At 42.3% G+C, this 121896-nt stretch overlaps 3 protein-coding genes across 20 annotated transcripts; all 3 read left to right on the top strand.

Moving 5' to 3' along the window:
- The first annotated feature begins 935 nt into the window (after positions 1-935).
- dtnba (dystrobrevin, beta a) lies at positions 936-27914 on the top strand. 6 transcript variants are annotated; one of them, XM_056428061.1, is made up of 22 exons: positions 936-1168; positions 5978-6028; positions 8812-8903; positions 9049-9129; positions 9847-10060; positions 10655-10740; positions 12315-12469; positions 12637-12736; positions 12826-12992; positions 14408-14532; positions 15611-15682; positions 17170-17247; positions 17933-18017; positions 18202-18281; positions 18895-18993; positions 21444-21540; positions 21802-21822; positions 22085-22235; positions 23152-23241; positions 23422-23469; positions 25190-25222; positions 26181-27914. In XM_056428061.1, the coding sequence occupies exons 3-21, from the start codon at positions 8813-8815 to the stop codon at positions 25195-25197; spliced, it is 1848 nt and encodes a 615-aa protein (XP_056284036.1). In that variant the 5' UTR covers positions 936-1168; positions 5978-6028; position 8812; the 3' UTR covers positions 25198-25222; positions 26181-27914. The 6 variants fall into 6 exon arrangements, with proteins under 6 accessions (XP_056284036.1, XP_056284035.1, XP_056284032.1 ...); XM_056428060.1 differs by having other exon boundaries at positions 17930-18017; positions 25193-25222; XM_056428057.1 differs by having other exon boundaries at positions 17930-18017.
- A 3581-nt stretch (positions 27915-31495) lies between these two features.
- On the top strand, positions 31496-92194 carry LOC130202917 (DNA (cytosine-5)-methyltransferase 3A-like). Of its 11 annotated transcripts, XM_056428800.1 has the most exons (26): positions 31496-31721; positions 31814-31910; positions 34778-34913; positions 36584-36796; positions 40979-41086; positions 48735-48858; positions 49241-49278; positions 49423-49539; positions 65077-65280; positions 65487-65645; positions 66137-66244; positions 66758-66905; positions 67124-67267; positions 67674-67718; positions 68434-68513; positions 69226-69338; positions 70246-70429; positions 71997-72081; positions 75308-75453; positions 75556-75646; positions 75801-75949; positions 76763-76848; positions 76974-77043; positions 77557-77675; positions 78780-78902; positions 92054-92194. In XM_056428800.1, the coding sequence occupies exons 4-26, from the start codon at positions 36728-36730 to the stop codon at positions 92100-92102; spliced, it is 2559 nt and encodes an 852-aa protein (XP_056284775.1). In that variant the 5' UTR covers positions 31496-31721; positions 31814-31910; positions 34778-34913; positions 36584-36727; the 3' UTR covers positions 92103-92194. The 11 variants fall into 11 exon arrangements, with proteins under 11 accessions (XP_056284775.1, XP_056284774.1, XP_056284776.1 ...); XM_056428799.1 differs by lacking the exon at positions 31814-31910; XM_056428801.1 differs by lacking the exon at positions 34778-34913.
- A 597-nt stretch (positions 92195-92791) lies between these two features.
- LOC130202919 (dihydropyrimidinase-related protein 5-like) lies at positions 92792-116131 on the top strand. 3 transcript variants are annotated; one of them, XM_056428805.1, is made up of 15 exons: positions 92968-93031; positions 94687-94933; positions 103315-103429; positions 104990-105139; positions 109975-110133; positions 110850-111029; positions 111190-111258; positions 111706-111750; positions 111821-111896; positions 111997-112153; positions 112256-112397; positions 112722-112864; positions 112956-113163; positions 114081-114258; positions 114341-116131. In XM_056428805.1, exons 3-15 carry the CDS (start codon positions 103319-103321, stop codon positions 114424-114426), a joined length of 1704 nt encoding a protein of 567 aa, XP_056284780.1. In that variant the 5' UTR covers positions 92968-93031; positions 94687-94933; positions 103315-103318; the 3' UTR covers positions 114427-116131. The 3 variants fall into 3 exon arrangements, with proteins under 3 accessions (XP_056284779.1, XP_056284780.1, XP_056284781.1); XM_056428804.1 differs by lacking the exon at positions 94687-94933 and having other exon boundaries at positions 92792-93031; XM_056428806.1 differs by lacking the exons at positions 92968-93031; positions 94687-94933 and adding an exon at positions 99047-99100.
- Positions 116132-121896: the final 5765 nt, after the last annotated feature.

Below are 121896 nucleotides of genomic sequence, written 5' to 3'. Positions count from 1 at the left end.
AAAGTAAAATTAAGCAACTAATTTTGCCAAATAGCCCATTTCAGAATAATATACTTAATGTTATATTATTGAGTTAAGTGGTGTATTTATGCGCACATACTTTTTGGGGTTGTTGACGTTCCTTTCCGGTATCTAAAGGTATTTAATCAGCATTTACATGCTGCCAGGTGTCTTCATCATGGGATCAATACAGTCTTATATGTATGCATATTAACACAACAGAATGTATTTGGATTATTATGTTGGATTATTAATCTGAATCTACAAAATAAAAACTATAACTAAAGATATAAAGTAATTGTGGTGGATTTGTTTCCCTCTGATTGTAGCCTTGTAGTCAAGAAAAGTACAAGTACCGTAACATTGTACTTAAGTACAGTACTTTCAACACTACATTTTGTTCTAGGTAAATACAATACAAGTATTCAAGACTGCATTTTAAAGAATGTAGCCTAGCTAGGCGCCTTTCACCGCTGGACTCAAATCAACCATCAAAGTTACTTGAGTAGCCAAAATATACTTTGATGTGTATATATACATATATATATATATATACTTATATATATACTATATGTATATATATATGTGTGTGTGTCTTTATGTCAAATTAGCATGACAATATGTGTGAGTGTGTGCGTGTGTGTGTGTGTGTGTGTGTGTGTGCGTGTATTTCTTTCTTTATACCATAGCATGGAAATGTCCAGAAGCCTGTGTATTCATTCATGAACGTTTGAAGTCGTAAAACTATGTGACCGAATCAAACTGAATCTTTTTAGGAGTGAAACATAAGCGAGTCCCCGTGAAATCCTGTTCACCCGTTACTACCACTGTACGCGTCGGTACCGGTAGTCAGTCGGTTGTGTGCGTGTGTGTGTGTGTGTCACCGGGGAGGAGGGGGCAGGACGCAGCGAGCAAAGGAGTGACTTACTTTCAAAAATAGTACACTTCATCACAGCGAGCACGGAGGCTGTGAAACATGGTCGGCTACGGAAATAAATAACGGGACCGGGGCGATATTATTCAAATCAGAAAAGTGGGACACCGGAGGGTACGGCGAGGAGAGGAAGAGGAAGAGGGCACTTCAAGAGAGAAGAAAGAGAGTTTTAAGTCGCTACAACGCGCCTCACTGTTGGTATTTGGACACGAATACCTGCCGAAAATAGTCCCGGTGAGTACACCCCGGTTCACGGTCCGCTGCAGTGAAGCGCGAGGCACACGGACGCACCGTTTTCAGGTTGAAGTTGATACAAGTGTGACTTTTTATTAAATGGACACATTCAGCCGAGCGCATTCATTCACAGGAACCAGGTGAACAGGGAGTTAAAAGTTTCCCCTGCAACATGGCGGCTCAGATGTCACACACCGCTTCCCAGAAGTAACGTTAGGCAGAACGATAATGAGCTAGGACTGCAGGGGCATGCACGGCAGCTCAGTGTCCACTCAAACACCATTACACGAGTGTGTGTTTCATCAAACTGATTCTTAAGGTGTTTGTTGCGTAGACTGAGGGTTGTAGTCGACCAGAGTCGAGCCCACTTTCCAAATCAAACCACACTGCTGGTGTTTGACTTGAATGTAACTTCACTTGTTTTCTATGGAATGAACGAATGAACAAATCTGGCAATGTTACCCTCACTGGCTTCTTGCCAAACACACTGGCTTTGTGGATAAAAACGTAATACTTAAAAAAAAAAAATGTTCGTGGTCACTGTAAAATTCGCACACGTGTTAAGTGGCTCCAATTAAGGCCGATAGGAGAATGCATGTGTTATGCAACGAGCTGTGGAAACGCATGTGAACTAGTAATACTATTCTAATGAGGATGTCGATGTTAGGGCTGATAAATCATTCTAAATTAAAGGGTTTAATGCATCCTAATGTGCTTTAATGAATCACCATAAGTCTAATGAATCATGTCAACTGACCTGTTGGGTCAGCTGAAATGATTCATCACACCACAACTTGCCAGAGGGTGTTATCGGAGAGGGTCGGAGCATTTATCTGGTGTCTAGCAGAATATGACAGCTCCCCCAAAACAAATATAGTTACTTTCTCTTTCAGCAATGGTTAATTTTAAGAGTCATGCTGCAATTTATGTGTCTTTGTGTCACACAGGTCAAGTTCATAAACAAACATTCATGAACAGTCCCATGAAAGGCCAAGACTGAAACATATATCCAAACTAAGACCACATTTCTGTGTGTGTCCAGTCAGGTTTCAGTCCTTTCCAAAGTGTTGCTCCCTGTGGAGGAAACCAAACAAGAGGGATGGCAGTGACAGATGGGCTGTCTCCCAAACTGCCCCCTGAGGGTCTGAGCTGTTCCCCCGTAGATGCTCATTGTTTACTTTAATTGAACTGGTTTGGAGCTTTGACTGGGCTCAGCGAGAGAGCAGAACAAGTGAGCCTCCCAACTCTTCCTGGCACCCACCAGCACATAACAACTTGAGTTTATAAATATATATCCCCCAACCAACTTTTGAACGCATCTCGTATTTGATGTACCTGAAGATAACACCTGATGGTCTCTTACCACCAGCTTTTAACTTCATAACGTTTCATCTCGGTGTCTCGGCGTGGAAAGATCTGAGTGCTTTAGTTGATTTACAGTAATGTGAATACTGTCTCTACTGTGGTGGGGAGATAATAGCGGTGGGGGTGAAACCTATTATTAGCAGAGCAGTCATTCCTATCTAGCCTCTAGTTTGTATGATTTCTTGAGAGTTAAATTATAGTGAGATTTAAGTATTCCTCATTTTGCACAGAGGAGCATTTGGATTGACCTCGGAGCTCTTTGCTCGTTTTTCGTTGGCTGTGTGTTTGAGGCCTCTGATCGCTTGCAAAATAGCAGATATTTGTGAATTTGGCAAAATTAATAGAGATCTCTTATGCCTTTTAACCCCAGAAACCTTTAATTTAAATTCACAAGCATGGTTGCGCATGTTGTAGAGTCTTCCAGGTGTGCCAGGCTGCAAGTTCAACGTCGATTAATCTCACTTTTCGACTCCGTTGTGCTCTCTGGTTTGTTGAAGACGGTTGGTAGAGACACAACTTTCACTTCACCGCGTCTGTGTCTCGCTCTTTTCTTCCTTCCTTCCGGCTTCTTCTTGATCTCGCTCTGCGTTTCCTCTTCTCAGCTTCTCCATGTCTCTTTCTGTATGCATTACTCTTTTCCCTCTTTATTTCATGCTGTCTTTCTCTGCAGTTTACACTCACTCGGCAGACCTCATACTAGTGGACGTGAGAGGAATCTGGTCATAAGACAGACATGCTAAGATCACAAAAGTTGTCACTTTCGTTAAAACCGCACTGTGCTTCAGTAAAACAATACAAGGGGCTGCGTTGGTGGGCGTGTTGCTTCCTGGTGAGACGATGAAATACAATCCGCGAAGGCCAGTATGAAAAATGCGGTTACACGGGTTTGAAAAAAGTTTTTCTGGAGCTAAATCGTTTCAAAGTGTTTAAAAAAGTGACCAATGGTAATAATCGCCACCAAGAATGTGTGTGTGCCAGCATTGGATGAGCCAATGCAGCATCCTTCGGTTTGATGTTGCACTGCGTTGTGGCAACATGTTCAGTCGGGTTCAATTTCTTTCCGGGATTAACGTGTCTTTTGACAAAGACCACAGACTTGCGCGTAACTTGGCACAGATAGGCTCATTTGATCTTTAAATGAATAAGGGGAGGTACAACACATGTTTGAGTCCACTTCTTGTGGAAGGTCCTGAGTGCCGGTTCATGCTATTTCAATTTGGTGCTTTTCTTCACCGAAGCAAACTGGTTGGTTTGGTTCTCTGCTCTAACTTTCTGGACCTGTAAAACCAACTCCAACCGACTCCACCGTGTCTCCAGCTCAGAACATGCTGTCACTTCCTCCAGCCCTCAAGGCCGTGGCATGCTAGCTTACCGTCTGTAACCCGCAACCAGAGATGCATTGCTTCTGTTTTGACCTGGTGACGACTCCGGGGTCATGCCGGGTCAGTCGGGCTGTCTCCTGGCAGCACAGGGTTCAGAGGTCAGATGTGGGAGATAGGAGAAGCAGGGAGAGACGTTTTGCTTTCGGTTCGACCGGCTCGTAAAGGATGCAGTTGAACGTTGAAGTGATCATGATGGATCGGACGTTGCATGCACCAAACAATCAATCTCCATAATTTGAGATGTATTTTGTTACATCAACCATGCAGTTCCACAGTCGATAAAAACATACAACAGCACATAGTTTCCATGTAGCAGTTTGTACACACAGCTCACCTGACAACGCTGACATATTATTATTGCATTAAGGGTCTCTGGGCAGACCATATGAGTTGGATCAGACACTATTTTCTGTGCCTGTATGACAATAAACTGCTGCTGGATTATTCGGAAGGACGAGTATATTTTAACCCTCCGAATTTTCAAAGCATTTTCTGTTCCAAACGAGCAATCTGAGATTCAGCTGTCCAGACAAGTCACCGTACCAGGCTGTTATCTCACGTCCCATCATACTCCCTCAGATGGTCCAAGAGCAGCATGAACTTCTGCTCTAATCTATCGAGCATCACAACAACCCAAGAGCGTTTCTCAGCTGATAAGGGGCTGCTTTTTGTTTCACACCTTGTGTTTATTTGCTTTCCGTTATGTAAAATGCTTCATGGCCTTTGAGATCAACCTGTTAACTCTTCCAAATGCCCAAACTTCCAAGTTTCTCGATTCCAGGAAACCATAGCCTGTAAAAAGTTAATTTAGAAAGCTGCTGCGTAGCTTTATTTGCGGGTCCGGCCAACCGTCCTCGTCTGTGTTACGTGTTACTGTAATGTGTCGTTAAGAGGATAAATGGAGCTTGTGGGTATTTCAGCAACACACATGTCTAAAGTTGCAGCACACTGTATATATATAAATATATATATCATGTATACACACACACATGCACACACACACAGACACACACACATACACTGGTCAGGTCCTGTCATGGTGGACGGAGAGAATAGCGAGCAGCTGCAAGTGGTAATGTGGTCATGTGGTATGAATGTGTGTGTGTGTGTGTGTGGGGGTCTTCATTGATGCGACAAATACTATGCAGCCAGACGATAGTAATTGTTGACGAGACTCAACTTCACACAGTCATGCATTGATTACTTCATAATGTGCGTGCAGTATTCATCCAGGTAGTTTGGGTCAATGGATCCTTAAGAGTTTAGAATATGAAATAACAAAGTAGTGACAATAAGATTTCCCAGAGCCCAAAGAGACATCTTCAAGCACCAAATCTTCACAACGGAAAAACCTTCATCAGATTGTGGTGGATAAACCACAAGAATTAAGTGGGTATCACAGTAGAGGTAGAGATCCATTTTCTGTCAGTTAGTGGATTAATGGACTTCCACCCTCATCGTCTCAGCCGTACTTTAGTAGGACGCCACCGTCGACACGCATGCAATGCAAATGTCACACTTCATTTCCTACAGATTCCAAACTAACGTTTATTTTGAGAATTTAAACCAATATTCTCATCATTCATTCAACAAAATAAGCCAAACTGCTTCCACACACATGCATGACATTTATGACACATTTATGACACATTTATGACATTGAAAGTAGTGAAATTCTCCACTCACATGTCTCAACCACGTTTACTCAACAAGATACCGGGGGAGCTGCTGTGCTACGACAGAAGGTGCCTTTCGTGGCAGGTTAACGGCTCTCTGTGTGATGGTTAAGATCACCTGTTGAACCAGATGACAACAGGAACATCGTGTCCTTCTGCTAAAGTGAAAAAAAGCGGCAATGACAAGTCTGGAAATTCAATATATTTAGTAATTATAATGAGAGCATTTTGTCAGCAGGTCTACCGGGTGTATCGAGGTGTAGGAGAGTCGGTTGTGTTCAGCGTGTGAGTCCTCTGTTGTCCACAAAGAGCCTTTCACATTATTGTCCACAGACTGAAAAGACTTTTCAAATTGTCTTTCTCTTCTCTCTGTGTGTCTCTTCTAGACGTCGCTTATTGAGGCTCCTCTGTCCCGTGTGACCCCCTGACACAGAGAGGTACGGCCACACACACACACACACACACACACACACAGACTGCCTATTCGGGGAACATTTAAGCATTCAGCTATGTTTTCTGAACCCTATCTTACGGCGTAAGTTAGTGGAAGGCGGAGAGTGCGTCCTCCGTGTGTGTGTTCGGGAGAGCGCGTGCTGTTGGTGTGTTTGTTTCCGTAAAGCTCAGCAAATGTCAGCCATAATAAAACACCATGGTGCAACAGCAGTGTGCACCACCACCTACACAAACGCAGAAAAGCAACACATGTGCAGTCAGCTGTATATATAAACCTCTCCACCTCCATCCCCTTCTCTCTCTTTCTCCCCGTCTATACTTTACTCGCTGTAGCTGAGCTGCGAGAGAGAAGACGTTAACCTTCTCTTAAGTCTTTTCTTTCATCGTCCTCTGGTGCTAGAGTTTGATGAGAAATGGGAGCAACGTTGGTTTTCTGTGGCTTTGAAGTGTTTCCCCTCGAGTTGACAAAAGGACAGAGAGTCACACGTCATGCTGTCGGCTTCACTCAAGTTGTCATGATGTGTGTTAAGAGAAGGTGCAACTGTAAGTCTTACTTTTTGATTTATAGAACATGTAAACCAAAATGCCAGCCACAAAAATAGAAAAATTGTCATCTTTTGAAATGAGGAACAAATAGTTTATTGGACTTTTTTAGATTCAGGTTAGTAGGGAGGATGTTTAAATCGAGAACTGCCCCAGCATGACGCTGTATGTTTACCTACACATCTATTTCATTGTTTTGAGTGAGTTTTGAGCAGGTTGCTTTTGGCAGACCGGTCATTAATGAAGCAGGGACCTGGGTACAAAATAAAGAAAAAGAAAAGTAGTTTTGATCCAGTCCATGTGACCAATCTGTGTACTTGGACCCAGAGCCGAGCTGCTCCTGGCCCTCTGACAAAGCTGGGGGTGATTGCGGGAAGGATAATTATATCTAAGATGATTTAACGCTTTCAGAGTTAAAATAGAAAGCACATCTCAGACCAAATGTTGCTCCGTGTCAACTATACACCAACAGACAGATGACAGACAGACTGAGAGACAGACTGAGAGACAGACACGGTGTCGTTATCACGAAGGCCGGGCTGTAAATAACAAATAGCTCAGCCCGCGAGTCCAGGGTGGTAACTGGTTAACTGGGGAGACTTATTTTGGCTCATGTAATCCAAACCGCTCTTCTGTGCTTTATAATTTGTAATGAACAAACTTTTCGGCGATTCTCATCCATAAAAGGACAGCGGGCGATAAAGGAAGTCGTCCAGCGTTTTTTGGGAAACGTATCCGCTCTCTGTCGTCTTACCCTCCATCAGAAAGCCAGTGAGCATGTTCCCACAACCTTTGAACGAAGTCCCGATGGACATGTGGATTACAGTTGTGGTAAAATATGTTTGATGTTATTGTTAGTTGGTAGAATGTACTGTTGGGTAACACAGACATAGACTAGTGCGTTTCTAGAGTCTTACTAAAGTGCACTTTGGAGGAGTGGCTCCACGGTTCAAGAGAGCACATTTGGGTCAGTAGAGAGAAGGTTTGTGTGTGTGTGTGTGTGTGTGTGTGTGTGACTTTGTGTGTGTGTGTGTGTGTGTGTGTGTGACTTTGTGTGTGTGACTGTGTGTGAGTGAGAAAGTGACTGAAAGGAGGAATCCTGCTTTTGTCTTGATAAAGCATGAAGTCTACTGGGACGCTTTCAAATCCTCTCTGGAATGTGTGCGTGTGTGCAAGTGCCAGTTTTCTAAAGTGTGTGTGTGTGTGTGTGTGTGCGTGTGCGTGTGTGTGTTGGGGGTTGGCTTGTCACCACATTTATACAAGGAATGCACATATTTGTGTGTGTCTCTGCGTGTTTCAGTTTTGTGGTGTAGTATGACTGAGTCTGTTACCATGGCGACCGATGTCCTCTGGTGTTTTCTGTGTCAACTGACAGCAGCAGTGCTGGTTGACAGCTAACTTTCTTTTGCTTCTTCAAAAAAAGAAGAAAAGTCTGGCAGGAGGCTGAGTCCGTGGGGACTCGGCTGCTTCAAGTCCTTTTCTCTCTCTCTCTCTCTCTCTTACAGTCCTCCTCCCCCTCTTTATCTCTGTACTCTTGTTAAGTAGTCTAAATGCCAGCCTACGGTTCAGATTTACTCAGCTGCTCTCATTAATATGTTTATTTACCAAGAACTTGACTCATCCTCCGCCGGCCCTGAGTTTGACTCTGAGCCGCTGCCTCTCGCTCGTGTGCCGGTGGGTGTGTCGCTTTGCATTCACTAGTGCTGCAGTTAGACAGCGTCTTGTATTTTACGCCCCAATAAGTCCCTGATGGGGCTCCTGTATATAGTTTATATTATTTATAAGTTACTTTTTAAAATGTTGCCCAAATCAGATCCACCAGAAACATTTCAATAAACATGACACACACTGATTGCTTGTTGGCGTGAGCAGTCTTCCCTCCTGTTACCTTAACATTTACTAACATATTTTACCCTCTGGGTCAATTTGACCCCAGCAATTAAAACCTCCAGAAAATTATGAGAATTAATATTGTTTCCCAAGTTTAAGTGTGAGGTACTTTATGTTTGTTTGTTGACTACCAAAATAGCCCTTTAAATATATAAAAAAGTTGATATTTCTTATATGTTTGACACAGTGAAAAACAGCCAAATTGACCCCAAAGAACACCGACATTAAACATTGAATGGGGTCAAATTGACCCTAAAGGTAACAGGAGGGTTAAAGCTGAGAGGCCGAATAGTTGACGTGTTTTTTTCAATGCCGTTGTTGCTGTGTTGTGCAGGATGGTGATGGAGGAGGGGGGGCAGAGAGACAGAGGGAGGGGGACTCCAGCAACAGTAGAAGCAGAGCGGAGGCAGATCCTCGTAGAGCTCGGTGAGTAACCTTCGACCCCCAATAGAAACATCTGAATGGGACCCGAGGTGCATTTTCCTTTCCTTCATTATTTTGGCTCCACTATTTCCAAATGTGTAACTAAATGTGTAAAGCTTGAAACAAAGTCTCCTTCTCTTTGTCACAGGGGAGCAGAACTTGGATGCTATTTGTCTGTCCACATATCGAACAGCCTGTAAGCTCAGATTCATACAGAAGAGATGCAACTGTAAGTCATATATAAGCTTTTCTACGTGACACATATCTTGACACATATGTCCCTTTTTTATTTACACTAGTAGAATAATGTACATTCTTTAAAACAGCGTCGGAAATACACGAGGGCAAAGGGCCAAACTGCCCCTTAGAAATATAATTTCCCCTCAATATCACTCGGAGAGGGGCAACAAATGCCCCCATAATTTATATAATGTAATAACGTTTAGTTTTTATTCTTCGGTGTGTGTGTCCTCTCTGTATTTTCTGTACTTGGTAGGTACACAAAAAAATCAATAAATATATATTTTTATTATTAAAAAACAAAGAAATTAGTTATTATTGTGAATAGCTGTTTAAAATGTAATAATAAATAACCACAAAGAAATAAGAATACACTTGAATATGATTGTCTGATTGATGTTTTCTGTTTGTTTTTTGTTCAAAAGATCTAAGAAAACACTTTGAATCTGTAGATGACTGCCTGATAGTCTTATTATTGCCATTTTTATGACAATTGCTCATATACTGTAAGCCTAAATAAGTATATATTTATTTATTTTTAACAAAGGCTAAATGTTATTTCACAAGTTTCAAAAAGTGCCCCCAATTTCTTTTTAAATGCCCCTGGATTGCAGTCAGTGGGGGCAAAAGTTTCCCCCTAAAAAATCTGTCAATGTGCTACCCTGCTTTCAAATATATTTCCACTGACCGACCGCTCGTGTTCCAGTGCATCTGATCGACATCTACAACGTGATCGAGGCGGTGCGGGACGCCGGGCTGAACGCCGTGGAGCTGAACGCCGGCATCTCCGTGACCAGACTGGAGAACTTGGTGTCCGCCCTGTTCAACCAGCTCAGCAAGCGCCTGCCCACCACGCACACCATCGACCCGCAAGAGAGCGCCGCCCTGCTGGTCGATTTCTTACTGGCCGCCATTGACAGGTAGCTATAGAGAAGTCTGCGGGTGTTTAAAGGTGCGTTCACACCAAAAGCGAAAGTATTTTTCGTGTCGTCCAAAACGCGTGAGTTTACTCGCTCGACCATTCGCCGTGTTCAAGCCATAAGCGTCGAGACGCTGCGCGAGGGGCGGGGCGGGGCTTATCTCCGTGTCTCATCTCCGTAAAGACCGTTATCATTTCCTTCATCCACCAGAATAACTAACCACTAGTTCTGCTTTATATTTGTCGTGGACGTCCCACACACTAACGCCCTCGTGTTTGGGTTCATGACGTCACCCGTAGGCTCACTCAGCTCGGTCACTTTCACCGATGAAGTTACCGTTACGTCTGAAAGACTTCCGCTTCCAGCGCTACGAGAGCGGAACTCAAGAGCCGATTGGCCCGAGTTGCGAGATGACCGCCTCAAAGTTGAAATATTTCAACTAGGGGCGAAAATTGTGCCGCTGGAAACGCGTCGGCCACATCGCGTCGCCCCAAACAAATTGTTTCGCTTTTGGTTTGAACGCACCTTAAGAAGCGAACGTGACGATGAATGTGATCGTGTCGCTTGTGGTTTTGACATCCTTGTTTGTTTCAGTGAGCCTGACAGCCGTCTGACGGTGCTCTCTGTGAAGGCGATGCTGGCCACGCTGTGTGGAGGGAAGCTGGTGGACAAACTGCGCTGTGAGTACCAAACGACACCATTACGGGTAACGTGGAACCTGTTGCCGATCGGTTATCTTGGATTTCATAGAATTCCCATAAATGTGTGTGGACGTAATCACCGTGACGTAATCACCGTGACGTAATCACCGTGACGCCACCCTTTTGGTTTGTAGGCTAAAGTTTCGAAGCCTTTGAGTTCGGCATATTGGTCCGTCGCCATTTTAGTTATTTGCAATGAGAAGCGTTGAGGCCATGACACTGATTTGTGTTTATCGATATCATATCCCATCCATGTTGGTACATTATAATCATGCTACTGCCCATAGATCAAATGATGCTGATCATAATGACATACTGTTGACATATTGCTGAAATGAGTTTGATGACGGTGATGCAATGATGATGTCAGGGGGCGTTAACTCTACATGTAGACACCACCTGAGTACAGCCAGGTGTGTTTGGCTGCATTTAAGACAAAGCGAGGTTTTTCTATTTAAGATAAGTTTAATTTATGTTTCTGTTGCTCTTATCTAATAAAAGAAAGTATTGAAGTGACTTGCCAAAAAAATTCGCGTTGATTTAGTGACCGCTCCTGACATGAGAGGGAAGCTACGTAGAACCGATCACTGAATAACACATTTGTAGTCAATTAAAATGTCATAATTAACTTCCACGGCCTGAAAGTTCTGAGACGAAAACACGGACAACTCCCGGACCAGAATGCCGTGGTGGAGACCTGTCGATCACAAGTTGACCCTCCCTACAGCACACTCTGCTTTAAGATTTATTTCACTCTAAATGGGACCAGAATCTCTCGAATGAGCATCACGCTGCACTGAAGAAGACTTGAAACTTGAAGGAGCGACTGAGAACATAAACTTGCGTGTACAATGTTTACTGATAATAAACTGGTAATAAATAAAAAGAAGTCGGGTCATTGTCTCACAGACTTTTATACAATCTGACCTCTTTTTTCAAACAGAGGCATCGCCCCCTTGTGGTTATAAGAGAGAATGCAAATTAAAGACACTTCTGCATTGGCTTCACTTTACAGACCACAGGAGGTCACAGCTGGTGGAAACACATGGATAGAAATAGTGTTCATGAAAAACAAGAGGATACATTTAGTATTATTTGTATTTATTCATATATTATGGACAGTGCACTTCAATCCACATTAAATACATTTTACTTAAGTAGTTTGACGCCATTAATGTCTAATAATTTGGACTATTTACAATCTCAAACCTTCAGTTGGTATTTCGGCACGTTTGGATATGAATATTCATAACACCGTCAATGTCGGGGCAAGGCTCCTGTTTGCTTATGGTAAACTACCTGCTCCTGCATTAATCATGTTGTAGTGACAGGAATATGTAAAAAAATACATTTAAAAAGTCCGATTTTGTAGATTCACCTCCAGAGGCTTGTCCACACAAGGTCACCCAATAACATGTAGGTTAAGAGTTATTGTTTGGTTATTAATTGTCACTTGTAAAAATGCAGTCCTGGTTGAGGTCGTTGTGGTTGTCTTTGGGAAATTAATATAATCTTAACGCATGCTTTACACACTTGTGTCTGTGTGTATGTAGATGTGTTTTCTCAGGTGTCTAACTCCAGCGGCGTGCTGGTGCAGTCCAAGTTTGATGGTTTCCTGCGGGAGGCGCTCAAGCTGCCCACGGCTGCACATGAAGGGCCGTCCTTTGGCTACACACACACCTTAGCTCGCTCGTGCTTCCCACAACAGGTACGGTCTCACGCCTCAACCACCTCATTCATCAGTCCTTCATTATATATGTTTATTTCAGTCATAACAATATTGGAATAAACCTCTCCGTACAGGATTATAATTTGATTTCATATTTTATGATGCTGATGAGTTTCTTCTTCTGTAAACGGTTGTTGTTGATGTAGAAGAGGGTGATGCTCAACATGTTCCTCGACATTGTAGCTGACCCTCCTCAGTGTCTCGTCTGGCTTCCTCTCATGCACCGCATGGCCAACGTGGAGCATGGTAAACACACACACACACACAAACACACACACTGATATAAGTTAAATTAAATGATCTTTGACGGATGCTGCTTCTCCCCTCTTCCTCAGTCTACCATCCCGTTTCGTGCTCCTACTGTCATGGCAACGCGATGACTGGCTTCCGCTATCGCTGCCTCCGTTGCCGTGGTTACCAGCTCTGCCAGAACTGCTTCTGGCGCGGCAACGCCAGCGGCTCTCATAGCAACCAGCATCAGATGAAGGAGCACTCGTCCTGGGTGAGTCGCCGTGTGATTACTCACTCGTCACGCCAGGGGGCACTGTGTGTGTTTGTGTGTGTGTGTGTGTGTGTGTGTGTGTGTGTGTGTTTGTGTGTGTGTGTGTGTGTGGACCTCCATCTTTGGGAGGACCATATTGGATGTTAGAGCTGACCGTGGGGCGCATGGAGAGGAAGATGTATCATGACATGACATTCTGTCGCGTCCTCAAGTGTCCGCTGGTTCAAACTTGGTTTGGGTTATGGTTTGAATTATTAATGAAGAGGGATTAGAATTGAGAGAGTCTGGTTTAAAACAGCTTTAACTATAAAAACAAACACAAATCAGATCATCAAAACAAATTAAAAACCTGCAACGATAACTCCGGACACAATGTAAATATGTTTTGCTTTTTTTTTTTACACATTGTAATGTATTTATTTCCAAAAATCTGAAATGCCTCAATACCATAATTTATAGTAAAATTAAAAAAACTTGGTTCAAGGTGAACATGTTTTTCAATAAGGAAATGATGAATTATTCATTACCTGGGCTTAGTATGATTTATCATCTTGATGTTTCAAGGATAAATCTCCTTATGATAGACCAACACACGACCCTCACCCTAATAATCCTCAGCAGACTTTACATATCAATTACAGCCGGCTTCAGTTTTGGGCTACATGCTCATCTTATCTGTTTCACTTCACCACACTTAACGCTAAAAAAAACATAGTTACGTCATCTCTACTGCATATTTCTATGAGGTTTGCGGCATGAGAACTAAGTGTAATAAACAATTATCAAACAGGGGTTAAATTGTAAATTAGATCCGTCATTATTTACTTCAATCCCTCAGCCAACTGTTTGTTTATTTGCATTAGCTGTTATTTTTTGGAAATGGATTACAATTTCAAATGACTATATAAATAAATTAAAGTGAATTACAGACATATTCATGGCCATATGCAGATACATAATATAAGTTAAGATATTATGTATATGTTTTCATAGCAATTTATCAGCCACGCGGCTGCTATGAAATCACAGACACAATATATAAATATATATATATATATATTCAAGGATTTTCAGGAGGAAAAGATGCTGTATCTTGATCAAACTAAGTCTTCCAGTCAAAGAACATGTAGCACTGCACTTGACTTGAATCAAAAGAGCAAAATGTTCAGGAGACTCAACAATCCTTCAAATCTTAGATCCACAAAAAAGTGCCACAAATGTAAAGATTCTAATCAGGAAAGATCTGTTCAGATCTGTTCAGATCTGTTCAGATCTGTTCAGATCGGTTTGATCCGTGGCGTTCCTCCTGCTCTTTAATGTAGTCACACTGCTCTAAAACAACAATACGGAGTCACACAGCTTGTGATCATTCACCTGATATGTGTGTGTCTGTCTTCATGTGTGTGTTCGTGTAGAAGTCGTCGGCGACAAAGCTGGGCCGAGCCCTGAGCAGGACTCTGGGCTGTGCGTCGTCCAGAGAGCCCACACATCCGATTTACCCAGAGGAACCTGAGAGGACCCTGAACCTCTCCAACATAGTGTAAGACCTCTTGACGTGCTGTTCGTTGAATTATTGTTCCTCACTAAAATATATGCGCCTGTGGTTTCCTGCTTATGATCCTGGAAATCTTTTGGGATTTTGGTGAAGGTAATGTGCCTTTGTCCTGTAAATACCACTTATGGCCACATGGGGCACTGTGGCGCAACGGTCACTTCGACTTGCATTCAGTGGCATCCTTAACATCACTGTTGGATCAGCAACATGGGAAGAAACCATGTCACATGGTATTTATGAAGTCAGGAGAAATCTTTGTAACTTATTTGGTTAATTATATTCAACAATGTTCTTAGAATTATTAACAACAAACTTTTTTCGGATGTTATTGACTTTCCTCTCGAATTCAAAACACAATCAAATTGAATTATTTCCCTTAATTTATGACAATATATAATGTGTTAGTGCTGTTTAAGCCTCATGTTAATGTTCAGTTGTTAAAGCTCTAGTTAACACACAAGTGAAACATTTACTACCATGTCGTAAAAAACTCGGCCTAAAATAACATTTAGGTTTGTTATCACCTTGACGGTTGCATGTACACACAAACCTCAGATAAAAAGTGCCACCTCTAGAGCGAACCGCCGTGGTTGCTCCGCCCCTTTGCGGTGGATCCACATTGTTAGATTTTCCAAACACAGACCGGGTCATTTCAGACCGCCGAGCACCGGAAACCTAAACAGACCGCACTCAGCACAGAGTGAGTCTGTGTGTTATAATGCTGCCTCGTCAGGTTTATAACTCTCACAACTTTAATTTATCTGAATTTCTATCATTTATATCGTAGGTAAAACAAATTTGATGGGGGGGTGGGGGGTCTGCATTCATTCTCTCTCTCCCTCTGGTGATCTTTGCCCTGTCTGTGTTTGCTCAGACTCGTACGATTCACTATTGCATGACTGCACTCAGAATCCTGTGAGTGTGCGAGTGGGAGAATGTGGGTTTTCTGACGGGCAGGACTTTGTGTCTTAATGACTCAATGTTTGTATCATTACTCTGTGTTTACACTGTTGGTAATATGGGTCTGATACATGTGTGTGTTTGTGTGTGTGTGTGTGTGTAGCCCCGCACGCCCCATTGGAAACACCAGTGACGCCATGTTGCTGTCCACATCAGTGCCCGAGTCCTCCAAAAGGTAAAATCTGACAGGAAGAGTAGAAAACTCCCAGTTTAGAGGGTATTTTTTCTTTTCTTAAAAGTTTACATATTTTCTGGAGTTTAAAGCTGCAGGTTAAATGGGTAAAGACTTACGTACTTGTGTTTTGAATAGCTTGCTTCATTCCTTTGTTTCTTCTAAAGGACTATTTTATCAGCAGAAACTTTACATCAGTTGATATGATGAGAATTAAATGTAGGCGTCTTATGCAGCAATTAATTACAAGTTGAGGTACATTTTTTATTGTTTGGCTTTTAAATTGTGGGGATTTGCTAATTTTCTTTCATGTGATAGTCATTTCTATGTTTTGGAATATTCCTCTGATAAAATGAAACATTTGAAGACGTCGCCTTTAAACTGCGATGAGCAATTCGTTCTAAACTCGTGTGTTTCTTGTCATTGCAGTGCGGACATTGATTGTAAATATTCAGTATTTGTAGCTCAACAGTGACTTGAGAATTTAACAGATGGCATTTAAAAATAAAAATAAATAAAATCGCAGAAATGTGTACATTAAGTATTGACATATGTGGTTTCCTGGATGTCACCTATGTGTGCTTAATGGAGGAAAAAAAATCAGATTTTAAATTTTTTTGTTTCTATTTGTTAATTTTTTAAAAGTTAGACATAGAACGTCTCTTTCCATTGGAAGAAACTTTCAAGGACTGACAACAAGAAGGACAAAGTTGGAGATATGGCCAAGGCTTCATCGAGCCAGTCTGAAAGTCTAATAGGCCGTTATGTTATCATACCAAAAGAAACAGGATGATTTTCACCAGATGCAAAGTGCAAAATGACAACAATACAATGTAAAGATTCATGAAAAAATTCCGAAAACATGCAAGAAATATGTTTGAAATATGCAATTTAAAGTTATTGAGAATATACACTACCGTTCAAAAGTTTGGGGTCATCCAGACAATTTCGTGTCTTCCATGAAAACTCACTTTTATTTATCAAATGAATTGAAAATTGAATCAAAAATATAGTCAAGACATTGACAAGGTTAGAAATAATGATTAATATTTGAAGTATTAATTTTGTTCTTCAAACTTCAAGCTCAAAGGAAGACCAGTTGTATAGCTTATATCACCAGCATAACTGTTTTCAGCTGTGCTAACATAATTGCACAAGGGTTTTCTAATCAGACATTAGTCTTCTAAGGCGATTAGCAAACACAATGTACCATTAGAACACTGGAGTGATAGTTGATGGAAATGGGCCTCTATACACCTATGGAGATATTTCATTAGAAACCAGACGTTTCCACCTAGAATAGTCATTTACCACATTAACAATGTATAGTGTGTATTTTTGATTAATGTTATCTTTATTGAAAAAACTGTGCTTTTCTTTGAAAAATAAAGACATTTCTAAGTGACCCCAAACTTTTGAACGGTAGTGTATATTCATATTTAAATTACATTCACAGCATAGATATGTTTTCTTTTCCTTCTCACATCCAGTTTGGCAGCCGCTCGGCGCATGAACGAGGAACACGCTCTGATCGCTGCGTATGTGAACCGCCTCCAGAGCAACCCGTGGTGAGAGCGAAGCACAGGAAGACCATAACTCAGCCAACGTGTTGTTCTCTTTGATAGTGACAACCAGCTTGAACATCATCGCTGTGTCAGCATCCTTTTAGCCTCATTAGTCAGCGAGCAGGAGTTAGCCTCCAGCATAACGCCTCAGGGGGAAAAGCCTCAATTACCAGGGAGGTGAAATGTATGATGGATGACATTATATCACATCGGGAAACTTCTCACTAAAGCAGAGCTGGAATTGAGATGTTTTCTGAAGGAAATATCTACCCCTGAGATCAGATTTTAGGGTTATTTTGGTTCGTTTCGCAGGTAGTCAAACAAAAAAAATAGATTAATATTGCTATACATCTTTTTGGTTTTATTGCTGCAAACTGGCCACCATGTTTCACTTGTTGGTGTTCAAGGCTGTTTGATCAGAGAGCAGAATGTACCATATAGTGTTGCTCTGTGTACTGCCGGCTCCAATTGTCATCTACAGTGGCTCACAGGGCTCGTTTGACACATTTATTCTGAATGTGAATGTTTGACAAGGCAAGAAAAAGTGCATTTGATGCCTGACAGTGCAAACTTTATACCTCGATAGTGCTAATGTTAGAAAAATAACCTTTCAGTGTTAGGAAAGTTTAAAAAAAAGATGTTTATGTTGCTGTTTTCCCTTCTCTGTGTGTGTGTGTGTGTGCAGTAGTGTGGACAGTCCCAGCAGAGAAGACGAGGAGCACAAACTGATCGCCCGCTACACCTCCCGCCTGGCAGAGACTGACAGCTCGGGAGTGAGTCAACAACAACTTGTTTTCTCACACACAGTAAACTGCAAATACAATATAAATACACAACCGGGTGCTTCAGGTTACATATACACAGCGCTCCGTCGCCCTCGACCGTCTTTTGATTGTTAAATGATGAATGATCAACCCGGCCGGCTCAAGCAACTTCAGTTTGGCGTGTGCCTTTCAGGTGATCCCTAACCGGAGCATCAACTTCGACGTGAACAAGCAGAAGAGGGAGCTCATCGCTCAGCTGGAGGGCAAAAACAGGTTCGGGACGAGTCCTTCATCTTGAGTCATTCCTGTTTGTAGTTTGACCAACGCTCCTGTGGGTCTGCCACTGAGGAGTTTGTGATGCACATTTGTGTGTAGAGGTCACATTGTGTCTCGACCCAGTTTGACCCCACGGTTAGAAAACACTCGTCTTATTTTGGACATTATGCATTTCATCAGTGCTGTTTTACCTTTTGACACGATAATTAAAGGCAAATATTTTGAGTTCGACGTGTTCAAAACTTGTGGGTTTTTTATCCTTATTGACTATCAGATAATAATACCATTTTACATAGTTTGTTCTCAGAATGAATGTATTATCAGCTGCAAAATGTCAGCTATTGTTTTATTTAGTACTATTAAGCATGTTTCCTTTATTTCTGAATGTCTACGTGTTTTACGTGTAAATATTTGATTCCTAAATGCAACTGCTTGTCAGATTTTAAGCATATTCTCTAAATCCAACATGAACATTCCTCCACATGATCTGCTTAAGCCTGCAGGAGTGTGGTTGTGTATTCTTGCCCCGTCTTTCCACAGTTTGTTGGGTCATGTGACGCCCCCCCCCCCCCCCCGGCCTGAGCTGACCAGTATGTTTTATATTTCCCAGAGAGATCTTGGCGGAGATCAAACGTCTCCGTGTGGAGCACGACGCAACGTGCCAGGCCAGCACCAACCCGAACCTGCTGGCCGAGCTACGTCTGCTCAGGTAAACACACACGTGCCAGTATAACAACACCAGTTTAACAATTATTATTAAATTTGTTTAATTACCAAAAAGGATGCTCAAACATCAACAATCAAAGTTCATCGGCCTTGTGTTTTTTACTACGTGCCGCGTTGCTTTGCAGCACGGAGGGAGAGTGATTTATGGCAGATGGAGGTGACAGATGGTGAATTCTATGAAAAGCCAATCACTTCCAACGTGTTTCTGCTTTTTTGGTGAAAAACAAAAACTCCAAGGGAGAGGAGGAAGACTTTATGCAAAGCAATAACAATCCTGCCAGAGAGAGAGTTGCTTTCAGGATGATGGAAGTATACTGATGGTGACACACAGAGCAGCTTTAAATCCACTGTTTATATGTATATGTATATGTGATTATAGCATCTGAAGTTATTTTGACTCGACTCATGAGACCCTCAGTGTGTTTTTTAGATACGGCCACTCTGGGGCGCCACATTCATCCTCTAGTGGCTTTAAGTTGTGCAAATCACAACAAAGTTTACTTCATTTGTAAGTAGTTTTTGAGTAGAATATACTGTGATGAATAAAGCCTTTTTCTGACTTTGGACTAACTTATAAAATGAGCAGTGAAAACTGAAACATTCTTCATGACACACATTAGCAAATACCCATAATTCAAGGTAACGACTCATTTTGTACCCTGAGATGAACTCTCCCTTCACTCTTCACATCTCAACACTAGATCCTGTACTTATTCATCTAACATGTAGATTTCAGTCGTTATCAGTAATATAGCTATCTGGAGTTGTCCAATGGTGCCACATCACTTCCTGGCATACCACATGGTATCCACAAGAAGTTCACACCACATTTCTTGCTATATTTGTTGAAATTCTCTGAACATCCTGACAGAAATCAATAAATATAAATTATAAATAATCTGTAAAAAAAGAAAGATGACTGTGGCATTACTCTAATAAGCCTGTCCAATCATTGGACGTGTTTATTACAGTCCCGGCTTCACGGGGAGGCCCGACGGGACGGGCTGTCAGGCTGCCAGCTTGTTGACTCTCTCACGAGATTTAGTGTCCTTGGAAAGCGTTGGTTAGTTTTCATAATCTCGGAAACTGATACTAGTTTCCATTACTAACCCCAGCTTTCAAGCAATATTGTGTAGGATTTATTCGCAGATATATAATATCATATTAATAACAATGTTTAACATTTTTGTAAAATCCCCTTAAGAACCATGACATTAGAATGAGCCGTTCATATCTACAGAGGGAGTGGGTCCTCTTCACAGTGTCCGTCATGTTTCTACAGTAGCCCAGAGCGGACAAACCAAACACCGTCTCCAGAGAGCCTTTAGTGACCTGAACGTGGTTCTCCAAAAAGAAAGGGAGGGGGAGCAGAGGGGTATTCAAGTGGTTGCAATTTGCAACCGTGTCGCCAGATGGCATTCGTTTTCTTTCGGCTCGGATTCAGGACGAGACGTCTGACAATCTCCAGTAAAACGCCTTAAAACAGACGGAGAGGTTATTTGGATGTTCTGTCAGTCCCTCTTGTAAAGCTTTACTTTGGGATGTTAACGTGTTGCATGACTCAGACTCTTGCTTTTGTTGTTTATTTACTCATTTGTCCTAACATGTGAAGGGAAGCTAAGATCCCATCCAGCCCACATGCTGTTTGTAAACATCTCACTAGCTCCGTATGCTGACTCTTAAACACACCGTGGCTTCACTCTGCTGCCCACTCACTGTTTTTATCATCTGAATGTATTTTGGATTGAATTTGTACTTTTTAAATATTAGGCAGTGTCAAGTAAATGTTGACCTTGATCGTGAATTCATGATGTCAAAGTTTGGTTTCAAGGTCTGCTGGTCCGTCTCGAGGCTCACGGGGTTCTCCTGTTCCGGGTCAGGAGCTCTTTCACAGCCCATCTCCACCGAGTCCGATCACCCGGAAATATATCCAGGATTTTAGACGTTGTGTCTCCAAACATCCGTGTTTCCGTGGGATCGCTCTACAATTTGCGTTTTCCTCTGGCGAGGCTCTCCCCTCGCTTCTGCTGTTTCTCCTGGGAGTGCTTCAGGGATGATCGCGTGCTCAGAAAGCGTCCTTGAGTTACAGGAGTCTCTCGTTTAGCCGTTTCCCAGCTTTGTTTAATCCCACTCATAAACTTCGCGCTACCAACCCGAGCACCCTGGACAGCTTTTCTTTCTTTATTTGGCTTGGTTGATACTGTTTACGTGGCCGAGTACAAATGTCTAAATCAACTTTGATGATGGCTGACAGGAAAAGTGTAACTGGGGCCAGCACGTCGTCTCTCGGCGTTCTCTCTTACCGCCTTTCTGAACTACGCACCTTTTGCAACCTCACATTATCTCCTCTCCCCTCGTGTCTTCTGTCTCCTGTAACTCTGGTCCTTTCGTTGCGGCCTCCTGACAGTAATGGGGAGTGGTTGTGTGTTGCAGACAAAGGAAAGATGAGCTGGAGCAGAGGATGTCGTCTCTGCAAGAGAGCAGGAGGGAGCTGATGGTGCAGCTCGAGGGACTGATGAAGCTGCTCAAGGTGACGCACAGGCGCACGCACACACCTCTTTATTGTCGCACACTAGAGGGCAACGTTTCCCTGCTTCTTCTTCTTCTTCTTCTTCTTCTTCTTCTTCACTCCTCCCTGTGTATGTCATCCCAGTAACAAGCCTCACTTGTTTCCTCCTCTGCTGTTTCCTCTTCAATAATTCCACCTTTCTCCAGCTCTGAATGTATCTGACTTCTTCTTTTCCATCCTTCTCCTCCCTGTTTGTTTCCTGCCCATGTTGTGGCCCTGTAGGATGAGGAGCAGCGACAGGCAGTAAGTTTACTCACGGCACCTGTAAATGTAGGATTCAGCCCTGACTCAGAACTATTAAAACAAGTAAAGCATTTTAAGAAAGCTACAATTTTCCAATCGGAAAACATAAATGTCTTGGACAAATAATGGTTGACCTTGTTCCATCGATTACCAGAGCTTTAACTACAGTGAGGAGGTGATGTCAGCCGCAACAAAAATGACAACATGTGTCTGAAAGTCATCAATTATTCAATGAAACGACCCTCACGCATCCATCTCTCAGGCGCAGGCGGCCGGCTCTTCTCACGCCTCTCCTTCTCGACCGAGCCCCACCGTTCGCTCTGTCGGCGCCGCGTCTCCCCACGCTCACATGTACCCGCCCCAGGATTCACTCGCTGGGGTGGGGGGGGACATTCAAGAAGCATTCGCCCAAGGCAAGTCTGGAGCTTCACTGTAAACATATCCAGAAAGTCATTCTTGTTTTTATCGTCTTATACACAAAGGGAAATACACGTGTTGTAGTATTTAGTCTCAAAGCAATAAGTCAATCATCAATGGTGACGTCTCTTTATTGATACCTCCTCCAGACACACAGGAGACATTTCTATGAGAATTTAGTCCTGATTTAACAGGTTTACGTGTTGTTCCACCACTTAAAAAATATATACACACACACAGACAGACACACACACACACACAAGTAGGGGATGTCACTTAAATACATTAACTATACATTTCTGGATTAAATGGTCTCACTCTAACCCTTTTTTAAAATATTGTCATTTTAAAGCTCGTCTGTAAAACGATTGTTGTGTCTTCAACTGCAGCTGTGACAACCACATGGACTCATTGAAACTCGGCTACAAAACACAAACACACCCTAGTTTCCAGCCAGCGTTTCTGATTAGATTCTCCTTTAACAGTTCATGGTGCGCTGTATAACGTGCAGTCTGAAATATAAACCACTTTACAGACGGGAGTAAGAAGTTCCATGAATGATATATTGTGTTTAACGAGAACATTGCATTAACAGAAAATTGTTGTTGAATATTAAATTAAACCAAAGTCATACATTTGCTTCAAAGGGTTAATGGTTGTAAGCTGTGCAGTTTGATGATGTCTGCTCTGCTGCAAATACACACTCTATTTAAAAATGTGTCGAGTGAGAGAAAAGGTAAAGGAGACACGGTCATTTTAAAAGTGATTCTCCATCTTGCTGTCGTGTCGTGCCACAGCGAGGCGGTATTAGTGTCATTCAGAAGAATTCAAGTTGATTTGTTACCACATCGTTAGTGTAAATCTAATCTTTGTAATGTGACGTCAAATATTGGATGATTATCTCCATTACAGGCCCGAGGAGGAACCTGAGGAACGACCTGCTGGTAGCAGCTGACTCCATCACCAACACTGTGTCTTCACTGGTCAAAGAGCTCCACTCTGGTATGCACCAACATACTGTATATATGTACACACACACACACACACACACTTCTGCAGATGCTCTTTTCACATCTTTGAAGCTTCCAAACGATCAGCTTTTCACAAACATTGTATTGGGGACAAAACTGGTTAAGAACGACAATAAATTTATTTTTATTTTGTAATCTTTATTCTGAGCAGATGACGTTCGGGAGGAAGAGGAGAGATTGCTGAACGGGAAGGACAGAGGTAAAGTGATCTCACGTTAATCCTCTTTACTCGCTCTACTTGTTCCGCACAACTTCACATTAACATGATCTACTTACACTGGGACTAACAGCTTGAAATCTATAGCCAGATTATTATAAACATTATTAAAAAAATTATGTAAACTTCATCAAGCAACAATAAATAATAATAAAAACATTATAAATAACTCAAAACAACAAATTAATACAAAGTAAGGTTCACCATGCTCCATGCGTCCCTATGAAGGTTTTTCTGATAATTTAAATGAAAGAAGTGGTAAGAACTGGTGAGATTGTAACAACTCCGTTAAAATTAGAAGTCCTGCATTCACAATGCTTCTTGAGTAAAGGAAGAAAAAGTATTATCACCAAAATGGAGATTGCCACTTTTCAAAGTGTTGATTTATGTTGTCGCCAAGGTCTTGAAAGATAACGTGTGCACAGGTTATCTTCTGACTCTGTTAGTTTAGTTATAACGTCATTGTTGTTGCGGCCTTGTGTAAACCATGAGCAGGTGTCACCAGACACCGGACTGAAAACACCTGTGTGGGTATCGAGCGCTTTTAATCTATAATCATGCACTGCATTTCATAAACTGGAGTAGAAGTTAAAGTACAATATATTGGAAATTCTCAACTATAGTACCTGTAAAAAATGTAGAATACTTGAATAAATGTACTTTCTCCTTCTGTGTTCCTCTGTGTATGTCAACAGCTGCTTCATGCAGAGTGAAGCACGCTTTATTACAGACTTTACAAATACATCTGTCAGGAATTAAGATTCATTTATCATAATATAACACAATAACAGGTGGAAGACATGAGTTAGCTATTTTTTAATTAAATATATCAATATTCTGAATTAAATTAAATTCAGTTTATTTTGTAAAACCCATTATTACAAATATGCCTCAGAGGGCTTTACAATCTGTACAAATACGACATCCCTGACCTTTGACCTCACATCGGATCAAGAAAAACTCCCAAGAAATAGAAAAAATACTTTTACGGGGAAAATAAAAGGAAGAAACCTTCAGGAGAGCAACAGAGGCGGATCCCTCTTCAGGATGGACAGAAGCAATAGATGTCATGTGACCAGAAGGAATCATTACAGAGTTACAACACATTCAATAACACCTTGTGTTTAGTTCCTGCATATTGTTTTGCTATAATGGCGGCGAGTCTTATTTTTGTCTCGCACACGTAAGGGTCTCGTTTGTGTCTGCGTCCTCTCCTGCATGTCTGGTTGTGCACGGCTCCACTCGTTCCCAGGCGCTCTCGCTCTCTCTCGTCTGCACTGCAGCGAGCGTCGTTAACATGCCGTCTCATTAGCCGGCTGCTCTGTGGAGCCCCTCCTCTTTACAAGAGGACCGCCTGCAGAGCCCAAACGGGGAAATGACTTCCTGGCCTGCTCCCTGAGCCCAGATTACCGCTTATAAGAGCGCTCACCTGCAGACCGAGCCCACAAACAGCCAGACACACAGAGTTCAGGCCCTCGGTCAACAAGCACAGTTAAGTCTGAACGTTTGAAGATGAAACACCGCGTTTGACTGTCTCTTCTTTCTTTGTGGCGGCAGTTTGTGTAGCACCTGCCAAGTCCAGTCCCATTTTATGTTCTGTTAAGTGCTGCTCGGCTTCCTGTTACAGTTTCTGACATTAACCCTGAATCACTTGATTTAGCTTCACGTTGCTAACTGCTGTTAAACTTTGTGTCTCTTTCAGCAGGTTAACGCGATCGCAGAACAAACCAAAACCGTAAGTGATTCAATGTTATCAACCTTTTTTTTTTTTTTACAACACTCAGTTTCTTGTGCGGCCTAAACCGCTTTAGTTAGAATCTGGCGATGTATTTGTTCGGAGGTTAGACTTAACAACAAAGAGGCTGCAATCATGTCACGGGAAAACCTGAGTGATGATTACTTGTTTATGTGTTCCTGCTGATCAGAGAAGCACTTTGGGATGTTACAGGGCGAACAAATTAAACAAGTATTGGTTTCCCAAATTAGGAAAAAACTCAAATTATTATTATTTATTTATTTTTTCCTAAATGTCAAATCGTAATCTGTCACAGAAAACTTTATTGAAATGATATGAAGCCGTTTTCACGTGGCTTTTGAAAACTGAGGTAGATTTTTGGAAATATACTTAGGCTATTCACTTTCTTGCCAAGCGTTCTATGTGTGTTTTGATTCCCTTGTCACGTCTGAACAGCAAATACAAAGCAACAGCCAGTTAGCTTAGCTTAGCTTAAAGACAGGAAACAAGGGAACTGGCTGCCTGGGCTAAATAAATATACACTTTTATTAATCCCCAAGGGGAAATTAGTTTTTTTTTCATTTAACATCATTTAGTTTGAGCAGGAGCAGTGATGCGCGGTGGAAGCAAGCAAGCAACTGGGGGGTTCAGTGCCTTGCTCACGACACAGAGCTGCAGCTAAGAGAGCGGCGGATCGACCAACCATGCAGTTGAAGAGCCCGGCCTCTTACCCCTGAGAGCTAAAAGCCCCAAGCGAGAGTGAGAGCTGCCTGCAGGCCGGGCTCGCCCTCTGCTTCCAGTTGTTATGCTCATCTATGCCAACTGGCTTCAACTTTATATTCACCATATCGTAGTATTATCAATCTAACGCTCGACAAGAAAACAAAGAAGTGCATTTCACAAACTACTGTTGCTTGACCTGATGAGTCACCTGACGGTTCTGTAACTCTCTCCTCAGGTTGATGTTGCATCACGGCCAAAGAAGACTGACCCTGCTGAGATCTAAATATATATTCTTGTATTAATCGTTAGCCAGACGGGGATTAGAGCTCTAGTGCTAGTCAACCAATCACGATGCTGGACACCAAACGGCCGCCGGGTCCCCACTGATGTATCGCTGTGATTCTGTGTGTCGTGTCACTGTGGATTGACTTGTGTTTTCATTTGATCATGTATAGCTGAAGGGGGGATCTGAAACCTGCTGATTTGTACTGTAGCACGTTTGTGTGTGTGTGTGTGTGTGTGTGTGCTCTGCGTTTTTAGAGGGTCGAGTAAGTGATCGGGGTACCGTGAAGAGAGCAAGAAAGTTTCGGGATGGAAAGACAGAATGTAAATACAGTGGAGAGAAAAAAGAGGGAGAAAACTTAGCCAAGTCAAAAAGAGGTGAACTGAGTTTTAAGTTTCGGCACTGTGTGCTTCGTATGTATTTACTTTGATTTGATTTTTGACCTCTATTCATTCAGTTTGAGTGTCTATGTGTGAGTGTGGTCCAGCCCTGCTGAAATGTTAAGCTTTAATGGGACGTTTCCTGCTGCGCTCGGCCCGGCGCGGGGTGGAATGCTGACGGCCCGGTCCTGGTTCAGGTCACACTTTAGTGCCCCGGGCGCTGCTCTGACAGCAGCTCAGGTCGTCCAGGCCTCGCTGTGTGTCTCGGTACTGCAGTGGCACGACCGTCAGAGAAGGGATCTCTGACTACTGTGTGTGTGTTTGAGTGTTTGAGGGAGAGAGAGAGTATATAAAACCATTTGCTTCGACAATGTAGCAATAGAGTGTGTGTGTGTGTGGAGTATTTATCCCCATTACAAATGTTCTTTCACAACCTGAGTGCGAGGAGCCACATGATTGAAGGAATGTGGAAGAAAGTTGTTTTTCCTGAATGATCCCAACTGTTTGCGATATCTTTGATACTTTTGTTTTTATCGATTAGAGATGTTTATATATATTTAGTTAACAAAGAAACAATTATTTTAAAACAAGAGAAGAATTAAATAATAAAAAAGCTACCAATGTGTTGTAATTGGGAACCAAACACATTTACCTCAGAATCGACTCTAAACATCATTTTAAGCCCTCTGATTGGATGTTTTTTTTCCTGCAATGCTCATTGGAGTTTTATTCAACTTTTCTCTTTTTTTCATCATACACAGTTTTAACTTTCTCTACCGTCAGAGTTTAATGTTCACCGAAGCCGTGAAACGGCTCCAACTGCCAGTTTACCAACATTATAATATATGCAAATGATGAACGGGGCTTCTCCTCCTCACACGTTGCTGCTCTTTGATGCTCCTCCAGACCGGTAATATGAACCAGGTCAGGTTGATTTATTCTCATGTAGCAGAAATAATTAGATAAAAAATTTGTTTTTAGTAGTTCAGGGTTTTGGTTCCAGCTCATATGAAGCTTTACTTTATGGTGTGCTACATTTAAGAGATTTCACCAGCCCTCCACCTTGTTTGACAGACTGCTTGCGTCTGTGATTATCACATTTTCAGATTGAATGACTTTGAATCAATAAATAAATCAGTGTGTGTGTGTGTGTGTGTGTGTGTGAAAGAGAGAGCGAGAGAGAATCACGACTGACAGGACAGCTGTGTCCTGACATGAAACTGTAAACACGGCTCTGAACCTGCCTGAGCTGATTGTGAGTGGAAAAAGTGTCTTTCACCTGCAATAAATATAATTTAACATCAAACTGGTGCGTTCGTCTGTCTTTGTGACTCTAAACCCCGGCAGCAACATAAAATCAAGGGTATGATGTTAAATTCAATAACTTGTGTATGACTTGATTTGTTCAACTGGGAACAATTTGGCAAAACATTTGTAACTTTTTTAATCTGTGAAACAAGTTGGAAACTACTCTCCACCGTATGGAAAGTGACCCATTTATAAAACGTCATCTTCAGTCTTTTTCAACCGCGTGTTGCTGCAGTAACTCCAAACCCGAACTTAGTTAAAGTAGCAACACGACATTGAAAATATACTCTGTTACAAGTCAAATATCCTCCAGTATTTGACATGTGTACTTAAGTACAGAGCTTTAGTAGCTTATACAACAGCTGAAATCACATCGTCTTTTCAACCTTTTGTAAAAGAAATGAACTTAGTCTTAAATGAAACAATAGAAACACACTTAATAAGTAAGTATAGTCAGGCTGTGAAAGAAGTCCTGCATTATAAACTTACTTTAGTTAGATACGTATTAACAGACAAATTAGAAGTACATGATACACAAAAAAAAGCTTCCAGAATGTTAATTAATATTCATACAGTATTGGAATATTACCGATGCTTTCATTTGTAAACAACTTTTAATTGTTCAGGTTGTAGCGAGTTTTTAACAACTTAATATAATCTTTAGGACTTGTATTAATGCATTACATGTTAACACCTGACAATGTAAATAGTAAGTAACTAAAATTGAGTAAAAAGATAAATATATCCCCCTGAAGTGAAGCAGAAAGTTGAAATACTTAAGTAAAGTACACAATGTGTACTTTACTTAAGTAAATGTCCCTTTGTATTTACACTATTTTTATCCAAACTGACCCCGGTAATCTGAGGAGAATCCAAACTGAGCCAATGTTTTTGGTGACAACCCAGTTTCTATAAATAAATAGCCAATTTTTCTCCCGCATGTCCGACATTTTAACTTTCCCCCTGATTTAGTGTCCTCATTAGTATGGAAGAGCAGTTCTGACTTTTCCCATGAGCTTTCTTTAGAGGTCACGACTTTGCGTGTTGTATGTGTGTGTATGTGAGGTGGGGGTGTAAACTATAGACTGAATAAAGCTCTCTGAGGTTTCTGTTGTTGGTGCTGACTGCTATAAATAATCCCCCCCCCCCTAATATGCGTACTCACACAGAGCAGTGATGCCCCTGTTTAATAGGATCTTTACTCATACAGAGGTCAAACTGAGTTTAACCTTAAAAATAAATAAAAATACACTAGTTCTTATGCAAAGCAATGAAAGTCAATTTGATGTCTCTGACACATGAAGTAACTTTTTTTTTTGGTATTCTTTATTGATCCCTTTATTGGGGAAATTCTTCTCTGCATTTGACCCACCCTTAGTTATGAAGGAGCAGTGGGCTGCAGTGAAGCGCCCGGGGAGCAACTGGGGGTTCAGTGTCTTGCTCAAGGGCACTTCAACACTTTTCATTTCAAAGATTTCCTGATTCAAGCTAATTGCTGTTTTTAAAATATAATTGCAAAATTGATACATTTTGGTTTTGGGCTGTTGGTCTGACGAAACAGTTTGAAGATGTCACGTTGGTTGCTTTTCACTATTAAAAGTGAGAAGAAAAAAACCAGAATAATCAATAATTAAAATATCTATTGGTTGCAGCCAATGTAAGTACAAGTTCAGCCATCTTTCTATCTCGAGTGATTGAGAACAGGAAAAAGACAAAACACATTTGTTCACATTTGACTCGAGTTCAAGGGAAATACAACTCATGCATCCTTAATACTAAATACTAAATACTGTGATATTCAGTTTAAACCAGGATTTACTTTGTGAATTACTCTTTATGGATTTCCCCTCGTGCTTTCTGTCTCATCCGCTCATGCGACATGTTCTACTTTTCCTATTTCTCCTTGAATACTGTGTACTCACGTGGCGTCGAGAGCTGGTTGCAACTTGTTGCAGCATGTTCAGCGTCACCTGTTGAGGAACCTCCGAGAAATGATGTTCGACCAGAAGAAACCAACCCGCAAAACAAGAAAAAGGGTAAATGTCTTGCAGTCCCTTGTGGGCCATAGGCCGAGAGAAAACATGACAAAAGAACATGTTTGGGGAGTTTCTCTTTTGTCTAAAGCGAAGGTCCAAAGGTCAGAGGAGTCGTATTCTATACAGATTGAAAAGCCCCCCCGGGGCAAATTTGGGATTTGCGATATGGGCTATAGAAATTAACATCTTTGTGCATCAACTACATTTTAATCCAAACTCTTTCTAACATATTTTTTAATCAGATAGGAAAACAAGAAGAACAAAAGTTCTGTATTTCTACACAAATTATGATACTTTTCTCAAATCATAGCTTTCTGTATTGTTGGAGCCAGAAAATTAGATCTTTGTTAGGCCTTTTAAAAACTACTCAACAAAGACAAATCTAGGAACTGCTTGAAACTCCGACGTTTGCAACCTGTGACATGGGGAGTAAATTATTGGTTCAATTTGAAAGGTCACATGTCAAAAATGGTTGGCAACCATGCGCCGGGAGCCAATAAACCAAAGAGCCAATGTACGTCTCCACTTTTTGTATTAATTAGTTTGCACACAAAAATATTTCAAAATAAAATACGCCATTAAACATATCAGCTGAAATAAGGACAGTCGAGCGTATATTTGACGTATGGCCGTTAAGGCGTGCCCTCTGCCCTCATCATCTGACAAGGTCAACAGCCTCTTCTGTTCACTTTAACCACCTCTGGCTTCCAATACAACTCGGAGCCCTGTCATGACTCGGCAGTTGTCTGGTGTATTAACGGTGGACAGGAAGGGGGATGCGGGGAAGTGGTGACCAGCTTTGCCAGGAGGTGCAGGGGAGAACCACCTACTCTTTAATGTGACCACAACCAAGGAGGTGGTCATTGACTTTAAGAACAATTGACATGTCCAATTAACATTCTGGGAGAGGAGGTGGAGGACAAGTACAAGTATCTTGGAGTCCAGAGGATAACAGATTGGACTGAGGCTGTTTCCAGGAAAGGACAGAGGAGACTCTACTTCCTGAGGAAACTCTAGTCCTTTACAACACATTGGAGATATTTGTCCAGTCTGTTGTTGCAAGTACACTTTTTGCTGGAGCAGTGGCATCAGGTCTGGGAACCACCTTGGAGCCATGAGAGGTGGAACATGAGAACACTTTAATCTGACTTGAAGGAATTGCCAATAATGCAAAACTTTCTTTCCACTTGAAAAAAATATCCGATATTGGGAATACTAAACGTATTTTTTTAAAGATACTATTAATAAAACTAATATTGTTTCAAATCCAGGCTAATGCAGGGTTTTTATTTGTTTATTTATTTATCTGTACACAACAAGGGTTGCGCTGTCTGAGTAAATCTAGCATTTCATGGTAAGGATTCAACATGTACGAAAATAATACAAAATGTGTTGACTTATTAATTTCTCATAATGATGTCACTAAAGTTGTCTGAAATATTTCTAAAGTGTATGTTATTGAAATAGTTGTTTTAGGGCGCTAGCTAGTTGCACGGCGTGTCTTCACCTGGGGAAGTGTGTGCGCGTACTCGACTAGGTGGACTTTAGGACACCGCGGAAACGTTATCTTCGGTGCAGCAGCCTCTGCGGCTCGTGGTAGAGCGAGCATGCCGGTTCCTTGGAGAGAGAGAGAAGCAGGCGGGGGAGCGCGAGCCAGCAGCGGAGAGAGAAGACTCCGTAGAGCGCACGGAGGGAGAGAGAGAGAGCGGTAGTGAACGAGAGGAGAGAGGGCGACGACTGTCAGGGTCCGTGTACCTGAGGACGACACGGTAAATATAAACATTACATTTTAGCCCATGAACGCACACCGGCAGCCGTTACAGCCGTTAAATTAAGCTAACGTTGACGTTATCTCCGAAAGTCACGGCGCGCTCCGGAGCCAAGCCGTTGGTTCCGTTTTAGCAGATGATGTGCGCGTGAGGACGGAGCGGTTCTTGCTTACGGGGCTGGTGAACTTGGTGAGTTCTTTCGTAGGAGGGGGCGGGGGGGGCTCACGGCAACCGCACAACCGTTATAAAACAAGTGTGTGTTAGATGTTGGTGCCCGGTTCCCCCCCCCCCCCGACAAGAGACCGTAGTGTTCAACTGGAGCGCACTGTGCTCGTCTCCCACCAGATGCAGACAGACACATCAGCGCGCGGAACCTCCGCGGTGAGCGAGCGAGCTAGCGGGCGCGCGCCCGCTGAGGTTAACGAGTACATTCGGACTGATACGCGCCCCCGTGTGTGTGTGTGTGTGTTTTTTACCTGACCCAGTAAAGGCTTTACGGTCGGTACATACGTAGACACGTGTCTCTCCCCGGCTGCTCACCCCGCGCAAACCCCCGCCGGGATTATACGCCGTTTTGGGGAGGCTGTCCGTTAAAGGCCGCGTGAGGTCGCTCCCAATATTATTTGTCATAAAACTGGGCTCCGTCAAGCTCGCAGGAAAATTCCCGACACTTCCGGCGTAGACTTTAAAATAAAAGTCCCGGAATACACTGCGGTACGTCTCTTTTCGTGTAATGTTATCAAAGGATTTAATCAGTTCGATCACAAATATATCGGAAAAGTGGTTGATAAATATGTTACGTATCAATGATAGCGGTTCACAAAATAAGTGTATTTTCTTAATTGGTTATATTTTGGTGTATACATTGTCATACATTTGGAAACAATTCCACAGTGAGGTCTTTAAATGTCCTATTGTATCCAACCAAAAGTCCTTAATGTGTTCGATTAACCCAGAAGTCTAGAAGAACCCCAGAAAATATTCACATTTGAAAATCTGAAACCAATGAATCTACAAAAATAAATGATTGTTTATACATTTTCTGTTAATTAGCTTATCCATCAATCAATTGGCTAACTGTCTCATCTAATATGTTTCAATCACTTGCTTTTAAGATCATTTAAATTATCTACTCTGCATTTGTATTAGGGATTATTTTTTTAGCAACCTGTGGAGTTTACATCATACAATCAACAAAACCTATTGTGGGTATTGATTTAGAAGATCACATTAAAGGTCACCACTTGAAGGCCGACAATAAATAAATAGATGAATACAGGATTCAGTATTTCCCCATGAGAATACTATTCCTGGCAGTGAGGAGAAGGTTTTGAACCAGGCTTATGGACCGACACCTTTCATAAAACATGGCTGAATATATAAATTATGACAGATCTATATAATACAACATTTTAGAGACTTAATTTTAAGTGTTGGGGAAAGACGTGTTGCGAGAATAGGACTCATGACCTCAGATAACCTTATCCTTTTTAATATCCTCGCAATGGACCACTCGGATCTTGTTGGAAAGTAAGAGTTACCGACGTCTCAGAATGAACTTTAAAGTACAAAAAACCCATATATCTGAAATAATACCACAATTACAAAATGATTATACCTTTCAAATCACTTCTTAAAACCCATTTTTATAGAACAGCTTTTAAGTGATCTAGTCTTTTTATGCAGAACTTTGGTTCCCCTAATTTAGTTGTCTGTCTTTAATTTATTTGTAAATTATTTGGTTTTTAATTAATTAATTTTTTATTTTCCATTTTATTTTACATTTTAATATATACTTTAAATGTGATATTGGTTTCTTGCTATTCCACTTGTTTTGCTTTGACTCTCTGTGGAGCACTTTGTAAACATTGTTTTTAAAGGTGCTATATAAATAAAGTTATTATATTATTATTATTTCAGAAAGTAAGTTTCAAACATAAAAATACCAACCTCTGTTAAAAGAAAGTTTCCTTTATTGCCCATCTGGGGAGGATAATCTGAACAGACAAAGAGCAAATTGAATAAATATGAGAAAGAAAATAATAAATGTGATGCTTTTATTATGAAGAAAACCCACCTACTTTCCTGTGGTACCACGGCTCGGCTCTCATTACCTTGACATACTGCTGAAGCTTTTTCCCTGCGCAACCATTTCTCCTCCCACTGGTACAGGCTTCTGGGCCTTTGACTATGGTCTGAGTCAAACCGCTGCTGCATGAAGACTGAAACCATTTAAATCAGTGCGTGAAGACTAAAAGGTGTGTGGGTGACCTCTTCATGTAGAACTTGAAGGAGCTGCCTGGAGTCTGGAGCTTGTGCAGGCAGTCCCGGGGGTGTGGGGTGGATACTGTACACCCATTTCTGCAAAGTTTCCTCTCCTATCTTTCCGCTGGCAACCCTGGCCGGCTGCTTGTTGTCTTAACAGTAGGTGATGTAAGGCCACAGCGTGAGGAGTGACATACTGTACAATTCATCTTGAGGAAACCCAGACATTTTGGCTGCACTCGCATCCAAATCACTGCTGAGCTCCAACTCTCTTTTAGGCATGTACACACACACTATTTCTAATCTCCTTTAGTGTTTGGATTGTGTTCTTTATCTGAACACATCACGGTCTTGAAGTGACAAGCAAAAATACAGTCACAAAAACTTCACACCTGACATGCTCGCACAGAAGTAAACAAGTTTAATGGAGGCCAGGCTACTTGGACAAATGCCATCATATATATATATATATATATATATATAAATGAGTTAAATTAAGAAAGACTGTCTCAGTCAGTTTGTGGTAATTTGAGCAGTTGCCAATTAGTAGGTTGCGCATTTCCCCTTATCTCAAGAACAATGTTTCATAATCAATTAGTAAGACCTTTATTGTTTCAGACGATATTATTCTTACATGGTGCATATTTCTAAATTTGACTGAATGTGAAACACTCACCTAGACACCACGTGACATTATGCCACAGTTTGGGTAGCGGTTGGTTTCTTGCTCTATAATGAAGCTGCAATGTGCCTAATGGGTACTCAGAGTAACAAGATACTTTCCCCGGCAGAGAGAGTGGGAGGAACCGGCCCACAGCAGCATTCTGCCCCGGGTGGCTTAATCCGGCCCTGCATAGTTATCCTGCTTCTGCCCGACGCTGCACCACCAGACAGCAACACCAGAATAGACCACAAACTTTACAAATTGTAAGCCTTTGAACAGAGGTGACCTCGTCTTCAAATGGTCTCGGCTTGTGAAGAAGGATACACGTTTTGATATCCTAAAGTAAAGAGATAACTGTAGCAGTAGCCTTTGATGTACTTTTACATTTCATCAGATCGATTCACTGAACTGGTAATCAATAAGCAAGCCAAGATCTGAAAGTGCACATGGAGAGATATGCAAAGTCATATCACCGTTCTCTGTAACGGGATTAGTTTCTGGTTAAGCATTGCAGAAATGACTGGTTGAGGATAAGGCTACGGTCAGATTTGGGTTAGGTAAAGGTCACAGGATCCGATGGGCCGCAGATAATGATGGAGCAAGAACAAAAACACGAGTGTAATCAAAGTTTAAAGTTGTCGAGGTTTAAAGGAGCAGAGTGAACGGTTTGATAGCCTATCTTTAAATCTGCTTGGCAGTTTTCATGCAGACTCAGAATTGAATTTGACCAAGAAGTGGAGCACCATCTTGTTAGACTGCACTTCCTCTGTAACAATAGGCTTCCCGGTCCGCTACTCAGCTTTATTTATCTTTAGAACTTAAACTGTGAACAGATACCAGCCTCAGAGCCAGATATAGATACAGTTTGTGCCGTTCGTTGGTAAACGCCCTTTTACGGTCTCAAGAGCGTACAATCTGACAAACTAGCTGGAAGGAACATGCAAATCCAAGCAGATCCAAATCAGGGTTCTACAATCAAACCGTGTTCCTGAAAATCTGTCCGTGCCCTCTTGGCCAAAACAGGATGAATTTCTTTTGGGCTCAACAGTTTTGTCACTTATTAACTGCCATATAACAAATAATGAGCGATGAGACAAAAGAGAGCAACAATGAGTACAAGGTCACACATGGCTCCCTCCCCTCTGGATACTTCATCCAACGATGGCATGTATGCACCGGTGTCAGGAGTCAGGGCAATTGTCAAATTGCAGTGATGTAATTCAGATGTGACGGTTTAGTTACAAAGTGATCAACCAACAGAAAATATATAGCAATTTTACTCCCGCTTCAAAAAAAAGCTCAAATCACTCAAATCACTGCTAGTCAAACGAAACACGCAGCCTAAGGACAGGTGTTGCTCGCCGTCCTCCTCTTTCTCTACGCATCCCGTCTGTCTCCACTATCTGCTGTCAGAAAAGGCAATAAAAAAACACGATGGATAACTGAATCAGGACTGCTATCAGTTCCACCCCTCGACGGTTTAGAAAGGGGGTTTGTTTCCCCCAAACAGTCAGACACAGTTTGATTAACAGACGGCCCAACTCAAGATAAACACAAATTGTGATTTTTACATGTTTATACGTCATTAAAAACAGTTTTATCCGACCACATCAATCAAACACTGACAGTGACAGCCATGTTGAGAGCTGCCCTGAAGACAGGATATTCCTTTGTCCACCTGTGTGTGTGTGCGTGTGTGTGTGTGTGTGTGTGTGTGTGTGTGTGTGTGTGTGTGTGTGTGTGTGTGTGTGTGTGTGTGTGTGTGTGTGTGTGTGTGTGTGTGTGTGTGTGTGAGAGAGAAAAGATGAATCAGGAAAAAAAAGACGTCAGCCACATCCTGAGAAGGATTACGTTCTCAAACTTCACAAATGTCCTCTTACTGTATTTCACAGCCATGCTGTGTGTGTGTGTGTGTTTCCTCTTCACTCTGCAGACGGGGGGAGGACTGAGCGAGTCCAACAGACAGACACACAGACCGAATGAAGCTGCACCTGGTGCTTCTGACAGATCCTCCTATGTTTTGATTTGCTCCGTTTTTTTACCTTCTGAACCCGGTTCCGCCGAGCTGCTCTCAGCCATGCCGTCCAACAGTCCTGCAGCCGCTGAGCCGCCGGAGACACCGGAGAACGACATCGCCAACGACGTGGTGAGTCAGTGAGATGTATTATTATTATTAATATACAGTGAGAAGTAATGTACCACTCCAGCTTTACAATTACTGCTGCAAACAGCACGAGTACAACTCCTGATGTAATGCTCTGTTACTACCATTACTCGTATTATGGTTATTAATGCTTCTGTTATGCATAGTAAATTACTACTACAGCTATTTTTGCAGCTACTGATATCATTACAACCACCACCACTTGTACTACAGCTATCATTACCACCACTACTACTACTTTAGCGTACAGTTGAGAGCTTTTTTTAGCCAACACACAAATCTGGCGGGCAACATTGTGTGTGTGTGTGTGTGGGTGTGTGTGTGTGTGTATCTGTCTGTAATAATTAAACTTACAGTTATTTATTTACATTTACTTCAGGCCTTTCTGCATTCCGCACACTCGCCCGACCACATGCAGGGAGACGAGGACAGGGCTTTGACTCTCAAACAGTCTTTTACACAAATGAGCACACACAAACACACATTAACACACACTTAGACATACACAAAGTGAAAAATGGCTCCTTTCATTTGCCCCCCCCCCAGGGCCGAGGGCAGCCCTCGTAAATCTCTTGAGAAGTTTGAAGTTCATTCTATGGTGCTGCGATGTAAAGAGCCATCTTACTCACTTACTTCCACGTTCACACGTTGGCAAAGAGCCAACGCGAACAACGTTTCCCTTCTAGAGTTTTCTTTTTACGATAGAGTTTGTTGTGCTGTTTAACTTCCTGAGACACGACTCTCAATGAGAAAAAATATATATGAAGAGAAATTCAAGAGATAGAAATGTGAGAATCGAGTCCAGTTCCAATCCATTGCACACGACAGAAGCTGCTGTGTGTTGAAGATAGAAAGACATTTCTGTGATGTTCAGAAATAATGTCAGCGCCTGTCGTCGTATATCACCCTTCAACCCGTGGGGAAAAAAATCATATTTAAGTTTCCCAAATGTGTAGAAAAGATTTAGAGATGGAGAAACAAATGAATGTTTAAATATAATCTATGTACCATTTTTTATCAATGGTGAGATCAACAGGTCCAAAATTCTGACTTAAGAAATTGTAACTTTAATAACCATGTATTACAGTTGTTTCACGAAAAAGGTTTTGCTTCTCTGCTTCATAGGATGGTTTACACTCTCAGCAGGCATTGAGATGATAAGCTCGAATGAACGGCATTGACCTTTATTCAAGCCCATACATTTATATAATTTGTTATAGCTTTAAAATTAAGCACACCCACTTCATGCACTAATCGCAGATAAGCAAGGTCTACTTTCTTCTCTAATGCCTTGGCTGCAAAGTGCCCACATGTACAGTTTGAAAACTGCTGATCCACCTCGGAGATATGTAAAAATCAATGATCGGGAGAGAGAGAGACCAGCCTATTACAACCACCATACTTAAATACTATCAGTGGTGGCATTTCAAGATGGGGTGAAACTACAGATTAATTTACTTAAATAAAGTTTAAACATGACAAAATAATGTTGGTCTTAATTGTTGATTACAGATAATAAATAAAACAATTTGTATGGGGGATGATGAACAAAACATTTATGTTGAACCTACAAAGAGAATTTGTCGATGGTAAAAAGACGTGATGGAGGATCTGTGTAGGCAACAGTGTATTATAACCGTGTTGTTTCTTCCATTTCTTAAGATGTATTTGTCGCTATGTTGTTGACTATTAGCGGTCCGACGTTATAATGCTCAGGATTTGTCGTTCGTTGTGTAATTTAAAGTCCGTCATCGTGTGAATTTGAAAACATCAGCGTGTAAATGCACAGAAATGTGTAAATACTCATTATTTTAACGATAGCATAAAAGTGACATCTGCTGTGCTTTAAATGCGAATCCGTACGGAGGCAGAATCTAGAAGAAACAAAGTGTTGACACCTCCATCGTCTCATGATGAAGTGAGTAACAGATTCAGAGTGATATACGGGAAGAGAGCAGAAAGGAGAGAGGAAACAGGAGACAGGGAGAGAGGAGGCCATACTGTAGGGACTGGGAAGAAAGAAAGAGGACAATCTGTCTGTTGCTGATGGGATCCTCCTCTGCCCGCCTGGTTGGTAGTCTGGTTGCTTAGCAACTGCAGTGGCCTAAAATAACCTACCGGGAGACATAAATAGACCAAAGATGGACAGATTGGCCAGTGTGTATGGATTTGTGTGTGTTGCCATATTTTTTTAAGACTATTTGTTCCTCTGCTCTCTCGGTTTATATTATATATTTTCTCTTTGCGCACTGAGTTCACGTGCGCTGTTAAAATGCGTGTGCGTCGTGTCACAGGTGGACAGCACGCCACGCAGACAAGGCGCCATCACCCCGTTCTAGCTGGTTGCCATGCTGATCGCCAGGGAAGTGACATCAACATGTTTAGTCAGCACGGCGGCGCCACCGGAGACGGTTGCTAAGCAGTTTTCTGCACCTTAGCAACCACTCCACTGTCACCGCAAACAGAGAGTCCAGCAGAAGAGAGAGAGAGAGAGAGTCAGGTACAGCACAAAAGAGAGTCGAGGAATAGAGCAGGTGTGTTCATCAAACTACACTTGACAGTCTCTCGCTCAACAAAACGAGTGCCGGCGCAAAGAGAGCGCAAATATGAATAAAAAAGGTCAAAGTAAAATCACTGCGGCTGACAAATCCTGCCTCCCGGCTAGAACATATACTCTTAAAGTATCAGGCATCTCACGTCATTAATGATTTGACTGCTTCGCTGAAGATGCAACAGGTGCTGCTCATTTTATTTAGCTCTTACACGTGTACTCCTGTGGCCAATAGAAATCTAGCACATAGCTGCTACTCAAATCTCGCCCAGGGCCGATGTAAAAATAGAAAGTGAGGGAATTATTGGGGGGGAGGGGGGGTTAATAATGTGTTGGGGAGAGTAGATTTACAGCTCTGAGATAAAAGACTCAGATCTGATTGTGGATGAGTGAATGTTTCGGTTCCTTTGATCTAAATGTCAGTGGGGCAAACACCGGGATTTGTGTCCGCAGGAGTCTCTCCTCTAAATATCACTCTCTTATATTTAGATTGGTTCTTTTGGCTGCATTAATAAAGCAATGATTGAGACGGCCGATGTAAACACGTTAGACTTTAAACCAACTACACCACGGTCGTTTAGTAGTATCAACATTGTGAAGACGGACTAGTCGGTGATGATGTCATGTCGTCTCATTTAGCCGCTTCGTAGCAACCGCTTTTTAGAGAAACGAAAGAGCCTCGAAATGGAAGAGTGGGCTAATTACTTACGTATTTTCTATCTTCTACGACAGAAAATACGTAAGTAAATAGCCCTTAAGTTTGTAGTAACCACAGACCTTATTAAACAAATGTTAACTCATTTCTGGAATATAGGACCTCAAATAATGATATTGATTATTGTTGTTGCCAATTTTATCTGAGGATCCTGATTCGATTGCCAACCTCAAAGTTGAATCAACAAACGAATAAAGGTATATATCATATATCAAACTCGCATAAGAATGCAGCGCTATCAGAGAACCAGATATTGTTAAAATTGAGGAACGATTCTCTAACAACAGCTGGGGAAAATAAAAAAAAAGCAAGCAGGCTGAAACAACGTCTCTCGGTCTGTTCACAAACATTGTTCTGATACGATAATAACAATAACATGAATTACGGCCAACAATTTGTTGATCAGTTGACGATAGGCAAGAATTTTACTCAATTATTATACGGGAACACAACCAACTTAAATTAAATGTCTTGTTTTTTATTATCATGTCGGAGTTTTCCACACTTCAATCAAATCAATCCAGAGGAGGTCTAGAAGTGCTTTAGTGCGACATGTATCCTGTTGGGTTTACTAAACACATCTGGACTTCATGTCTATAAACATATAATTTACTAGTTTTGACTTTTATATTGCAAGTATTTAAAGCGTGAGTTTTTTTTCCTCAAGTATAAAAAAAAAAAAAAAGGTCTTCAATAGAACTTTTGTTTCTAGTGAAAAGGTCTTACACCCAGTGGCATTGGGCTTCATCAGGACTGCAGATACTCAAGTTATTGTTTTCATTTGATCCTGTTTTCCATTCCCAGAGTGAGTCTTAACCACGTCTCTTTGAATCACGCCGTCGTCTCTTCTTCATTCAATCGGCTCAGTGTTTGATGTTGCCTCCCTGTAATTGTCCAGAAGGAAGATGGAGCGGACCACGACAGTCCAGAGGAGGGGACACTGTCGAGCCCCCGCACCAAGCGCAGAGTGGGTCGTCCCGGCAGGAAACGCAAACAGCTGCTTCCTGTGAGTACTGTAATTATGGTCTGTCGTCAGCCTTTCATACTCCACGCTGCTGCAGAGTGATTGATTACCTATTCACCTATACACACTCCCCCGTTCGATCCTGAAAAGATATGTTAAACACGGACTGTTTCCAGGAACACTTTGCTTCACATTTATCCACTCACAGCTGGGAGCTGCTCCGGTGCTGTCAGCCCAGTTTTTTTCATAAAACCAGCATTGAGCGCTTGATAGGACTAAACAGTCAACACATGCTGTCCCTCATCACTCTGTCTGCCTCCATCCCCCAACGCACTGGCTGTTTCCACTTTGCTTACAGAAGTACAAAAAAAGTATGATTCAGTAAAACTAAATCGAGTAAATTCTTTGAGTTATGATAACATTATTCTTGCTAAAATAATGGCTAGATTTGCAGAATGGTACAACAGCGTTACAAATAATAACTAGAATGGGTACTCGGTAGAGCGCATACCTTCGCATATCACAAGATTGGGCATTGAATTATGAACATTTTGGCATTAGTTGCATGCCAATTGGATAAAAATTGACCGTGCTATGGTAAAAAGAAGATGTTGACCTTTTCTTGACCTTGACCTTTGACCCGATCGATCCCAAAATCTAATCAAATGGTCCCCGGAGAATAACCAATCATCCCACCAAATTTCATGTGATTCAAGAAGATGTTGACCTTTTCATGACCTTGACCTTTGACCCGATTGATCCCAAAATCTAATCAAATGGTCCCCGGATAATAACCAATCATCCCACCAAATTTCATGCGATTCGGTTTAATACTTTTTGAGTTATGCGAGTAACACGCATACAAATAAATAAATAAACTAGAACTGGCACTCGGTAGAGCGCATATCTTCGCATATCACAAGATTGGGCATTGAATTATGAACATTTTGGCATTAGTTGCATGCCAATTGGATAAAAATTGACCGTGCTATGGTAAAAAGAAGATGTTGACCTTTTCTTGACCTTGACCTTTGACCCGATCAATCCCAGAATCTAATCAAATGGTCCCCGGATAATAACCAATCAGCCCACCAAATTTCATGCGATTCGGTTTCATACTTTTTTAGTTATGCGAGTAACACGCATACAAATAAATAAATAAATACACGGTGATCAAAACATTACCTTCCGCATTTTCAATGTGAAGGTAATTAGACGAGACCCCAAGCTACAGCAGTCAGACAATCAGACAGAGTCTGTTCGTCAAATGAATATGGAAGAGATTAATCCTTAAACATTCAATACAGATAAAAAAAGGCCATGTTGGGAACAAATAAAGCGTATGTCATTCAAGTTGTTCAACATTTTGATTGATTACTGCTCCTTTATCTTTTTAAAGGACACAGTACTACAGAGTGAGTGGCTCTGGTTGGATTTCTCTACTAAACTTCTGTGTTTATCTGAAAATGTTGAAAGCCGCGAACTGAATCCTTTTGAACATGGTGATATTTTTTCCGACTTCATTGTATGTTTACTTAACTCCTGGCGTGTGTGTGTGCGTGTGTGTCTCTGTGTGCTGGCAACCTTCCAATCACCTTTAATCTAGCATTTATGATCTGAGAGTAAGCTGAACGATGACTGTAATGACACCAAACACAAGGTTTCTTCATTCTCAAAAACCTCAGGTCTTTGGCAGCTCCTCTCCTTCATATTTTCTCTCTCCATTCATCCTCTTATCGCTCACTTGTGTGTGTGTGTGTCTTTGTGCTGACTGAACTCTGTGGTCAAGTCATCAAGTCAATATACTGATCAAACAACACCAGTCAGAGAGGAATAAATAGTGAACTGTGTGTGTGTGTGTGTGTCTGTGTCTGTGTGTGTGTGTGTGTGTCTGTGTGTGTGCGTGTGCATTCACATGAACAGGAGAGCAGGTCTGATCATGCTTTGATGTCTGAGCTTTGACAAGGGAGGCAGATTAATGTGGATCCTGTCACACACACACACACACATCCACGCACACACCCACACACACACACATGCGCTTAAACATGAACAGTAACACACATCCAGCTGCAGATCAAACGCACGTTCCATGCAGCAGAAGGTCTGCATGTTTGTTTATTGCGTTTGTTCCGCTCTTCAAGTCATCACGCCATCAGTCACAGTCGTACAGTTTAAGTAGTACTTGTAGCAGCAGTAAAATAAGTCATTAACCTCGCAGCACTAGCAGTAGTCGTATTATTGGTATATTAGGATGATAAAATGATAGCTGTAGTGGTGACAGTAGTATTATCCATTGTAGTTGCAATGTTAGTAGCAGTAGTATTGGTGCTCGTGATAATTGTAATGATATAATTCTGGTTGTGATAGCATCATAGTAGAAGTAGTCGTTCCAGTCATAGTGATTATATACATCGTAGCAATAGCAGTAGTTGTATAACAGTAGTGATATTGGTACTATGAGCAGCAGTAGTATGACTGCACTAGTATTAATAGAAGTAAAACAGTAGTAGTAGTTGTTAATGCCTTTGCAGTTGTGATAGTGTAATCGTACTAGTAGTAGTAGGAGACGTTTGAGTCATAGTAGTAAAATAGTAGTAGTAATAATAGTAATAGTAGTAATAGTAGTAGTAATAATAGTAGTAGTAATAATAGTAATAGTAGTAGTAGTAATAATAGTAGTAGTAATAGTAGTAATAGTAGTAGTAGTAATAATAGTAGTAGTAGTAATAATAGTAGTAGTAATAGATAGTAGTAGTAATAACAGCAGCAGTAGTAGCAACAGCAGTAACAATAGCAGCAGCAACAGCAGCAACAGTAGCAACAGCAGCAGCAGCAGCAATAGCAGCAGTAGTACAGCAGCAGCAGCAGTAGTAGTAGTAGTAGTAATAATAGTAGTAGTAGTAGTAGTAATAGTAATAGTAGTAGTAGTAGTAGTAGTAGCAGGAGTAGTAGTATTCTCTTGAAGGTCTGGATAAGTACCTCAGACAACCCCACATAAAAAAATAAAAACTAGCCCGTTAACATTTATAGCATGGCAGAGGAACAGACAGGAGCCTCCTTATACACACACACACATACACACACACACACACACACACACACACACACACACACACACACACACACACACACACACACACAGTATCCAAAATAGAGCCAATGTGTGGCGCTCAGGGTGGAGCTGTCGGGGACGTAGAGAGGGGGAGCCTCACTTTCTCCGCTTCACTCACTTTCACTCTCTCAAGTAATGTCACTCTCACACAGATACGTTTACACATCTGTACACATGTTACAACTGTAATGGTAATACTTTCAACGTTAAGTGGATTAGCTTCAGGGTCCATAACTGTTTCAAGCTTACATCCCTTTTCCTCTCACGCTCTTTGCTTCTTATTTTCTTCTGGCAGCTGTTTCTTTTTTTAAGTTAGATGTCAGTCACTTCCTCTTTCCTCTTTTCTTTCTCCCTCTTTTCTCTCTCTTTTTTTGCCACCAGAACCATGTGTGGTGCAGCTAGTGGTTTTTCTTTTTATGTATGTGTGTGTGTGTGTTGTGCTTGAATTACAGTTGGACTAAAGAGATATATTTTAGTAACATTCCCACCATTTATGTAACCTAATGCTTCCACATGAAGATCTCCTCACCACAGTTAGTTCTGATGTCAACTGATATAAATAATAACTTTGTATTCACTCTAATAACTAGATTATATCCAGAGTATAATTACTGGAACTGTCATGTGAAACCTAACATCGTAGGCATGAATTTAATAACCAGGGCTTTTTAATTGATTTTGGCATTTATGCAGCCGTGTGTTTTCTTTGGTGTTTTCTGTTTTCTGTTTTTCACCCAAATCTCAAAAGTCACAAGAAATGCTGGACATCGTGACAAAAATTGTCGTGACTTGAGGCTGCCACATAAAAATAAACTGTCTTGGGTCTAAAACGTTTTTTATTTGACAACTAATGCTGAAATTAAGTGTTGAGATTCTGTATTAAGTATCTTAAATTTCCTACAAACCTAACGGATTACATTTTCTAACAGATCACGTAAACTCAGGTTGTTGAGGAAGTTGGATTACATAAGAACGTAAAAACTTTATTTTAATCATTGCCGTTATCAAAGTAATTTTAGATAAGATTTGATCTTCTGCATTTTTAAGATTTTCTAGCCCTTTTTCCTTCATAAGCTGGTTTTTCAAAATTCAGTGTCTGATTGAGTCTGAAGAGAAAACAATCTTTGCCTTTTTATTGAAGCTTCCACATCATAATTAAACATGTAATAAGTGTTTCAATTTAAGGCCGCTGCGCTCAAAAGTATTGGACCGTGCTGTTTCTAAGAGAATTTTGTTGTCTGTAAAAATTAAAGGGCTTGAGATCTTTTCCAATAATGGATAAGTAAGACATTTCCAACTTAAACTTATTGCTCATTTAAAAGTTCTTCTTTTTTATATTCATGTATTTTATATATACCTTAATGGAGATTCAGTCATCAATTCTAAAATAGTGTACACGGTGTTTAAAAAAAAAGTTATCTTGTGTTTTCTTCTTTCTGTTCTGTTGTTCACACTGTGAGACGTCACACGATCAAGGAAAACATTAATAATAATGGTTAGTTGCAACCTTAATAGAAACACATTAATAAATACCGTAGTTCATAAAACATTACAAGTCAACAGCAACACACACTGCAGCCTCCAAAATAACCAAACATTTGAATAACTTGAACAACTCTGAACTGTTAAAAACCCCTGAACATGATTTGTTCCCGGACTGTTGCCGTAGACGTACTCATGCAGAGCTCAGTGTTCACGATGAACCGGCAGCTGAGAGTAGATAAGTGCTTATGTTCTGTTCCACTTCCCTTTTTCACTTTTTGGAGGTCACCATACTTCTGTAGACTCCACAAGGGCATGGTAAAGATAATCAATAGAGGTAGAAAATGCTTTATGAACTTGTTTATAATTTCTCACCACTGTTAGGTAAGGTTGAAGGCTTCATCTTTATTTTCTTTTGAATAAATAATGATATTAATAGCTGGCTTAAAACCTCAGTTAATCGAGCCACTAGTGATAGCTACGTCTGCCAACATGGCCATACCAGCTATCCCGAGCAATAACAAGCGTTAGCTAGCAAAACCGAAGCAAACGCAGAACATATCATTAAAATAGATGTAGTATAATGTAGTATGTGGAAGAATTGAGCTTTAAGATATAGCGTGTGATGGAAAATGTTGCAGAAGTTAACGTTAGCCTCAGTTAGAGGCTGCTGTGTTTTGGTCTGAGTCTGTTCTCGAGATTCACGGACGCTGTGATGTGAACTAATAATAACAACTGATGTCAAAATGCACGTGTTACTTTAATCTGTCACATTAGAAACAGCTAAAAGACATGTTCGCCTTTAATGCACGCCAATGCTGTATTAGGACAGTGGGACTGCTTATTTTTAAAATTATTTTCATTGCACTATTGTTTTATTGTTTATACTCCCTCCTTAGCCTCCAATTGGGTATCGCCAGTTTAATCCAACCCTAAAAACTGCACTTGGTTGGATTGCTTAGTCAGTAGAAAGAGGTTCTTTCCACACTGTCTGTCATTCAAGATGGAGGTTAGATAGTGAGCGAAGAGGAAGTGAGGAAGGTGATGTGAAAGGAGGTAAATGATAACGTAAACCACCGGTATACGTGCAGGAGACCCTGTGGTTGTGTGTGAGTCTGGCTCTCTATACAACAACTGCCAAATGTAGTCCATGCCTGAAAATGTATTTAACAGTTTGCTGTGTCTAAATCTTTAAGGTAAATTATCTCAATACAACTTAGAAGCTGCATTAAGCAATACCTAATACAGTCACACTGAAGGAAAAGAAGTGACCGGCTGTGGTGTGGATCTACGCTGTCGTCTGCAGCCGCATCCAGGTCATAGTTATGGTTCACCGGCCCAAATGAAACCCAACCGATGCACACGCTCTCATAAAGGGAAATGCACAACTGGCTCACACTGGTGCACATTTTCTGTTTGGCGCAAAATGACGGCGAGGCGAAGTGGCTGAAGAAACGTCGAACATATAGACATCCAGATATTTTTCTCAGGAGCTGAATTGAATTTACATTCGACATGTGGCCAAAAAGATGACTGCAAGTCCAGATTCCTCTGTTTCTGCTGAATGTGTAAGTAGTCAGTTGTTTGCTTAAAAGTTAGCCGTAGGAGGTTATGTAGTGTCAAATTAATTGAGCCTCATTCTGTAATGGTAAAATATTGCTTAATGCAGCTTTAACTTAAATGTTAAACCCATGCGTTCACATCAAAGACACTTTAGTTTAATGTTAAAGAAACGTTCATCTTAATTCACGCCATTATTTTTGATTGTTTTTATGTGTACAGTTTAAAGATGTTTGTGAGCTAATTTATTGCGGCGTTAAGGTGTCCCAAATGTATTTCGGTTTTTTTCAAAGCTGCTGGTTTAATTTGATGTAGTTTTAAATTGATTTCAACAACATCATTTAGTTAACTGCTTTGATGTATTTATTTTGAAAGTGTATTTTATGTTTCCTGCAGTTTATTGAGATTTTATGAATCTTCTTTTTTAAATTTTCCAGTCAAGTCACTTTTGTTTATCAATGTTTGTCCCAACTTCAAATGTTGATCTTCACACATGCAAAATCTCTGCTATTCATTTAAAACACATATACATTTTGACATAGTCAAAACACATGCTTGATGATAGTTGACAGAGACTTAGTCATAATCTTGTTTTCATGTCCAGAACAATGTGTTTAAAGCATGGTGGGATGCCCGCTCTGTCGTCATAAGGTCATTGCCAACATGTAAATGAGATCCGAAAGGCTGAACCGTCCACATGCAGACTGGAGAAGTTAAAAACACAGCTGCCTTATCGAGCGAGTCCCTCATTAACACTCACAACTGGGAGGCAGAAGTGGCAAATAAATGGCCTTTTAAATGCACCGGGCTATTTGCAATTTATTTTGGGGCAAGAAAGCATTAAGGCAAACATAAAAACTGAAAAACTCTCTGAAATAATGTATCAACACCTTGTTCCTGTTTCAGAAACACTTTATAAGGTGGGTGCTAGTGCAGTTAAGTTTGGTAAGCCAACGGAGACACCATTCAGTCCACACAGGGGATGGTTTGAGGGGATAATTAAACAAACCGTGTACTGTCGTCTCAAGTGTCAACATAAGACTTCTGTTTGAATTGAATGACATTTTAAAACCATACAAAATGTTTGATTTTCTGAAGTTAGTTAGTTAAATATAATTTCACATTGTATGCCATTTTAACGCCATTTAGCACACAGGGTTTCTCCCACATGTGCTCATTAATCATTAGCATGGTTAACAACATCAATAGCACTCCCCATCTCATCCCATTAGTGTGCATTTGTGTGTGTTAATGGGAGCTGGGGTTGGGTGGAGGCGGGGGGCGGAGGTGTTAATTATACTGATCCAATGCAGACACTCTGCTGGACGTACCTGCTCTGCATTGTACTAACAAGGGCTCTTTGATTGTGTGTGTATCCATGAGTTTTATATGTGTGCGTGTGTGTGTGTGTATAAGGCCTGTACGTGTGTGTGTGTGTGTATGGTTATTATGTCTCCGGAGTCCTTTGATGAGTCCAGACGAGGGCCAGCAGCAATTTTCTCAGACCTAGACTGTGCTCCGTCTGTTTCCCAGGAGATGGCGACCTCTGACCCCTGTGTAAACGCCCCCCCAACCCCGCCTGAGGAGCCGGAGTCCTCCCCCTCCCCTCGCAAGAAGCGTGGGCGTCGAAAACTAGAGCAAACCAAGAAGAATAAGGGTATAGATTTAATACAAAGTCATACAATTCTTAATATAATATGACTTTGCTCATTTATTCAGTGGTTAAAATGACTAATTTTAATCAACAGAAGCCTTTGACAGCTAACTTACTGACATTCTAGATGCTTTAAGGATTTGAAAAGTTACAATCATGCTGTGTCTAATTTCTGTATATTTTTTAAATGTCCTGAAGAGGACTTGATGTCAGTTTATCTTAAATTGTGATAGTCAAACAACGTTCAGATTGTAGCGTTTGAGGGCATTTCGACTTTAAATTTGGATGCCGGGTCAAAGTGAAGAGAACCATGACTACCTGCTCGTTAAACTTCTTATAAACCTGTACAAATGGACTATTTCCTGTAACTTTTCTTCTCTTGCAGACGAGCCAGACGACAGAAACTGCGACTCCCCCGGAGAGGTGAGAAAAGCAGTTGCCATCCTACTTCCGATGTGTTTTTTTTTTACATCCAAAAATGAAGAAGAAAAAAATCTCATCGTACAAGCAGATACATGTTAAAGTATATCACAAGTTTCTTTTCTGTGTGTGTGTGTGTGTGTGTAGAGTGAGGCCGGCAGGCTGCGGAGGAGGCCAGTCCCCAGAGTGACTTTCCAGGCCGGAGATCCGTACTACATCAGCAAGAGACAGAGAGAAGAATGGCTGAGCCGCTGGAAGATGGAGGTGGGAGAGAAACAGGTCTCAGTCTGTGTAGCTGCGACAAGATCGAGGCTTTTATTTTCTTTGGAGGCCAATCAGAATAAGACGTCTTGAGTTAACACAGCGACCAGATTAAACTGGGCTGGTTCGAAAGATCATATAACCTTTCATGTAAACACTCCTGATGGCGTTTGTTTTTTAATGTCTTTTGAATTGGATCTTTAGATTGGGGCTTTTGTATTGTTAACAACAAAAATAAAGTAGAAGCTGTTTTTTTGTTTTCTTTGCTCTGCTTTACTACCGAGTCGTCAAGTTGAGGTTAAATCGACCTTCACAACAGACGCACACTGTGCTTAGTGTTGCGCAATACAGCACAAACATGTTGTCATGATCAGCAGTTGAATTTATTGTGTTAGGGAACTCGATATATGCCGTTTTATTTATTTATTTTTGTTAAATGTTCATTTCAAGCAAATAAAATCAGCAGTCATAATAATTAACTCCTGAAGATCATTTGCGTTACCAAAAAAAAAACAGAAATGTACCCCGCGAGCTAGTTCAGTCGACTACGCTCGCACAACATCACGGCAACACATTCAATCGTTGTGTTCGCTCGTCTGCCGCACCACTCACTTTAAAAAGATGCTTTGCAGCCACCGCCGCTGCTGCTGTTCATGTAGCGTTTCAAAAGCTCCACCTCCACCCCAGCATCCACCTTTAGGCTCGTTCACATTGGGGGTTAAGTCAGCGCCGTCACTATCTGCGGGTCCTAAAACGTCTGAGAAAGCATCGAAATCAGTGACCTGAAATTTTGCCTGCTAAATTATGTTAGTTATGAAATGTTTTTGTGACACGTGACACACCAATAAACGAAAAGCGGCATCATTTCGGCTCTGCTTTTTGCACGCGAGAGGCTGTTCGGTTCTTTTTGGTGGCGTTTCAGTCGGCAGCACCAGAACTGAAGCAAACACCGTCACTACTGTTAACTCCTTTGCTACGAAGCTCATCAACTCATAGTTAGGCATGTGTCAGTTTTAGCCAGACGTAAATTCATCTTTTTTAATTGGTTAATCCATGCATCAATTATATACCGTTTATTTGGATCCAGATTGTGTTGATTTTTTATCTTCGTGATATCATTATATCATTTTCTGTGATAACCTGCTGATATAAGTATATATACTTCTTGGACATATTCTCTCCATCATATTTTGAAATGGGTATTAATTGATATTCTATGCAGCCTAAAACTCTTAAATTCAACTCGGTAAATCCTGCAGACACGATGTCTGCCACAGCCCTAACTCACAGAAGACATTAAGTCCCAGTAGGAACAGCACAGATAAAATAAACGATGGTCCTTGTTCATGCGGGTTCATCGTCACACTGGTCCGTCTTTTTGGAATAGAGCGGACACATCGTTGATTATGAGGCTGCCTGTATATTAGTTGGAACACATCTCCAGCATATGTAATTATTATTAATTATCAGTTATCTGAATATATTTCTTGTCAACCTTGTTATCATCTTTGATTTAACTGGACGTGTTGGTTGACATTTAGTGTCAACTTAAAGGGAGTGCACTTAAAAACCGACAACCAGCCGGCTGCTGATAGATGTTCGTGAAGCAGTGCTTCGTCTTTCAGTGGCTGTAATGCACCATTTGTCTTTTGTTACATAATTTGACATTGGTGGATTCTGAAGTGCTTTGCCCTTGAGTGCATCAGTGGTACATTTCAGCACTTTGTCATTGCTATAAAACAAGGGTTTCCAAACCTTGTTATCCCTCACAGCCTGCCAAGAGCTATAGTACCAGTGAGGTCATGTCCTCAGTAATATTCAGATATTTGTTCCTAGACTAGTTTAAGAATCTCAGAAAAAACAGTCGAAAGATTTGAGATCTTTGGGGATTGAGTACTCTCCAGCATAATTGCATACCTGTAGATATCTATAGATACATCAATAGATATCTCTCTCTCGACATAAATAAACTGAAATTATGATTATTTAGGTGACAGCAGAATGCTGTTTTCAGCAGGAACCTTGTAACACCTTTACACGACCTGCTCAGCACCAGACAACAGACAGCAGCAACGTTTGTGACTAACCTGTGAACATAGTGGAGCAATAAGCAGCTAAAGAGCCGGATATTGTCCTCAATGTTGGTGGAGACCAAAAACAGAGCTAAAAGAGATTAAATGTTTAATAACATGTGTCAGGTGACCAGAAACACGGCTCCAAATGAATAAAAATGTTCCACCATGTGTGCTGGATGTGTTAATGACCTATTGACATTACATTTCATGTCATGTCATTTAGCTGACGCTTTTATCCAAAGCGACTTACAATTATGTTGCATTCATACACCGTAGACGCAGCTACAGGGAGCAACTCTGGGTTAAGTGTCTTGCTCAAGGACACATCGACTAGGGCGGGGATCGAACCTCCAACCCCCTGATTCAAAGACGGACCTGCTAATCACTGACCCACGCCATTGCTACCTAAAAGGTCATATAATATGTCAGTGCTGTGTTTACAGGTTGTTCTTCAGAAATAATCAGTTATTATGAGTGAATATACTATTCTGTTAGTTATAGCCCAGGTTACGCAGCAGAGCAGACACCTAGCACCCCCCCCCCATCCTTTAGGTCCTTGTGCTCACTAGTTACTAGTTATTAGATGATGCACACACACCTACACACACTTTCCTTACTGCCACTTTTATGTTTAAAAGGCAGGACGGCTCACTCGGCTTGCAGAAGTGCTCCCTTTATCAGAGTTGATTTAAAACTAGCTGCCGTACATCGTATCCTGTCATCTAATGTAAACTTGACGTTGTAAGACAAAATAATCAGTGGACATATGACAAAAAGTGCACTTATGACAAAAATAGCAAAAAAAATACCGAAATATTTATTTTGTTGAATTGTTTTTTAATAGTTTATGTTGAATAAGCATATCATGTTGATATAGATTGTCACTGAGTGTGTTTCTAAAGAAAAAGAAACCATTATGGGGATTGTTTGCCTTACGAGGGAATATATAGCAAATGGCACTGTATGAATTTACCGCTGAGATAGAGTGTGTGTGTGTGTCTAAATGTTTGTAGAGACAAGAAAGTGTTTGCATGAGGAGCCGGCTAAAGGGAGAAACAGAGTGTCAGAGAGACAGGATGTGTGTGTGGTCATTCAGGTTGATTGGCAGACGTGTTGGCTGAACACACAGGGATGTAGGAGTGTGAAGTAATGTGAGAGTGTGTGAGAGGAAGAGAAAAAGCTGAAAGACCAACTGAGCAGGCACGTACACAGACATTTTGGGGGGCAGGTGCTCAAACCAAAAAAAAGGGCACCCAATGCCAAAAAAAATTCTGACAGAGTTGAAGCATAAGCAGCAATACACTGATGATGCAATACATCCTCGACCTGCGTCTCCTCTGGCAGCATCAGACAGCTAGCTTACATTTTCTTTATGAATAAAGATGAATTATTATACAACAACAGTACAAGCGTTCTGATTGGCTAATGGGTCTTCATGCCAGCTAAGTATTGCCCTCCTCGCTGGTCTGATACGGATCCGTATTGCCCTCTTACGTCATTTTCAAAATGAGCGATATTGATAGACATCAACAGCCAAGAGCAGTGGTCCTCAAACTACGGCCCGCCTCCACATTTGGCCCGGCCCTCTGAACAAGAGAGGCCGTATGATTTTTTTTTCAGTCTGGCCACGCAAATCCTAGACTAGCCCCTGTTGAAAAGAACGGAATAAGAATTCTCTCTCTCTCTCTTCTCTCTCTTCTCTCTCTCCCTCTCTCTCTTTTCTCTCTCTTCTCTCTCCCTCTCTTTTCTCTTGAATTCTCTCTCTCCCTCTCTCTCTTTCTCTCTCTCTCTCTCTCTCCCTCTCTCTCTCTCTTTTCTCTTGAATTCTCCCTCTCTCTCTTCTCTCTCTTCTCTCCTCTCTCTCTCCCTCTCTCTATTCTCTAAACATAACTAACGTCAGTAAACAGCTGGACGAGGCTTTGAAATCACGGAGTTTTTGTTTGTTTATTTTTTTAGGAAACGTCGGACCAGTTGTGACGTCATGTTTTCAGCAGCGTGAGCGCCGCGGAGCGGGTCTAGGTCGAAATTCTCACAAGAACTCAAATAAATGCCCCGTCGGATATTAAAACACATTTGGGGGGACTTGATGACAGAAAGTGTAACGTTTATTCTTAAATACGGATGAATAAAAAAATGTCTCCAGCAAAAAGGGCACTTTACTCATCCAGGGCAAAGGGGCTGGTGCTTGAGCACCACGAGGGCTCTATCTGTGCACGTGCCTGCAACTGAGCATGTGTGGCTGCAGGTTTTTTCAACTTGTTCTGTTTCAGTCTTTTTGATGGACACAAACATGATCACAAGTATACATTTAATCTTTGACGTGGCTTCAACAACATCTCTTTGTCAGATCTGAGGCCTTAAATATGAGGGTTTATAATACACACAACATTTCTTCATGGTACTGATTCAAAATAGTTTGTACTTTGTACATAAACATATATCGGAAGCCACGGCTCCAGACACATCAAGGCCCTGATCAGACAAAGCACCGACTTGTAGTTCGTTAGTGACCATGATACCAACAGAAAACAGCAGAAGGCAAATTAGTGCGGGAGATTTTGGATACGTTGTTTTCATTCATTTAAACTGTTCTATAAACTTACAATATGTTTTTTGTCAAGCTAACCTTTGCACTCATTCGGTGGTTGCTTAGCAAAAATACAAACTGAACGAAATGGCGCCTCCTGTCTGAACAGGCCCGAATGCCGCACTGATATTATTCCAGAAGCATCCTATATACTCTCAAAACGATGACAGGGAAAGTTTGACTGCACAATGAGTCCTTTGACTTTTGATGCTTCGGTGAACTCTGATGAAAACTTTTCCTTTCCTTCTTTTACTGACGTAAAGTTCAATGCAAGATATTCACAGTGTGGTATATTAGTAAGTTTTCGAGAGGATCTAAATATTTTTTCCACCACAAAAAGAAAGAAAGAGAGAGAGAGCGCGTGAGAGAGAGAGAGAGCATGTGTGACTTCCTGTCAACACTATCTTCCTATCTTCTCACATACTGTATTCTCAGGATGTATGTTTTGCATGAGGAGTCACACGATGCATCTGAGGGGTCGTGAGATTATTAGTTGGGAAGAGAAGTCCTGCTTCACACTTTCTTTGTGAAATATTGGATCATTTAACCTCTTTGGGCCTCAAATAATATTTAAAACGAAATCATCTCAGACGTTTAGAGGGTGTTCAACCTTAAGTAGAACTACTAACAACAAGCGGCTCCAACATTTTCGAAAACATTTAATTATTTAACAAACCATAAATTCAAACAAACAAAATGAGAGCATGACGGGAGGAGAGAAGCTAGACAGAAACCAGCAAGAGAGTTAACGGAGATGTGAAGCCAGGAAAGAGACAGATATTGACAAAGTGAGGGAGTGAAAGTAGAGGAAGAAAAACTGAGAGAAAGTCTGTGCACATGTGTGTGTGTGTCGGTGTGTGTCGGACTCAAGGAGAGAACAAGTTGAAATCAGTGACAGAGGTTAACCAGTTCCAGGTGTGTGCGCGTCTCTGTGCGTGTGTGTGTGTGTGTGTGCAGTTGAATTGCAGCCAGCTGTTAACACCCCGTCAGCATCCCGTCCCACTGCTTGTCATCTAAACCGTCCAAAGAAACCTGGTACGCTCTGAAAAGCCTTTTCCAATTTTTGGATGAAAAAAAAAATCTGCCATTTTTTTTACTTCATGTCTAAAGTTACAGCCAAGAAAATAAATCGTAAGAACTGAGGTTACAGTGTACTGTGTATATTAAAGAGGGAGGGGGGGGGGGGGAGTTCTTCTCCCTCTCGGAAAAATATTGCCGTAACCTCCTTTTCAGCTGATTTAATTTAGCAAATCACACACAGCGCACGCTCTCAGCTGTGACCTTGTTTTCACCTCTAACCACTCGACACATAATCTCTGAAACTTTCTGCGTTAAGATCTGATCAATGATTAACAAATATATTACAAACTAGCAGATTAAAGGTACATAAACATTTACATTCATTATGTTTACATGTATACGTCCTTGTTTACATCAGCTATTGAGTGATGTATGGCTGCAACCTTTCTGATGTTCTGATTGATTAATCACTTTTTAAAAAATATCATAAAATAAAGAGAAATATGTATTATTTCCCAGAGGTGACACCATCAGTTCGCTTGTTTTGTCAGACAAACAGACCAAAACCACTAAAATACTTTATAAATCGTCAAATTCAGCAAAGAAAAGGAACAAATTCTCCAAATTGAGAATCTAAAACCAGCAAATGTTTGATATCTTTTTGCTCAACTCATCCATTATTCGACTTATTGTCGCAGCTCTCGTTACGGGCCATGGTATGAATAAAGGTTTGTCACTAAACTCCACACTGGTGCTCCTGCTCCTCTCGACGTGAACGCCGTCTCAACATGTCAACCCTTTTCCTTCAAGAGCCCCTGTGATGGCTTGTTGACCCATTGAGCATCATCCCACTGTTCTGAGCCGTATGTACACGAGACGGCACCGCAACTATCAACCCCCTGGTGAAGCTTCTGTTATCACTGGCTGTACGTTAACGCCGTATTAAATGACTCCCTGTAAGGTGAAAAGGCTCAGCAGCTCTGCAGCTAGACGGCTCTTTGAACCTCTCTTGGTTTAACTCTCACAGGCCGACTTCCAGAAGCAGCGTGTTGTTTATTTGACCCTCAGGTGAAAAGAAATAGGACCCCGAATGGACGCCAATGTTGCCTTTTGACTACTTTGTGACTATACAATGTTTATATGTCAAGTGTTCGTGTTTGTCAGCTTGATTTTGAGTGTTTCTGCCCTCTAGTGGCCGACAAGGTGAATCCGTGCTGCTGTAAATGATCTTTTCCAGAGTAATATTCAATGTACCTCGTTATTCCACACATCCAGTTTCACTCTGTTTTTCTTCCTGTGACTAAACTGTCTCATGTGACCCGCTGTGAGGTCCTGACCCGAACACATCCTATTGCCTTGTCAACTTTGATGCTTAGCTAACCTTTGACCTCAGTGCGCGTCGACACCCCTATACACACACATGTAAACATAAGCCTGGATTTGTGCGTTGAGTGTGTTTGAGTCATCATCACCCTTAATCCCCCCGGGGCTACCAGACATAACTCTTTGCCACTATTTACATGTGTGTGTGTGTGTGTGTGTGTGTGTGTGTGTGTTCATCTAAACATCTGTTAGTTGAAGGATCCGGTACATCACACACCTCAATGCTGTGGCCAATCAGCAGAGAGGGAGAGGGTAAAGAAGGCTTGAGGGCGAGTTTAGCCGTGGAGACACTCAGAGGAAGAAGTGGAGGAGGTGAGAGAGAGAGAGAGAGAGAGAGAGGGAGAGAGAAAATGTCAGAGAGAAAGAGATCCAGGGAGGAAGGTTTGCATGTCCGGCATGTAAGTCATTTTCCTTCCTCCTACGTGTTGCAGAGCATTCTCGTGTGTGAGGGAATGTGAACTGAAGTATTTTTGTTTCTTTCAACCGGAAGTGAAGTAAGATATTTGTTGTTGTGTTAGCTGAAGTAAAATGGTGTTACATTCAGGTTTTGTTGTGCTTTGTGATGGCTTTGTGACGAGTGCTGTTGAACGCAGGATGAAGATTTAAAAGAGATCTTGAGAGCGTCTGACAGAGGTCCTTTTTGTTTCCTTTCTTTTTCAGTTCAGATGAAATAGCAAAACGTGTTTCCCACTAATTTACTGGCAGCAATGATATGCAAATGAACCTCTAATATGTAAACCATCTGACACCCACCCAACCGTTTAGTGTTTTAATGACATGCCAACATATTTAACAGCTATAACTCAGGGGATAAAGTCATGGTTGTTTCATTTGAGTTGTCTCTGAATGTTACTGCTGGAAGAAACTCAGTGGAACACATTTAGTTATTTATAAGCAAAGATTAGAGGGAAGAAGTAAGCAAAACAATGTGAGGAAATACACCCCAACGTGAGGGACCATTATGTGGAACGTACAGAAGTACAACATAAAAAATCACAGTTACACTTTTTTTGCATTTAGTTTTTTATAGAAATCATCTGAAAACTTGGATACTGCTTGGTCATCGTGTCACTACCTCGGCATGATATTTAATATGTTCTGCTTAAAATCTGTTTAAAACAATAACAGAACACACAGAACAAAAGATGTGGTGCCACTGCTATGAATACAAAGTATAAAGCTGCATGGTTAACATCAGGTGTTTTATTATTTGTTGTATTTTTATTTTACATTCTATGACAAGATCCCGATTGTAAAATCAATTTTCGTATCAATTTTCGTGTTAATATTTTTAAAAACATCACGGAGCAACAAGAAGTGATTATTTTGCTTTAAATACCAATTCCCACAGTCTGGAAAGGCACGTTCATGGCCTCCTCATATGTTGATAATTAGAAAAGTAACACCAGGCCACCAGATCATTACGCAACAATCCGTTCAAACATGAAGTGCCCTGAAGCATTCATCAGAGAGCTGTTGTTCGCTCCACGTCATTATGGGAGACCCCCGGGGAGCGTCATGGAAACCACTGCTTGTGTTCCTTTAACGTGTCCCGCGGCTGAGATCGATGCTAATGAAGGAGCCGGCACTTGGTGTGTTGGCTATCGACAATGTGAGAGAGGGTCTGAACTGCACTCTTAATTGTCGTGTGTGTGTGTGTGTAGACCAATGTCGGGTTCATCTCGAGGTCACGGTCAGTCACGCTCACAAAGGGGGGTTGGGTTCTCAGAAATGGCTCACTGGAGAGGTCGTCAGGTCAGGGGTCAGGATTCAAGGGGGCGGCACGAAGAATGAAAACCGTGACCGGGCCACGGGGTTCGTCAAAGTTCAAAGTCGTAACTCACAACATTACAACCTCTCTCTGTCGTTCTGCTCCTTCCTGCCTTCATGTGTCCGGCTTTCTGTTTCAACAACAATCAGTTCCATAGATCACTTTTTTAATTTGTATTTTCCTCATGCATTTTAACCAACAAAAACTCTTAATGTACATGTCGTGTGAAACATGCACGGCATTGCATTTCAGTGCTGTGGATTACAAATATGTCATGACTCATGACTACTCATATTATCTGCTGACCTCTGCTGCTCCCCGATCTCTACCGGGATGTGCTCAGTTGTTGGCCAATGAGAGACAAGATATTGCAGAAACGCCAAATACACAGAATGTGTGAGAACTCCAGCTTACACCAGAGAGAAGTGAATGCTTTGTCCTAATCACAATACTTCAATAACCATTCAATTGTTATATTCAAAGAATATTATCTTTTTTTTGCTCACGTTATTTCTTAGAAATTAGGCATCTTAAAAGTCGGTCATCATATAGTTTCTGTTTTACCTATAAAATATCAAAGTAAGCATCTAGTGTTTTGGGGCTTTCAGACCTTTCTAAAAAATAATTTTAGGATTTGTATAATCCAACAAATTCAGTTATCATTCCATATTCTTCCTATTTGAGTCGGCTATGCTCTTTATAACGTTTAATCATTTAAAAAAGTATTTATTAAGTGAGATCAAAGGATCAAATCAGACGGTAGTTGTGGAATGTAAGATGCTCGGAGGTTATATATTTTTTTAGCTCAGTGCTAGAATGTTTTTGCCCTTTTCACGCTCTAGTCAAGGACATGAGACACAACTAGTTGAATAGTTTTCAGTGTTCTCTGTAATTTGTGTCCATTCGATTTAGCACTTAGTAATTATGAAACTGACCTGATTCAAGAAACTCGTCCTTTGTGGGTCAATAATGTTGCTTTGTCTGTCACAGCTGCTGGCACGATGTCGGCCTTCTGCTCTGTGTGCACTTGTTGCTTTGTGTGATTCGTAACTTTTGTAAAAAGGTAGTCGTTTTTTGTTTTCTCTACTGAGACTTAATCACCCACACCAGCTCTAATATAGCCGCTCATTAGCCGCAATAGAAAGAAAACACAACATTTAATAACGACCGGGAAGTGCGTTGCCTTTTTGGCAGCAGACATAATGTTCAGCCCGAAGAAAAGAAACGCTCATGGAAGCCTTCCAGTTGAAATGCTGCCAACTGCCCTCATGATGCCCTCTCTAGAGGTGAGTAGGTGGTATTCACGCTGAGTAGTAATACTTTTATAGTGCAGTCTTCCATTCTCTTCCTGCAGTTTAAACTCAGACTGAAGTAATAAGAGCAGCGTGCTGTTGGTTCTTGGAGAGCGTAACGTTGACCCTCAGAGTGTTGCTTTTTACAAAAGCCCACGCCGATGAATACAGATGTGTTTGTCATCAGTGAATCATTCGCATCTCTGAAAGCAGCAACGCTTCATGCTGAGAGTGTTTCCATCAGCTGATGTTGCCAGGCAACACACACAGTTTCATCCAGGAGGCAGGAATTTTTGGGCTGGTGTCTCGTAGCAACACGAGTCAGGTGCAAGCGATGAGATGATCCCGTCCAGATGCTGACGGCAATCATCAAATTTCCCTCGCAACAACCAAGTGAGATGAAACTAAAGATGGCTGCAGGAAAATATCGTCTCTGATGTTGTCGTTAGGAATGTTGACTAGTTTTATGAAGCAATTCAGGTCAAGAACACAAATAGTCAAAGAAACACTCTGAAACGTTCAAACGTACAGTATATGTTTAAACCCTACACGTATAATTGATAATAAAGATCCATCCGTCCATTATCCAAACCGGTTATCCTTCTCTTTAGGGTCGCGGGGCGCTGGACCCGATCCCAGCTGACATTTGGCGATAATAAAGATATTAATAGATAATAATCACAATCTAAAACGAGAATGGGCACTCGGTAGAGCGCATACCTTCGCATTTCACAAGATTGGGCATTGAATTATGAACATTTTGGCATTAGTTGCATGCCAATTGGATAACAATTGACCGTGCTATGGTAAAAAGAAGATGTTGACCTTTTCATGACCTTGACCTTTGACCCGATTGATCCCAAAATCTAATCAAATGGTCCCCGGATAATAACCAATCATCCCACCAAATATCATGAGATTCGGTTGAATACTTTTTGTGTTATGCGAATAACACGCATACAAATAAATAAATACACGGCGATCAAAACATTACCTTCGCATTTTCAATGCGAAGGTAAAAACACACAAAATAATGAAAACTTTACAAGAGCCACCGACATTGTGAAAGAAACTTCCAGAATGATTATTGTAATGCCTTATTTGCACCAAACACAATGCTGATGCTCTAAAGTCAACGTTAATTATATGACTGCAACATCGACATGTTTTCAATGTGTATCAAATCCAAACTACATCCTGGTACATTCTCATCACACTATACTGTTTTACAGTTAATATCAATTAGACGTCAATCAAACTGTGACTTTGGGATGTGACTGCCACTTCAAGTATACATGCTATATAAATGATATATATTACACACACACAAAGCAGCTCACAGTTTGCATGACGTATTGATTCACACAGACGCTTCGGTTTGGTCGTCGGAAGTAGAAATCCAGACTTCTCGTTCATCCCAGATGTTTTAGAAACTAGTGACGACATGTGGAGATTCCCTTGCAGTGCACGGTATGTGTGTGTGTGTGTTGGTCAGTGTGTTTGTGTGTGTGGTCTGTCTATGACCCGTGTAACAGGCTGATCAGGATTTTATGAGGTGAAAGGTCAACAGGAGCGGGGGGGGAGGGGATGAGTGAACTTGTAACCTCGCGGTCAAACGGAGGAGAGAACTGTCACAACCCGACACTCACTTTTACTGGCTCACTTCCACTTGAATTTATGACGTCATCACTCCTCTTCTTCACATCTTTATTTCCTCCTTTCAGTTTTTTCTTCTCGAAGAATTTATCCGCCCATTCAGTACGGCTAGGTGGTGCTTTTCTAGTGAGGAGACACATCTTGTAGGTCATAGAAATGCTCTGGAGGAGTCGTGGGATTTTTACATCTGGGCCACAGTGAGAGTTTCGCAGTGGAGAAACCAGCAACGGGGTCAGGATCGGTTTTAAATGTGTCGCTGTCGAAGATGAGCGCCCGCTGCTGCGTTTCTTTCTGCACTCGACTTCCCAGATGAAACAAATATCACCAGAAACGTGACTGTCAAAAAAGAAGGTTTTTCATAAAGTGTGAATCACTGCCACCATAAGAGGCTCTCGGGCTTATCGTCATAAATGGAGACAACAAATATTAGGCTGATGGTCCGGCAGCATGTGGAATAAGCTGAGGACAGAAACACAAATACACTTCTATAGTTATGTCATAGCTATGAGACCAAGTCACAACACGATTGATCAATAGCTTTTAAAACATTTCTACACACTAATGTTATTAGTACTAATCATCCATATCTGATAGGGGGCCATTTTGCTGCCTATTGAATCCTATTACTACTAATTCTTCAACGGAATAGTCCAAGTTTGGTAAATATTCTCATTTGATTTATTTCAGAGTAAAGCTGCGTTCACAGCACGAAATATATGTACTTGGCAATAAATACAATTCTGATTCTGATTCTGATTCTGAAATATTTGCAACGCTTTACTCGCGTGAGTTTCGCTTGACTATTTGTGGCTTTTTGCTTCACTCGCGCGGGAGGCGGGTCTTATCTCCGTGGAAACCGTAAACATTTCCTTCATCCACCATGGCGAAAATTCATGTCTATTGCAACCACTGGCGTCTGTACGTTGACTTTGCATGGGATCTACTCGCATGAACAATTCGCAACGCTTTTGGTGTGAACGCACCTTTAGAGGGGAAGATGGAGTCCACTCTCATGTCTGTGCATTGAATATGAAGCTGTTGCTTCAACGAGTTAGCTTAGCTTAGCATCAAGAACGGACACAGAGGGGAGGCGCGAGCTTAGCCGGTCAAAAGGTCACACGATCATTCAACCAGCACCTCTAGAGTTTAATAATGAACATGTTACATACATTTTCAGTTTTATTACACTTCTGTTGTTGCACAGATTAAACCAACAACATACAGGGTTCGTACGGTCATGGAAAACCTGGAAAAGTCATGGAATTTTGAAATGGTTATTTCCAGGCCTGGAAAAGTCATGGAAAAAACGTAAATCATAAAAGTTTGGGAAACGTCATGAAAATGTGTTATAATCACATGTTCATTTACGCCGAGTTTGAAATATTGAATACGTTTTTTAACCCTCCTGTTACCTTTCGGGTCAATTTGACCCCATTCAATGTTTAATGTCGGTGTTCTTTGGGGTCAATTTGACCCCAGGCTGTTTTTCACTGTGTCAAACATATAAGAAATATCAACTTTTTTATATATTTAAAGGGCTATTTAGGTAGTCAACAAACAAACATAAAGTACCTCACACTTAAAGTTGGAAAACAATATTAATTCTAATAATTTTCTGGAGGTTTTAATTGCTGGGGTCAAATTGACCCCAAGGGTAAAATATGTCAGTAAATATAAAGGTAACAGGAGGGTTAAACATTGAATGGGGTCAAATTGACCCTAAGGTAACAGGAGGGTTAAAGAAAGACGCTCAAAATATAAGCCGACGTACACTCTCAATACGCACAATTTTTTTAAATGTTCATGTTTATACCGAGATTTCAGTTTGGTCATGGAAATTTGGTTTAAAGTCCTGCAAAAGTCCTGGAAAAGACCTGGAAATCCATTGGTCAAAATGTGTAAGAACCCTGAACATATACCATATGATTGAGTAAGCTTTGGATGTGCTGGTAGGTTTAATTAGATAGAGATGGCAGATTCCAGTCTTTATGCTACAGAAATAAAATATGTGGTATTAATTTACCAAACTATTTTGAGTGCGATGCGAGAAAAAAGATTCTGAAACTTGACACTTTGGGATAAATCAGTATTGTAGTATGACAATGAGTAATAAAGTAGAAAAACTGACTTTTCTTCTCTGTCTGTATTTCATTCCTAAGTTTTCTACTCTCTCACTTTGTCTCTCTCTCTCTCTCTCTCCTAAACCCACTGAACTCCACCGCGCCCTTTCTCCCCACTCACTTCCTGTTTAGAGGAACAATTAAAGGATTGTTCCTGCAGCCCGAGGCACAGAGGCCTTGATCTCGAGCAGCCACCACATCAGCTGAAGAGACCCACGTACAACATCAGTTATATAAGCCACATAGGACCTCCTTAGAGGACAGGGTGTGTCCCTGCAGAGCAACAGGAGTAAAACACAAAGGTTGAGGAACTTTTGAGCAAACACACATGAGGGGACGAAGCCCTCAGTCAAGTCAAACATGATCGATGACAATAACGTGGAGACGATGGTTTAAAGACAAAACCTTTATTCACTGTTTACACTTTGTAATTCATCCCGTACACGTTCGGGTTTTATAATCATATGTTGGCATAATATTTACATCTAATTAAAACACATACCTGCAAATTAAATAACAGTTAGATGCATTTTGACAGTTAACATGCATTATATTCAATGACATTCATTGCTCACTGTAAATACCATATTATACCATATGTCTCTCTGATTACATTAAATTAGTTGGTAAAACTCTGTTCCATAACATGATATGGGATATCAAGTTTGAGTGATTGATTTATAGTAGAAGAGGACGTTGTTGTTGTTGTTGTTGTCATGGTATTTGTTTGGGTGACATCTTTGATTTAGCCCAGCAACTTAAATGGGTAGTCATGATATTGAGTTTATAATAATATGAGCGAGTGGCACATCTTCACAGTTGAGACGCTCTTGTGCATCTTTTGTGTTTTTACTTGAGTAATCCCTCCGCTCTGCCGGGGGAGGTTATTCAGTGTATCTGGTGTTTTCCCCAAAAGGAAAAGTTGACAAAAAGTCAGCCTGTTGACGGTAGGCAACACTAACACAGTGCAGGAGTTCACAGTTCAATCAGGAGGGACTGGTATTGTTAGACTTTAACAATAATTTATTTACAATTGTATATTGAAATCGTGCAATGTCTTTTTGGCGATTGGACCTGAATTAGGAGAAGCCAGCGGTAGAGATGCTGATATCTGCTCCATGGAGTCCAGACACTGGTGGGGGTGTAGAAGAAGAGTTGCTGTAAGGCTGATTGGAGGAGCCCGGGGGGGAGGAGGAGAGTAGAGAGGAGAACACATTTTAAAGTTTTGCCAACGACGCTGTGATTGGCTTACAGAACATCGCCGCCTCTAACTGATTCATTCATTGTGCCCGCCCCCAATCAGCTGATGGAGTCATGCTGCAAGACTGAGAGACTGCTTATGAATGAACCAGCGTGTAAAGAGTGTCTTCCTGTCTGAACTGTCGCTTCAGCTACATTATGACAATACAATAGATAAGAGAGTCAGTTTGTTTGTTGCCTTTTTAATTTGAAGTAGCTCAAATGATTATTGCCTATTAAACTGTAGTGTAAGTCCCATGGTGCCCCTGCTTATGTAGCTTGTTATTGTTTTGTGCTGTATTTAACTACATATGGAGGCAAAGAAGAGGTCCAACCGTAACAAAGACACATGTTAAAGTAAATAAGTAACATGAAACGCTCTGTTTTTTCTTCACAGGCAGAGCGACGGGCGTACAGAGAGGCGGAGATAAACATGATGGACGATCTATCAGAAGGCGACTTTCAGAAGGAGGAGGAGTCAGCCAGCCCAGCCCCTCCCCCTTCACAACAACAAACAGCCCCCACCTCACCAACAGTTGCCGTGACACCGGAGCCAGTTGCCAGGGCAGAAAGGCCCACGCCCAGGGAGATAGAGTACCAGGTGATTCATTATTATTATCTGAAGTGTAAAGGTGCAAATATCCATCAAAGCACAACAGCCGGAGCTTTCAGTCCACGACCTTCGTCACAAGAAATGTCATAACTTTGTACGGGAATTTTCCAATGTATATACTTGGGACACTACTGTTATCTACTATCATGGGTGCAGGTTAAAACTGGACTCGCCTTCTTTCCTGTGTGCTACAGGATGACCGGGGGTTCGGCATCGGCGTGCTGGTGTTCGGGAAGCTGCGGGGTTTCTCCTGGTGGCCCGGCAGAATCGTCTCCTGGCTGATGAGCGGCCGAAGTCGAGCTGCGGACGGGACTCGCTGGGTGATGTGGTTTGGAGACGCCAAGTTCTCAGTGGTGAGTCGTTTTATTGAGGACCCCTTAAAATATTATGATAAATACTGGCACAATGTTTGTTAAATCCCCAGCAGAGTCTTTAGGGATGTAATGTGGCCTTTTATTGCAATAGCTTAATGTCTAACCCTCGAGCTCCACTAGTCTAAATCCATCTATCATGGATAACCAAATATAATGTTACATCTGCTCCGTGTTCAACGGCTCAGTGTTAATTCAACACTTCATTGGTTCTTAGCAGAAACTTTATTGAGCAGATTTAATCTTTTACTTCAATTTCAGAGAAGATGACAGTTTTTTTTTCTTTATCCTTTTTCAAATTTGAATGTAGAAGCCCCCATCAGACAAATATCAACTCACTGCTGCTCACCAAATGACCTTAATAAAGGATTTAAAAGACTTTTTGAGAAACGGTTTCAGCAGTTTTTACACAAATCATTTCTGGCATTTCCTTTGGATCTTGATGACACTTTTTCTTTCTTTAATTTGTTCAGGTTTGTGTGGAGAAGCTGATGCTTCTGAGCTCTTTCTCATCTGCCTTCCACCAGCCCACCTACAACAAACAGTCCATGTACCGGAAAGCCATCTTCGAGTCTCTGCAGGTATCAGACGACTGTCGGCTTTTGAATCATTTCTGATGGCTGATCAAAATAATAAAAATGAGACCCAGAACTTATTGTGTTTCTCTCGAGATGAAGTTCAACATCTAAAAGACCAAAATGAAAATGTTCATGTCTAAAGGTCAAATTTGACATATTCTATTTTTATATGACAAGATCTTAATTTGTATTTGTGGAGGTGGTGTTTTCATCTAGCTTTGCCCACAATGTGGTACATCTCATATTTCTGTTACTCTTCTATCCAGCAACGCTTGTTTTTTTCTTGTAAGTTATACAGAACACACGGCAATTTACTTTTTCTAGCGCGTCACACTGAGTTAGTATTCACTTGAACTTCTGTCAAATTAGAAACAACCAGCTAAGTATTCATACATTAATACCGGCACTTATTTATTAATTTTTTTCAAGTTTGTTTAGAGCCATAATTACCATATCTATCCTTCTTAGTTGACATGTGTTTCCTGTTTGTGTACCGTGTGTTTATTTTGTGTGGAGGTGGCCAGTGAGCGGGCGGGGAGGCCAGTTCCTTCCTGTGACGCGAGCGATGATGCAGATGGGGTGGAGATTCAAACCCGACAGATGATAGAGTGGGCCATGACCGCCTTCCCACCCAAGGGTCCACTATCACTGGAGCCTCCGGAGGGTATACACACATTTCATTTAATATATAATGTATGGGAAAGAGTGTATAAAACATTCACATACTGCAAATACTCCTCATAATGGAAAAGTGGTGAGATTGTGGTAAATTAAGATGCGTGTGAACTGTAGGAACTCATCATGTTACATTGGAGTTCCTTACTCCCCTGCAGTATTTTAGACCACTTAATACTATTATTAATCGGTTCTTATAATCCACAGAGGAACGAAATCCATACAAGAAGGTGTACCCAGAGATGTGGTCGGAAACCGAGGCAGCGTACATGCCTCCACCCACCAAGAAACAACGCAAGAACTTAGCTGAAAAAGCAAAGATCAAAGAGGTGATCGACGAAGGGACCCGAGGTAAACCAATACCTAGAATAATAACACATACATTTTAGAGGAGGCAGATTTTGTTCCAAAATAAACCCACAACTCTATGTATTTAAGAATTATCTGAAGTGGAAACGTGAAAGAGCACTTTCACTCAGCGTAAATGTTAAAACCAATTCCAAGAAGTTGTAAGTTGCCTAAGAGAGTTTTTTGGTGCGCAGGAAACCCCTTTATTTGTGATTCTTCACATAGTTTCCCTCCAGTAAAACATCCTGGATATTTGATCAGAAATGGACACATTTTACAAGAAAAATAGATATATTTCTCAAAAAAGAAAGGTAACATTTATTACGATAGCATTACCATGTACACTTTCTTATTAACTGTTTGTAAATGTTTACATGTTGATGTTTTCTTATGCGTATTTATTTCCCAGAGAGACTCGTATGTGAGATCAAGGAGAAGACCAGGAACATAGACGGTAAGAGTTTCAGAGTTCTTTCAAGCGGCATTCGGAAATGTAGACTTGAGTTCAAGAAGTGGTGTATTGTGTTTGTTTTACACAGTGTTACACAAGGTTTGCTTAACCATGGATATAGAGTGAACTAAAAACTAATCGATAAAATAACGCAGGGTCCGCACGGTCATGAAAAACCTGGAAAAGTCATTGAATTTTTAAATGGTTATTTCCAGACCTGGAAAAAAATCCCCGAAGTTTAGGAAAACTCGTGGAAATTTGTTATATTCATATGTGCATTGATGCTGAGTTTTAAATAATGAATACGCTTTTAAAAGAATGGCAGCATACACGCACATTGTGAACACACCTTAACTTTTAATCAAACTATAGTCTCTCATTCGTTTGTGTCATTTAAGATATGAGTGCTTTGGAATTCTCATTGTTAGTTTAAATACTAAATGTTCTCACTTTTTCATGTATACACCAAGATTTAAAAAAATGTTTGGTCATGGAAAAGTCCTGGAAGTCATGGGACTCCATTGCTGATGCATTTATGCAGCAAGAATAATTCACTAGTACACTGGAGCGAAGGCAACATTTTATTTTGTTATTGACACAGAGATATTTAGGGGCTATAAAGGTGTCTTTGTGTGTTTTTAAATTCCTCCGTGACTGTAATCAACGGGCTAAATAAAGTGCTTCACATATAATATAATAAATGTGTGTGTTTGTTCAGATATCTGCATCTCCTGTGGAAGCCTCAACATCTCTGAGGAGCATCCTCTCTTCGGAGGAGCGTTGTGTCAGGGCTGCAAAGTAAGGACCCCATGTGATACTCTAATTATGGAATTGTATTAATTGATATCGTGAGATAATTTTACAACATTATGTAAATATATATCCAGCAATTTACAGTAAAAAGCAAAGCAAGTAAGTATTTCTTTTATAACAGTTCATATATGTACATTACACACAAACATACAGACATATACACATACATATATACAATCATACATGCACACATAAATACATATATACAGATACATACATACATACATATACACACACATATGTATATACACACATACATACATATACACACATACATATATACACACATACATACCTATACCCACATACATACATATATACACACATACATACATATACACACATACATACATATATAAACATACATACATATCTCATTAAAAAAACTAATACCTCATCCTCTGTGAAAGCACTTCTGGTAAAAATTTTAATATTATATAGGCGAAGGCTTTAAATATGCCCAGTTGGCTTTTTGTCTCTTCCTGCACTGTGATATTCATTTCATGTGATCTTTATTTTATTGTTTGAATTGTGCTGAAATAAAAACAATAATACAACCAAAATATTCTTGAACATAGGTTGAATATTGGTGAAATCTGTGATATTACACTGACACAGTAGAAAGCCCACGATGTCATCATGTTGGACAACAAAGACCCCTCCCCCCCTCCCTGCTGACTGTTTTGTCTCCCTGCAGAACTCGTTCCTGGAGTGTGCCTACCAGTACGACGATGACGGCTACCAGTCCTACTGCACCATCTGCTGTGGAGGCAGGGAGGTGCTCATGTGTGGCAACAACAACTGCTGTAGGTCAGTACAGGACGGTGCTACCACACCGCAGAGTTTGACATTCTGCAAGCAGCTTCTACTTGTTGCCAGGACAAGGGTTCAGATTTCACATCGGCAGAAACAATTTACTTAAAAATGTCAACGGGTGATTAACAATATGGCTCATTTTATTAACAATGGAACCAGACGACCCACGAGGAGCAGCTGTGTTCATGTACACAGTGTACGTTGGCATCTAGGTTCTGACCTCATCACTGCAAATATCCACAACCTCAAAGCAGCCATGTGTCACGCAGTGGTGGAATAAGTATTCTGATCTTCATAGCAATACACTGTAAGAATAACCTGTAGGAATACTCTCTAAAAGTAAACGTATGGAGTGTGTCTCTAGAATACTCATAACTTTTTTTGTGTTTGATTAATGTCATAAATTAAAGCGTCTTTGTGTATTTAGAAAAAACGCTATATAAGTTTGAATTATTATTATTATTATAAATTATTACTTTGAAAAAAGTAACAGAAATACTAATAACAGAAATATGAATAGTAATGGTTCTGCAGTCAAAGTACAACATTATATACAGTAATCTTCAAAATATACTTAAAGTACCAAAAGTACTCATTATGCAGAATGGCTTATTTCAGGAATTAAAATGTATATACTAATACATAATATCTCTGGATTATAATGCATTACGATGTACATCATTGTAATGAGCAGCTGGTAAAGGTGGAGCTCATTTGCTCATAACCTCAAATATATAACTCAATTTATATTGGGTATTAATCACCTGCAATGTTTTTAATATTGTCAATGTAGTGGAGTTAAAAGTAAAATATTGGCTTCCCAAATGTAATGGTAAATGAAATTATGAATCCATATAATAATCAATGAAACAAAGAAGTCTCATGGTGCGTTTGTGTGCAGGTGTTTCTGTGTGGAGTGTGTGGACCTGATGGTCGGCCCTGGCTCGGCGGCGATAGCCATCAAAGAAGACCCCTGGAGCTGCTTCATGTGCGGCCCCCGGAACACCTATGGGTTGCTGCGGCGGCGAGACGACTGGCCCTGCAGACTACAACACTTCTTCGCCAACAACCATGAACAGAACTTTGTGAGTCTGACGGGAGCCTTCCTTCCATTAAGCTCAGTTCTGTTGTTCATATCCATTCAATATTAACTTCTTCCTCTCCCCTTCCCACCATAGCACCATTGTTGTCTTTTTTAGGGGGGGACAGGGAATCCTTAGGGCCAGATAGCAGGTCAGCAGTATATACGTCATCTGGAAGCTAGGAACCTGAAGACGAATCTGAGATGCAGGAGGCAAGCTCTTCGGATCTGGAACCTGCTCAGAACCCAGAACCCCTTATGGTCAATATACTGAGAATAGCCATAGTTCCTCTGAATGCCAAGGTCTCTACATTGTGGCCGATTCATAAGGCTTTGATTATTACTAGTTGTATACAGCAACTTCAAGTTTTTAATTAATTGCCTCCCTAATGGAGACTCTAGGGTACTTCTAGAAACTATTTTCGATCAGACATCTTGAGGTGAAAGGTCACGGGATCCTTTTAAAAATGGCCATGCCAGATTTTCCCTTCGCCAAAATAGCCTAAATTTGGAGGGTTATTTAATCCAGACGAGCACGACATGTACCAACAACGTTAGTATGAATGGATGCCTCCGCCGTTTACTTTCACGATGTATGACACCGGTATGTTAACTCCAGCTTTGAATGTCTGCTGCAGCCTCGTGAAGACAGGATTGTAATCAGGTTACCGGTCAAATGATAATGATTTAAAATTATTGAGTGAACAGTTTTCTTGAAAATGAGTTCATAATAGTCTTTATATTCAGAGATGTGTTTGCATCCATAGAGTGTGATGATGAACTGCATCACTTAAATATTGAGTACGATAAGGTTTCTAAAACAAAGCGCTCACAGGGAAGAGAGAAGGACACGTGACCAGTGGTGGAAAAACTATTCAAATCTGTTAAGGGAAAGTCCTGTATTCAAAACTTAGTTTACTATTATCATCAAAACATGCAGAATGACCTATTTCAGAATCATATATATTATAAATATGGATGATAAATATTGATCTATGAATATATATTCGTCACTTTCATTTTGAAGCTGTCGAGGGTGGAGCTAAGAAGTAGAAAGTCGCGTAAAGTGTAAATACTCAAGTAAAGCACATTAAGTACATGTCCCGCTGCATGTGACAGCAGGTGTCGTCATGTATCCGGGGACATTAGGGGTACACGGTGGTTAAAAATGCTGGTTAAAATACTTCAATAATAATTTTTACGCCACAATTTTAGCTTTTAGTAATGTTTCTGCTTATCATACTCCATCTCACATCTCTGGGGACACACACACACCAGACTTCTGCTTGTTTATATGCACCTGTATGTATGTACTATACTAGGGAATACCCCATTACACCAACTCAGGCCTGACATGATGTAATCTAACCTTACAAGGGACACTAGGTGAAATACATCAGTTAAACGTTAAACATTAATATCTGGGGATCTGCTATAAATGACCCATGAAGGTTACAACTTCAGAAACATGTTCAGATCAATAAAGTCCATGTGTTATGTGCAGCTCTCTGGAAACATTAATATATAATCTTATTCTCATCGATATTTCTTCTTCCTTTTACCTCTTTTAGGAGCCAGCCAAGCTGTATCCTCCTGTTTCAGCTGAGAAGAGGAAACCAATCAGAGTTCTCTCCCTATTTGACGGCATTGCCACAGGTACATGATGTGTAGGGCTGCAACGAACCATTCTCATTATTGATCAATCAGTCTATTAATAGACGTTGTCGTTCAGTCGTTCCACCACGTTGGTCCAGACTGAAATGTCTCTACAGCTATTGGATGGATTGTTGTAAAGGTCATGGTCCCCACATGATTAACAATAATAACTTTGGTCATCTTTTCTTTTACTATTATGTAGTGCTGTGAAAAATAACGCGTTAACTCAGTTAATTCAATTACAGGTTTAACTAGTTTTTTTTTTTTAACGCATTTAACGCATGCGCAGAATGAGCTTCCAATCCGTCTGTTGTTGGTCGTCGGGACGAAAAAAAAGTCACTTGCAAAATGAGCTTCCAATACACCACTTCAATCTGAACTCTGTCCGCTCTCATGCAGACGGTCTGTTCATCGGTAATGATCCTTCCGCAGGTTCACCTCCGGAAACCTTGTTACGACTTTTACTTCCTGTAGATCAGGGTCTCAACACGTCGATCGCGACCTGCCAGTCGATCGCGCGTAGTGTCGGTAGATCGCATGACATTAAAGAGATTGGCCCGCCCCTGACATGTTCTCTATAGCACGTCTTTGTTCTTTTATTAAACTAAACGTCTGTTGTTGATCGATCTCCACAGCAGCATGTCATTTCTGTCTCTTCGCGTTGCGTTAACACTTATCGATCTCCGCCTCGCGCCACAGAGCTCCGTGCGCGCATCGACCGAGCAAAAAAAGTCACTTGTCAATCTGTCCACCTGTCCGGGCCGGTGAGGTTTCAGCTTTGCAGCGGTGTCCCCGCCGTCCCTTTCATCACGGCCCAGTTCATGAAGAAAACCCACACAGTCAGTTTGCCTCAGCAGCTGCTAGAGGAAGACTAGAGGCCTTTAGATTGTATCATGGTGGAGTTAATGGTTGACAAACAAGAGAAAATGTTCTGTTTAACCCTCCTGTTACCTTTACATTTACTAACATATTTTACCCTCGGGGTCAATTTGACCCCAGCAATTAAAACCTCCAGAAAATTATTAGAATTAATATTGCTTCCCAAGTTTAAGTGTGAGGTACTTTATGTTTGTTTGTTGACTACCTAAATAGCCCTTTAAATAAATAAAAAAGTTGATATTTCTTATATGTTTGACACAGTGAAAAACAGCCTGGGGTCAAATTGACCCCAAAGAACACCGACATTAAACATTGAATGGGGTCAAATTGACCCCAAAGGTAACAGGAGGGTTAAACATTCTGTTTAGGATGAAGATGTATTAATGTTCCATATGGAAGAAAACTGCTAAATAACTGCTGAGTTGCAGAATAGAAGAATGTATAAATGTATATATCCGTCTTTTGTCATAAATCTCTATGTTCTCACAAAATATACCGAGAATATCGGTAATATGTGATTAATCATGATTAATCCACAAAAACCTGTGATTAACGCGATTAAAAATTTTAATCGTTTCACAGCCCTACTATTATGTTAATGTGTCCATTTCATGAAGCCACGTGTATATTGTCAACTCAAGGATCTTAAGTGGCGCTCAGAACCACCTACTGGTCAACGTCAGTAAACCCTCAGTAGAACACAGGAGATGATGGACGGGTTGATTTTAGAAAAAGAGGAACAGACACCCCTGTGGCTACATAATGGAGCTGAGGTGGAGCAAGTGCAGAGTTCCTGGGAATCAGCATCCCAAAAAACACGACTGGGTCATCAGACATCTCCATCCTGGCAAAAGAAATAAGCTGCATTTTTATTTTCTATTATCAACTATTCCAGAATGTCAATAGAAAGCATCCTGACACGAAACATTACACATTGGTAGGGAAGTGCTCGGCTGACTCGGCTCTGGACAGCAGGTGATTAAATGTGACCAGAACATCTCCTGCCGAGCATCCGTGAGGTCGGTCACAAGGAGCCTGGGCCGAGCCCAAAGAATATTAAAACCCACAATGCCCACAGCCGTTCACTGCTGCCATCAGCTGCTGACCACCAGACTTCAGAGCAGCTTATTTATAATAATGCAAATTATTTTTTTTAGCACCCCGACACTCTTGTGGATGTAAATATTTACACAGGAATGATGGGGTGTTTATTTTGTATTAATTTTTTTATTATTAAAAAAGGTAGCTTCCACGAAGGTTTACTTGTATTTGGTGGAATTTATATTACTCTTAATAATAACGAACGTCTCTAATTTAGCTATGGCTTTATTTAATTATACCACACTACATTGTAAACTGACCACAGAGAACGGTTTTCTATTAAAAATAAATGAGTTTACTCACTAAATAATATTTAACCTGTCTGGGGAGAAAAATACAGACAACACAAAACAGACTTCTCCAAACTAAGAAACAGGACTTATATAACATTATAATTATGACAACACATCCGCTCACGCACACCAACAATAAATCGTCGCCGGCCTGTGGAGCTCTTATGGCCATAAAGGTGACGCAACCCTCTACAGTGTTTCCCCCGCTGTTCGTACCACGCCAACCTCTCTACCTCCAGGCGTCGCGACCGGCCTCTACCGGTTATCCCCTTCCGCTTCTTCTACGTTAAACTCCGCCCCCACCTTTTCCTATCACATTTGAACCCAGACAGATTCAAAGACCGCCTCTTAAAAACTAAAAGAAAATCCAATTTGTGTTATTTTTGTTAGTAAATAACATCCAAGGTTGCATCATTCAATTATTTTAGAAAACAAAAAAAGGAAAGACAGTTTTCTGTTTTGCAGGTGAGACTGGATGACACCTGGCTTACCAAATCAAATCAGATAATCAAACTTCATTTTCCCACAGTGGGCCTTCAATATGGTTTAGAATTGTTTATTTATATAACTTTACGTTACCTCCTACCTTATTTATGACTAACTTCTCTCACTTCTCTGTCTTTCTGTCGTGTTGATTGTTGTTTGTTTGTCATGTCCAAATGTTGCACCTTCCACCAAAAACAATTCCTCGTTTGTGTAAACATTCCTGGCAATAAAACTGTTTCTGATTCTGATTTCTGATTCTGATTCTGATTATCCACTTAACCTAAATTACTTTCATGTTAATTAATGTAACTTATTAAAAAACAACTGGTTAATGATTTACTTTTCCCACGGGGACTTCAAGTGCATTTCTCTGCGCAACCATGGAATGGCGATATATTTACCTTGAACCTTGTGTGTGTGCGTGTTGTGTGTGCATGTGTTGTGTGTGTATGCGTGTGTGCACACAGGTCTGTTGGTGCTGAAGGATCTGGGCATGCAGGTTGGCAAGTACGTGGCGTCCGAGGTGTGCGAGGACTCCATCACAGTGGGCATGGTCCGACACCAGGGCCGCATCATGTACGTGGGCGACGTGCGCAGCATGACACGCAAACATGTGAGTGAAACTCCTCCTTCTACACACATCAGATCACACAATGCAGTAACGTGTAAATACAGCAGAAGAGGGAAATGCTTATTTTGATTTATTTTGATTTAGATCGAGGAGTGGGGACCCTTTGACCTGGTGATAGGAGGAAGCCCCTGCAACGACCTCTCCATCGTCAACCCAGCGAGGAAAGGCCTCTTCGGTAAGAGGCGGTCTTTGAATCCGTCTGGGTTCAAATGTAACCCAGACTACACAACTATTCTGCTATAAATGAGAAGACGAGAATAGATTAAATGAACTAGACAACAAATGTGAAATTAAACATGGGCGCTGAATTTGAACTGTATTCCCCGCAGAGGGAACAGGTCGATTGTTCTTTGAGTTTTACCGCCTGTTGCACGAGGCTCGACCAAAAACGGGCGACGATCGTCCGTTCTACTGGCTGTTTGAGAACGTGGTCGCGATGGGAGTCAGTGACAAACGGGACATCTCCCGCTTCTTAGAGGTACAGTAGCACGAACACAGACAATACATACAGTCATATAGAGACATGTGTATTACTCCTAAGGATCCCACAGTTGGGAAATATGAAGATGTACTGCTCTGTCTGGAAATGTAAACCACACATTGTATCATGCATTTAGTTGTTTTTAAATGATTTTATCTACAGAAATCAAAAAGGGAACTGAATATAAAAACAAACAGACTGTAGAACAGCAGAGGAGACCATGCCATACTATACTATACGTCATTATGTCATCCTGTTTTATTTCATTTTATACTAGATTATATTTCTATTAGATTCCCATATTCACACAGACAAACAAATATATTGATATACCTCGTAATACTTTATTCTTACTTTCTCTATTGGTCTGTGCTCATTTCCGTCCAACCAAATATCTCCTCTGGGGATCAATACGTAATAACAATACTGATAATGAAAATAAAAATAAAAACAAAATGCTTAACAATGGGGGGGAATATACTGAATAAACATGAAACAGGGTTAGAATTTTATAATGACGTTTTTTTTCAACATTAATGTTGGATATCAGTGCTCTGTACCCATCAGCGCCTCGTCTTTGAGGCTCTAAATGAACAAAAATAACCTACGTTTCAGAAATAAAGGTAAAATATTATCTCAACCATTAAATGTGTGCAAAACACCTTTTAATATTGCTTTCACTTCCCATAAGTATCAGGACAAAAACACGCGTTATCATCGCATTGTTACTATTCCCAGACTGAGATTATGACAGACAGGAAGATGTCCATATTAAGGGAAACAGGAAGTAAATCTGCCGCTCCTCCGCAGTGTAACCCCGTGATGATCGACGCCAAAGAGGTCTCTGCTGCCCACCGCGCTCGCTATTTCTGGGGAAACCTGCCAGGCATGTCCAGGTGATACAAACACACACACCATTGTTATGACCCGGTAACTTTTAGCCGATTTGTTTAATAAATCAAATCTAAATTTAAATCAACATGTTTTAATATGTTGTCACCTTTTATTCTTCACCTTCCAGACCTCTGGCCGCCATGATGAATGACAGGCTGGACTTACAGGACTGCCTCGAGCACGGGCGCACCGCCAAGGTATGCATCCACCTCTGTGAGAGCGAGTGTGTGTGTGTGTGTGTGTCTCTGCTCATTATCATATAATATCCCAAAAGTTTGGAGAAAGACAAATGTATAAATATGAAATGTTACTTTCTAATTGATTAAAAAATTGAGGGGGGAAAAAGTTTGTAAATTGACCGACAATCAATATCAGGGGTGTCAGATAATGAAATGATACTCCTGCAGCATCGAAATGGGATGTATAGAAATGTAATATTTCTCCTTTGAGCATAGATATACGGTATAATAGATTGTAGATTAATTCTGCAATTGCATTTTTACAGTATTTTCCTCCTCCTCTCACATGTGCTCTGAGGGCGTGTCAGTCATTTATTCAGCGAATGCTCGCTTGTTAACGATGACTGTGTGTTCAAATCCCAATGCATTGAAGAAAAGGGGGATCGTTTTAGGATTAAAAAAGGGTTTGTGTGTGTGTGTCTGTCTGTGTTTGTGTGTTTGTGCGTGCTTGGTTCTGGATGTTAATTCCAGTTTGAGAAGTTGCGTACGATAACGACACGCTCCAACTCTGTGAAGCAGGGGAAAGACGAGCATTTCCCCGTCTTCATGGAAAGCAAGGAGGACATCCTCTGGTGCACCGAGATGGAAAGGTACAGTGGTGTGTGTGTGTGTGTGTGCTGGGTTTGAGTCCCTCTAAACGCCCGTGTGGATTATGTTTGTGATTCTAATCGGCTTCGTTTAAATGTCCTCGTGTTACTTCATTAATTAATCCAGACGGTCTCTCATCTTTTTGTGCAGCATTAAAAGTGTTTCCTGTCAAAACAACGTAAATTAAACATGTGCATATCGGAAGCACATTTTTTTTATTTAGACCAAATTAATCCCTATTAGGGCTGGGCACGTTAAACAGGCAGAACAAGAGAGATGTTTAATCGCAGCAACCCCCCCCCCCCCCCCCGCTATACGAATTAATTATTGGATTTTGCGTATACAAATGCGATTAATCGTGATTAATCAGGGAATTCATGCGATTAATCGCGATTAAAAATTGTAATCGTTGCCCAGCCCTAATCCCTATATTTAAGATTTAAAATGCCACTCCAATTTAATGTCCCTATTCATTAAAAAGTAGTTTCCTGCAGCAAGAAGACTCTCATCCATCACATATTACCGCTAACAAGCTCCCTTAGAAGACGTCTAGTTTGACTCAACTTTAGGCCTCACAGTTTTTTGGATAATAATAAAAGTTCTCTAACTGTGTGTGTGCTGTATAGAGCAAGGTTGTTGTTGTTGTTGCACGTAGGGTGTTGGATGTTTGCGTGAATACACACAACACGATGCGTGCTCTACGAAGGGGAAACCGTGAAGATGATTGAGCCGCTATGTGAACACGACAACGTCAGCCAGCATGACGACGCCTGTCACGGGACAAATCGTCGTCTTGAGACTCGACATTCAGTCATCGGGGATTCCTCCAGATGAAAGCTCTTGTCGTGTGTGACACCGTGTCGCCAGTCAGTCACGTACCGTGAAAACCACAACGACTTCCAGAACGGCCATCTGACGACTTCGAACGTCGTGTTGTGTGAACTCGAATAGAAAGTGAAGAAAAAACCCAGATAAGATGCAAATGATGAGTCTCTTACATCATGAAATAATCATTCAATACAACATCATTTTTTAAAGTTCAGGACCTATTTAAAATAAATCATAAATTAACGTGTGTGTGTGTGTGTGTGTGTGTGTGTCTCTAGGGTGTTTGGGTTCCCTGTCCACTACACCGACGTGTCCAACATGAGTCGTCTCGCCAGGCAGAGGCTGCTGGGTCGGTCCTGGAGCGTCCCCGTCATCAGGCACCTCTTCGCCCCGCTCAAAGAGTACTTCGCCTGCAACTAGTCACAAACCAACTCTCTCTCACACACACACACACACACACACACACACACACACATACAGTATATAATGACAGACACACAGTATAGAGCTTGTACATGAAGGTTGGCTGACACAGGACCGGGCACACACACACACACACACACACACACTGTAAAGGTCTGCTTCCCTAGATATCATGTAGACCACTGACTGATCATAGTCCCCAGGTGCTACCTTGCTGATTTACACACACACACACACACACACACAAACTGGTGCAGGGTTTCTGTAATGTCTTCACACAAACTTCCTGTCCGACCTTGAAACTGATGTCTTCTAGCTTTACTGTGTCATAGCAGCTGGAGTACGACCCCCCAGGGGGCCCAGAGCTCACGAAGAAGCCCTAACCTTCTGTTCCCTTGAATCAACAAACGTCTGACCCAAAACACGTCACTGTGCTCACGTAGAGTGACGGCGCTGCTGGTGTGTTACAGTGCAATGAACACACATACACAAACACAAGCAGCAGTTCATGCTCATGGTGCTGGTCAGGCAGGGATAAAGTCCAAATGGTGCAACTTTAATACAACACTTTTAGAGTTTCTGGTGCCCGTGGAGACGGGGCGGCGGTCTCTGGTTGTTTCGGTCGCACCGTTTTGAGTCCCTAATTTAGCTCACAAGCAGGTGGGGGCAACGCTAAGCAAGAGACGTGGATTATTAAGCTCTATATATTTATCAAATTTTGTGAGAGGCAGTGTCCAAAAAAATAGTAAATATGATCAAATAGATTCATATTTAGTGAATCAGACTGTAATTTGTTTTGTTGCTTTTGTTGGAAAAGCTGCTCCGGAGTAACAAATCATTAACAAATATAATTCTGAGGTTCGTGTTGTAAAATAATACAAACAAAAGGTCTTCGTCTTCTCCTGAGAGAGACCACGTTTCTCTGAAATCTTGTCGGTCATAACCGAAATATGAAAATGATATATATAAATATATATATATATATATATGCGGTATTCTGCACACTTGTAGCATTTGAACACACTCGCATGTGTGTTGCCTTGGTTACTGTTACGTGTTGCTCCATGGATGTTGTTCACTGTGTTCATCGTAATAGAGCAAACCTTTACTGTACGTCACTTTAGTTCTCACGCCACTCGCCTGAGAGAAGCTTCAGACGGACAACACTTTGGCCTCGGAGGTCGGACGTTACAATTAATATCGGCGTAAAGTTCCAGGAAACACATCTGGATCTTAGACCGTAACAAACCGTCGCCGACTTGTTTCATTTGACTTATTCTGCGGTGAAGAGAAACACTCCTGGTGAAGTTTGTGTTCAGATCATCTAGTTCTGTGACATGAGGCTGTGAAGTCGTCCGGTTGGTTTTGACCCTCTGGACGAGGCAGTGAGTGAAGGTCGCGACCTTTAGCATCGTGAACACCTGCCAACGTCATTTCATTTTTAGTTTGCTCGCTATTTAAAGGATTGGAGATTGCATCTTTATTTTATATACAATATATGTATTGTTAATGGCATTGTTAAATACACGCACGCATAACTTTTTACGACGCTGCTATGACAACTAGGCACAGTCCTCCGGCTCTTGCGGTTACGCCCCCACTTTGCTTCTTAGGGATCCAAAATGTCGACGTCCAGTGGCACCAGAGCCGGGCCTTCACTCTGTCGACACGATGCCGGTTTTCTACTTCCTACGACTGAGACAGACCGCCCTGTGTGAACGACGGAGGCTTCCTTATAACCTATGCCTGTGTCAGGGTTTCCTCTGCCTGTTTGCCCAAATGCATGCTGGGATAAACTCTGTGACCTTGAATAGGAATAAGCAAGTGAAGAAAAAGGCTCGTCATGATATAGAAATGTCTCCAAGACTTTCTCACACACACAGATTGTGTGTGTGCGTGTGTGTGTGTGTGTGTGTGTATGGACGTCCCTTTATTCCGGTGTCTTGTTGACACAGGGCTGTCTTTAGAGCAAACATCTCTTTCAGTCTGGTGCTCTTGGTCGTCAGGTGACCATCTTTTTCCAGGAAGCCATCCGATCCTCTGACCTTCCTCAGATACCAGCGAACAACTGGACACACACAGTCTATGCTGACACACACACACACACTCACACGGTTACAAAAAACCAACAATAAACCAGCAGGTTTAACGTTTTAATCCATCATGTTTACTCTTCGATTATACAACCAACCTTCAGGTGCTTTTTAAACTCTTTTTTACAGCCGATTGCAGGTGACACACACACACACACACACACACACACTTGCTGGAAACATAGTGACACTCACGCTATCTCTACACTCATTTTAGCTATGAAAAATCTACACACACACACACATGCATACACACTGTGTTGTTGCCGGGTGTGACGTCATTAACCTGCGTCCCAACCCCCCCTCCCCTCCCCTCCCCCCGAACCCCTCCGGTGCTGCATGTCAGTGTAATCTCCGATTCCATGTTAGATTAGGGAGTAATGATGATAATAATAATCATGGTAATAATAATTACAATAATAATCTGTTATTGTGTGTGTGTACTGTTCCAGGTTGGTGCTTAGTTCAGTTCAGTCTCAGCCCAGAGGGGAGAGAGCAAGGCTCGAGAAAGCATATATTACAGTTAGCATAGTGACTTGTTCTATTGTACCCAAGGATGCCGGAAGAGATGTTGAACCGAAGAGCTGATGGACTCTCGAACAACGGCGAGTTGAAATAACGCGGAAGGAAGCGTGCGCTGTCGGCAGGTTGATGTGAAACTATCAATATTATTAATCAATAAACACCCAAGATTACGTCTGAAAGGATCCGGGGGAGAACTCTCTCCTTTTCAGAACAGTGTTTATTTGCACATGTTAGAATCAAAACAAATGGCAGACAAATAACGGGAGGTTCAAAACCTCTCACGGGGTGCTAAAATAACTCTGAGGGGTCACCAGATGATTTAAGGATTAAAGAATAACATTTATCACAGAAAAGTGTTATTTTTTCGTACTTAAAAACGTCATTTTGGGCTTTTCTTTGCTTAATATTGAAAACCCTGACCTCCTCTGGGCCTATAGGACTCCCCCTGAAGGAGACAAACACAACAGCGTGAAGGAGGCAGAACAGAAATAGTTACTCTGTTATGTCTTAATAAACAAAGAGAGATTTCACTCCGGATGCCATTTTAAATAATGGCTCCTACATGGAGTCATATCCGACATGTGAAATTGGATCTCTCTTTAGTGCTAAGGAGATGTTTGGAAAAAGGAAGCATTGAAATGCTTTCTCGTCTTTAAATTGAATTTCGTAGAATAGTATATACTATACATGAAACTCGTTTCCTGAAGTAATGAGCAAGTGGAAAAACAACGTCTCCTCATTTCCGCGTAATTTCCTCCCGAGTAGCCTAAATTTGAGAGGAGTCCATCCTTTTAAACGATGTGTGACGCGATGGTGATGTTTCTGTTCGCCTATCAACAGCTTTTAGGCTGAACGATGCGCTGTTTTCAACACTGATACATTCACAAACACATAAAGCACACATACTCACACACACACACACACACACACACACACACACACACACACACACACACACACACACACACACACACACAGGGTTATGAACAGACAGACGCACAGACGCATGCATCACACCGACAGAGCTGGAGCGGTGGCGCATGCAGACTCTCATCTCATGGACTAGAGGGATTCCCAAAGTGTGGTGCGCGCACCCCTGGGGGTGCGCGAGCTGTCTCTAGGGGGTGCGCGAGAGGAAAAATGTAATGGTGGTCTAATGGTGTAATAATTAAGATACGTCGATCGTGGTCGCGGCAGAGCTCCGACGCCGGTCTGCACCCCGTCTGCACCCCCCCGTCAACAATCCTTCTCGGCTCGCGCGCGACTCCCACGAGCACCCCCCCCCCCCCCCCCCCGTCAACAACTCTTCTCGGAGTTGGGGGTGCGTGAACCCGGTCGGGATGTAGAAGGGGGTGCGTGGCCTAAAAAGTTTGGGAACCCCTGGACTAGAGGGAAGACGAGCGTGAGAGAAAAGGACCTGGTGGTGTTTCAAAAAGGTGCTACAATTTTATCTGAAAAAAAGAAAAGTATATTGTTAGGAGTATAAATCAAGTTTGTCTTTACAATGACTGTATTTAAGTTTGTCGTAGTAATGAAAAGGCACTATTATTATTTTACTCTTGTATGAATATGAACTAATTAAAAAGGCATTTTAACTTTGTACTTGAACAATGTAAGAAATGAACCGTGAATAATAAAAAGGACTGTCTCTTGTGATTTGGTCTAAAGGCTGAGTTATTATTCACGTCAGTTCAGGGTCACGTTGTGTTTTCATTTGTAAACAGCTTATTGTCTTTCAGTTCCCACAGACACTTTCATACCTGCAAACAAGTTTCAAGTTTCAAGTTTTTATTGTCACATCCCCTTTTATACAAGTATAATCGGTTCGTGAAATTCTTATGTGCAAAACACCCGACAGCAGTAGCAGACTAAAAAAAGAATAAGAATGAGAATAAACTATACAATATCCACACACAAAAAAGAAGAAAGTATTAACAATATATATATAAAACAATGTAATAGAATATACATCATGACAATATATATATATAAAACAATGTAATAAAATATACGTTTCGGTGAAACTCGCCGTTTTGAAATCAAAAAAGGTCATCCACGTGAATCGTGTAGATCCGAAGAGTTTTTGTTTTTGGGGGGGGGGTCAACTGGCCGGCCGGCGTTTATGAGATTGGAGTGAGACACGCAGAAAATGTGAAGTGGTGCTCTTCGCAATAAAACATCTTTGATGGGACGTGTCGACTCTTGGCCAATCAGCGTCAAGATGTCCGCAGCGTTGGGGGGGTTCAGTTAGCTTTAATGTTAGCCGCTACATCTCCTGCTGTCGCGTTGCACGGTGTATCGACACTAACGAGGCATCCGTAGGTTAAAAACGATATGATGTTGCATATTCTTAGTGTCACCTGCATCATTTCGAAATGCATTCAGGAAACTCAGTGCATATGTAGTTCAGGTTGAGGAAGCAGCAGCTGGAACAGCAGGGCTTCAGGTGAGGTCTTACTCATTAGCAATGAAACTAAAGGACGTTTGGGAATCTGACCTCATGTGGGCCCGCGAGCGCACGTGACGGTAGCTCCGAGGCTAGCCTGCAAAGCAGCCAATGAACGTCGAGACTTCAGGAAAGATAACGGCTGCACAATTATCACATTTTTTTAAAAAACTTTTTAAAACTCAGACTGTTTGTAGAGTGAGATGCCTTCGCCCAATGTCAGCTGGGATCGGCTTCAAGGATAAGCGGTTTGGATAATGGATGGATGGAGAGTGAGATGGCAGCTGGAAGGAAGGCGCTCCTGGAGAGGATCTGGATTATATGTGATATCTCAAATGTTTTATTGATCTATTTAGGCCAACAGTATGGACCTGACAATGCCCTTTGAGGCGGACCTTTGTTGCAAAGTAAAAACGCAAATGTACCTTGTAGATATTTTCAATATGGTTCTTTATGACACCATGACACATTCCTTGTATATATAAATATACATGGCAATAAAAAGTTTCTGATTATGTTGTTATCGGTGCCTCTTCAGTGTTGGTAAATTGTCTGATAATTTTGAAATAAGCACCCGCAGTGTTATACAAATTATTATAATAATATTAATTAATTAAATTCCCAGTTTCCCCCTTTTATTACATTCACATGTTGTTCCCTTGCACCTACATTTTTGTATAATGATACATAAATTACCTTCTGTTCTGATACACAATCAGCAAAGATAACAATTGTTTGAGTTCATTTGAATAAAATTGGGAAGAATTATACTGCACGTTGCTGGCCGTTTCTCCATTTTATTCATATCAACAGTATCAATAGTTAACAGTAATAACAGTAATGCATTTGCGTCAAATTGAATAAAAAAGTGAGAATATTTATTGTGTATAAAGTGTGATTGGCTGAGCGAGTGAAGGGGGATGTTGTTGTTTGTGTCACTGTGTTTCCTGTTTAGCGGAGGCTACGGCCCACAGTCAGAATCAGAATCAGGTTTTATTGGCCAAGTAAGTGCACAAACAAGGAATTTGACTTGGTAAAGTGACTCAGTGTGCTTACACAAAATATACATTACAACACAATAAAATACAAAACAAACAGTGCAACGGTCTAAGAAGTTTTAGAAAGTTTATGAAAGTATTGTAGCGACCCTGAGTCAGGAACGCTACGAGACGTAGATGGCTTATAGGGTGTTTATTCAAGGAACATAGAACAAGCTACTGTTGGCCGTAGCCTACGCCAAAACCACAGCAAAACGCCGTGAAAGTCTCCCAACCAGCTTCACGTCTGCTCCGGGTCATAGCTCTGCTCCGAACGGCGTAACACAACAACACACACACAACAACATCACTCGCTGTCCAATCACAGACACGCCTCACAGCTACCAGCTCGTGAGACGTTCACTTACATCCTGAACATAACATTTCCCTCAGTCCGTTACACTACCCTCCCCCCACAAAGTCCCTCGCCCCCGAGGGGGCAAACAAAGTCTCTTAGGTGGCCAGGGGCCCTGCGGTTCCTCTGAGGCTGCCCGCTGGGGAGAGGGAAAAGGGGTTGAGGGACGCTGGGACCAAGGGCAGGGATGGGAAGGAGGGCGGGGCCAGGGACACTAAGAGCCTGTGAAGGGTCCTGGGCCCATTGGGAAGGGTTTGGGGTAGTCTGGGCTGAGTCCAGGGTTCCGTGCCCCAGGCTCTTGTCCTGATGGGGTGGATGTGCCCCAGCCTGTCTCGATCCACATCGACTTTCCTTCCTCGTGGTGGCAGTTGGACCCTGTACACCACCTCTCCAAGTCTCTCCAGGACTCGGCAGGGCCCCACCCACTCACTATCGAGCTTTGGGCACCTGCCCTTCTTCCTCTGAGGGCTATACACCCAGACCAGCTCTCCGACTTCAAAATGGCGCCGTCTGACGTGCACATCGTAGTTCCTCTTCTGCCTTACTGCGCATCTGGTTCCTGGCAAACTGGGCCGACTCCAAGCGGTCCTGGAGTTTCCGAGCATAGTCGAGCGGGGACCCCAGGAGGTTTCCATCATCATCTCCTGGCGTCCGGATTTCTCTGCCGAGCATGAGAAGGGCAGGAGAGCAGGAAGTGGAGTCCTGCACCGCAGACCTGTAAGCCATCAGCACCAGAGGCACGTGGTCGTCCCAGTCGCGTTGATGTTTAGCTGCCACAATGGCCAGCTGTTGTGCCAGCGTGCGGTTGAATCTCTCGACCAGCCCATCGCTCTGTGGATGGAGGGGTCTTGTGGGATCCCAGTTTGTCACACATGGCGGCGAAGACACGGGACTCAAAGTTTCTGCCCTGATCTGTGTGGATGACTTCAGGGCCCCAAATCTGCTGAACATTCCCCCACCAGAGCATCCACAATCGTCTCCGCCTCCTGGTTCGGCATGCAGTACGCTGGGCCACTTAGTAAAATAGTCCATTGCAGTGAGGATGTAACGGTTGCCCCTCTCTGAGTGAGGAAACGGTCCAAGAACATCAATCCCCACCCTCTCCATGGGACACCCAGCCGGAAACTGCTGGAGCTGGGCATGAGATCTGTCTGCAGGGCCTTCACTGTGCAGCTGTCGCAGTAGTCCTCCACATCCCGCCTATGTTGGCCCCAGTAGAACCCCTGGCGGAGGCGACGGAGGGTCTTCGTCACGCCGAAGTGACCAGATCCCGGAGCTCCATGCATTGCCCGCAGCACTGTCTCTCTCAGAGCCCTAGGCACCACCACTTGCCACTGTGTCTCTCCAGTCGCCGGCTCTTTCCACCCCCTCTGCAGGACACCATCACGCAGTCGCAGGGCTTGAAAAGTTGACCAGAGTCCCTTTGTGGCTCGAGAACACATGGTAACCTCTCCCCAAGGTGGTCGCTGTTGGGATCCCACCCAAGCGAGCACTGGCCTTATGTCGACATCCTCTTCCTGTTTGCACCCCCACTCTGCTGCGTCCACAGCTGTCAGTCCATGGCCCGCTGGCGTGCCCACCGGTCCCACGGCAGCACATTTCACACCAGGTTGCAGCCGCTCTTCTTCCTGCGCCTCTCTTCTCACAGTAGTTGCAGCCATCAGCGCTGCAAGGCGTCGCTGGCCAGCATTTCCGTGGCGTGCCCCCGGTCTGTGGACCACAGTGAAATCATACGCCTGGAGCTCCTCAATCCAGCGTGCCAGCTGGCCTTCTGGCTCCTTAAAAGACATGAGCCACTGTAAGGCAGAGTGGTCGGTCCGGACTGTGAAGTGGAGGCCCCCAAGGTAATATCTGAAATGTCGGATGGCACAGACTATAGCAAGCAGCTCCCGTCTCGTGACACAGTAGCGGCGTTCAGCCTTGTTGAACTGTCTGCTGTGATACGCCACCACTCTCTCCTTCAGGAGTCACTTGGGCCAGCACAGCACCTGCGCCTGCATTACTGGCGTCCGTGTCGAGGATAAAAGGCAGGGTGAGGTCAGGCGGTGAGAGGACTGGGGCCTCCACAAGGGCTCTCTGCAGTGAAGTGAAAGCTGCATGGCACTCCTCTGTCCAATCAAACACCACCCCTTTTGCAGCAGGCGGAACAGTGGTACAGCTATGCAGGAAAACCCTCACAAACTTCCTATAGTAGGAGGCCAGGCCCAGGAAGCTTTTCAGGTCCTGCACAGTGTTGGAGGTAGGCCAATCCTTCACCGTCTGCACTTTATCATCCATGGTGCCGACACCGCCCCAAGCTTGTGCCCCAGAAATGTGACCTCCCGTTGCATGAAGGAGCATTTCTGTGGGTGCAGCTTTAGACCTGCTGCTGCCACTCTCTCCAGCACCCGCCTCAGGGCCTCGAGAGCCGCCTGGAAGGAGTCACCATGCACCAGTATGTCGTCCAGGTACACAACACACTCCTGCCGAGGGATACCAGCGAGTACCCTGTCCATTAGCCTCTCGAACGTGGCAGGAGCATTGCAGAGGCCAAACGGAAGGACTTTAAACTGCCACAAGCCCCCATTAGTGATGAAGGCAGTTTTGGCCCTAGCTTCAGGGCTGAGAGGGACCTGCCAATACCCGCTCCGCAGGTCCAAAGAGGAGTACCAGGCTGACCCTGCCACCGTGTCGAGGGCCTCGTCGATGCGTGGAAGGGGGTAGGAGTCCTTTTTTGTCACTTTGTTGAGGGGCCTGTAGTCCACACAGAACCGCCACGCCTCCTTCTGCTTTTTGGGGACCATGACGATCGCCGAGGCCCAGGGGCTGGTGGAAGGCTCGATGATTCCCGCTCGCTGCATCTCTTGCAGGGCTTTGTCTGCCGCAGCCTGCCTGGCCAGTGGGAGGCGTCGAGGTCTCATCCTAATCGGCCGTGCATCTCCTGTTTCGATGTCATGCTGGATGAGATCTGTGCGGCCTACATCGTCCTCCGACATTGAAAAACAGTCCTTGACCTAAAGAAGCAGCTGCCACAACAGATTTTGTTCGCTCGGAGTCAGACCACCACAGTTTGCCTGCCAGACCTCCCTCACTGCCAAGACTCTTTCACTGTCGTCAGGTGGAGAGGCGTTTGTCACCTGTGTGTGTGGACTTGTAGCTGGCGGACAGAGGCTGGGGTGGGTGCAACTCAGCAGCTGGCAGGGTGGAGGCAGTGTGGACAGCTCATTTGAAGGGATGCAGCTAGGGCAGCATCATTTGTTGTCTCAGCCGTCAGTGTGGCAGCGGTGTGGGTCGCAACACAGCCAGGCCGGGTGGCTGGCGCCACATCTGGATCACATGACCATCAGGGAACGTGAGAGTTCCTCTCTTTGTGTCGATGACACAGTCCAATGCCGAGAACATCCAGTCCCAGTATACAGTCCTCCAGGTTAGCAACCCACACCGGCAGCGGATAGACTTTTCCCCAGGCCCAGAGTCACTATTGCTTCCCCAACCATAGGAGTTCGCTCCCGGTGACTGACTGCAGTTTCACGATAGTGGGAAAATATCAGTCCCATTTGTCACCACATCGGGCCTCACCAGGGTTGCTGACGAACCTGTGTCTACCAGTGCAGAGCAGCATGTCCCTCCAATGGTGAGCATTGCATACCAACAGTCTCCTATCCATGTTCGACCCAGGACCACTAGTCGCTCTAGCTGACCATCAAAATCCTCCGTGGTCTGGTTGCCCTTATTTGGTCGGACGGTTGTAGCTTTGTTAATTAGAGGGGGCTGGGACAGAGTGCCAGGGGTCCGCATCGTCCCGATTATGCGGTCCCCGGCTCGTTTCCCTTGTTCGCGGTGGAACAGGGGCAGTGTCGGATCAGGTGGCCAGGCTGGCCACACCCCCAGCAGACTCTTGGTCGTGGCTTGTCTTGCCTCTCATCTCTCGAAGTGGCAGCCCTCACTAGCTGGGTTAGCTCCCCCACCCAGGCAGGCTGCGCCAACACCGTCACCGTCTCACAAGCAGCGCTCCCTTTTGGTGCTTTTTCAACCACTTTACCCATGGCGCCAGCACACAGCATCTCTCTCTCCGTTGCTGACTCCAAAGCCTCCTGGAGCGACCCAGGGTGAGCGAGTAGTGTCTGGATGCGCAGGTCAGCTGGCAGCAGGGCCTGGAGGAAATGGTCCCTAGCGAGCTCACTCTGGATGGACGAGGGCATGTGGGCGTAGGTGCGGTGAACAAGCCCCTCAATGTCATTCGCGAGCTCCCTCAGCGGCTCCTCTGGCCGTCGCTGTCTGCTGCATAGTTCAGAGCGGAGCAGGCTAGTGGCAGAGCATTGTCCAAATCGTCGCTTTAGAGCCCCAATTAGTGCATCATAATCACTCCGATCATCAGGACTCAGCAGCAGCAGGCTTGATAAAGCGTCACCCGTGAGGCACATCGCTAACTGGAGAGCTTTCAGTGGACCATCTACTGGCATGGGCTAATAGTTCAAATTGTGCATGAAAAGCTTCCCAGTTGGATTTACCGTCATATCTGGGGGTCTTTATTGTGGACGGAATAGCTTCTCTCCGTGTCTCAGTGTGCTCAGTCATGTCCCTTCCTGCGGCTTCCTCTCCGCCATTTCCCTCACCGGCCTGAGTGGCCAAAGCCAGCCTCCGCAGCCATCCTAGCGGTCATTTCTTTTACCCGCTCTCGGTGCTCCGTCGTCTGCCAGGCTCCGGCTGCGCCCGCCAATTCCCGTCACTTTCTCCTTCCCGTTTAATCTTGAGACGGCTCCATGTTTCTCACCGTTGACGAGCGTTAGCCACTTAGCTTCTCTGCTGCTACCTCGCGTGGCGATGTTGATGATAGCGAAAGTTTTACTTCTGACACCAAATGTAGCGACCCTGGGTCAGGAACGCTACGAGACGTAGATGGCTTATAGGGTGTTTATTCAAGGAACATAGAACAAGCTACTGTTGGCCGTAGCCTACGCCAAAACCACAGCAAAACGCCGTGAAAGTCTCCCAACCAGCTTCACGTCTGCTCCGGGTCATAGCTCTGCTCCGAACGGCGTAACACATCAACACACACACAACAACATCACTCGCTGTCCAATCACAGACACGCCTCACAGCTACCAGCTCGTGAGACGTTCACTTACATCCTGAACATAACATTTCCCTCAGTCCGTTACAGTATATACAAGGCGGAATGGCAAAAGGCCTATACATCGCCTCTACTGTCCCCGAATAAACGGCAATAAGCGAGACAATGTCTCGTAGCGCTCCTGGCCCAGGGTCGCTACATGTTGTATTCATTATAATGCATTGGACGAGTCCAATGTGGAGATGAAATGAAAATATAAAATATCATGACTATATCTGGAAATATTCTAGTGTACAGATGCTTGCTGTCTCATTTTTAAGTTGGCCGAAAGGTGTATTTTTTTACTTTAAAAAAAAATTATGTATACACAGCGCTGTGGTTGTGATTGCCATGAATGTTACAATCCGTGCATGACGCAATATTACAAACATTTACCAGTTTAATAACAGGTGGTAATAATAAACAGATCTAATTACGTGACCCGGTCAAGTGACGTCACAGCAAAGGGGCGTGGTCCCGCGACCGTTAGAAGTTCTAATGTATGCTCGAAATGGAAGGTTCTGAGTTCCTCCTAGAACATGGATGTTCCGTTCAGAGACTCGTCTCACTCACTCAACCGCCTTTCACCAGTGAACTCAACAAGCACCCAGTGAACAATAGGTTAAGAACTCAAACTGCTTATTAGCTAGTTGTGCGCGTGTGTTTTCACCTCGAGGCCAAGTTAAACACGCACGACTTAGCGAGCTATAGTTAAGTTTAAAAGATAATACAAGCTAGCTAGATTGCATTAGCTCTTAAACTTTACTTAAGCATATTTCCTCTATTCTGTGAATTGTTCACTTCATATAGTTGTTTAATCCTGAGTGTCTTGACTGTATTAAACAAATGTATGAAGTGAACAATTTACAGACGATGAATTATGCTTCAGTAAAGTTAAAGAGCTCATTTCAATTTTTGAGTGTCTTTACTGGTTCAGACGTATTAGCAATACAATAACTATAAAATAAGTATGCATCATGCAGATTGCCTCATTTCAAAGTTCGATATAATATTCTATACTGTTGGATTATTGATACTGATTCATAAACATGTGAGCTGTGTTTAAATGTAGCATGCTGTGCAGTTGAAAGCAATTTAACACGTCCTATGTATTGTTGGGTATCATTTTTCACTCTTTAAAATGCTTCATGTTTTATAAAAGTAAGGCGTAGTTGTGGAAAATGTAAAATGTTTCTCTGCAAAGTGTAGCTGTCAAATAAGTGTAGTGAAGTCAAGTGTACAGTACTTTCCTTTGAACTGTAGTACAGGGGAAAGAGAAGTAACACAGTTGTATTTTACAGGGGGAACTTTCCCTCCAGACATAGTGATCTTATTGTTCTGTAGCTGTGTGTTTGAGCTATTATGATTATTATGACTGTGTAATATTGTATTGGTCTTGTGTAATAGATTGCCATGTACATTATATGTATTCTCCTGTACACATTAACATAGTTGTCTGTGATAAAATGCATTTGCAATTATTATAAATTTAGAATGTGTAATAGATCTACTTTCCCTTACCGATGTAGATAATGTGTAAAAAGAAGTGTAATCTTAAAGATCACTGCCGTCACATCACAGATCACAAAGAAGCTGGCCGGCCGCTGCAGGGGGACAGCTCTCTGGGTGACCTCCATCGGCAATGAGGTCGGCCAGATACTGACCAGTGTCCTGACGGTGCAGGAGCGGCCGGGACTGGACGGAGTGTCTGTGTTGGACGTGTACCCTAGAACTCGCAGGAATACAGGACTGGTGCCTCTGTAGTATCCTTTGAGAGGCAGCGGCCCCCGAGGGCCACCAGTGTGTACGATTCCCGTCAACATACTGTAGCCTTGTGTCCGGGTTGAGCTGGCGGGACTCGGGTGGAGTTGGCCGAACTTCACGTTGATCCACATCTCCGGTGGATGACGAATCTCAAAAAACGTGCACGGGTTCTTATTTTCTCCTCCTTCCCCTTTAAGGTGGTGGAGGAGTCTGAGTCGCTTGCTCCTTGACCCCGAGCCAATGAGCGGTTCAATTGTGTTTAGAATAGAATACAATAGAATATAGAATAGAATAGATAGGTAGGTATTCCTTCATTAGTCCCACAGTGGGGAAATTTCAAAATCCAAAAAGTTTAGAATGAATTATTGTGTATGTGTTGCATCTTCAAATTCACTCTGATTCTTCTTTCAGTTTTCTAAATCACGCTTTGGTGGGTCAAAGTCGGCCTCACTAAAGCCACATTTAGTGGCTAGGAGGACCCCCAGCCCTTCTCCTCCTTTCATATCCTCTGTGAGGACACCCAGCAGCCCTGCTCCTCCTTCATCCCCTTGTATGTCCTCTCCACCCTCTTTTCCTCCGGCAAACTGCAGACAGATTTGAAGCTGTGGTGTGAGCCCCTGGCCCGGCCCTCATCTACCTTTAGACTCCAACACCCGACCGCTTTTTCACACACCCGCTGATGGTGTGGATGCCCTACCGCTTGTGGAAGGTGACGGTGTTCTGCCCAGATTGTGGGAAGCAGCTGACGGGCTCTGGGGTCCACAAGAGGTCTCGGAAGGTCCTGGACATCGACAGGTATCACCTGATGGTGTCAGAGACACTCAAGTGCACTGTGTGCTCCACACAATACCTGTGGACGAGTCAGACTGTCCGGAACCAGCTGGATCTGCCACACCAACAGTTGTTTCGACAATATTTATTTATTTATACATTTATTTAAGCATTTATTTATTTATGTTTGTATTTATTCATGCATTTATTTATTTATACTTAAGTCATTTTAAGTCCTCCATAGTGGACACATAAATAGAGATATAAATAAATGAAGAAATACAGAAATGTAGAAATACATTTATTTAATTATGTCCTGTTGAGTTATAACTTATATTTATTAATTCCTGTATTTATTTATTTATACATGTATTCTTGTTTTTATTTATACATTTATTTAAGCATGTATTTATTTATTCCTATATTCATTTATTTATTTATACTTAAGTCATTTTAAGTCCTCCATATTTCTGTGTTGATTGAAAGAATGAAAGGAATTCCTCTTTTCCCAAAAGTGCTTAGAAATCTTCTAACTACCAGGGTGTTGTAGTCCCAGCTGGGGTATTTTGGATTACATCATAGTATCAATTCTTATTATGAAAGGTGCTTTACAATATATTCAGACCATTATTTAGGCAGCATACATATATTTGCTATGTGAAGATATCGAGGAGTATAAAGATGGCTGCCTGAGCTGCCCCCCCCCCCCCCCCTGCTGTCACAGCGCCATGCTGCCAGGAGGGAGGGGCCGTCTCCATACGGGGGTCCTTCAGGCACATAATGCTGCCTTCAAGTGCTCCTTGTAAACTCTTGAGAGAGGACGCGCAGCATTCAAGTGCTCTGTGAGGAATTATACCCAACTGGTGGTGTGGATTAAAATTAATCTCTTTGTTGTTGTTGTTGTGTTCCATCTTGAATCAGTAGAGCATTTATGTTGTGATGCAAAAGCATCTTTGCAAATGAATTATCAATATGATCTCCCTTTTCTGAGTTAATAGGCAACATAAATCTGATTTTAGACACCTGGCTTGAAATTGAGTGGTACGGTTTGATAGTTATGTCATGCATAAAGCAAATCCTATGTACTCCTGTCCAAATGGAAACGTGTGTTAACTCTGGAGTTTTAAATTGTCTTTGAGAGCTTGGGCAAATGTATCATTACTAATGTGGGTCTCGGGGGTTGGACAGTATGTATTGGTTATTTTTAAGATTTTATTGACTCCTGTAGTAATTCAAATGTCTCATCATCACAAGAGACAAACTAAGATGAAAGAAAAATAACAATTTGTGAAATGTAATTAATATAATATAAAGGTAGTAAAGGGATGTCATTCAATTCCAAAGCTAAATACATGACTACACTTCCAACTTTTTAAAATATACAGAAATAAAGCGTTGGATAGTGCAGTTGCTATTGAGCTAGTAAAGGTACTTTTTGTCACCACAAAACGGATTACCAGCTGTTATGAATTATTAATATAGTATATACAAATAGTATCTACTACAAATTCCAATATCCAAACTTATGTTCTCTGTTGCTACAACACGTCTTCATCATGGCTAAGGTCGATAGTTTACTCTCACATCAGCACCTCACTTATTAGATAATAATTAAGAGCATTCACACCTTTAATCAGTTGCATTAAGTTATCAGGTACTAACGGAAATATTTCCGACAGCACATGAAGACAACATGAGTCTCCGGAGGCAGAAGACACGCCCCTATCTACCGAAGAGAGGAGACCACATATCTCGTATCCGATTGGTCAGAATTCCCGTCCATCAGGTTTTAGCTGCCCCTGATTGGCTGCTGCCGGACTGTCGGCATCTGCGGCTCGCGCTGTGCCAGCTGTCCGCGCGCACTCGGCTGGTGCTGAGCAACGGTGAAGAGCTTCAACTGAGGAAGAGCTGAGTCTGAGAAACAGGGTGAGGAGACCTACACATACGAGACAAATGAAGATGTCGTAATTGATTTTTATATCTAGTACTGGTTGACACTAATTGAAGGAATTAATCATCAATATTTCATATTTAGACCGTTAAAATAATTGATTAGAGTATGTCTAGCAATAATAGCCGTTATTTTCTGCCCAACGTTACGTATCGCGAGCTTAATATCAAGAGTTTTTGTTTTTTAAAATGTCAGTCCACCCAATGATGTATTTCTGCCTCTGCATTTGAACGGGGATGAATCAGCGCGAGCGTTTTCTTCACCGATTGATATTTTAAATGACATTGCGTGAATCTCACATGACGATTTATCCAAATATTTATGAATGAAGATTGGTTGTAATATTGTATTGTGTGCGTGTCGGCAACGAAATATGGGTGCAATGGGTCTGCGTGTGTGTGCGCGCGCGTGTGTGTGTGTGTGTGTTTCGCGTGCCATCAGTGCAATAAGGCTTTGTGCTAAAGTCGCTATACCGTGTACGTGGAGGCCGTCATGTACCCTTAAGTCTGATATCCGTTCATACCAAATATATTGAGTCAGAGATGATGATGATGATGATGATGACAATGATAATGATAATGAGGGTGGTAGACGTCTTGCATACAAACGAGCCTGCTGTGTGTGTGTGTGTGTGAGAACCGGTGATTTGATCTCCTATTTTACCTCCTTCTCTTATATAAGAAGGGATTTTTTTAGTTTCACGGTCTAGTTGCATTGAGGCGTTCCCCTCGTTGGGCTTAAGGATACATGAGGGTGCTGTCGGGGGCTCCGGGGGTCCTCAATGCAGCACAATGAATCGAATATATTAGACAGCCTCCTGAGATGACGTAACCTGTTTGCATACAGTCCAATAGGCTTGCATCGGCTTTATCTTTTACTCTGTAAATGTTAAATATAACTATTGATGCCCATCTGGCCTGATGTCAGACAGATTTGGTAACTTGTTACGCTCTAAACTCATCGGAGCGGGGGGCTTCAAAGGTCTGGACCCCCGGGTGAGATGCCGTCACAAATGTGCAGCAGCGTGAAGCAAAAGACAAAGCAAATCCACATATTTTAGAAGGATGTAATAAGAAAGTATTTTGTTCGATGATGTGGTTGATGAGCGGCACCGTGATGCAGTGCAGGAGAGGGTGGGGTTCTGCATGTTCTCCACATAACGGCCATGTGGGGTTTTCCTCCGGCTGCTTTGGTTTCCTTCCGCAATCCCAAAAGATGCAGAGCGGACTTCTGTCACGATGCTATAAATTGCCAGTGGATGTGAGCGTTGTCTGCGTGTGACCGATGGGTGATGCGCCCCACCTCGAGGCCAGCGTTAGCTGCAACCCTGCAAATATAAAGCCTGAAACAATCAATCAGAAACATACTTGGAACCTTTATATCAAGTTACTGTGAGGGACCGTTCACTGGTTGTGAAACAGTTTCATTATAATACTGATACGAGGGACGTCATCATCAAGTTTGCTGACGACACAACAGTGTTGGGGCTGATTACCGACGACGACGAGACAGCCTATAGGGAGGAGGTTGGATCACTGGTACAGTGGTGCCAGGAGAACAGCCTCGTCCTCAACGTCAAGAAGACCAAGGAGCTGATCGTGGACTACAGGAAGCGGAGAGGAGAGCACCCCCATCTCCATAGACGGAGTTGCAGTAGAGAGGGTCAGCAGCTTCAAGTTCCTCGGCGTGCACATCTCCGAGGACCTCACATGGACCACGACACCACTCACGTGGTGAAAAGGGCCCAACAACGCCTGTATTTCCTTAGGCGACTGAGGAAATTCAACATAACACCCCGCATCCTCAGAACATTCTACACCAGTACCATCGATAGTGTTCTGACAGGTTGCATCACCGTCTGGTACGGGAACTGCACCGCCCTGGAGCGAAGGGCACTACAGAGGGTGGTGCGGTCGGCACAGTACATCGTTGGAGGTGAGCTTCCCTCCATCCTGGACATATACACCAAGCGGTGCGTGGCCAGGGCCAAACGGATGATGAAAGACAATAACCACCCCGGCCACAAACTGTTCACCCTTCTAGTCAGGCAGGCGATACCGCAGTATCAAGTGCCGCACAAACAGACTGAGGGACAGCTTCTTCAGTCAGGCCATCAGGCTGCTGAACAAGGACTGAGACCCTCTGGAGGGAAGCGAGGCCCTGGAGAACCAGAACCAGAACTGAGCGGGGTCAGACTGTCAGCCGCCGCTGCAGTAAGGGAAGACGTTCTCTAAAAGGACTCCGGTGCCGCTCTCATCCACCGGGAACACCAAAATCCATCTGACGGGAAGGGTCCTCGTCGTAGCTTTAAGTATAAATAGAAATACTAAAGTCTGAAAATACAACGTTACAAGCAAAATTCCTGAATTCAAAATGTTACATAAGTAAATGTAAACAAAATGTACTAAAGGTATCAAAATAAATACTCATTAAACGGAATCGATGTCCTAGTATCGTGGAATATTAGATTATTCAGTGTTATTACAAACACATTCATGTTAGAGTAGTATAGTTCTGCATCATATCATGTAAGCATTTCATATTTCTTCAGTAACTAACTGTACTATATGTAGTTGAGTAAAACGTACGATATATCTCTGAGATATTATGAAGTAGAAGTTTAAATTAGCACAACATTACAATCCTCAGGTAAAGTACAAATATGTTAAAATAATGCTTCCAGGGCAGTTATTGAGTAAACTACAAAGTGCCAAGGAGTATGATATTGCTATATGTTGTGTGTGGCTTTAAAAATCTTGACGATCTGGTGACGACAGATAACAGCTGGATGAGGAACAGACGAAACATCTGGAGGCTGGAAACAAACGACTTTCCTCTCCATGCAGTCTGACCAGCGAGAGAAAACTATCCGGGGTCACGCTGACTCAGCAGGGGTCATCCTCAGGGAGCATGAATGTGCATAACAGATCATGTTATCACTCATAATAATGTGTTTGCTCTGAAGTTGATATGTGGCTTGTTTTCGGCACAGGAGGAAAGGTCAAAGGTCAGAAGTCTGACTTATACTTCTTCAAATTGCCTGGAGACAGAGGAGAGTGAAGGGGAGGAGGGGATCAAGACGGATTAATAAATAGATGATAGACCCGACTATCTTTCACATTCGTACAAAATTACAATACAATGAGAGAGAGAGAGAGAGAGACCCCTAATCCTCTGAGTGATGGCCTAGTTAGTTGTGCGACCGCTGTTGTTAATGTCTGTTTATCTGTGTGTGTGATTCACTCATGGCTGATTCATCCATAGCACACACGTGTGTGTGTGTGTGTGTGTGTGTGTGTGTGTGTGTGTGTGTGTGTGTGTAAGTCTATTCTTATCTAAATTTGGATGTGAAGTATGACTTGTCTGATGATGTATGTTTGTTCAACATTTTAAAATAGCTCTACTGTTCTAACACACACACACACACACGCACGCATACACACACACTGGTATTTCTGAAGGTAATGACACGCACATTCTGACTGGAACCCTCGTGTCTCCCGGCCCCTCCCTGTGGTGATCAAGCAGAAGTCAGCGCTGACGCAGGAGTCAGCAGCTGTTTACTCCTTTCTTCTCACTTACAGCATGCATCAACACACACACACACACACACACACACACACACACACACACACACACACACACACACACACACACACACACACACACACACACACACACACACACACACACACAGAAACAGACATCTGAGGATGTCAGCAGCCACCATGTCACGTTTCTGCTGTTTCTAAGGATTCAGGCTTCAGGCTCACTTCTCTTCATCGAAGACGAAGATTTCAATCGAGTATTTACTGCCCCTCTCCCTCTGCTGATACAAGATGAACATGCTTAGAATTAATTTCTGTTTATTGTAGTTTAGTTTTTAGATTAGTGTATATAGTTGTCACGGTTACCTATTGTAACTGTAATGGAAATGACTACTTCTGGGATGTATGTCACCTCATGTCACCTCATGTCTTAAATGTCACCTCATGTCACGTCACTTCATGTTGCCTTATGTCTGATATATTGCCACCTCATGTCACGTCACTGCATGTCACTTCACTTCATGTTGCCTTGTCCTATAGATCGCCGCCTCGTGTCAAACATGAATATTCAAAATGGCAGCAGAACTCAATCAGGTCTGTGATTTGGCACAAGGCCTGATTGGAACTGTCACCCAGAATGTTTCTAGTATGTTTCTAGTGTGTTTCTAGTGTGTTTCTAGTATGTTTCTAGTATGTTTCTAGTGTGTTTCTAGTGTGTTTCTAGTATGTTTCTAGTGTGTTTCTAGTATGTTTCTAGTGTGTTTCTAGTGTGTTTCCAGTGTGTTTCCAGTGTGTTTCTAGTGTGTTTCTAGTGTGTTTCTAGTGTGTTTCTAGTGTGTTTCCAGTGTGTTTCCAGTGTGTTTCTAGTGTGTTTCCAGTGTGTTTCTAGTGTGTTTCTAGTGTGTCCCAGTGTGTTTCAGTGTGTTCCAGTGTGTTTCCAGTGTGTTTCCAGTGTGTTACTAGTGTGTTTCTAGTGTGTTTCCAGTGTGTTTCTAGTGTGTTTCCAGTATGTTTCTAGTGTGTTTCTAGTGTGTTTCCAGTGTGTTTCCAGTGTGTTTCCAGTGTGTTTCTACTGTGTTTCTAGTGTTTCCAGTGTTTCTAGTGTGTTTCCAGTGCCCCAGTGCTCCAGTGTGTTTCCAGTGTGTTTCTAGTGTGTTTCTAGTGTGTTTCCAGTGTGTTTCTAGTGTTTCTAGTGTTTCCAGTGCTCCCAGTGCCCCAGTGTGTTTCCCAGTGTGTTTCTAGTGTGTTCCAGTGTGTTCCAGTGTGTTTCTAGTGCCCCAGTGTCTCCAGTGTTTCTAGTGCTCCAGTGCTCCAGTGTTTCAGGTGTGTTCCAGTGTGTTTCTCAGTGTTTCTAGTGTGTTTCCAGTGTGTTTCCAGTGTGTTTCCAGTGTGTTCCAGTGTGTTCCAGTGTGTTTCAGTGCTTCCAGTGTGTTTCTAGTGTGTTTCCAGTGTGTTTCTAGTGTGTTTCCAGTATGTTTCTAGTGTGTTTCTAGTGTGTTTCCAGTGTGTTTCCAGTGTGTTTCCAGTGTGTTTCTAGTGTGTTTCTAGTGTGTTTCTAGTGTGTTTCTAGTGTGTTTCTAGTGTGTTTCTAGTGTGTTTCTAGTATGTTTCTAGTGTGTTTCTAGTGTGTTTCTAGTGTGTTTCTAGTGTGTTTCTAGTGTGTTTCTAGTATGTTTCTAGTGTGTTTCTAGTATGTTTCTAGTATGTTTCTAGTGTGTTTCTAGTATGTTTCTCGTATGTTTCTAGTGTGTTTCTCGTATGGCGTCATTTCCTTTTGGATGTGTTCTGTATCAGTATCACACCCTGACCCGACACACTCATATGTGGGTCATTTGTCAAAAGACTGCTTGTAAAAATATATATTTTTTTAAATAGACTTTCATTTCATTTTATGCAGAAGATCAACATTTTATTTGAAATGATCGGAAGTAGGGAAGGAAAGCGGTTAATAACCACCTCCTCGTCTTGTTTCTTGAACTGGCGTTCGTGGTGTTTTAGTATGCTCCACCATAGTGTATGTTTGTGTCTGTGTGTGTGTGTGTGTGTGTGTGTGTGTGTGTGTGTGTGTGTGTGTGTGTGTGTGCGTCTAGGCTTTTCGACTGAAAGGCTTTTCTCATCTCCTGGGAAACCAGTCTTTTATCTTGCTGCCAGGCCTTTAGGGCACTGGTTTCCATACTGTGTCCCCCCTTCCCCCCCATCACCATCACCATCACCATGTTTACCCCGATCACTTCATCTTTCTGCTCGACACAATCGTCCACTCCTACTCTTCCTTTATCAGTGGACTCTTCTCTTCCTGTCTTTCTTATTACTCTTGCTCTATTGTCTATTCTCTTTTTCACTCCTTCTTTGCCCTCATTGTTCTCTGACCGTCTGGAGTCTGACTCGGTGCCTAATGATAACTGTTTAGTGCAGAATTCACGAGGCTTATAATCTGCTGGAGAACAAAGTCAGTTAGTGTGAATACGTTCTTTTAAATAACGGAAACGTGCCTCTGAAATTGAACCACACCTCTGTGTTTAGAGCAATACGTCTTGTCAGCACTGGCAAAACGAGTTAAGATGAAGCACCGAAAGACCATTGAGTTATTAGGTATTCAAGGAAGACGTTGGTACGTTTTCATTATTTAAAAAGTAAGTCGCCCAACAGGAAAACCTCAAATGAATGTAATCCTCTAAGTGAGCGTTTCTGTCCAGTTCCTCTCCTCCTTGGACCCATTCCACTTCATCTGCTTGGCGTACACATCCCTCTCATTATTCCGTTTCCTTCCCTTCCTCTCTCTCCTCTCTCTATTCTCCTCCATCTCTTTGAGTTTGATTCTGTGTGACTGGGCGGCCATTGTGTCCCGCCATCAGACACATTGCATACAGTCACTCATGCAGAATACACACTTGCACACAGAGGGATGTGTGTAGAAGAGGCTCTTAGTTTGTTGATCTATTAGACGACCTCACGCAGATTTGTATAATACCACATAGGGACCAATAGTTGTTAAAATACACTTTTCATGCTGCGCATACTCTGGAATATGTATTTAATCATTAAGTAAAGTAACACAACCTGAAACCCCTGACAGAAGGTATCATTATCTGTTGTGACAAGATCACAAATACCACCAGGGATTTTTTTTTTTAAAGTGCCTATTTCGCAACGTACAGTAAAAATGCCAGAAATGAGATTAATTAGATCCATGCTTTGAACCAAAAGCCCCGGAGGATAATAAAAATTCATCCTGCGTAATATATTAATATTATATTACCTTGCTAATTATTATTAATGTATTACAATTCCAGCAATTATCTTTACTATTAATTTATCTGCTTATGACTTTTCAATGAAATGTAAGAGAATAGCAAAGAAAATGTCCACTAATGTTTCCCAACACATTGAATGAACTATCACAAGAGAGACAGGGACAACAGCCAATCAGCATCCTGGAAAAGCTGCATCACGAAATTAAATGTTTACTTGTAAAATGACTTAAGAATCAATCAATGCTCAAAATGTTGACCTACCATAATGGGCTTATTCATGACAGCAAGTCTAACCTGTCCATTAAAAACAAAAGTTATATTTAATTCTTTGTCATCAGTCTTTACCAGGGACATTGATAAACAACGTAATTATTGTTCATTAACGAGCTTTCTTCCTCCAGCGTGATTCCTCATGAAGATGGTTCATGAATCGGTTAGTTAGTACGTATTCAGGCAGCGTTTGTATTTTAAGAAGCTTTTACTTTCTGTCAGTCGGAGCAGAACTCTCAAAATCCTTTATGTTCCCGCAGATGCTGTAATAGATTTGTAAATTATAGATTCTCTGCTCGACTCTTAATATTTCATCGGCCGAGCTGACGATCTAAAAGCTTGGAGGAGAAACTGAAACACACTCCTCAGGATGGTGTGTAACCTTTTGCATTCATTCCTGTTGTCAGGGGCTCTGGCTGGTCCGAGTTTTCCTTCGGCGTTGTTATCTTAACCCTCCTGTTACCTTCGGGTCAATTTGACCCCATTCAATGTTTAATGTCGGTGTTCTTTCGGGTCAATTTGACCCCAGGCTGTTTTTCACTGTGTCAAACATATAAGAAATATCAACTTTTTTCTATATTTAAAGGGCTATTTAGGTAGTCAACAAACAAACATAAAGTACCTCACACTTAAACTTGGAAAACAATATTAATTCTAATAATTTTCTGGAGGTTTTAATTGCTGGGGTCAAATTGACCCCAAGGGTAAAATATGTCAGAAAATATAAAGGTAACAGGAGGGTTAAACATTGAATGGGGTCAAATTGACCCTAAGCAACAGGAGGGTTAAAGAAATGGATTACTGGATAGAAAAACAATTCTCCAGCATGCTCGTGATCTGCAACAGCATTCAGATGACGAATAAACGTAATTTAATGTCGATTTTGTAGTTTTTTCAGAAGCTTTTTATTGTAAAGTTACCACAAGGAACTTATTATCCGTTTATGAAACCGTCTCTATTTAATACTGATGACTCTTGATGATCAACTTAAGCAAAAGACACCATCAGAGACAATATTGAATTTTTCTAAATAGTTATTCTTAACGCCTTTCATCAAGGTCCAACTCCGCAAAATCAGAGGGAATGAGCTTGCGATGCGTGAGACAAACATCTTTACTGCATCAGAGCTGAACAGCTTCGTCGTCTCCAGTTGTGCTGAGTCATGCAGCAGCATTTTCGGCAGTCTTTTCTCTGCCTGTACAGAACTCTGTGATCACATTTCCTGCATTACTTGTAATGTAACATTGGTGTTTAATGCATTGATTTGTTCTGTTCCCCTGGTAGGACGATGGCTGCCAACATGGGATCAATGCGTATCCTCATCAAGGGAGGGAAGGTGGTCAACGATGACTTCACCCAGGAAGCAGATGTCTTCATTGAGAACGGCATCATTCAGCAGGTACACACACAGTCCACACGCTAACATGTATGTACATCCTCGATTTGTCCCAACAGTTTACTGTCTTTCATACAAACACACACACACACACACACCGATGCACACACTCTCTCTTCAGTTTATCCCCAGCTGTCACCAGTGTGACTCATCTCACAACAATACATAATGAAGAGAGTTAACTCTGCGGCTCCACGCGATGATAGTGTCGGCTATGTTTGGCCCTCCGAATGTTGCCATGGAAATAAGCATCGGTTCATGTGAAGAGGAAGCCTTTGGCTCAGAAACCTGCAGAGCTCCTACTTATTTTACAGTGTACTTAGCAGTGGACATTACATGGTAAATGGACCTGTACAAAACGGTTTAACACTACATGACATCATTCACCCATTCACGCCCATTCATCCTGGAGCATCCTGTGTGCTTCCTGTTTTATTTTGAAGTCCTGTCTCTTGTGTCCTCTGTTTCCCTGCACTCTCTGTCCCTGTGATTGTCTGCCCTGTCCCTGATTGTTCATTCCCTTCACCTGCTGCCCTCAGCCACTCCTCTGGCTCCTGTTTGATAGCAAGCCCCGCCCTCATTATTTACACCTGTGTCTCGTTCCCCTGTGTATTTAGACTCCTGAGTCTCTGCCACTGCCCTTTGTGGCGTTTGTGAATGTGACACACACACTAATGGGAGGAGCTATACAGCATTAACTAACACACACACACACACACACACACACACACACACACACACACACACACACACACACGGTGGGCACAGCTATGGGAGCAATTTTGGTTTTAAGTGTCTTGCCCAAGGACACATCGACATGGGCTAACAGAGCCGGGAATCGAACCGCTGATCCTCTGATTGAAGGACCCTGCTCCCCACTGAGCCCCACAGCCCATGCTTGATTACATTTCATTATTAAACCTTTATTTAGCCACGTGAAACCCATTGAGATTAAAAATCAAATTTTTTTTAGGGTGACCTGGCAAATAATCTAGCATGTAGGAGAAGCCAAAGCTCATTGAACGCTAGATGTTATAGAGTTAAACAATACATTCATAAAGATGCTGAACAAGCGTGGTCACCTGATACAGGGCATCCTGAGGAGATTGATGTTCGTAGCAGATTTCATGACAGTTCATCCAACACTTGGAGGTTAAGACCACACACATCCACCACGTAGTGGCACTCGAGGAAAAGGATCCCCCAGCTCATCAGGTTCCATCCTCTGGGAGTCATTAATGTCTGTAATAAACCTTTTGACTAATCTATCCAGGACATGTTGTAAAATTGCACTTAATAAGTGAGCCGATGTTGCTTGGTTAGTCAGGGGAACACCACAACCAATAGAATGGTCCTCCTGTCCACCAGAGAACCATTGACGGGCTCTCTTTAATATGACCACGTAGTGTCTGTTCTCAGTTTAAAACCCCGTTAACCCGGACACCAATGTCCTGAATAGTCATTAATAGCCATCCTATGTGTGGTGGGTGAGATGTACCTCGTGGGGACACAATGCATCGTAATAAAGTCGTATGATTCATTTGCGTGTGTTCTCTGCGGCAGGTCGGAAAGGAGCTGATGATACCGGGCGGGGCTAAGGTGATTGACGCCTCTGGAAAGCTTGTGTTGCCGGGCGGAATAGACACCAGCGTGCATCTGGAGCAAACCTTCATGAACGCCAGCATTCAGGATGACTTCTACAGTGGGACCAAGGTACGTACACACACACACACACACACACACACACACACACTCACAGGACTGTGTTATGACGAGGCTCTTCAGCATGCCTGTGATTTAACACATTTAGAAACCAGAGACAGCTGTCATACACAGACATACTCTCTCTCTCTCTCGTCTACATGCAGATCTTACCCCCTGCATTCGGCTTCATACGCTCATCAAGACCGATGACGACATGTGTTCGCACAGCGCTCCTATAGGAGGCTAACCCAAACAGCTGTCACACGTTTGAATGCTAAGACTTCCCCCTTTTTTACACCCTCAGCTGTTCGGTCTTTAATTCATACGGGATTTATTAGTTAATTTCCTCTGGCTGCTCTACATGTTTTCAGCTGAGACTCAGAGCAGAGAGGATGAATAAATAATTAGGAGCCTTGGAGTGGAGGAGGATGTGGTGCCTGTGTTGGTGGATGTCGTGGGCTGTTGTTGCTGTTGTTAATCTCTGGGGGGGATTACTGTGCATAACGTAACTTGGCAGCAAAGATCCTTCACATTGACAGAAATCCTTTTGTAGCTTTGTCTAAAACAGTAAATTAACAGAGTAACGTTGCTTCTCATGTGATGATCTTGTTGAACTACTTCTAATAATTCATCACAGTGACAAAGGACCATCGCACCGATTGGTGCCCTGAAGAGGAATTCCAGTGCTCTATAAAAAGGTCCCATTTCCCCATTTGGGAAGTTGCTCTTGGTGTGTTCAGCTTCATAAGCGTTGAGTCGTAATGTGGAAACAACATGGACGCTGCAGAGAAGATGTGTTCATCGCGTTTATACAACAGGTTTATATATTTTACAGTATTTGAGTGACATTAAAGAGCATTAACATATCTCCATGCATGACTTGTTATCAGGATTAACGCTAATAAATGACTTTCCCCACGAAAACATTCCCTCTGAATGTACTATCTGAACAAACTGCATGGAAGTAAAATATGTCGTGCAAAATACTTATTGGCAAGGCGAGATCCACCATTTGTGTCGACTTTACAAATTGAGGGCACTCAAGTGAATTCTACCAGCTGGGAGACAATTTTTCCGATTATTCCGACGTCACACGAACGCGACATCAAATACGAATTGTAATTTAAGGACTTGCTTTTTTTTCAATTTGTGGTTTAATATTTTTTAGGTGGATTGTGGACTTTGTGGTCAACAACATTACCTGCGGGGAGGGTGCAGCAGCTCAGTGGATTGAGGTCTGATGGAATGCCAATGAAGACGGCTGAGAGGAATTGGGGGGATTGAATCGTTCGTATGCCAGCAACCACTACCCACTGACCCTGCTGCCATGGCAACTAGCCCCCCCGCTCTTAGTGTGAAAATTAGAGGGGGCAAATGTGTGTGTGTGCGTGTGTGCATGTGTGTGTGTGCAGCAGTATTATGTGGTCTCCATGGTGACTGCGTTGCTGAGGCAACGTCTCGTGTGCAATTGTGATGAACCACAAAACTATTTGTCTCCGCATCCTCTTCCCTCCCTCCCATCGTTTTGTAACAGTGCGCTCCCCCCCCCCCCCTCCATCTCCATCTCCACCTCCCCCTCCACCCACTGTTTCCTCTGCTTCACCCCGCTCCGTCTCCCCTCCCCTCCGGTGCTCACGCTGACCTGCAGCGGGGGGGCTATTTATAGGGCTGGCTGGTAGTAGTACTGCGGCTTAGATACAGACCTGTTCATACGTTCACTTGTGTATCTTATAGTGAGGTTGCTACAGATATTGAGCTTGTACTCTACTGTACACAGAGCCCAGATTTACTCACTGGGAAAGAATTTCCCCAAGTATTAATTAAATTTGAAGGTCATTTTAAAACCAACTTCAGGCTGATTTTAAGCCAGTATTTGTAGAACTCACAGCAGTGCACACACCTCCCGCCTGACAGGAAGAGGAGTGTTTTAATTGAGTTGCCACAAGTATTTTTAAAGTAGTATTTCCTCCAGTAATCATTTCAAGTGTGATATATGTTCAGTGTTGTACGTTACTACCTACGAGAGGTGAGGAGGAGGAGGAGGAGGAGGTGTGGGATGAAAGGTGTTCAGCTGTCGTATGAAGCGTGAGAGTTGCTGATACAGGCTGATCAGGGAGCTGCAGTGGTAATCTGTCTGACACTGATAGCCTCTCACACACAAAGATCTTCTCATCCCCCCCCCCCCCCCTCGTCTGTCTGTCAGTTTCACTTTATTTCTCGGGGATTATCTTCACAGTAGGGGTCGGGGGATTCATGATAGAACATGGTTTAGGGTGTGTGTGTGTGTGTCGCCATCCACTTTAGCTACTAGCTATTAGGAACCGAAGAGGGAGTACAGCATGTCGGGTTGACTGTGGCTCCACAAGAGAGCAATTAGATGTATGATGATGTTACAACTGGATATATAACAGAATCATCTGCATAGGAATGTGTGTGTATATTGACATGATGGTCCTTCTGAATACAACGATACGTCTGTGTTTCTGTCAGCTCACTCCGCCGTCGCTGCAGCTGCGTAATAGCATAAGGAAAATCATTAAAGAGAGTTGTTATGTCTGTTAACGTTCATCACAACACACAGTAAATGTTGTTTATAGGAAGAAGTGAGGAAAGGTAAATAATAATAATAGTAATAATAATAATAACTTTATTTATATAGAACATTTAAAAATAAAGTTTACAAAGTGCTCCACAGAGAGTCAAAGCAAAACAAATGGAATGGCAAGAAACCAATATTACATTAAAAAAATATATATATATTAAAATATATATAAAAATTAAAAACAAAATAAATTACAAATAAATTAAAAACAGACAAACTAAATTAAGGGAACCAAAGTTCTGCATAAAAAGACTAGATCACTTAAAAGCTATTCTATAAAAATGTACGGTAAATCCACGGTGTCTTGTGAAATCAAATTCTCCAGGTGTGTGATTAGAGGAATTTGGCCAAATTTTTTATTTTCAGAATTTTCTAAATCCTTTAAAAAAATAATGATGTTGGTAAGAACAAGACACACCTGTGTGGATGGATTTGGGTGAACATAATAACTGAAAACTAGTCTTTTAGTTCATGCTGGTTTCTACGTGGTCTTCATCTTGCTCAGCAACACCAGTTACCAACCGTTTCATCACGACAATAAACTGACTGCCTTGATCTTTTTGGCAGATTTGTGAAGTTGAACAATCTAAATTTGGATGTTGATGACGACTGTAGTTACAGATACAGCCTTTAAAGAGGAAACAGGACAGAATCAAAGACTTGTCATCCTGCAGACAGTTTATTTATACCAGCTCGAAGCTAGAGAAGAAGTCTGTACTGACCTCTGTAACACTCACACTGACAACCTTTACCTACAACATCCCTCGTTTTTGCGAAGTGTACTGACAGTAAATTGTAATCATGGTCGTGCTGAAATAAATCCCACGATTCCCAGATGTGTCCACGTCCCCTGATCTCTCAGTATCTCTCTCTCTCTCTCGGTCTCTCTGTCACACACACACACACACACACTGACATTGATAAATGATCACCTTAATGCGCACACATATGCAGAGACCTTCGCTGCTGATGCTGCAGATTATTTGGACTGGTGATAGGAAACCATGGTGATAGGAAACCATGGTGATCGGAAACCTCAGAGGGCGGTGGAGCCGTCACTCAGGTGACCCCGCCCTTGTCTGAGACGTGTCTGGCGTGTGGTGGAACGGCTGCTCGCTGACACATGAACCAGCGTTCACATTTAGTAACATTTAATTCTAGAAATGATACAGAATGAATGCCTACATTATTAACATTTAAATTAAACACCTGTTTTGCGGGGTTTTTGTATTGATGAGATTCTGCAGGGACAAACCTCAGCGCAACATCCCTGTTCGACTGTTCAGGGTATCGAACGGTTAGAAGAGCGGGAGGACGTGTGACAGGCATGGCAGAGCAGTACCTGTTGTCATGGCTACACACAAGCGCTATTACCATTCAGCCAACTGAGACGAGTCACTGCAGACCACTCCCTTCACTTCATCAGTCTTCCATCTCTCCTCTCTTCATCAGGCCTTTCACGTCTTCTTCTTTTCCTTTGTGTCTCCTCCAACAAGCTGCTGTCTTGTAGTTGGGAAGTAACGTCACCAGATTCTGAAAAATTAGATTGTTTTTGTTGGTTTGATCTTCTAAGATGATAATATTCTCTTCTCCTAAGCTCTTATTTTGAAAGGTATTTGTAAATGCATAAGAGGGGTTGACCGAGAGGTGGCAAATGAACAACATTAACTGAATGCAGTGAAATGGAATATCATTTTGATATGAGCTGATATTTAAATTATAATGAGGAAAAACAACCATTATTATCATTTGTTTTGGTTTTAAATGAGCGGTAGACTGAACAGAAGGTACACAAATCACATATATTTAACCTGGAAAGCAAAATGAGAAAGTACAAAATACTTGTCCAGATGTATGTGCAGATAAACATACAACTTGATGAAGGGGAATTTGCAATTGTGTGGAAGAAAACGGTAGATTTTTACACTCAAAAGAACATTTTATTTGAGTATTTTTCTGCGTGATGCCAAACATTTTGCCGAATCAATATGGGATTTCAAGACCAAACATCAAACATCAGCACAACGAGATCAGTCTTTGTGCATCGTCTAGATATACCAGTGACAAGCAGCCTGCATGATGATGAGGAAGAACCATTGCTCATTGTCACCAGGACAAAGCGTGACTCTGTGTTTTACAGTCGGATCATTGTGCTCGCCTTTAAGCAATCTCTCTGTTTCTTCCCCTGCCTCCCTCCTTCCTTCCTTTCCCTCCTCCCTCCTCACCCTCTCACCTCACCCAGGCGGCTCTGATGGGTGGTACCACCATGGTGATGGCTCTGGTCCTGCCTGAACAGCACTGCTCCCTGCTGGACGCCTACGAGAACTGCCGAGCTCTGGCCGACGCCAAGGCCTGCTGCGACTACGCTCTGCATGTCGGGGTGACCTGGTGGGGGCCGAAGGTGAGACCCAGAGAGGGGTGAGACGTGGTGAACAACACGGAAACACTTTGATCTCTTATACCAACAGGTGTCGTTCTTTCCTGTTATGCTCCTCTATCTTTTATTGCCACTGAATTATTAATGAAGCAGCCGAATCATTGATTTTAATTTTTGGGTGGAATGACCGAGATTAAACCTGACAGGAACTAGGTCACCACACATGCTCACTGGGCATATTACGCACATTCTATGAGTCAACGTGCCTCATTCAGCTTCTGGCTTTAATACCTGTATCATATGTGTGCTGTGCCACATCTTATTATATACAGTCCAATGTTCAGTGCTAGAAAATCTAGCTGCGACTAAGTGCTATTGGCATTGTCAATTAATCTGGTAGTTATTCTCAAGTATATGATCAGTTATTTGGTGTCTTGGAGGTTATAATACATTCTTAAAATCCCCTTCGCCCAAAATGATTCGATGACGTGTTACTGATATTTTATAGTGAACTGCATTTTGAGTGAGTAATATAGATCAACGATGTTGGACTTCTGATATCCACCAATGTGAATGCAATGTGATCTCATTCTGGCTGCAACCCCACCGCCCACTTACCAAACACACACGAATACAGTTTATCATTCCGTCATGCCCACATTCTCCTCGCTGTCTGGCTTTGCCAGCAATACAAAAAGCCAAACTCTCTCTTTGACCTCTAACCTCTGCCCGGTGCTCAGGTGCGCAGCGAGATGGAGACCCTGGTGAGGGAGCATGGAGTGAACTCTTTCCAGATGTACATGGCCTACAAAGATACGATGATGCTGAGGGACTCGGAGCTCTACCAGACGCTGCAGACCTGTAAAGACATCGGGGCCATCGCTCGGGTCCACGCTGAGAACGGAGAGCTGGTGGCCGAGGTGCACGTCCCACCCCCCCGACATGTTCCCCCGTGTTCCCCTCTTCATGAGAGATGTCCAGCACAGTGAACATACTTTGAATATCATGAACTGTAATGACCTGTATGTCTGTATGTGTGTGTCTGTGTGTCTCTGTGTGTGTGTGTGTGTGTGTTGGTAGGGTACCAAAGAGGCTATGAATTTAGGCATCAATGGACCGGAGGGTATTGAGATAAGTCGACCAGAGGAGGTACATTTACATTATTATTATTCTTTATCACTAAGTTCATTTTCATTTAGCTATTGCCATGCTAAATGTATCAGAATATACCATTTTTGGATTCTATGCTTTTTTAATCATAATCTTTTCCTTTCTGTGTGCTTGAAATGATGAGAATTAAAGACATTTAAGGGTATTAACGTTACGTTAATGGCAATTAAAACAGAGAGACTTGAAGCCTGACATTGGCAACACTCGGAGGGAGTTCTACGTCACTCAAATTAGGCTTTTAAAAACAGTAACTGGCTGGATGGAGATGCTCTGACATAAGTGTCCTTACTAAGTGGTCTACACTGAAATGTGTTATCCTCATAAGGAGAAATAAGCTGCTTCATGATGAGCTGCTCCATGACCACACATATATTGTGTATATGTCTATTGAGTAGATATTAAAGTTCTCTATCTTATTGTCTCCAGCTGGAGTCTGAGGCTACTCACAGAGCCATCACCATCGCCAACAGGGTAAACGGAACCAGATTTTAATATCCTGTCTGCGTCTGTATGTCTCTGATCACCTTGCTTGTGGTTGCAGGCTCACTGCCCGATCTACCTTGTGAATGTGTCCAGCATTTCTGCTGGAGACATGATTGCATCAGCTAAGATGCAAGGTGGGTGGAATTAAAGATACAGCACGAAGGCGTCGACAGTGGGGATGATATAAAATAAATGCTCACCACTTCAGTTCTCTTTCTTTGTCCGTCTCTGCAGGTAAGGTGGTGCACGCGGAGACCTCCGTGGCTCACGCCGTGCTGAACGGGATGCAGTATTACCATCAGGACTGGGTTCACGCCGCCGCCCACGTCGTCGTCCCTCCTCTCCGCCTCGACCCCAACACGCCCAGCTACCTCATGGGCCTGCTGGGCAAGTATGTGCTCAGTACAGCCTGGAACGCTGACAATCAACAAGAACGTTGTTGTTGTTGTTGTTCAGTGATCATTTAGATTGATATCATTCATCTTGTTCCCAGTGACTCTCTGAGTGTCGTGGCCTCAGAGCATCGTCCATTCAGCATCATGCAGAGAGCTTTGGGCAAGGACGACTTCACCAAGATCCCTCATGGAGTGGCTGGAGTCCAGGACAGGATGAGTGTCATTTGGGAGAAGGGAGTGGTGCGTACACACACACACACACACACACACACACACACACACACTGGCACACGTACAAACATGCACAAAGCTTAGTGACAGTAACAGGAAGGATCCATGTCCATCTTCAGCTTTGAATTTGGTGCTTTGTTTATTCATGTCCCTTCCGTGTTTATTCGTGTTTACGCTGACTCATGTTTAAAGCATTTATTTAGTAATAATCTGAAGGAATAATGTTCACACATCCGCATTGCCTCACACAAAGATTCCGTTGATGTTGATTAATAACAGCATCCCTTCGTTGTGTTTGGCTTCACTTTGTTTCTAACACATTGATGCCTGCAGGTTACAGGAAAAATGGATGAGAATCGTTTTGTGGCGGTGACGAGCTCCAACGCCGCCAAGATCTACAACCTGTACCCGCGCAAGGGTCGTATCATCGCCGGGGCGGACGCTGATTTGGTGGTCTGGGACCCGGATGCAACGAGGTACGTACGCGGTTGCATTCACAGCGTGATGACGGGGCGCGCCGCCCGTCGTTAAAGCACGCCGGTGTCTCCGGACGCTCTGTCTGCGCAGGACGATCTCCGCCAGCACTCAGGTGCAGGGCGGAGACTTCAACCTGTACGAGGGGATGCGCTGCCACGGGGTTCCCCTGGTCACCATCAGCCGCGGACGCTTGGTGTGCGAGAACGACGTGTTCATGTGCGCCGAGGGATCCGGGAACTTCTACCCCCAGCGCACCTTCCCTGACTACCTCTACAAGAAGATGGTGCAGAGAGAAAAGGTGGGTCCACTTTCATTCTGAGAGCTTATTTAAAGGCTGGATCCAACATGTGTTGAGCGAAAGGTCAAGAGGTGGTGACACCAGGACCCGTGAGGTGGTGACACCAGGACCCGTGAGGTGGTGACACCAGGACCCGTGAGGTGCTTTGCTGCGTTCGCTTTAGTTGGCCGGCAGCCGACAGACTGCAAACACACCCGTCACACGGTGTGTCACGGGCTGACGGTCTCTATAAAGGGCTCAATGGTCCTTCTGTCTGTACGCTGACGCCGTGTTTCTGCCCTGGTGACACTGGTGGTCACTGCTAACTTTATGGGCTTTTCTTTTTTAAGCGTTCTGCATATACAATATGTGAGTTATATGTCTCCCAGAATCATAGATTTGTCTCATTTCCTGGTTTTATACGGCGCTTATCGCTGGTTTTGACAGTAAAATGACTTTTTACAGTACAGGCTGGAGTTTCCTTTTTTTACATGACAGTCTGTTTGATAGCCGTGTTTAAAGTAAACCTCGGGTATTTCACAACGGATATGCAACTTATTTGGGAGCATATGGACAGAATATCTGGGTTAGCTTAAACAAAAAAATGTGGATATTGTTTCAGTCAGAACCTGTAAAAACCCAAATATGTGATCTTTAATCTACTCTTGAGGCTGCTCCTCAAGAGTAGAACCATCACATGTCATCTCAACTCAATTTATGATGAGTGTTATCAATATTGTCATTGTCATTGTTACATCTATTATTTAATATTTAAGCCAAGAACACCAGATGATAAAGTTTCTCTTCACATTACTTCATGAAGAGGACGTTTCAACTTCGTTGAACTTTTGATACGACACGCGTTACAAAAGGTTCTAAATCACCATCTCATGCCTGTATTTACTTTTGACCTTTCACCTCCTCCCTCTCTGCTGTAGACTCAGGCTTACAAAGGGGTCGACAGGGATGCCTACTCTGGTGATGTGGCCACAGTGTCGAACATCATGAAGAAGGAGCTTGGTTTGGGCCCGATAGACGGAGATGCGTCCAAAGGCAGCCCTCGCCCGCTGCACCAGGGAGTCCGAGACCTCCACGAGTCCTCCTTTAGCCTCTCAGGTACGCTGGAATGAAGCTTATAACGCGGAAACATCTTTAGAACGGTCGTGTTGCCGATTGTTACGTTGTGTTTGTCTCCCAGGGTCTCAGGTCGATGACCACATCCCGAAGAGGTCCTCGGCCCGGATCCTGGCCCCTCCCGGCGGTCGCTCCAGTGGTATCTGGTAATCGCTGCTGCCGGAGCTACACTCGCCCGAGTCTCCTTGTTTTGTATGATTCTACACATCCAGGAAAACTGCACTGATTACTCACTCACAGGATTAAAGTAAAAAGAGGAATTCAAATTGAAGCGAGCTTCTGTGATTGGTGAAAAGCTAACTGATGATCGGTGATCTACCAAAGTGACTTTTACAAATCTAATTTGTCTTAATTGGAGGGACTGACCTGAATAATTACACCAGAGTGAAGGGCTATCTATGAATTTAAACATGGTTTGCTAAATTCCAGCTGATCATCCTAACATTGACAAAGTCTGCTCGTGTCCCACGGAGAAACGCAAATTAAACAAACTGAACGATCAAAACCAGTACAGCTTTTATGGTTTGAACTGAAGTGATGTCGACTGAATTATTACAAAATTGTAGAACTGAATTCTGTGAACTATCTATTATACCCCTGTCACACACACCCACCACATGCATACAGTGCACTGTAGACACCATAGCGTGACACTCATATGAAGACGTTTGTGGATTCTGTTTGTGATTAAACGCCCACTGTGCTCGGCTTCCTGCCGCACCGTGGGTTCCTCTAACAGTGTTTTTATTTCCAATGGGTGAACTGTGTGGTGATGATATCCAACTGCTTCAAAACACCGTGTGATTTTACAGCTACGCTCTCAAAATAGAGTCGTACTTGATTCTTTCCATCCCTATGTTTTCACTGCCTGGAGCTGAAACAACACTCACGTTTCCCACAAATATCCTGCCTCGCCTGCATTGTAGCAGGTCTACAGACTCAGTGACAGACAACAACCTGCGGGCTGACCCGGGTATAACTGACCCCAGCACTCATCCCACAGCGGCTAAATGTGGAGGAAACGGGGAACCTGTAGACCTGGCAAAGTGCTAGAAGAATGAAGAGAGGTTTCTGAAAGGAAGGATGAAGAGTACGTGACTTAAAGGTCAGCCAGGGCTGCTGAAAACATCACGAGGCTCATTTATCAAAGCGTTCATAAAACAAGGGTAAATCTGTGATTAATAAATAGCCCGTGCGCGTGAGAAAGATTGATTTAAGTACAAAATGACTATTTTGGTTCAGTTTAGCTGCTCTGTTTCTGGCAATAAAGCTCTGATCAACTCATTGCACGCTGCTCTTCCAGCACCAAACGACAGACAGACAATGGTTGGCAACTAGCCAGAGAAGAAAAGTGATTTATTGTTATTAGAGCAGTTTGTCTCCACAGAAAGATTGAGCTGCACAGTCTGAAGAAAACCACTGAACCTCTCACCTCCTGATGTCTCATTCCTGCTATCAGTATTGTGTGTGTACATGAACACGTCTTCTTGTCTGTGAACTATATATTTAGGATGTGTGTGTTTTGTTTTTTAGCTGAAAGAATAAATGTGCCAATACGAGTGTCCCCCCCCCCCCGCCCCCTCATGCATGAAGAGCACCGCGGGGAGACAGAGGAGTGAGATCTCTCCACAGGCTCACAACAACTGGTGCTGGTTCTTTTTTTAACTCTTACCTAAAGCAACCGTATGTTATTGTTGGATGGATTTGTTGCTTTGAAGGCACTGTGACTGGTTGGTGGCAGTGTGTGTTTGTAGATTCTCGTTGTGGTGGGCAGTTAACCTGTTGAACCTGTAAGTGGCTGCTTGTTTCTGACCACATGAATAACAGAAGAAATAATAAAGTGAGAAGAATAACATCTTGGTTTCTATGTGTCGCCTTTTTATTTCTAAAATGCCTCCAAAAAAATGTAGGTCACAGTTGTATTATGTAAAAGAAAAAAAGGTAGAATTTATTAAAGGTTTAATTCATGAATTGATATGACATAGATACTAAGACAATATAAATGAGGATGCAGCTGAAACACATGCAGAAAAGGGCATAAACGACAATATTGCAAGATAAAAACAATGAAAAATAACTGCAGAAAGGTGCATCTGTGTAAAATGAATATTAAGTGTGTCAGGAAAGACATTTATTGATATACATTAAATACATTTTACATGTAAAAACTCCAGACAGTTTCAGCTCCGCTGTCACAAGGACAGAAACCGGAGAACATAACTTCAAAAAGACTTTATAATAAATCACCTCTGGCCAGATCCTCCTTCAATTGAACAACATCAATAAACCTTGCACCGCTTTTTACTTTATATACTTTATACACACTTAGAATATATATATACACTACCGTTCAAAAGTTTGGGATCACTTAGAAATGTCCTTATTTTTCAAAGAAAAGCACTGTTTTTTTCAATGAAGATAACATTAAATCAATCAGAAATACACTCTATACATTGTTAATGTGGTAAATGACTATTCTAGGTGGAAACATCTGGTTTCTAATCAAATATCTCCATAGGTGTATAGAGGCCCATTTCCAGCAACTATCACTCCAGTGTTCTAATGGTACATTGTGTTTGCTAATCGCCTTAGAAGACTAATGTCTGATTATAAAACCCTTGAAAACCCTTGTGCAATTATGTTAGCACAGCTGAAAACAGTTATGCTGGAGATATAAGCTATACAACTGGCCTTCCTTTGAGCTAGTTGATTATCTGTAGCATCACATTTGTGGGTTCGATAAGACTCTCAAATGGCCAGAAAAAAAGAACTTTCATGTGAAACTCGCCAGTCTATTCTTGTTCTTAGAAATGAAGGCTATTCCATGCGAGAAATTGCAAAGAAACTGAAAATGTCCTACAGCGGTGTGTACTACTCCCTTCAGAGAACAGCACAAACGGGCTCTAACCAGAGCAGAAAGAGAAGTGGGAGGCCCCGGTGCACAACTCAGCAAGAAGACAAGAACATTAGAGTCTCTAGTTTGAGAAATAGACGCCTCACAGGTCCTCAACTGGCAGCTTCTTTAAATGGTACCCGCAAAACGCCAGTGTCAACGTCGACAGTGAAGAGGCGACTCCGGGATGCTGGCCTTCTAGGCAGAGTGGCAAAGAAAAGCCATATCTGAGACTGGCCAATAAAAGAAAAGATTGGTATGGGCAAAAGAACACAGGCATTGGACAGAGGAAGATTGGAAAAGGTGTTATGGACAGATGAATCCAAGTTTGAGGTGTTTGGATCACACAGAAGAACATTTGTGAGACGCAGAACAGGTGAAAAGATGCTGGAAGAGTGCCTGACACCATCTGTCAAGCATGGTGGAGGTCATGTGATGGTCTGGGGCTGCTTTGGTGCTGGTAAAGTGGGAGATTTGTACCAGGTAAATGGGATTTTAAATAAGGAAGGCTATCACTCCATTTTGCAACGCCATGCCATACCCTGTGGGCAGCGCTTGATTGGAGCCAATTTCCTCCTCCAACAGGACAATGACCCAAAGCACACCTCCACATTGTGCAAGAACTATTGAGGGAAGAAGCAGGCAGCTGGTATGCTGTCTGTAATGGAGTGGCCAGCACAGTCACCAGATCTCAACCCCATTGAGATGTTGTGGGAGCAGCTTGACCGTATGGTCCACAAGAAGTGCCCATCAAGCCAATCCAACTTGTGGCAGGTGCTTCAGGAAGCGTGGGGTGACATTTCAACAGATTACCTCAACAAATTAACAGCTAGAATGCCAAAGGTCTGCAATGCTGTAATTGCTGCAAAAGGAGCATTCTTTGACGAAAGCAAAGTCTGAAGAAAAAAATTAATACTTCAAATACAAATCATTATTTCTAACCTTGTCAATGTCTTGACTATATTTTCTATACATTTTGCAACTCATTTGATAAATAAAAGTGTGAGTTTTCATGGAAAACACGAAATTGTCTGGGTGATCCCAAACTTTTGAACGGTAGTGTACTTAGTTAGGCTTACAGTATATGAGCAATTGTCATAAAAATGGCAATAATAAGACTATCAGGCAGTCGTCTACGGATTCAAAGTGTTTTCTTAGATCTTTTGAACAAAAAACAAACAGAAAACATAAATCAGACAATCATATTCAAGTGTATTCTTATTTCTTTGTGGTTCTTTATTATTACATTTTAAACAACTATTAACAATAATAACTATTTTTTTTGTTTTTTAATAATTAAAAATTATATTTATAGATTTTTTGTGTACCTACCAAGTACAGAAAATACAGAGAGGACACACACACCGAAGAATAAAACCTAAACGTTATTACATTATATAAATTATGGGGGCATTTGTTGCCCCTCTCCGAGTGATATCGGGGGGAAATTATATTTCTAAGGGGCAGTTTTGCCCTTTGCCCTCGTGTATTTCCAACGCTGTTTGAAAGAATGTACATTACCGTTCAAAAGTTTGGGGTCACTTAGAAATGTCTTTATTTTTCAAAGAAAAGCACTGTTTTTTCAATAAAGATAACATGAAATTAATCAAAAATACACTCTATACATTGTTAATGTGGTAAATTAATATTCAAGGTGGAAGTGTCTGGTTTCTAATGAAATATATCCATAGGTGTATAGAGGCCCTTTTACAGCAACTATCACTCCAGTGTTCTAATGGTACATTGTGTTTGCTAATGTCTGATTACTACCCGTGCAATTATGTTAGCACAGCTGAAAACAGTTATGCTGGTGATATAAGCTATACAACTGGCCTTCCTTTGAGCTTGAAGTTTGTAGAACAAAATTAATACTTCAAATATTAATCATTATTTCTAACCTTGTCAATGTCTTGACTATATGTTCTATGAAATGTTCAATTCATTTGATAAATAAAAGTGTGAGTTTTCATGGAAGACACGAAATTGTCTGGGTGACCCCAAACTTTTGAACGGTAGTGTACATTTTCTACTAGTGTAAATAAAAAAGGGACATATGTGTCAAGATATGTGTCACGTAGAAAAGCTTATATATGACTTACAGTTGCATCTCTTCTGTATGAATCTGAGCTTACAGGCTGTTCGATATGTGGACAGACAAATAGCATCCAAGTTCTGCTCCCCTGTGACAAAGAGAAGGAGACTTTGTTTCAAGCTTTACACATTTAGTTACACATTTGGAAATAGTGGAGCCAAAATAATGAAGGAAAGGAAAATGCACCTCGGGTCCCATTCAGATGTTTCTATTGGGGGTCGAAGGTTACTCACCGAGCTCTACGAGGATCTGCCTCCGCTCTGCTTCTACTGTTGCTGGAGTCCCCCTCCCTCTGTCTCTCTGCCCCCCCTCCATCACCATCCTGCACAACACAGCAACAACGGCATTGAAAAAAACACGTCAACTATTCGGCCTCTCAGCTTTAACCCTCCTGTTACCTTTAGGGTCAATTTGACCCCATTCAATGTTTAATGTCGGTGTTCTTTGGGGTCAATTTGGCTGTTTTTCACTGTGTCAAACATATAAGAAATATCAACTTTTTTATATATTTAAAGGGCTATTTTGGTAGTCAACAAACAAACATAAAGTACCTCACACTTAAACTTGGGAAACAATATTAATTCTCATAATTTTCTGGAGGTTTTATTTGCTGGGGTCAAATTGACCCCGAGGGTAAAATATGTTAGTAAATGTTAAGGTAACAGGAGGGAAGACTGCTCACGCCAACAAGCAATCAGTGTGTGTCATGTTTATTGAAATGTTTCTGGTGGATCTGATTTGGGCAACATTTTAAAAAGTAACTTATAAATAATATAAACTATATACAGGAGCCCCATCAGGGACTTATTGGGGCGTAAAATACAAGACCCTGTCTAACTGCAGCACTAGTGAATGCAAAGCGACACACCCACCCGCACACGAGCGAGAGGCAGCGGCTCAGAGTCAAACTCAGGGCCGGCGGAGGATGAGTCAAGTTCTTGGTAAATAAACATATTAATGAGAGCAGCTGAGTAAATCTGAACCGTAGGCTGGCATTTAGACTACTTAACAAGAGTACAGAGATAAAGAGGGGGAGGAGGACTGTAAGAGAGAGAGAGAGAGAAAAGGACTTGAAGCAGCCGAGTCCCCACGGACTCAGCCTCCTGCCAGACTTTTCTTCTTTTTTTGAAGAAGGAAAGAAATTTAGCTGTCAACCAGCACTGCTGCTGTCAGTTGACACAGAAAACACCAGAGGACATCGGTCGCCATGGTAACAGACTCAGTCACACTACACCACAAAACTGAAACACGCAGAGACACACACAAATATGTGCATTCCTTGTATAAATGTGGTGACAAGCCAACCCCCAACACACACACGCACACGCACACACACACACACACACACACACTTTAGAAAACTGGCACTTGCACACACGCACACATTCCAGAGAGGATTTGAAAGCGTCCCAGGAGACTTCATGCTTTATCAAGACAAAAGCAGGATTCCTCCTTTCAGTCACTTTCTCACTCACACACAGTCACACACACAGTCACACACACACAGTCACACACACACACACACACACACACACACACAAACCTTCTCTCTACTGACCCAAATGTGCTCTCTTGAACCGTGGAGCCACTCCTCCAAAGTGCACTTTAGTAAGACTCTAGAAACGCACTAGTCTATGTCTGTGTTACCCAACAGTACGTTCTACCAACTAACAATAACATCAAACATATTTTACCACAACTGTAATCCACATGTCCATCGGGACTTCGTTCAAAGGTTGTGGGAACATGCTCACTGGCTTTCTGATGGAGGGTAAGACGACAGAGAGCGGATACGTTTCCCAAAAAACGCTGGACGACTTCCTTTATCGCCCGCTGTCCTTTTATGGATGAGAATCGCCGAAAAGTTTGTTCATTACAAATTATAAAGCACAGAAGAGCGGTTTGGATTACATGAGCCAAAATAAGTCTCCCCAGTTAACCAGTTACCACCCTGGACTCGCGGGCTGAGCTATTTGTTATTTACAGCCCGGCCTTCGTGATAACGACACCGTGTCTGTCTCTCAGTCTGTCTCTCAGTCTGTCTGTCATCTGTCTGTTGGTGTATAGTTGACACGGAGCAACATTTGGTCTGAGGTGTGCTTTCTATTTTAACTCTGAAAGCGTTAAATCATCTTAGATATAATTATCCTTCCAGCAATCACCCCCAGCTTTGTCAGAGGGCCAGGAGCAGCTCGGCTCTGGGTCCAAGTACACAGATTGGTCACATGGACTGGATCAAAACTACTTTTCTTTTTCTTTATTTTGTACCCAGGTCCCTGCTTCATTAATGACCGGTCTGCCAAAAGCAACCTGCTCAAAACTCACTCAAAACAATGAAATAGATGTGTAGGTAAACATACAGCGTCATGCTGGGGCAGTTCTCGATTTAAACATCCTCCCTACTAACCTGAATCTAAAAAAGTCCAATAAACTATTTGTTCCTCATTTCAAAAGATGACAATTTTTCTATTTTTGTGGCTGGCATTTTGGTTTACATGTTCTATAAATCAAAAAGTAAGACTTACAGTTGCACCTTCTCTTAACACACATCATGACAACTTGAGTGAAGCCGACAGCATGACGTGTGACTCTCTGTCCTTTTGTCAACTCGAGGGGAAACACTTCAAAGCCACAG

The sequence above is a fragment of the Pseudoliparis swirei genome, chromosome 12 (assembly GCF_029220125.1).
Source record: "Pseudoliparis swirei isolate HS2019 ecotype Mariana Trench chromosome 12, NWPU_hadal_v1, whole genome shotgun sequence".
In the NCBI taxonomy this organism is placed as follows: Eukaryota; Metazoa; Chordata; class Actinopteri; order Perciformes; family Liparidae; genus Pseudoliparis; species Pseudoliparis swirei.
Note: the sequence above shows the minus strand (reverse complement) of the source record. Positions and strands in the feature narration are given on the sequence as shown.

Bases quoted from the DNA above. Each gene is read 5' to 3' on its own strand.
- dtnba (XM_056428059.1), top strand. From the start codon at position 8,813: ATGGTGATGGAGGAGGGGGGGCAGAGAGACAGAGGGAGGGGGACTCCA. The intron at 17,248-17,929 runs GTGAGAGCGAAG...GTGTGTGTGCAG, and splicing joins CGCCTCCAGAGCAACCCGTG to TAGTGTGGACAGTCCCAGCA. The intron at 18,282-18,894 runs GTTCGGGACGAG...TATATTTCCCAG, and splicing joins CAGCTGGAGGGCAAAAACAG to AGAGATCTTGGCGGAGATCA.
- LOC130202917 (XM_056428792.1), top strand. From the start codon at position 36,455: ATGAATCAGGAAAAAAAAGACGTCAGCCACATCCTGAGAAGGATTACG. The intron at 67,719-68,433 runs GTAAGAGTTTCA...GTGTTTGTTCAG, and splicing joins GAAGACCAGGAACATAGACG to ATATCTGCATCTCCTGTGGA. The intron at 75,950-76,762 runs GTACAGTAGCAC...GCTCCTCCGCAG, and splicing joins ACATCTCCCGCTTCTTAGAG to TGTAACCCCGTGATGATCGA.
- LOC130202919 (XM_056428804.1), top strand. From the start codon at position 92,916: ATGGTGTGGATGCCCTACCGCTTGTGGAAGGTGACGGTGTTCTGCCCA. The intron at 93,032-103,314 runs GTATCACCTGAT...TTCCCCTGGTAG, and splicing joins AAGGTCCTGGACATCGACAG to GACGATGGCTGCCAACATGG. The intron at 114,259-114,340 runs GTACGCTGGAAT...TTTGTCTCCCAG, and splicing joins GTCCTCCTTTAGCCTCTCAG to GGTCTCAGGTCGATGACCAC.